The following is a 144,179-nucleotide window of genomic DNA, read 5'->3' as shown; positions in this document are numbered from 1 at the left end:
CTGTGTTGAATCTGTCATTAAATATACTGGATTCTTAATCTTAAAACTTTTATTTTTTTTCGGTTCTAGATTTTCATCACAATTCTTTTCTGTATGTCAAGTTTCTGATAGAATTCTTTATCTCTTTACCTTCTCCATCTTTTCCTTGATTTATTTTTTTGAACAGCTTGATCATAGTTTTTTTTTTTTTAATATTCTGTTCTGCTAAGTAAATATTTGTACTATCTCCAAGTCTGTTTCAATGATCTCTCTTGCTCCCTTGGTTTTGGATTTTAGGGAATGCTGTTTTGTGGTTTGGGTAATGTTTATTTCCACCTCTGGCATATCCTCCCCAGTGCTTGGTGTTGTCTCCGTGAACTTCTCCTGACATTAAATGAAGTTAAGCATTGTCTCCTCAGCAAGGCTGGAGTTGCCCTGTTTTGCTTTGCAGCGGCTCTGTTCAGTTTTTAGCCTCTTAATCCTCTATGAAGCCTTAGGGAGGGAAACAGCCATGTATTTAGAAGCCATCACGTTTCCATTTTCTCTTTCTGGTCCCCCGAGACCTCCAAAAGTTCTGCTAAATGTCTCTCATCCCAGCAGCACACCTCTTCTGGGGCATGGCCTACATTCCCAGCCTCCTCCATAAAGGCAGAATCAGCAAATTCCCTCAGGGAAAACACTTCTGCAAAAGTCAGCTCAGTTTTCAGAGGTTCTCCTCTCTCTGGAATTCTGCTGTCTTTAATTATCTTGGTTTCAGCATTTCTCTGATGCTGTAGGCATTATTTTTATATTTTATCCAAATTTTCTAGTAGTTTTTGGTGGAAGTATTGGTCTGCCCTTTTTAACTCTTCTTTACCACAACATTTAGGTGTCACACACTCTTGACTGCCTGCCTGCACCTTTCCTCAAGGGACTTTGTAATTCTTTCTATGCTTTGACATACTTATTACACAGAGTAAGAGCCCAAGTTTCCCATTAGACTGTATACTCTTTGAATAGAGAAACACTATACTATTTGTCTGTGTACTCTTGATATCTAGCAGTTGGCATCTGAGAATGCATATGAGTATTTCCTTTTTTAAAGATATTGCTAGATCCAAGTGGATTTTAGTTAACATGGTTGAAGTTACAAGATAAATATTTTAGGAGGGCAAAGCTCCTATATATATATATATATATATATATATATATATACACACACATCCTTATGTTAAGCATCTCAAAGCAATCAGATAATAACAGAATTGTCAACACATGATAACTTTTAATCAATTTTGAACTTTTAAAGCAACTTTTACTTATAACTTCCTGAAAACTGAGGAAGCAATTTTTCCCCTGTGGATTCTTCAATAACTTGACCTCTTATCACTGATAACTCTTACCAAAAATATGACACCCTGAATGGTAGGGGATATATCCTGAAGAAGCAAAGTACATTATGAATTAAAAATTGATTTATTTGTTTTGTTCATTATATATGGGGTTTAATGATTTATCAGTGAGATAAACAACATTATGTTTTTGTTTTAATAAAATATCATTGTTGAAGATGTGTGTCATCTGTATTGTTTCTCTGTACCACAGTATAGAACCTTCACAAGGTAACAGAAAACATAGTCATTATAGAAATACAAAAATAAGGTTTGACCACCTATGGCCATATCCACAATAATGCATATAGTGATCTTGTGGATTATCATTTTCATTTTAAGGAACCCTTTAAATATTGAATTAATTTTTATTATGGTGAATTTTTGTCTAGATTCTTTGTTGGCTATTTTATTTTGCATAGCACTACTGGTTAACATTATTAGATACATATTTCATAGAGCATCATATACTTTTAATGCTAAAATACAGTAAAAAAAATCCCATTGCTTTTTGTCTTTATTTACTTTCTTCCTGAATAATTTCACATTAATATGTAAACTTTTACAGAATACTTCTTCCACATTTTGATTCATCCTTTTATAAATATGACAATACATTCAGAGAAAACGGTGTGACAGATAATGTACTTCAGTGAAAATAACAAAAGAAAATAAAACAAAGGGTGTTTGTGACAAATATGACAGCTCTAACTTTCAAAGGAAAATGAAAGTAGGAGATTTGTCCTTGAAAACTGGTATTATGACCTTTTATTTTATAACCATTTACTTCATGTTTAATGAGAATATGGCATATTTTCTCTCAGGTTAGGGGAAAATAATAGCTTTAGACATTAGCTTTGACCCTCAAACTATAGAGGGGATATGAATAATGATGAAGCGGGGTAGAGAGCATTTTAAAATAGCCTACTATGTCTCAAATAGGGGCATTCAACTATTAGTGCTAAGAATAACTTCTATAACTTTGGGAAAGCTAGCATAGGTCATTTGCAAAAATGGACTAATTCATATTCTTAGAAGGTTTTTTTTTTAATTTTGATATAAAATCTTCGGGCTACAAGAGACATGATAACATGTTAATCCAGACACAGGTTTTGCAGAAAACTGAGGCCTGGAGCCCTTAAGTTTCCCCAGCTATTTGCATAGAGAGCACCATGTGATATTCTCAGCTATGTCCCATTACGTCCTTCTTCTTTCTTCTTCATGAGTTCTTCCCCACATCTCTGTTTGAAAAGAGTTGCTTGGGTAGAATATTTAGCTGGAGATCCACTCTTTTGTCTATACAGTGGTGCAAAAAGAACTTCTCTCACCTAAAATTCTATAATCCTTCAGTCATTTTGACAAAGATCACCCAATTAATATGAAATATTTTTCTCTACTGGTTGAGTGAGACCTACCCCACGAAATGACAGCCATGGACCTCTTACCCAGAGGAAATGTTTAGCCTTAAAAGTACCCCCTACTTTTGGTGAATAAACCAACCCCCTCAAGAAAATCTTAGGTTAAGCTATAGATAATATTTGTGGTTTCTGGTTATTTATTACTTCTGGGACTCAGCTTTTTTTGTTAAGGAAGCTAATGGTAGTAGTTAATATTTTAAAGCAGTAATTGATATAAATTATTAGCAACTATTTTAAAGGCAAAACATCTTCCCAAGACATAATGAAATTATGAGTACACATGAAAATTACCTTTTTTTAAAGAAATAAAGTGCAAAAAAGACCACCTTAAATAGGTATATTACAACTAAAGTCATATTTTTAACAGTTATGAATACAAGTATAAAATATGTAGATTAAATTAATTGTTCGATGAGTTACATCTTAGTTATTTCACTAGCAACATGACTGCAGTTAGGAAATCAGAATTTTATAAAATTGGGCTAAACATTTCTACACGCATACATACATACATACAAACGCACACATTTTTATTGTATAGAAAGGTCACCTGCATCATAATAATCCTATTGGTAACATTGTGGGATAGATCAAACAGTTATTATTTCTATTTGGAACATAAGGACAGTATAACAGTAATGTAAACTACTCTCCTAAATATTTCACAAGTGAATTTTAAACCAAAGGTGTTTCTGTTACATTCTCTTTTGATTCTGAGCTCCTTCCATGGTTGATAATTGTAACAATAATGAGTATTCTAATGACTTACTTTCAGTAAAGATTTCAAGTTGAAATGTAATTGCATTGTGTTTTATGTGCTCTGTTAATTTCTAATAACACCTCAAAAGAGAGGAAGTGCCATAATTCTATCTAAAAGTATGTGTGAGGGGCACCTGGGTGGCTTAGTCTGTTAAGCTTCTGTCTTTGGTTTAGGTAATGATCTCAGGATCCTGGGATTGAACCCTGTGTCAAGCTCCCTGCTCAGTGAGGAGTCTGGTTCTCCCTCTCCCTTTTCTCCTCCCCCTGCTCATGTGCTCTCTCTCTCTCTCTCTCTCTCTCTCTCTCTCTAATAAGTAAATTTATTGACGAACTTTAGAGGGGGTGGAGGAGCAGAGAAAGGGGGAGAAGAAGAGTTCCCATGATGTGGGGCTTGATCTCAGGACCCTGAGATCATGACCTGAGCCAAAGGCAGACACTTAACCAACAAAGCCACCCAAGTGCCCTTAAATTAAGAAAAATCTTTAAATAAGTAAATAAATAAAAGTATGTGTGAGGCAGAGAGAATCAAAAATGTATTTATTGACATATGGTTTAGAAAATTAAATAAAGTAAACCACAAATTTCCTTCTATTATCATCATCTAGTCTTAATATTCTAATTTTCTAATTATTCCTAATTATCTTTATTTCCTTTAAATTGTCTCCACTTGTAGAATAAGGAAAGGTAAACATAAATGAAAAAGTGCACAACTTCAGCAATAAAAAGCATCTGTCTGAGAACAAAACACCTAGAGGGTCTTAGATGTCAACATTGTAGAAGTGGTACTATTGCTTAGGGAAGAAATGTGCACATCAGAAGAACTATGTGAATACTTTAAATGTCTTAGTATGAGAACCATTTGTATTTTGTGGGTCAGGAATTATCTTTAGAGGTTACTGTGTTTGGTCTCTGGAATCCATGCCAGTGATCTCCCTTGTTCATCATTTTGGCCTTCAGCCAGCAGAATCACCATAACTTGGGATCTTAGCGCAGAATCCCAGCTCCCAGCCCGGACCTGTTGAATCAGAATCTACATATTAACAAGTTCCCCAGTAACTGGCAAACACATTCAAGGGTAAGAAGCCCTGAGCCCAGATCCTATCAACCTTCTCTACCTGTCTGCTGACTTATTCTCCATTTGTTTTTCCTCCAGGGCAGGGACACCTGGGCAGGTTTATGGATTCAGAACTTAATGGTCATCTATCTAAATGCCCTGTTGCACCCGTGAGGGGCCAAGATCAAATCACATACTATCTAACCCATCCCAGACTAGAGACAATGAACTAGATAATAGGAAATAGATTACTATACGGAAGCAGGTGATACTGTGCTTCCAGTCATGGTCATTGTATCACTCACTCCGTAGATGTGGCTCTAAAGAGTCAAAAGGCTGTTGCCAACACAGCGAGATACAGATACATAAGGTCATTGTGAGAAGGCAGGCACCACATAGACCTAATGGTGTCTGTGACTTAAAAAGGGGGGCAGGGGTGCCTGGGTGGCTCAGTCGGTTAGGCATCTGCCTTCAGCTCAGTAGGTCTGAGTAGGTCTCCCTCCTCTGTGGGGAGCCTGCTTTCCCTCTCCCTCTGCCACTCCCCCTGCTTGTGCTCTCTCTCTCTCTCTAATAAGTAAAATTTTAAAAAGTCTATGTAAAGGACCAATTTTAGTAATAGATAATGCAGTACAAATAAAAATAATGACCAAAAAAGCCTAATTCTCACAAATAAGTTCCAATGGCAGCTAATGTTTTCCTTAAACTTATCTTTGGCCTTTTATTAATGTGAACTCAACGAGTTTAATTTAGCTGTATTATACTTTCTTCCAGAACTCTAATTCCAAATTTTTATCGTTTATTGGTGAAAACGTTGCTTTTGAATTTGGACTTCTATGTGCAAGTGGGCTGGGTTTCACATATATTGCTCATGATATTTATTGATCTGCTTACCAAGAGTGTATAATATAGGTACTAGAGACACATTGAGACAGAGCAAAACATAAAATATTTTTAAACTATTTTCTTACTATGTTCATGTTACCCAAAGTCTGGAAACTGAGAGTAAGTAACTTTTAACACAACAATATCTTTATTCAGAATGAATGCATAACAGTAGAGAGAATTTCTGAGAAAATAAAAGGTTTGATTTATCTCACTGATAATAATGACTGATAACTGAAATACTAATAGAACATGTTTGTAGAAAAAGAGGTCCCTCTAAAGTATTAACTCTTAAAAATACAGATGACAAACCTATCGAAGTTTTGATAATATTGACTATTTTCACAAAACAAATTCATATAATTTTATCTCAACTACACATTTCTAGACAACAGAAGACAATGTTATAATACTCATAAAATCATCAGTAATAACAATGGCACATGTATTGTGACACATGAAACTCACATGTAGATTAAGCTATGGAAAAAACAAACAAACAAACAAACAAAAAAAGCTATGGAGAAGAATTGGCTCCTGTGGTGAGTGAGAGGCTTACAGAAGCACTTACTGTGTCCTTCTAAAAGAGGCAGGCTGCCTTATGAAATAAATCTATCCAGTTTTACAGTGACCTTAACAGGAAATTTGATATTAGAGGAGATCCACTACATAGCCCTCATTTGGTCAGAGAGAAGGAATAGAAATACACAGACACATTTCTAGTTCTCTAAATTATGTTTATTAAATATTTTGCTCTGGAGCACCTGGATGGCTAAGTTAGTTAAGCATCTGACCCTTGGTTTTGGCTCAGGCCATGATCTTCGGGTCCTGGGTTGGAGTCCTGCATCCAGCTCAGTGTGGGGTCTGCTTGTCCCTCTCCTTGTGCTCTTTCCCCAGCTCTCTCTCTCTCTCATAAATAAATAAAATCTTAAAAAGATATTTAGCTCTGATTGGTCCATACATGTGCATGTATACATACACACACAAATGTAAATATAATAAAAACACACATTTTTATTATTTTTGCCCTGTTACTATATTTGATTTCATTCCAATAAATTTTCAAATTCTACCCCAATTTTAATCTCATAGGGCTATGTAGTAGTGTTTCTTCTAAAATGATCTTGATAGGGGCAGCTGCGTGGCTCAGTAGGTTAGGCATCTGCCTTCTGCTCAGGTCATGATCCCAGGAATCTAGGATCAAGACCAATGTGGGGCTCCCTGCTAAGTGGGTAGTCTGCTTCTCCCTCCTCCTCTGCCTTTCCCCCTATTTGTGCTCTCACTCTCTCTCAAATAAATAAATATTTTTAAAAATTAAAAAATGATCTAGATACATATATATCTTGTATAAATTGATTAATAATATATCATCTACTTGTATTTAAAATTATCATCAAAATATCTAATTTAAGAAAGTAAATTACTTTAGAAATTATAATACTTTGCCTCATAAGTTTAAATATCCAGTTCCAAACCAGACTGGCTAATTGACCAATAATTGGTCAACTACATCTTTAATTATATGTAGTTGCTATCTTGTGTACACAAATAATCAAAGGTGATCAATACATACACATTAAAGAAGTAATCATTCTTAAAAATTAAATATTTTTAAATTTATGTTCTCCAAGGGCATGTGGATGCATAAAATTACAATTGACAAGCACAAAATATTTTATGTATTTTGAAGAAATTTTAATCACCTAGAAAAATGCTTTCTATATTATAATATAGATAGAATATGGAGCAATCATTACTCTCAAAATCTGATGTTTCTAAACATCCTGTTATATGAAAGCCCATTTGCCTGAAGAATGCCTCTCACCTTTAACACAGTGCCATCGCTTGTGGGATGGATGTCCTACCTAGTTGAACTCTGGACTGCTTTGATGTAATGGGATGTTAACAGAGACAGCTGACATAGTAAAAAGAGCTATTGCTACTACTAGTCAGGGTGTGATCTAGAGCAGTTACAGAGCAAATCTAAAATGGATAGCTTACAGAGAAAGGAAGAAGGAAATATGCTATTTAATTTTCTCATACCTTATAGATAATGGCCTTCAGGACAAGAGAGAGACTTTCTAAAATTAGCATTTGTTTTCTGACATAACATAAATCAACCTTTGATTACCTTTGTTACCATGTAGTTTACTGAAATTATGAAGCACCTCAAAACCACACTGATTACCAGACAAATACCTTCTGTTTCCACAGATGCTAAGTACTTATTGATTTAGTTTTACCAGCTAGTGATCATTAAGGCCGGAAAAAAAAAATGACCACAACACCATAAATCATTTTCATGCTGAAGCGTTGATTGAGTACCTATGTGTACATGAAGGCATTTGGTGAAAGGAGACAAGGAGAATCATGTAAAAATATGACCAGTGGGAGGATGTGATGATGAAAGAAAGAATTGATACAGCTATGGGTTCCAGCCAAAATTATGGCTCGACACTCTCTGTGTGGGATCATCAAGTCTAATGGAAGAAGTGCAGGCACCCCCAGGTCTCTCAGTATGTGCTGTTCTCTGCCATGGGATCTATCTAAGCAGATTGTTAAATTTGGCGTTACTTCAAAATGAGATCAGTCTTCAGTCTTCTGTGCCTCTCCATAGAAAATATTAGAAGTATATTTATTTTGAGTTTTTGGTCTTTTTTGGTTTCAGTTTTTTATTTTAATAAATTGGCTAGAAAGTTAAAAAATATGAATGAGAAGCAATTATTTTGTGTTGGTTTAGTATTGTCTTGGCTCTTAATCCTGAAGAGGGCATGGATTTATCTAGAATGTTCTGGCTCCCTCCTCCTTAAAGGCAAGGAGAAGGTTCTGTGGAAATGATGATAATTGATCCGTTAGAATGAACAAGAAATTCATCTCAGTTTTTAAGGAAGTTAACATAACGTTCAAAACCATGAAAAATTGCAAAATGCCTTACCAATGCTGTCCCTTACATGATTTCCCCTTAACAATCTGAGTCTAAAGGAGAACGACATGATTTCAAAGAAACCTCAGCTCTGCCCTCATCTTCAAAAGAGCCAGAGAGTGCTCACAAGGGCAAGTGCTTTTTCTTTCCACTCTGCACCTTCATTGGCAAGTGCAAGGGCCACACACCTTCCAGCTGATTGAAGCATAACAAAGCTAACTACCTGCTCCAAGAATCAGGCTCTGGCTCTGGGCTATAGCTCAGAACAGAAGTGATCTTTGCTGTACAGAATGAAAGTTAAACAGATGCAATCCTCAGTGACAATCAAGAGAGACAACACTGATGTAGGAGAAAAAAAAATTGTAAGGGCAAGCTGACATTCCAGCAACTGCACAGACACTGAACCCATAAACTAAATGAAGCATTAACAGGTTATACAATTTCAATTTGAGTTTGGGGATGAGTGAAACTTTTTGTACAGAAGACTCAAGGAAAAATATAGACCCAACCAAACATGGAAATCAAACTTTGGAGGCCTCTCTTTCACCCTCTTCAGAAATGGTTAAGAATTTGTCCATGATCAACAGCTGTATGTGTCATGGGAAAAATATAGTAAGGATAAGTGTTTTACGTTTAAAAAATCAATGTCCTGATCATGATTAAAGCGAAGGAGTGAGTAGAATCACAATTTTCAGGCTTCTAAAACATATTACTGATTCAAAAAATTATTGGCAATAAAATACTTCTTTAGCTTATACATTAATTTGTTCACTTATTCATGCCCACTGTATGCCAGGTACTATATTAGGCACTTATACATAAAGGTGATAAACACCTGTCCCTATAGTAAAAAAGCTATGGTTATAAAGAAGTATTAAAATAAGGAAACATCAGGAGACAACAAGTAATAATGAATAAGTTTTAATTATCATGTTTGCATATCTACAAGAAGATTTTTTAAATTGCTAGACTTATGTACCATGCCCATAGCAAAACTTAAAAGATTTTTAAAATCTCCTATTTAAAATGGCATGTATACTTTAAACTACAACACATATAAAAATAGTCTGACAGGGCAGCCCTGGTGGCTCAGCGGTTTAGCGCCGCCTTCAGCCGGGTCTGATCCTGGAGATCCCGGATGGAATCCCATGTCAGGTTCCCTGCATGGAGCCTGCTTCTCCCTCTGCCTGTGTCTCTGCCTCTCTCTCTCTCTGTCTCTGTCTCTCATGAATAATAAATAAAATATTTTTAAAAATAGCCTGACATTCCAGGATTCCCAAATAATTCTTCAAATGGCAAGGGTTCATTATATAATGGCCACAAGTGTTTTGTTTTGTTTTGTTTGTGCTAAACATCAACTCTTTTGAGTGAGGAGACTTCACCTGGAGATGCCTGCGTTGGTGAGGGGCTATCCTGCTGAGAGAGCAGAATATTGAACGTGGGCAGGAAGCACTGGGTGATCCTCTTCCTGTAGATAATTTTGTGAAACCAAAAGATCTAGTTTGGAGAAATCCAGACCAAGAAATGAAGTTGTCATTTTTCTGTTGACTGAGGACAGTACTAAGGCAGATTTTAAGAACACAACTAAAGTTAAAGGTAAAGAGTTTGGTTTTCAAGAAGGATTATATCAGCCTAACTTAAGTATGTAAGTAAACTTATACAAATTGGATTATGAAAAGTATCCATAGATGTAGAGCAGACTAAGGATATCTGCAAGAGGAAATCATTTTTGCCTTAAAAAGTAGGCTTGCACCAGATGAAATGAAAAGGTTTCTAAGAACCCAGAAAGTCAAACTAAATAAGCCTTCTTTTGAATCTTTTTTGTCTTATACTATACTAGTTTCCATAGAGATTCCTTTTGTAAGCATCTGTTGCCAACATGGAGTAGGATGTGTTCAGCCCAGTGTTCTCCCTGGATGAATCTGACATCAACGCTTGTTTTAGCTTCATATCAACACCCATTTTAGCTTTAAAATGGAAAACTCTAGCATTCAGCAAAACCTGGGAGACAGAAGGGGAGAGATTCTGAATTTGTTTGGAATATTTTACATACTCTTTTCATGCCAAGGAATGCTGCTCCAGGGTCTCGTTTATGCTTTCATAACCTCAATTCCCTGTCAACTGACATCCAACTGATTATATAGCAACCACTCTACTGACAGACCTCTTACTGATCACTAATAGCATTCAAACTGACCAGTGTTATTTTATTTGAACTCTCATTATTATCATTTGACCCTGTTTGCCACTTCTTTTTTGAAATTCTTCTTCATTTACTTGGATAACACTATATCTTCTTGTTTTCCCTACTTCTAACAGAACTTTCTTTTTAAATATACTATCCCTAGGCATTCATTATAGCCTCTTCCCTCTAATTATTTGTACTCATTTGGCAATTTTTGTACCTGACCAGTTCATACTTGTCCTTCAAGGGCCATGAAATACATCTTGGAAGACTTCCCTCTTTTGATGCTCCAACTTGACACTGAATGACTGATGATTATTATTCCACTCTAAGATTCCATATCATCATGTACAAATTTCTTAGTAAACCACAGTGAATTATAATTTTCCACTAGTTGATTTTTCATGATCTTGTTTTTCTCCCAGATTTTAAGCTTCTCGAGACAGGGGTCTCCATCGCATTCATCATTGTTTCCCACCTATTCCCAGTTTTGTCAGAATGGCTGGATAACTTAGGTAATGTTTGTTAAATGGATGAATCAATTAAAAATGAATAAACTAACTTCAATTATTGCCAATTAAAGAGTGTGTGATCTTTCTCAAATACTTTGAGAATCTGAGAACTATTAGCATTTTCCATAAGTTTTTGAGTAGAAAACAAGCATGATGACATATGTTATCAATATATTCTGCTCTGAGGCACATGATTAAATGTATATATTTTCCTAGGAATGTGAGTATATGCAAATGCACAGAAAATGTTTCCAACTATACCACTCATTGCATTTTATCTTCAGATCATGCTTCATGTTGATAAGGAATAAGTCAGATGCAAATCTTTTACAGTTTCTGCATAAAACAACATGGATAAAGAACTAAGAAATGTATTGAATAGATCTCAATTACATATACCATACTGAAGCAAGAGTCCAATTGTCTAAAGCTTTTGAAGAAAAAAAAAAAAGCTAAAACCAAACCAGTTAAAATACAGGGCACCTGTTTGTCAAATTAAAATAGGGGCAGGCTATAAACAAATGAGAGGTTTGGTTGGAAATATTTTTCATTGAAATACTGCATCTTTCTTATTCTTTAAATCACTTGAAAAGGCAACAAATTTGTTCTTATCTGTGTCAGTAGAGAGGAACATTGACACAGGTAATAGAAAGCCATACATAATGGCCAATTAAGCCAGCCATGTAAGGTGAGTGGAGCTCTAAGGTCCTGAGCCTGCAGAGTGCAACTAGGTAACAAGATATCAAGAAGGTGCATAACCTCATGTTAATTAATTAATTAATTAATTAATTAATTAATTTTTAAAAGGCCTAGACCCTAATCACAATGCCTATAATTGAAATAGATAACATGCGGTTTTATTCCTAGGTGAAGTTCATAAATACTCATAGCTCATGAAAATAGTTGTTACCACTACATTGAAATTTACCCAGGTGAACTGGTTTCATGCAAGGGGGCTAAAGGTATGAGCAGATGAAAGAAGGTTACTTTATCATTTATTTTACAATAAATGGCAGAGGAAACATGATTCTGATTTGTTTCTTTGGGATATATTTAGAGCACCGTATAAAATTCTCACGGTTGTTGTTTTTTTTTTTTTCCATAGGAAAATTCTACTTTTGATTATTCCCCAAATCCCAATGTAATGAATCAGTCAAAAAAGTTTCTTTAGTTGTGAAGAAGTACATACAAACAGAAAGGTACGTATGAAAAGGAAGTGGACACAAGATAAGCAGTGCCAAGAAAGCAAAATTAAACCATCCAGTGCATTTCAGTGTTTCGGAGCAAGAACAAGGGGACCCCTGGGTGGCTCAGTGGCTTAGCACCTGCCTTCAGCCCAGGGCGTGATCCCGGAGTCCTGGGATCGAGTCCTGCATCAGGCTCCCTGCATGGAGCTTGCTTCTCCCTCTGCCTATGTCTCTGCCTCTCTCTCTCTCTCTCTCTGTCTCTCATGAATAAATAAATAAAATCTTAAAACAAAAAAGGAGCAAGAACATTTCTGGAGATGGCCTAGATGTAGGTGTAAGGGGAAAAATTGGTATGGAATGCTTAAGATTTCATGAGTGAGGATAGGGCTTGGAACATCCCTTCAGGAAGTACTTTTGATAACTTGTGGCATCCTTGTTTACTAGAGTACTGACAGAGCTGTCTCAAGGAGAAAGTCAGCAAGCTAGGAGAAATCATAAATGAATCTAAGTGTGAACCCCTTCATTCTGTTCATCATCATCCCTCTAACACACACACACACATTCTTATAGGCGCCCTCAAACACATGCACAATGCTCAAAAAATAGTTGTGGAATGAAAGAATGAATGAATGAATGATGAATGAATGAGTTAAAGAAGTCATGTAAGAGATAGATGTAAGCCAAGAATATCTGCTTGCTCTTCAATTTCAGGCAACCCACAGGGGCTACCAAGAGTTTAAAAAAGAAAGTGAGGCATTGGAAAGCATCCTAGGGAAAAATATAAAGGTATCTGGAAAGATTTTGTTCATCTTGGAAAAGTAACGTCTCCGGCAGGCCCCTATTTTGCCAAAGCTGACTGTTAAAAGACTAAGAGAAAGGAAAGTAATTAAAATAACACACATCATATTTCTGCCCTTTTATATTTTATAGCCTACCTTGGACACAGGACACAAACTTAAGACAGTTATGTTATAACCAAGTTCAGGGGTCATTAGGCTCTTTTGTCAACCTGGGGTTGACTTACATTTTCTTTCATGTATACTCTGTGATGATTATTGCTCTCACCTGTTCTCATAAGGATTAATTTTTTTTTATTTATGATAGTCACAGAGAGAGAAAGAGAGAGAGGCAGAGACATAGGCAGAGGGAGAAGCAGGCTCCATGCACCAGGAGCCTGACGTGGGATTCGATCCCGGGTCTCCAGGATCACGCCCTGGGCCAAAGGCAGGCGCCAAACCGCTGCACCACCCAGGGATCCCTCTCATAAGGATTAGCTCTTAAGAGTGCTCTCATGACTCTGAAAAACCCTATGAGGCTATTTCTAAGGGTTCTGTTACTCTGTTACCCTCATTCCAGACCAGAACCCCTTCTTCTGATGCCTGTGGTCCCAAGAGGTGTCATATCCACTGAGTACAGCTTACCTCTCATGAACCCACAGTTGTCACTTACCTCTCATGAACCCAACGTTGACCTCCCTCCTTTGAACAAAACTTAGAAGCATTCTTTTCTAAATTCTATGCTGTCCACAGTTAAAAATCATAGACTTAAAGAAACTGATCAGAGATAAAAAGGAAAGTATATTGCAGAAAAGCTTTATAATGGCTTTTAAATATGCGTACTGTCAGAGCCCAGAGCTTCTGACATACAGAAATGTATAGATTCACTTGCTTAGTCCTGTAGGCTGAGGAGGTGAATGGGAGATGGCGACTTCTGACATTCTTTACATGGGAATTGAATATTAATTTATTGTGGAGTTTTCTAGACGTAGGGAAAGAGAAATTAATTTTGAGTAGGTACTATCAGATACTATTAGGCTTTTAAAATATTATCTAATCCATATATATTCACATAAATACGTATCTATCAATAGTCATGGTGGTTTTTATTCAAAAACTAAAAAGTTTAAATAACCCCTATGTTCATCTACTGGTGGATGGATAAGCTAAAACGTGATATATCAATATGATGAAAGATTCTACATCCATGTAGAGGAAGGAAGTGCTGATGTGTGCTACAACGTGGATAGCCTTTGAATACATTCTGATAAACAAAGAAGCCAGACCCCAAAGGCTGGGTATTGTATAATTCCATCCATTTGAAATCTCTAGAATATGAAAATCCACAGATGCAAAAGGCAGATTAACAGTTGCCTACGGGCACAGAGAGAGATGTGTTGGGAATTGCAAGGATTCTCCTTTGGGGTGATGGAAATGTACTGGAATTAGACAGAGGTAAGTATTGTACAACACTGAGAATGAACTAGAAACCAGTGAATCATAGACTTTAAAATGTTTAAAATGGTGAATCTTAGGTTATGTGAATTTTCTTAAAATAGTGGAAAATTATGAACTAATCCAATATCCAATATAATGCTGTAAGGGTATTTTAAAGATAACTTTTAACATGAGAAAACCTGATGTAAGATAATTTAAATAATTTGTTCTTGAGCACTTCAAGGAAACAAAGTGCTGATTCCAAGCTATTTTACTCCCTTTATACCACAATGCTTCACTAGATGAATTTTAAACAGTTTCCTAGTAAATGGGTCAGTCAATACTATATGACAAAGGTAACTTTAAATATGTCCTTCCTCTATTTTCCATCAATATTTTCATAATCCATATTTACTTGAAATTGCCAAAGAACTCCTCCAGTTGGCTTCCATTGTGTTTTCTATTACTGCGTTTCAAGGTCCTCCAGGACAGGTTATCTGATAGATCTCTCTTTAAATTTCCCAAAGTGCATACTCAAGGCACACTACAGTACATATTTCTTATATGAAATAATGCTACTTTTTATCAATACACATTATTTTATTTTAAGGGTTTAATGATTCCCCTCCTTAACTGACTTCCTTTCACAGGATTTATATGACTCACGTTTTTAAAAAATATTTTTGTTTTATTTACCATAATCGAATGTTTCAAGATTTCAAACATTAGATTTTAATTTTCAGAACTCTTTCATAACTAAAAGTGACTCATGTCATCCGAACTTAGACCTATGTTTCTTTTTCTTAATGTAGTAAATCCATTTGCAACAAAACACACACACAAGTGGGTTTTTTTTTTTGTTTGTTTGTTTTTGGGTTTTTTTTGCTCAGAGCCTCTCACTTCCAGATTCAGAAGATTCACTTGACCTTGGAAATGTGTTCTTTCTCCTGTTTAGCTCTTTGTAGAATAGGATAACATTGAGTTCCCAGGAAGCGATGGTAATGTCAAAAATTACAGCCTCATAAAAGCTTTAATTCTCACCATAAAAATAATATATAAAGTAGAGAACTATGAGGGTGCCTCGCATATTGCAATGTCAGGTTTAGGAGCACTACTATAAAATTTATAATACCTATCTATTTGATAGTGGGTAAGAGCGCAAGCAAGTGTTGCTTAAATATAGCTAGGTTATAAACAAGTGAATGCTTTGGGGAGAGAGAGTTTGGGGCATGTTTTGTGGTACAAATGAATGTTAAAGACCTGATGTTCAAAGACCCTGCTTCTTTAAGATGCCTCTCTAAAAATTAACATTTATCATTAAACCATAATGAGTCAAAATTATAAAATACGGCATTGTGTATGGATATAGGGAGGAGCACGGAGCTGTGATTAACTAAAGATGTGAAGAAGAAAGATAGAAAAATAGAAAAATGACTCTACTGAAAACACAGTTGGATTAGCATAAACAGAAAGGACCGAACCAAGAGCCATCTGTAAATTCAGTGCACCACACACCAGGTGAGGCAGGATTAGCTCTGCCTGGCCAACAATCGGCCTCAGTCCCAGGTTGTTTACAGGATCCTGATCCACTAGGATCCCTTCTTTACATCCCAATTCTAGCTGGAAGAGACTCTGTCTTCAAATTCTATCTGTGCATTTTTAAAAAGATTTTATTTATTTATTCATGAGACACACAGAGAGAAAGAGGCAGAGACACAGGCAGAGGGAGAAGCAGGCTCCCTGCTTGGAGCCCCATCGGGACTCCATCCCAGGACCCTGGAATTACACCCTGAGCCAAAAAGCAGACGCTCAACCACTGAGCCACCCAGGTGCCTCTGTCTGTGTATTTTTGGAACACCAGACCAGGGTGTGAAAGTGCATGATGGCCAACAGGCAGGCTGGGTGGTCCCTGGTGCTTTCGTGTGGGCACCTGTCCCCCACGTGGGGAGAATGACCGCTTCCTTGTAGTCCATTCAGCAGCAATGATTGAACTGGCGCTTTATCGACAGGCATCTTTGGTGGGTTTTTTTTTATATTTTGTGTTTTTTTAAATACTTTTGCTATTTTTAAACAATCTGTTTTGGACAGGATAATTATAAAAGCGTACTGTTTTGTTTTGGGGTGGGAATTGTCTGCTACTTGTGAGTTTTCCTTTCATACCCGCATCATTTTGCTTTCTGCAATGAAATACTTCACTGGGAGAAATTTTCTTTTTATTCTGCCTATCTTCTATTCTCTCTACTACTTTGAAACTGTTTTCCTCAACTAATGTTCCTATTCATGTTATCTGCGCCCCAGCTCCCCGTGCCACCTCTGCAGCAGTTCAGGTACCTCAGGGAACTGACCATAAAAAAACTCCTTAATATTCCACAGGTGGGTGTCACTGCAAAAGCCAAAGAAAAACCCCAAACTAATTTTTCTTATTTGGGTTTTATTAGGGGAAAAACAAAAACAAAAACAAACAAAAAAAAAAACCTATGACCCAATCTAGTCAAAGAAACTTCTGGAAATTTTCTGAATATTTTGGGAAAAGCTTTCTTCATTCTTGTGAGAGGACCTCTTTATCTCTCATTGTATCCACAAACAAGAGGGCTTGCATTTCAGTTGGCTTCTGTAGGCCATCCCTCAACAAGCATGAGGACTAGGTTAAGATGAAGTCACCCATGTGGATGCAGAGCAAAATAAATCTGGAACCAAGATGACTTCATTAAGCCACTGAATCAATAAAACCCAGTCTTGTCTTTAGAGCTGTATATCCCCATAAAAATTAATTATTTTTCATCTTTTCAAAGCCAGTTTGAATCTGATTCTCTGTCCCATGCTCCAAGAGCATATGGTCTGACATACACATGTTCATATTTATCTTATATCTTAATAAATCTTACATGTTCTGTAACATTAAATAGTTAAAACATTATACCTAATTACTTGGATTATCAGAATTTTTTTTTTTTTTATTTTAGAGCATCTGGTTGGCTCTTGTCCTTCACAGCCAGTCTCTGGGCTTTTTCTCAGCATGTTTTGCCCTGTTAACAACTGTACACTGGGGAACTAGCTGCTTTTTTTGCCATGTTATATTCTTCCAGAGTGTGGTATCCTAGCGCTCACCATCTTGAGCCTTACCATGGTCCCACTGATTTAGTATTTAATGTCACAAACAATTTTTTTTTTAGTATATTCTATCACTGGGTTTAGCACAACATACTGAATGAATAGGTGATCTTGTCTTCCAGGAGTTTGCAGTCTGATGAAAGATGATACTATCATGGGGATCCCTGGGTGGCGCAGCGGTTTGGCACCTGCCTTTGGCCCAGGGCGCGATCCTGGAGACCCGGAATCGAATCCCACGTCGGGCTCCCGGTGCATGGAGCCTGTTTCTCCCTCTGCCTGTGTCTCTGCGTCTCTCTCTCTCTCTGTGTGCCTATCATTAAAAAAAAAAAAAGATTCTGTAAAAGATGATACTATCATGGCTTCACGGCATTGTTGGATGGCATACCACTTACTCTTCCCCAGAATACCACAGAAACGAAACAGTGTGAAATGAAAGCAAAATGAAAAAGAAAATCTTACAGTAAAATAAGCCAAGTATATTAACTGTAAATTTCATCCTCTGCAAAGAAACAGATAAATGATGGCTTTCCCAGTCTATCAAAATTATGGAGAGTTAGATCCTCTTCTGGCAGAGCTGAGGATTCATAGGAACATCGTTTGCTTCACAGAACTGGGCATTGGAGAAGCCCTTCTCCCCGTGCACCTGGGTGCAGGTTTAATATGCTGCTGAGTTCTTGTTTTGCATGGGAAGGCAGTCATGAAACACATGCCATCGGGAACACCTGCTCTCTAGCCATATGAATATTTTTGAACACTGCAAAAAATAGGCAGAGAGTAGGTGCAGATACAATTATTGCTACAGATTTGTAATTTTTCAAGGAAAATTGCAGCTTTCGTTACTGCTATCTAAATTTAGACGAATGAGAGCAAAATCAGCAAAGTAAGTTTTTGATGTATATATGTATAAATTAAGACTTTGCATCAGAATCCAGGTTTGCCAGTATTATCCCTTTAAAAAAATCTTAATACGAATATTTTAGAAGATGGAGATTAAAGAGTAAGTTCTAAAATTACACACATTATGTTTTGTTCTCCTGATGTAGTTTATTTAGCCATTTTGTATCTGAGAAGTGAACATAACACTGAGCAAGGGAATACTGGAGTAATAACCCCTTCCTTTAAGTGGGATTATTCTTATGCGATGTGAAGAAGCCCATGAAAGCTATAGAAACTTCCCACAGGAAAAAAAAATAGGCATGGCAAGTCTTGCATACAATTTTAGGGCATTATGGATTACGTCTAACTAATATTTGATATGTTAAACAGCTTTCCCTCCCTCAAAACATAAAGTAAATAAAAGGAAAGATATACTCTGGAAAAAAATAGATCCAAAGGTAAAAGTAATTGAAGAACTATCTTATTAGCATCTTCTAGCAAATAAAACATTCCTAAAGAACAGAAATTTTTCTTATACCTGATGGAACACTTAACTTGTAGTACATTCAAGTTTTCATTCCATTATATGTATATATAGAAAAATTCAGCAAATAATACACTTTTTCATAAACTTTAAGGTATTTAAGGTGTCATCTCTTTGTATGTAAATATATTTGACTGTATTTAGGATCCAAATATAGTGGTTTCATGAAAAACATGTTTCCTCCTTGCATTCCAGAAAGCCTATATGTTGGCATTCCAGAACTGGCCTCATGACTCTACCTCATGAATATCTCAGGATCTTGCTTCTGCTCGTCATCTTTGCCAAGAGACTTCCATCTCACAGCTTCCTTGTGGTCACAACACAAGTGCCTCAGGTCTGCACTGAAGGCAGGAAAGAAAATAATAAAAAGACCTGCTTCTGTGGAAAGCAGACTCCCTAGCAGAACTATGTCACTAGGACAAACCCAAAGCCTGGAAACATATTCTTGTAGGTAAGCATATTGCTGCCCCACGTGAGCGGATGATTCTGCTAGGAGAGACGACAGTAAGGGTGGATATTTAAGACAACTGGCAGTTTCTGTAATAACTGCTAATATTTTCATTCTTCTTCTTCAGTCACTTTTTAGGTACCTTCTTTGGAATATATGCTATCTAGATATGAATCACTGTGTATTCTGAATTTCAAGTCTTAAAAAATGTGGGAGTTTCCTGAATTTAAAATAACAAGAGAATAATTTAGGTATAAAAGTTATGAAGGAATTGTAAAGAAAAGAAACCTAATTCAAGTGAAAGTGGGAGAATTAATTAGAAGGTATTCATTCCAAGTAGTGTTCAGTCACAAAGAACGAGGAGATCTGTTTCCCCGGAGGCCATCATCACGTTGCCTGTATTTCTGGTGTGCTTACTATTTGCCAGACACTGGGACCGAATGTCTTATGTTTTGTTTGGCTCTTGCGACAACTTTACCAGGTAAGTACTACAATTATCCTCACTTTAAGATTAAACAAAAAACAGCCATTCAGAGAAGCCAGGTAATTTTCTCAAGAACGCTCTGATATTAATATGTTTTGCTGAGAATTTAACACAGTTCTCTCCAATGCCAACACCCACACTTTTTACCATAATGTAACACTAATTTATCTATAAGCAAAAATGTGGAAACATGGAACTGCTTTCAAGGGGTTAGGAATTACAAACAGTTCAGTGTTGCTAGAAAATAAGTAGACTCACGAAATCTCTCGAGAAATGTTCAGAGAGGAAGAATAAGTGAGCTCACTTAATAATTTAATTCAGGAGAATCTACTGGAGGATTTATGCAGGGAGATGTCACATAGCAGTGCTTCTCAAGCTTAAATGTATATACAGGTCATCAGAGGAAATTATTAAAATTTAGATTCAAATTCAGAGGTTCTAGAGAGAGGCCTGTTGACCTTATTTCTTTCTAGAGTCCTCCCTCCCAGAGAAACTTGACTGTTGTTAATGCTGCTGACCTTGAGAAGGAAGGTCACTGATCTCTCTGGAAGTACAGCAGAGAGGGTTTTGAGAGATGTATGGGAAGCTCAAGACGTTTGTTGAAGAATAAGACAGCTGGTGGGCGTCTCACCATGTTTGTGGGATGAGGATGAGACAAGATTGCATGCAGGGACTGTAGTTGTGTGTAGATTCGAGCTGTGGAAAACTAAGATGAAAGAGGCTTTGACTCCATAGATGAAATTGAGTCTAACTAGAAGTATATGAATTGCACTTTCTTTGCCAGCAATGCTATGGAATGTAGCAATGTCAAAGATTTGAAGAAATCAAATTGACTCAATCCCCCATTCTCCTATAGTCTCTTGCTCCTTTGGAAGGTGGTGAGGATTGTGTATGTCCATTCAAAACAAACCCTTCTGATTTATAAGGAGCACTTTCCTCACATCAACCATAAAGTAACACATTTTTACCAATGCTGTTCAGAGTAGACTGTTACAATAGTTCTAAAGAAAATATACACATAAAAGTTTCAGCTAGGAGATGATAAATATCAGAGCTAACGTGCATGGGCTGAGCAAATTTCTGGCAGGACAAATATAAAGACATTAGTTGTAAACTAGCTTATTGAAGTGCATAATTGGATAATGGCAGAAAAAATGGGAATATCTAAAACAAATCCCATAGCATAATAATTTTTATTTCGTGTAATGATGATGCAGGTAAAATAAAGCAGAAAAACAAGAACAAAAGCTATCTGTTGGCTAGCAGGGGCTATGGTGCTCTTTTTGCTTATGCCAAATTTTTAGAGTTTAATGGAGACAAAAATATAAATGTCTCAAGTAGTGTCTTTTGGCTTCAGTGTACTAATAACTTCTCTTAATTAAAACAGAACCCAGCTAAAAGCAAAATCTGCCTGTTCAACAACATCCATTCATCCGTTCATTCAGAAAATATTTACTGAGTGTCTGCTATTATCAGATACTACGAAGGGATCTGTGGCTTCAGCAATCAAACAAGCCTGAAAGAGGCCCCTGCTTTCCTGATGCCCATATTTGAGTGTAGAGGGATGGCAAATAAAATTAAAATAAGCAGAAGGATAATTTCAGATAATAGTAAAGAAATAAAGCAGGAACATTGAAAAACAGCTGTGGGGCAAGAATCTAACTTAAATTTGGCAATTTGAAATTGCAGAACTAGAGTTTTGACATGGCCAAGTTGATGCTGCAATGCCTATTCAATCTCAAGAAGTGATGTCAACTGGGCAGTTACCGTTTAGGAACGTCATACTTAGGCAGATATCTGAGAAACAAATATGCTGATGGCTTTTCTTTCTTTTTTTAAAAATTTTTATTTATTTATGATAATCACACACACACACACACAGAGTGAGAGAGAGAGGCAGAGACATAGGCAGAGGGAGAAGCAGGCTCCATGCACCGGGAGCCCGACGTAGGATTCGATCCTGGATCTCCAGGATCACGCCCTGGGCCAAAGGCAGGCGCCAAACCGCTGCGCCACCCAGGGATCCTGCTGATGGCTTTTTGAACCACTGAAGCCAAAGAGTGAGTAAGAAGTCAGCAAAGGAAACTGAAAAGTATGGGCAGTGGAGCAGAGAAACCCCCACCCCCAGAACGCAGCATCATAGAATGAGAGAAGTAGTGATAGAGTCCCCACTGTTCTTTCCATTAGGCACAAACAGGGAACTGTGCAGCTTTCTTCTGAGAGTTCAGTGATGGGCAAGACAAATAAGTGGTCTCTGAATTTCACTCCTGGAGCAACTAGGAACCCATATTACAAGAGTATCTCTAGAACCATAGAATGGAATTCCAAGGGAGTGAGTTGCTGGGAGACTATGGATTGAATAAATTAAAACATATTTTTATAGGAGAGTTGGACTATAGAAGAAAAGAGAAAGAGAGAAAAACAAGGAACTATTTGGGAAGCAGGGTGTATAACTGATTGTGGAGTTTATTCCCCAGATGGAGACAAATAAATCTTAATCACAAAAAGGTAACCCTTAGATTATACTTAATGACACAAAAATTTCAGAGTCTTAGAGTTTCCACAAATATCACTATTTTCGTCTATCAACAAATTTAGCAATATAAATCAGATCTATGGGTATGAAATTTCTTGACAACAATTACACACAATATTTAATGTGACACCTTTTTTGGGAGACACAACAAGTATAACACATGATATATATGAATTTTAACAAATTTGTAAATATCTACTTAAAATGTTGCCACATTTGATTTCTTTCCCAGTCTCTTGCATTTCAATTTCCTTTAGTCTAGAAAAAATGTTAATTTATTAATTTCTAATATTTCAAAACTACATTTCTGAAAGGATCATTTGCTTAGATGAACAATCTCCCAACTCATGAAACCTAGAAAGACCATTCTAGATAGGTGAAAGCTTTTTTATGTTTTAAAACTCTTTCAAAAGGAAACCCCAAATTCTTATAAAAACCCATTTGAACACAGCCAAATGTGTATTAATATATTTTCTTTAGTTTCTCAGTGCCTCCCTCATAATCAAATAATACAATTATTTTAAAAGTGATGTGGTACAACTGGGTGGCCTCCTTTAAAGTTAGCTAGTTCATACATATCTAAAATAACTTATTTTCTATTTTTGCTCAAATCAAAGCATCATCTAGACACACAAGTCTTAACTCTTAGAAGTCAACTTTTGATCGTGATTTTATGTTGTTCAACATATACCTTAGGGAAGTTTTTTTTTTTTGGACCAGATAGATAGATCATCCTCACTATTTTTTTCTGGAGTCTCTCTAGTATTTTCATGTTTTTGCCAACCACCTTTACCTACTAAGCACAGGTTTCTCAGGGCTATTAATATTTGAACATAAACAACGCTGAGGGAAGGATGCTCTAACAAGAATATTTAAGCATTAGTCAGAAAACAAGGAAGTTACTGGGATAGGACAGCAGAACTATATCTGATTTTGAAACATAGCTATTTTTCGATAGAAAGTGAGTTCTAGAAGTAGTTTCTTGACAGTAAAGAGTAAAAGACATTTTATGTAAATATTATTTATCTTCCTGAAGTCACTATGCATACCAACTATGAGCATATTATTACACTGTAATTTATAGGATATTTGATGACACTTGATGCCTTTAATAGTCACCCTAAAACATACCAATTACTGGAAAGAGTGTAGGGGGATATTGTTCTAATAAGCCTCTTAAATTTTTTTGTTTTTTAAAGGTAATGTTGGAAGGGCAGATTGTTGGTAGTCTTTCAACTACACAAGATTGGCAAAACAAAGTTCTTATTTCTTTGAAGGTTAGTTTTTCATGATTCAGTCTGCCAAAGGGTCAGTTAAAAATTTAAATACAGTACCCAGATTACTCATGTTTTGCCAGCAGCCTACTTGTTATTACACCCATATTTGAGATGTCTCACTAGCTTCCAATTATCCAATTTGAAAGAACTGCATTCTGCTTTCAATTTTTAATGCCTAACTCCTGTGGATTTCAGCATGAGATCTGTGGGTAGCAAAGTGTCAGAATATACTGACTTTTTAAGAGGGCACTTACAGTTTTATAAGGCAGTAAATGATATAAAGTTTCTGTATGTGGATATTTTACTGCGTGTTACATTATTAAAGGTATACCAGCTTGGTGTTCCATCTCAGAGTTCTGTGGCAGTAAAAGAACATTGTTTGTGGTTTTGCTTTTTTTCCCTTGTGACACAATTTAAACTTCTAACCCTTGAGAAAAATAATCTTAATGCTTCATTTTATGATTAAGAATGAATTTTCTAAACTAGATTTTGAATGGCAGGTGAACTAATCCTCTCCTTCAAGACAGCTTATGATCTCAGTTTACATTTTATATACCCAGTTGGTCTTCACTGTTTGGGAGAATTGTAGAAAAGGAATATTTTTATTGTATTCTGAAAGCTATTCCAGTGAAAACCAGAAAAGTAACTGTGAATACACTGATATAATTAAAGATCTAAGTCTATGTTTTTGATTTGTTAATACATCTAGAATATGTTAAAATATATGAACAAAGGTACATAATAAAATGTATTATTTATAAATTTATAATAGGTTTGTTTCTGGCATTATGGTAAACTCATTAATTAACATAGTGTGAATTCAATAAATAGATCTAATAATATTTTTTGCCAGGCACATATTAGTAGTCATGGGTGATGCAAAACATTGTGAACAATATCTCTTCTCAGGAAATGGAAGGAAAAAACAAACATATAAGAACTATAATAAAAGTCATTAATTTACTATATAAGAGAAATACGAATAAAGTTTTAAGAGAAGTTCCTTCTTGTTGATGTTGGGGAGGAAACAGTTTTTCCTACTGTTTAAGATTCTCCTACTGGTCTGAAAATTCCATTGACATGGGACAGATTAACAGAAGAAAATCAAATTTCATTCTGCATGTGTGAAAAACATGACAGATTCTTCAGATAGTCAGGAAAAATGAGGTATATAGTGTTATTCTGGACTAAAGAGAAAGGGATGGGGTGTGGGACTTCAAAGAGGAGGAAAGATATTCACAAGAAGAGTGAAAAGAGTAAATGTTTGATACACAAATGCTTGCTAGGCCATCTAGAGACAATGGGACATGGAGAGCACTGTGATGAAACAAGCCTTGCAACACTTCCTGTCTACTACACTTCCCTGCCTACTACACTTAGTTCATATTGTACTATAGCTATCTGTGGTGATAGTTCCCTTTTTGGAGCAGGTTCTATTTAGATTCTTTCAGGCAGTTAGGGTGAATGTCAAAGGTTCTTCCTAAGCCTTCTACCTCTCAAAAGCAATCAGCCTCAAACAATCCACATGCCAAAGAGACACACTGTGGGGTGGCCAAAACCATTCTCTCACTAAGGATATTTGAAGATAACATCACAAGAGAAAGGCATGAAATGGGAGAACATGGGATACTTCAGCAGAGTAAAGGGTAATCCATATGTAGCATTTTACTCTGTGTGTGAAAGGAAGCAGCAAGAAGTAAGCCTGAAAGGGCAGGGTGGGAAGGGATTCTGGACTGTTTTGTAAAACTGTCAATAGAAAGAAACTCTGTAAGTAACAGGAATCCATTAACTGATCTTAAGTCTAATTTTTTCAGTGTTTAGGAATATTAATTCCAATTATTGGTAAAATGAATTTAAATGGATTATAATAAAAAGGGTTAAAGATCTGATACAGATAGTTTCATATGGTTTAATTTGGACAAAATGATGGTGTGAAAAAAGTTGAATGAACAGTGGTAAAGACTTAAACAGAACATGGTCAAAAACTGCAGACCTTGAAATCCAAGTACCAGTGTACAGTAAGGAGGAAAAAAAATAAATATCCCAAATCATTGAGAGTGATGAGAGAGTCAACAGAATGGGAAATTTAACAGAAGAAAAAGTAGCTATAGAGGAATAATCAAAAATGATTTTGCATGTTATTATTAAGGCCTTGGTAGACTATCCATATAGTGATGAATAACAGGCACTCTGAAAGCCTGGCCTGAATTTTGGGAAAGATTCTGAGTTGGAATATATTAGGTAATATGAAGAAGGCAAAGGTTGAAGTCACACAAATGGATGAAACTAATAAAAGTAAGTGTACAGAAATTAAAGTAAATGAACATACGCAGGATATCCTCACTAGCTTGCTAGTGCCCACCCCCATGTGAATAATAACTATGGCAGACCCTTTTCAGGTGGCCATGATCCACACCTCTGAGTATTCTTGTCTCTCTGTGATTTCTTCCTCTTGAGTATGGGGAGACTTATATATAACTCAACAGTATCTTCCTCTTTTTTGGTGAAATATGCTTTTTTGTAGCTGTGGAAATAATGTAGCATATGCTATGGATTAATATACCAATATCTATGTGGAGAAATAAAATCTTCAGTGATTTTTCAGGAGATTTCATGTTTTTACCCACCTATTTCATCATGTTTTTAAAATCAAATTAGAAAAGCAAAAGGAATACAGATAAACCTACATCTTGACCCTTGGACCTGATTGAGAGACTTTTCTCTCTCTTAGCCTTGGCTGCCAGCAGTCATCAGTCCTGCAAATCTCAACGCCAAATAACTTTCTTCTTCTCAACTTATAATGCTTAAATTCAAGCCCATATTTATTACTTGAGGAATTTGAATAGTTTCAAATTAACATCTTTGCCTCCAATCTTGTCCCTCACATTATGATTTCTTCACTATTTGCAGAAACTATCTTACTAAAATGCTGATCATAAAAAACCACCAGGAGTCAAAGGTTTATCTGTTTTTTGTTATTATCAATTTCCCAGCACTCAGCATGATGCATTATAAATATGAATAAAAGCTATTGAATGAATTATGTTGTTTCTTTTGCTTAACTATTTGAAATGATTCTCAAATGAATAATATGTTGGTCCTCATAGAGAAGGTCCTTTATGATCTGCTCAGTATCAGCATTCTATCTGATTTTAGTGTCATTCACTTTGTCCCTCCACCTTTCATCAAGCCATAGAACACACAGAAGACATAGAAGTATTTGTAATTTCACCCTCACATCATCAGGTTCACAATTCCTCAGTTTGGTTCAGGAAACAGTATGCTTATTTCTTTATTGATTATCTAGAAACATAATACTAGCCCATATTTCAACATCAGGGGTTAAGTTTTTTTTTTTCCTAAACCCTTAGCTAACTCACCCTGGAAAAGTAAAATTAAGCATCAGTTACTATTATGCCATAGTCCACATCTTTAAGATGTGCATTCATCTATGATAGCCCTAGCAATATTTTACTGCATTTGTTTGTGTGCATACCTCTTTATGTTTCATGCTAAAGCACCTTGATTGCAGAAACCATGTTTTGTTAATTTGCAAACCTCTGGTGTCTAATATAATACTTGACACAGATGAAGATGAGCACTCGTGAGATGCTCTATGAAAATTCCACAACTGCTGTACAGATGGCTATAACTTTGCTGGTTACCCCCTGTGACACTGGAGACATTTCCTAACCACCTTGTGACTCACTCTGCCAAATCTATTATGAGGATATTAATAGCACTTCATTCAAAGATTTCTTGTGAAGATTAAAAAAGACAGTGCTTGGTACCTGACATGGAGTAAGAACTCAACATGTGATACATGCTATTTTGTTTTTTTTTTTTTTAAGAAAATTACAGATTTGGTCTGATTCTTATTTGTAAATTAAGGGTAACAATACCTACACCTCAGAGAATGTTGGTGTAAATATAAAGAAAAATATTCTGAAATGATAATTCACACGTTTGTAAGTATTTGTAAACACATTTGTTGAGTATTTTATTTTGAAACAAAATGAAATCTCTAAGCAAAAACGTTAGTATTTTCATGATAAATTGAATAGTGTCAGAGGGAAGGATCTTGAAGTGGAGTGTGCCCAGAAAATAAGACTTGTGTGCAAGAAAGTCAGGACCAAGGACAGGGAGAGGAGTCTGTGACAAAATCAGAAGTACTGATTAAGGCCTGTTTATGCTGACTTGAGTAGGGGACACACTTGTAGTGTACATGGTGGTTCTCTCTGAATATTTAAATGATTAAAGAGAAGACATACTGAATGAAGTTTATGACAGTTTTGTATTACAGAGTGGAAATTGTTGGAAGGCCCAATTGAAGGAAGAATTTTCTAAAAATTTGATTTATCTGCAAAAGGAATCTGCTTCTTTATATGGAAGTAACAGTTTAAAAGCACATGCTGAATGCACAAGTCTTTGGGATGCCAGGGTGTTATTCGTTGAAACAAATTCTAGTTGGCCAAATGAACTCTAAAACTCCCTTCAGGGACACCTGGATGGCTTAGTGGTTAAGCGTCTGCCTTCTGGCTCAGGGTGTGATCCTGGAGTCTTGGGATCGAATCCCATATCGGGCTCCCTGCATGGAGCCTGCTTCTCCCTCTGCCTGTGTCTCTGCCTCTCTCTCTCTGTGTCTCATGAATAAATAAATAAAATCTTAAAACATAAAATAAAATTCCCTTCAATTTTGATATTTTGTTATGTCATTTTGCTCTTTTTATTGCACTTACTTTTCAGTCTAATCTAAAACATAAACCAATTGTCTCCATTTTCTTACTAATATACAGTAATTAAAATTAGGTACTTGCAATGTCTTCTCTTCACCTGTCACTGTATATGTGACAACCAACATGATTAATTTTATTAGAGAAAAAAAAATTGAGGCCATCCCAGTTTTAGAACATCTGGCTTTGAAGTTCCTTTAAGCATGAGTTGATTTTTTTCCTCCTCTTTCAGAAGCAATGCCCATCAAAAGGAGCCTGCTTTTTTTAAAAAGCTTTTAAATGAGTTTTGTAATTATTATTTTCATGAATGATTAATTTCTAGCATAGGAAAATTAAGAGGATGCAAATAAGCCTATGGAATTGACTAAAACAAAATGTTGCTTGGTGAAGCAGCAGATGTTGACTAGTTCACAGCATCCCTGATCCCGGTTGTGAGGTTGCGCCAGGTCTGTGATGACAACTGAAGCACATATTTTTCAAGCCCCATTGAGACATTTGATCAATGTTCAAGTGGCAGATGAGCCTCGTTATTACAGTGTCCGGCAGGTGTAGGCATTCAGAAGGGGGCTGTCATTAAAGTATTTTGTATGTATCTGCTAATTATATTCCTCAGTTCCAAACAGCAGCACTGACATCCCTGTCGCATTTGTCATCCATGCAGCAGGTAGCAGGGATACAATGAAAAATAAAATACTGTCTTCACGGCCATGTGAGTTGTGCCGGAATTCTGGGAAAGGTATGATAAGAAAATCCATCCTTCCAAAATGCCATTAGGAAAAAACAAGGTGAATCAAACAGGAAGGTCACATGAAAGCTATCTTTAAGTGTGTGTGTGTGTGTGTGTGTGTGTGTGCATGCACTTTAATCTGTGCTTTTTAAATTGGCCCTTGATGTTATATATATGCTTTATTCATTGCTTAAATTAGTAATAATACGGGCCTGGGTGGCTCAGTGAGATAAGCGTCTGCCTTGGGCTTGGATCATGATCCCAGCACCCTGGGATCGAGCCCCACATCTGGCTTCCTGCTCATTGGTGAGTCTGCTTCTCCCTCTCCCTCTGCCACTCTCCCTTTCTCATTCTTGCTCTCTCTCAAATAAATAAATAAAATATTTAAAAAGAAAAATTAATACAAATATTATTTATTACATGTAATACATATATTATTACTTGTATTACATTATTAATTTACAAAACATGTACATATGCTATTTTATTTAATCCTTAAAAAGGACAGTACGTGTAAGTCCATGAATTTGAAACTAAGCTTAAATGATGTGTCCAGAGACAGAGCCACAAAGGGTAGATCCAGAATTTCATTTGCAACTTTTATTTCTAAATTTCCAGCCACTCTCTGCCTACCCACATTGCATCTTGTTTGGGCTTGTTACCCAAAGTTTAAATTGAAGTAAATGAATAGAAAACATTAAAGAAGAAATAGAGCAATATAAAGCTTTGCGAGATGTAATTGGATTTGCCCTGTGCACATCATCAATAGTCAATTTGTTTTATTAGTTCTGAAATGTGCTCTGCAATCAGTTTTATGAACCACTCTATTGGCTTTTAGATACAACAACAGAGTCAAATGTCCAAACAGCTATCAGCAACATAACTTTAAATTTTAGATCATTTCCCCTTCAACATTTCTTTCTGACCTGCCTCAGCTAGTTATATTATGGAATCAAAAAGAAATGAAAAAGTGCATTTTGAAAAATTCTTAAACTATAAAACAGCTAGAATGTAATACTTCTTAAAATTCTGACTTCCAAAGAAGTCAAAATATTTGACTGATCAAAATATTTACGAAGATCACTCTGTTTAAAAAATAGGATTTTAAACATCAACATTTCACATAGTAAAAGAGTGATTTTGATATCTTCAGGTTTTAGATATTTTTGTAAACCTAATTGTAGGAATTAAAGATATATATATATTTTTACTTTCCACATCAGAATCTAAATTAGATCACAATTCTATATCCATAATAAGCACCCAATTTATTTACTTTTTCGGTGTTAAGCTTGCTTAAATTACGACTTTTTAAATTCAACTGCGAAACTGAGCATGTGATAATTATTGTCTTTTATATTTTTTTATTACTTTGTTATTTTAATCCATATTGTTAAAGGACAATGGGTTTGGGAAATTAGCAGATTATCCTCCAAGGAAAATAGATGTTGACTCTTTCACTTGTCCCTTTTTGATCCTTCTTCCCCACTGTAGCCAGAGTGATCTTCCTAAAATGCAGATCTGTTCATTTAGCCACCAGCTCACAACCCTTCAATAGCTACTTAAAAGATGGTATAAATTCCAATGTCTTAGCCCAACATATAAGGCTCTTTACTGTCTGACCTACTTTTGTTGTTTCAAATACAACTGCTGCCATTTAACCTGATGTAGATTTGGCCCTTCCTGGCTAACTCAGTCCAAATAGCATGTGACTCTTGATCTTGGGATCGTGAGTTCAAGCCCCACACTGGGTGTAGAGATTACTAGATTGCTATTCCTTAGTGGTTCATTCTCAATTCCTATACTGTATCCTTCCTGGAGTACTAGAGGTATAGAATTATTTTGTGGAATCTGGTTGCCTTCAAAATACTACATTTCCCAACATCCTTTGAGGTTAAGCATAGCTTTGCGGTTAGATTCTAGACAACTGATATGTCTAATGTCATGTGGCATCTTTTTGAAACTCTCCTGAAGTGACAGTTGGCATGCATTCTCCATCCCTCTATTTCATCCTTACCTCCTTACTGCTTTCTAGAATAGAGAGGGGCCAAGGTCATCAGGAATTTGTGGTGCGGAACCCACAGCAGCCCTGAATCACCAACTTTCAAAATCAATTTAATAGAGAGAAAAATGTCCTTCTATCTTATTTAAATCACTATAATATTTAGGTCACTTGCTGCAGAACCTAATTCTAACCATATATCATTTTTCAAGATCAAGCTCAATTTTAACACTATGAGAACTAATAATATTAGATTGAGCTACATACAGTTGCAATTTCTGTAGGTCAAAAGCATCAAATATCTGTAATTTCATATGGTTCAATTTAATAGTGCTAATAGCAGTATTTACCACTGTATCTTGTATAATCCTGTAACCCTTATATCTCTCTCAATTATATCATATCATATTTAGTATTGTAATTATTTCTTTACATTCCTATCTCTGAAACAATCATGAGTGCTTTAAGAGAAAACACCAGACTTAGTCTCAAATTCTCAAACTAAAGCATAATTTCTAGTTCTTAATAAGTACTTTTTAACGGGAGGAATGAATCAAATATAGTATTTTTATGTTGCACTCATAACTTTTTAAATTGTTAAGTCTTTTGATATCAATTTCTATATATTTTCACAGCTTATTGCATTTCCAAATATGCCATTTACTGATTATTTCCTCACTGAAAAGTGACTGTGGTTTGGGAAAAGATGAGTGGTGTTTCCTTGTGGTTCATTGTGCCTTTAAGAAGTATTCAAAGACTTTCAAAAAGAATCTGAGTCCACTCCTTCTCAACCAGTAGCTCAAGGCTCTTTGTTTCTGTAAGCCTTAAGGTTTTGGCAAGTTAATTTATTTGCCAATAAAGTCTGGAGTTAGAGAAAGTGATCCAGACTTTCCATACGGAAGAAGTTAATCCATTACACATAACTAATGTTATCTAAGGCATTAGAGCTTAACTCTCTCCTGAAACTACTGTTGAGAAAGACTGTCCTCAACTATCGAGAAACAGCTAAATATAGTTATTAAGTTATAATTATTTTCCTAGCTCTTGGTAAGGCTTTAATTTTTATATAAATTATGTTTTACTTCTCCATGAAGAACAATATTCCATGTTCCATCTTTTACCTGCATCTAGCCAGACTACATGAGACCGAGAAAGGTACAGCTACAGTTTTAAAAATGTTAAAACAATAATTTAATAGTATCAACCTTCAGGTATTACGCTGCAGAGAAATACAGGGATGAATTTGCTTGATGAACACAATGTTATCTTATGATGCCCAGTGCATAATTCAACATCGAGCTGCAAGTGGCAATTGGCTTTTGGATGTCTCCTTTTCAATAGAATGTTGCGTTTTCAAGAAGACACATGTGAGCCTTTTCTGCTGACCCTTTCCACTGTACATCAGGTAACTGCCTTAGTTTATATAAAAATAGATACATGTATCGATTTGGACAATGTGTAGAGAGATCTTCCAAGGGGTTGTTTTTAATAACCATCCTATCCATTCTGTGTAAGTCCTTTGCTCTTTTGGCTGATTGGCAACATATGGGAATACTCCAGTGTTAAACAGAACCTTTAGCTGTTAAGAAAGTCTTTCACTGAACCACCCATAATCAAATCCACCAGGACAAAGAGAGAGATCTTTCCCTACAAGCTAATTGTCGCTTGTGTGTTTCAAACCTCTGTAACAGTCATCATTCTTGCCCTCTCTTAACATTATAGGTAGTGAATACTTCTTCATCCTTTCTCATCCAATACACATAGCTCTAATCTGTTGGATAAAATGCACAAAATACACTTTTTAGAAGTCTCAAAAAAAAAACATTTTAAAACGTGGGAAAAAATGTATTGCTTGCACAAATTTGTTGTAAGCGGATCTAAATGACAATTAATATCTTAAATTCCTATTTTTCAAAACTCATTTCATTTGATTCCACAGTTGTCCTTTCCATGTGTAAGATCTGAAGCTATTTTCTTCCTAGGCTTTGGCTCTTTTACGTGTGTCCTCAAAACTCACAACTAGTAATTCTTTCTTTCTCAACTACTTCTTAAATTATAGTCTTCTGTTTGTTCATTTCTTTGTTTTAAACAAACTGTAGTTGTTTGAGGCATTGGTAGAAGACCCAATCAGAAGCATTTGATTCAGCTACAGTGAAAAGAGGCCTTTGCTGACAATGTGAGACCAGAATACTAGGTGTTGTTTACTGGTTGCTATAAAAACAAACAAAAACCCCTCCCCTAATTATTTCAGGTAAAACAACAACTTTTTTTCATGTTTTTTTTCTCCTGATTTTATTTCATTGTGGTAAGAAAATAATATTTGTATTATTTCTTTTTTGAAAGGTATTTGAGGTTTTTTTTGTGTGTGGTCTAAATTATGGTAATTTTTATGAATATTTCTTTAATATTTAAAAAGAATGTTCAGAAATTGTTACAAATCTAGAATAGGCTATTTTATTCATTATATAATTTAAATCCATATCCATTCTGTGTTTTAAATCTTGAGTCGATAGAATTGAAATATTCAATTTTTAGGGTGTTTTATTTATTTCTCTTCCAACAATCTTTTTTGGAAAAAAAGTTGTTGCTATGCTATTGTATAACATAAATATTTATAATTTGTGCCTTTCTGAGATCTGAGATTCATACCCTTTAGCTTTAGGAAGGTTCTTTACACTCTTTGGTCTGATTTCTGGCCAGTTCTTTTACTTGGGTTTGCCTAGCATATCTTTGTCTATTACTTTTAAAGGAAATGTCATTATCTTTCTCCTTGTCCTCAGGCATGCTCGTTTCTTCCATATCCCATCATGTTAGGTTATGCTTTGTGGACAATCTGACTTTTTTTTTTCTCTTAACAAATTAGTTAATCCTACTTATTTCATTGATATGTTTAAAGATTGTTTCAGGGACGCCTGGGTGGCTCAGAGGTTAGGCGCATCTGCCTTTGGCTCAGGGTGGATCCTGGAGTACTGACATCTAGTCCTACATTGGGATCCCTGCATGGAACCTGCCTCTCCCTATGCCTATGTCTCTGCCTTTCTCTTTCTATGTCTCTCATGAATAAATAAATAAATCTTTTAAAAAGATTGGCAATATTTTGTTATATGTATAAATATATATGTATATATATATATAAATATCCATGTGCACTTTATTTGTGTGTGCACACACTCCTAAATATACAAAGATTGGCAGCCTCACTGAGTAAAGGAAATGGAGCTCAGTATGCAAGACTAAAGTGGAATGTGGGTAATCATTGAAAGTGTTTCCCAATTCTCCATGGACATTCATCCTTGAATTCTTGGCTTATTGCTGTCATGAAGATTCAAGGCAGGACTCTGAGAGCCCTAGTCAGGAATGGCTTCTAAGAATGTGAAAGCTCAAATGATACTTCAGAGTCTGCACAGTGTTGAAGAAATAATAGCCAGGATTTTTCTATATTTAATGAAAGACATCATCTCACAGAAACACAAAATTCAGTAGGACATGTAAAGAAAATGATCTCCAGGTTTTGTTTACCTATTTTGGGGGGTTCTGTGTTTCTTTGGTTTTGGTTTTTTACTTACAATATTATTTTTATGATCATGATAACATATACCTATATTTCTTTTTCCCACAGTTCATGTTTGGCTTTTGAATGTGTGCTCTTTTTTTTCCATTTTCTGAAAGAATTTATACATGATTGAAATTAGGTCTATTTCTCACTTTGTTCTTCCTTTCTCTTAATTTTCATATTAATATCTTTACATACTGTATTGTATGTATTTTCTTTAAATTTTTTTTTTTATTTATGATAGTCACACAGAGAGAGAGAGAGAGACAGGCAGAGACATAGGCAGAGGGAGAAGCAGGCTCCATGCACCGGGAGCCCGACGTGGGATTCGATCCCGGGTCTCCAGGATCGCGCCCTGGGCCAAAGGCAGGCGCTAAACCGCTGCGCCACCCAGGGATCCCTATTTTCTTTAAATTTACACATTCTCAGTTTTTAAAATGTAGACTTAATTTCTAGTTTGGAATTTTACAGCTTTCATTTCTAGATATTTTACTTTGTTCTTAAATCCAATTGATCAAAATTTTCATAACTACAATGACTACTCCTATTACTTTTAACGTATTAAGTTCACAATTACTCATGATCTTTGATAAATCTGTCTTAGGTCTTTGCAGGTCTAATTAATAACTTTTTATTTCATTATTGAGAGTCAACTCAGAGAAGCAGAACAACCAGAAATTGTATAGAATAAGAGGTTCAAAACAGCAATTTGGCACTTTGAAATTGCAGTACCTGGTAAAGAACACTGAGTTCAGCTGTTAGTCTTCTGATTTTGGTGCTGACCCTGATGTCACAGAACAGGTGGCTAAGAGAGAGAGAGAGAGAGAGAGAGAGAGAGAGAGAGAAAGATGAACCTGAATGAGGAAGAGCAGGGGAAATTAGAATCCTCACTGGCCTATCCCCAATTCCTAATGTCTGTCCCTTCTGTTTTCAATGACCTATAATAAGGAATTGGCTCTGTTTCCTTAAAAACTCATTGGCATCTTGCCAGGATTTGAGAGACAGAGTGAGGGAAAGACAGAAAGAAGGAGAGAGAATGAGAGAGATAGACTGAGAGAGAAGCAAACAAAACCGCCCAAACTAAAAGAAGAGGTGACATGGGAGTGGAAGCTATGGGATGGGCTGCTGCCTATGCTAACAGAAGTGAGCCTGAAGACAGCCAAACATGAGTAAGACTATGTAATTAATCTTTTGAGACTAATCATCTTCTGTTCCACTTTCAAATCTCATGCAAAGCTCTTCTGTGTCCATCACTAACCAAAAGTATAGAGAGGTCCCTATTTCTTCTTATCTAAGTGTCATATTGCAAAGCCATCAGTCATGTATACTTACTCTCATTCATGGAATCTTGTTTACCAGTCCTTTGTGGTTTTCTTTTTTGTTTGTTTATGAACCATTGAGACTGGGAGCTTTGTCTTTGAGGCTTCTCTAAAGGCTTGAATTGGTATGCATCTCAGCATTTATTTGGGCCATAGAGGTAATGATAATTCAGAATTTGAATATTTGGAATTTGAATAATAGATTTTTCCCCATTTTGCTTTTTTATCAAGAGTCAAGGCTAAGACAAATATTTGCACCATATCTCATTTTCTTATTCCTAGCTAGCCACTGAGGGCGCTGTTCCTTAGAGATCCTACTTTAATGCACACCATCTTCTTTGACCTCTCAATCTACTCAGGCTACTGACACTCCTTCTAAACACAGCTTGAAAGTGCATTAAAGCACATGCTCTAATATACCAAGTATTAGCAGATATCCCCATCTTGAAACACAGTGCCTTATTATTCTTCTGGATTAAATCCACAAAATCTGCTACTTTCCCAACAGTTATCAATGAATGATTTTAGGTAATCCAAGATTAGCAACATCAAAAAGTCATTTCCACCCAAATGAACAACAGAGGGATAGGAAGGATGGTATTATAGATGCCCACGGGCCATTTCTGTCCAGGAAGCATTAGAGACACTAAGATACCAGCTGCTGTCAGTGATACTGCCCAAAGCAGAAAGGGACAGAGGGAATTACCTGCCTTCTTCTTTTCTCCGATTTTCTAATGGCGCCACCCATTGACCTAACCCAGCCAGAAGCTAGCAGGCCCAGCTGTGTGGGCCTGGATCCTGAACTGTTCTGCCTTCTGCCTTGGAGAGCAGAGCACAGAAAGGTTAAAGAATGAATCTGAGGGGATCCCTGGGTTGCGTAGCGGTTTAGCGCCTGCCTTTGGCCCAGGGCGATCCTGGAGACCTGGGATCGAATCCCACGTCGGGCTCCCGGTGCATGGAGCCTGCTTCTCCCTCTGCCTGTGTCTCTGCCTCTCTCTCTCTCTCTGTGACTATCATAAATAAATAATTTTTTTTTAAAAAAAAGAATGAATCTGAGGACAAACAAGCCCAACAGCCTCTCCAAAACCTTACTATTATTTTTCTTGATTTTCAAAAGAATAAGGAATCCAACTACATTTGGAATCAAATCTGTGAAGCAGTAAATTTTACATTCATAACTTTGAAATTTGGTGGGATTATATTCTCTTTACAAAGGAGAAAAAAAACGTGACGTTCAAAAAGGTTAAATATCTTGTCTGAGTTCATATAGCTAATTAATAATAGTGCGCGGAATAACGTTTCTTTAACCTCTCAACTGCACTATATTTGTTTCTTCCTTTTTCTTTTGGTTAACATCACCAAATAACCCAAATTCCAGATGACTGGTATTTAGCCCGGTTGCCACAGAATCTCATTCAAGGTAAACAGGGAGACAAGTTGCACGTGAGACTCCAGTAATAAGTATTGGACAGATCGCGTGTTCTTTTCCCAGCTTTATTTTTGGGATGTCTCTGGGGAGATTCTGAGACCCTAAAGACAAGCAATGTTTGTTGTACAGGTATTTGCATCTACAAATGCCTTTGATCCTGACTACATATGCAAATATCCAAAAGAAGTGAGCAGTGGTTCCTCCTAGTAATTGGGATCCTCCAGGGATTTAATTAAAGCGGAATCCAAGTTCATCTGCCTGCCACATTCTCCAGAGGCTGGTATCTATGCTGAATTGCATAGCAAATCTGCCAGCTATTCCCAGGAAACACTTGGCTGTGGAGAGTTGAATTCTGTTCCCAGTGATGTACGTAACGGATGGGAAAAACAGGAGATCAACTTCAGTTGTTATCATGGCTTTCCTGTCTAAGTAAGAGAGCTGATAGGCTTCCACTCCCTCATTCGCAGACACTGTATACCCTAGACTTCATGCCATGATTATTCTCTTGGACGCAACACCCATTGTAGCATGTAATCATTCACTTGATTGGTCTGATGTAGTCTCATTTGCAAGAAATATGATTAGATCATTTCAAGGGTTCCTTTATATTTTGAAAACGTGTAATGCTAGGCTAACATGTGCTTCCACTTAGACTTCAGTCTATAAATAATAATGTATAATTGCTACTACTATTACAACTATCACTACTACTGAGACTACTTCTACCAAAAATAATAATGATGTAAACTCCTCTTTTAAATACTCATTTGCAGCATATCCATTGCTTTCATCGACATCATCTACTTTTATTCTTCCAATAATGGTGCCGCTCAGCAGGCTAAGAAACAGAGTCGGTGGGTCTAAGGCCAAAGAGAATGAATAGGTGAAATGCTGTTGAACCCTGCTTTTGTGAACTGATAGAGACATGTCTATAATATCAATTCAAGGGAAAATCATTCACCACTAGAATGAAGGCAAGAACATTTAGTCTCATCAGTCTAATATAGAGATTTTTGTTTAACAATAACATTGTTACTGGTTTTCCTAGGTAAGTTCATGTTTGAGACTCACGGGTCATGGGGTCTTCATGTTAGCTCTTTGGTCTCCCTGGAATGTTCTGCTTCTACTCTAGTTTTTCTCGGCTGGCTCTTTCTTTAATTGTCTACCTCAGCTTTAAATCCTCTCTTCATACCACTTATCATTACCTGGTGATTTGATATCTATCAACCTACTATCTTAATTATTGTCACACCCTTCTGTAATATAAACTCAATAAAAGCAAATATTTATTTCTGTAGTCATAGCTATATCCTCAGAGCATAAAACAGTGCCTGCAGTATAGCAGAAACCTGAGACATATTTTTTATTTAATTATTAAGCTATTAAATCTATAATAGGAGAAATATCACTGAAACATTTTATCTTTATTTAAAAATGGGACTTCATCTGCTATAACTAAGTAAACTTTCCTAAAATAAATACATCATTATCAATCATAAAAGGGAAATATTTCTTATAATCTGGAGTCACGTGGCTGATTAGTTGGAAAGCCTGAAATCAAATCAAATGGGCTTTCCTATATTGCTAAGAATTAGTAGATTTAACAACAACAACAACAAATTCTGAGGAAAAAAGCCAGTCAGAAAAAGGCATTTACTGTGTAATTCTACTTAAATGAGTTATCTGAGGTAATCAAATTCATAGAAGCATAAAGCAGAATGTAGTTATCAGGGGCTGGGAGGAGGCAGAAAAAAGGAAATTTTTGGTTAATGAGTGCAAAGTCTCAGTTTTACAAGATGAAAATGATCTGGAGATCTGTCTCACAACAATGTGAACATACTTAACACTTCTGAACTGCACACTTCACAGATTTACACAATACTGTTTTTTACCTTATTTAGAATCATCTCATTACTTAAATCCATTATATCTTTTGATGACATACTAAAATACAATTGCACTTAAATTATGAGCAAAGATGGAGATGAACGCATATCATAAGATTAGAATTGTGGCCCAAGAGACGAGCAGTTACAAATGAACTTGAACATGGCTCTATGTCACATGAGATGATAATTCAGTATGAGCAGTGTTAAATGATTTTACTTTGCAAAACTGGAGTGTCCAAATCATTGACCTTAAAACCTAAAATATCTTAAATATTCCTCCATTGTCTTCAAGATAAAGTTCATTCTTGGTTTGCCTATAAATCTGGGCCTTTCACAAACTCCTTCATAATTCCCAGCTCTTTGTCACCCATTTCCATGCCCACTCTTCTCAGACACATCTGGCACTCCACCTACGATCATGCCATGCCAACCTCTTAGTTGAAAAGCCTCCTTTTCTTGCTGTCTGCTATTGCAAAAATGTCTTTTAATCCATTCTTCCATCTGTTTAAACCCTACTGAAAAGGAACTTCCTCAAATCATTTCTCTGTGAAACCCTTCTTTAAGTATTTCTTCCTATTCAGACATACTCTACAGAAAAGTTAGTTTATCTATTGGGCCCCCAAAGACCTAGCAAACTGCAGATGGAAATAAGGGTAAGATGATATTTGGCCTGGTCAGTGACTCAGGACCCAGACACTAATGTTTCCTTTACTGTCTTTTCCAGGAGAGTCTCATGATAAATTATTTCAACAGTAGACACCAAATTCTTCGTGGAAAATAAGTTAACTTCAAGTGTGAACCTAGCTCAATATTCATGGAATAGAAGTTGAGCTTCTATGAGAGCCACAGCAGGGATAGCTAATACTAAATTTGCCATTATCTGTTTTGCTGAAATATAAACATCTCTTCCATCTCTACATTATGTCCAATCTACCAGTAATCTATGACGCTCACAAGAGTCTTGTGTGAGCATGTTTGCATGAATACATATGTTCACGAATGTCTGCACATACTTATTTTGAGAAATTGAGGGAGTTTTGACCTTTATATTTGCCTCACATTGTATCAAAGAGAAACAACACACAAATAGGAACCCTGATCCATAATTAACCTGAAGAAATACCCCAACACAGGAATCTTTGGGCAAATTATTTTAAAAACCTTGGGATTGTCACAAAAGCATAAAATAACCATACCAACTCATTATTTTTTTTAGTCTTCTTGGACGATCAACATCTGATTCTTAAGTAAAGTTTTATAAAGGTATCGAGCATTTTTAATTTGTGTTCTTTTTTATAAAAAGAAATTAGCCATTACACTGGATGTGTACCTAATGGTGGTTTTGATTTGCACTTATATGATCATTAATGATACTGGTCAGTTTTTCATGTGCTTATTGGTTATTCTCATGCTTTCTTTGGTGAAGTGTTTTTTTTTCAAAATTTTGTTTATTTTTTAATATGTTGTGTATGAACTTATTGGATTTTTAAATGTTCCTATATTAATATAACAATTTTTATTAGATGTGAATTTGCCAATATTATATACCTGTGGTTTGTCTTTTGATTTTCTCAAATGTCTTCAAAGAGGCAGAATTATTTGATTTTGATGAAATGCCACAGAAAATTTTTTGGTGATTTATGCATTTTGTAGCCTAAGAAATTCTTGGTGAGCCAAAGGTCACTGTATTAGTTTTCTGTTGTTGAATAACAAATTGCCACAAACTTAACAGCTTAGAATGACAACAGTTATTAGTTAGGTAAGTTAGAAGTATAGGCACATTGTGTCCTGGTTCTCAGCTCAGGATCTCACAAGACAAAAATCAAAGTATTAATGAGGTTGTGTTCTCTTTTGGAGCTAGCTGGTCTTCTTCTAGGCTCCCATGTTTGTGGCATTACTTCAGTTCTTTGCAGTTGTAGAACTGAGCACCCTATTTCCTCACTGGCTGTCAGCTCATGACCACACTAAGTCTTCACACTAAGTCTTTAGGGGCTGCCCAAATTTCTGGCTGCTGACCCCTCTATTTCAAAAGTTAGCTTCAGGGAATTCTCTTCACATCAAATCTCTCCTGTGCTTCAAGTCTGTTTATCCAGAAAGAACCCAGATGCTTTTAAGGGCTTGCTTGATTAGGTCAAATCCTCCCAGGATAATTTTCATATTTTAATGTCAGTAATATCCAGGATATTTGTTACAAATTCAAAATCTCTTCATGGCAACACACACACGCACACACATATGCACAATATAAACACACATATTCACAATACATAGATTTACTTGATTAATATTCTCTTAAGAATATTTGGATTAGGGGGATCCCTGAGTGGCTCATCGGTTTGGCACCTGCCTTTGGCCCAGGGTGCGATCCTGGAGTCTCAGGATCGAGTCTTGCGTTGGGCTCCTGGCATGGAGCCTGCTTCTCCCTCTGCCTGTGTCTCTGCCTCTTTCTCTCTCTCTCTCTATCATGAATAAATAAATAAATAAATCCTTTAGAAAAAGAATATTTGTATTGTTTCAGGAGGGAAAAATTATAGTTTTGTAACTTTGTCATGTTTTGATATCAGAGTAACTTCGCAAAATGAGTTGGGAAATGTTTTCTCCTCAGTTTTCTGGATAATTGCTGTAGAATTAGCATTATTTGTCTTTAGATGTTTTATTGATTTCACCACTGAAACCATTTGAACCTGGAGTTTTCTTTGTTGAAGAAATTAAACTACAAGTTCAATATATTTAGAAGGTACAGAACTCTCAGTTTATTTCTTCATGACTGAAATTTGGAGATCTTAACTTATAAATTTGTCTTTCCCCAAATTATCAAACTTATGTGCATAAAATTCTTAATACATACTTATTTTCCATTCACTGCAGGATCTACATTAAAGTTCCATTGTTCGTGTAAGCTATGTTTAATTTGTATCTCTTCTCCTTTTCTTACAGTTAATCTAGGTAAAAACCTATCAAAGTTATTCATATTGTCAAACCACCTTTGGTTTCATTTATGTCCTCTATTATTTTTTTAAAAGATTTTATTTATTTATTTATGAGAGACTCTGAGAGAGAGAGAGAGAGAGAGAGAGAGAGAGAGAGGCAGAGACACAGGCCGAGAAAGAAGTAGGCTCCATGCAGGGAGCCCGACGTGGGACTCCATCCTGTGTCTCCAGGATCACACCCTGGGCTGAAGGCGGCACTAAACCACTGAGCCACCCGGGCTGCCCTGTCTATTATTTTAATGCTTTCTAAGTTAATGAAGTTAGTGGCATAAAACAATGTATATTTATTATATCACTGTTTATTATATCATCTGTTTCTGTTCAGGACCATATTTTTTCGTTCTTCAACACTAATTATTATTTGCCAACTCATGTATGGCATGTCATATATTGAATAAGTTCTTTAAATTAATTTATATTTTTACAGTTTTTCGAAGTATAATTGGCATATCTTAAATTGAATATGCTTACAGGTTTAAATTTGATATATGTATGCATCTGTAAAAACAGACTCACAATTAAAATGAATCTCCCCACTACTACCTCATCTCCAGACAAGTGATCCACTTTCTGTCACTCTAGATTAGTTTTAATCCTCTATAGTTTATATAAATGGAGTATGACTAAATGCACTCCTTGTTGTCTGGCTTCTTTCATTTATAATAATTATCTTGAGATTCATCCATGTTGCCATTTGTAGCACTAGCTCATTCTTTTTTATTGCTGCCCTGTATTCCATTTATAGATATGCCAAGTGTTAATTATCCATTGGGTAATTTATGGACATTTGGGTTTTTTTCACTTTTTGGTCATTGTGAATAACATTCCTTCAAACATTCACATGTTAGTCTTTGCGTGGACGTGTGTTTTGCATTTCTCTCTGGTGAATTTGTAGAAGTGGAATTGTTGGGGTGGGTTATATGGTAAATTTATGTTTAACATTTGAAGAAACTCTAAAGCTGTTTTGCACAATGGCTACACAATCTTCCATTCCCAGCAGCAATCGTGAATGCTCAGATAATTTTAAGTGTTCCCAAGGATGCAGCAAAGCTGTCACACTCACACATTGCTGGGTTTAGGGCTATTGGTAGAACCTAGCTGAATCCTCCGTTCAGGATACACAACATTGCAATCAAGATGGTAGGCAGGCTGTATTCACAGCTGTAGTTCAGCATCCTTTAACAAAGCATTCAAGTAGTTGGAAGAATTCATTTCCTTGTGATTGTAGGACTTGGCTCCTCAACGATTGGGAGCCACCCCTCTCCTGAGCCAGTTCACAACATGGCTGCTTGCCTTTTCAGGGTAAGCAAGAGAGAGTCTCCAAATTCTAGACCCTCTTTTCAAGGATTCACCTGATTCGGTCAGGCTTGCCAGGATAATCTTTTTCATTAAATTAAAACTAACTAATTAAGTATCAAAAATTTTCCCTTTGCCACAGAAGATAACATAATCGCAAGTTTGATATCTCACCACCTTCACCATGTTCTACTAGTGAGAAGCAAGTTACAGGTTCAGTCCACACCATTGTATTATACAATGGTGTGCATCATTGAAGGTCATTTTAGTATTCTATCTACCATACTCTCCTACTCACTTTCGACCTAATTTGCTTTTTATTATTAACTTCTTGAAGTTTAAGTTTACATCATTCATTGAAAATTTGCTTCTCCTCCAATACAGGCATTGAAAGCTGTAGGCATCTGAATACTACCTTAGCTGCAGGTTACATTTTTTGATATACTAATGCTTTCATTTTATCCAGTGCAAATTATTTTCTAATTTTTCCTATGGGTTATTTCTTGAATTTTTAGTTTAGAAACATCTCTCTTAATATTATAAGATTTGAGGGAATTCAAAATATTTTTGTCATTCATTTAAATTTTTATGCGTTGTGCCCAATGGCACCCTTAGTAGTATATTAACTATTTTTAATTTATTAAGAGTCATTTTTTTGGCCCACAATATGCTCAATGTTGGTGAATAGGCTGTGTGCCCTTGAAAATAATGTATATTCTGCTATGGTTGTGTTGAGCGCTCTAAAAATTTTAATCAGGGCCATTGCCTGAGAATATTATTGAAATCCTTTATATGATTACTCATTTTTGTCTCTCAGATTTCTCATCTTATCTTTCTGATAAAAACCTTGTAGAGGCACATGGAAAATAATGGCAACAAGCAGGGGCAGACCCCCTGTTGTCAGAGGCTCTCAGGGATCATAAACTTTTATGCCCACCTGCACGTGTCCTTTAAGAATTCATTAAAATTTCATTTGATTTTTTCTAACCAGATTTTATGATTGCCAACTCTCCCACCAACGCTCTGCCAAAGGTGAAACAATTTTATGTGACCTGTCTCTCTTCAGAGGGGCTTTTATCACCTTTAGAATCTAGTTCACCTTGTGAACTTAACTGTGATGGAATCTGAAAAAGGATTTTCCCATTTTTAGGGTGGTAGCGATCTTCTCGTGTGTGTGTTTTTTTTTTTACAGCCTAAGTACAAGCAGACCTATAAAAAGTTCGGGCTTTGAAATTGCGGCGGATGGTTCTGCCCCCCTCCCCCGCAAGCTGGAACCCAGCTGCTAGACAGATGCCCCACAGGCTCCTGTGCCCCTCCAAAACTGGCCACCACTCTGGTGGCTGATGGTAAGTACACTTTGATAGATTTCAAATTCTCAAAACAATGAAAAACAAAAATGAGTCCTTGTTGATAAGCATGAGGAATGATGAATGACATAATGTTGGAAATCAGCATTGTAGAAAACAAGCTAGTATTTATCCCACAAAGTTAAATTCTTCCTTTCTCTATGGGTAATTCAGAGGGCCTTTGTGAGAAGAAGGAAATACCTGACACAGGTCATACCTGTGCTCTAGGGTGCCACCTCTAAGTCTTCTACTCTGTTATTGTTTGTAATTTTCACTAGAATAAGAGAAAGTGGTACAAGGATCTCCAGAGAGATACATCCTTAGCTGTAAATCAGCAGCCTGATGGGCTGGCTTATTTAGTGATTATCCGTGTGTGTGTAGATTATCCGTGTGTGTGTGTAGTAGAATAGGTACAGTTTCTTCTTTAAACATTTGATAGAATTCCCCTGGGAAGCCATCTGACCCTGGACTTTTGTGTCTTGGGAGGTTTTTGATGACTGCTTCAATTCCCTCCCTGGTTATTGGCCTGTTCAGGTTTTCTATTTCTTCCTGTTCCAGTTTTTGCAGTTTGTGGTTTTCCAGAAATGCATCCATTTCTTCTAGATTGCCTAATTTATTGGTGTATAGCTGCTCAAAATATGTTTTTAAAATCGTTTGTATATCCTTGGTGTTGGTTGTGATCTCTCCTTTCTCATTCATGATTTTATTAATTTCAGTCTTTTCTCTCTTCTTTTTAATAAGGCTGGCTAATGGTTTATCTATCTTATTAATTCTTTCAAAGAATCAACTCCTGGTTTTGTTGATCTGTTCCACAGTTTTTCTGGTCTCTATTTTGTTGAGTTCTGCTCGAATCTTTATTAACTCTCTTTTTCTCCTGGGTGTAGACTCTATTTGGTGTTTTTTCTCCAGGTCCTTCAGGTGCAAGGTTAGCTTTTGTATTTGAGTTCTTTCCAGTTTTTGAATGGATGCTTGTATTGTGATGTATTTCCCCCTCAGGACTGCTTTTGCTGTATTCAAAGATTTTGAACGGTTGTATCTTCATTCTCATTAGTTTCCATGAATCTTTTTAATTCTTTTCTAATTTCCTGTTGACCCTTTCATCTTTTAGCAGGATGGTCCTTAACCTCCACATGTTTGAAATCCTTCCAAACGTCTTCTTGTATTTTAGTTCTAATTTCAAAGCATTATGGTCTGAAAATACACAGGGGACAATCCCAATATTTTGGTATTGGTTAAGACCTGATTTGTGACCCAGTATGTGGTCTATTCTGGAGAAAGTTCCATGTGCACTTGAGAAGAATGTGTATTCAGTTGCGTTTGGATGTAAAGTTCTGTAAATATCTGTGAACCTGTTAGCTTTTAAAGTGACATATACCTCGGATCCTATATTTATTTAGAATAGCTCATTTCTTCTATTGCTGTTTAGTGTACAGTGCAAATTACCATAAATGATGTATTTTCTAAGATGTGTGCAACTTTAAATGAAAATAATAACAAATTATGAACTCTTATAATCCTCTGAAGGAAATAAAAAGAGTGCACTAGCTTAGGAGGACTCAAAAGGCCACAGAGAATGAACCTCGAGTTTTCTCAGAATTCTAAGACCAGCCTCTAGCTGAAAAAACCTTCTTGTTCTGTGAGCCAATCTAATCCTGATTATACTTTCTCTGTGCAATTTGTTTAAAAAACCTAATCATCCTCTCCTGCTCCAGATATAACCTCTCCACCCCATGTGGTTTGTATTATGTAAATGGAATCAGAAACGTAATAGCTCATATTTGATTATAGCGGCTTGTTGCCCATGGTATCATTAAAAGTGCAAGTTGACACATGAGCTTCTAGTTTATGGGACCGCATGCCATGAGCACATTAGTTAAGGTAGTAGCAGCTCCTGCTTGATTTTACACCACAACTGGCAAAAGGCATAGCTGTCCTCTACTTCTCAGGATTTGCCCCTCCCTAGGGGTTCCCAGCCCCTCACTGGGTCCTTTGGACTCTGATGACCAATGTCAAGGAGGGTGGTCACAGAGGACCTGAGGAGGCCTGCAGAGAGAGACCTGTCTGCTGCACCCCACACTTCTGTGCTTTTCATGGCACATAGCTCAGCCATGCAGCCAGGCCTCTCAGGGGAGATGTGGAGAGGCTGTGGGCAGTAGGACATCGAGAACAAAAAGGAAACTATCAGACAACTTGATAGGGGTTTCAAACGATGGTACAGAGTAAACCAGAAAATAGCTAGCATGGAACGTGATTGGGCCCCCTAGGTGCGTGGTTAATAGAGGCCATTTTCCTGTAAGCCAATAAAACACAGATTTATCAGAGAAGTATGTACACAAAGTAATGTTTTACATGGCTCTTGTTTAAGCTTTTAACAAAAAAAAAAAAAAATTCTCCAAACGGTGAATCACTTAGAATGTACAAAGTTGACTTCAGAAGCGAAAAATAATTTCTAAAACCATAAATAAAATGCTTTATCCCATAGATAATCTTCTCATAATCACCCAAGAGTCGCTGGAGAGTAGCAAGGGCGGCAAGCACATGAGAGAAGAAAGGAAAATCCTGCCTATTTCTTTATTGTCCTCTGTCCCAGGGTAGATTTTTCTAGCAATTCTGCAGAGATGTCATCACAGAGCCATTGCAGGGGTTTGGAGTATTTGCATTGCTATAGCTATAGGACCAAACATCCACCCATTAAGCCAATTTTGTGAGGATGGTTACCCAAATATTGACAAACAGACTCCATCTCCCCCCCCCCCCCAGTGTTTACTATGTGTGTAACTTGTTTTGACCTTAGGGGATCAGTTTATCTTATCTGTATACTATGAAACAATACAAGAAGATTAGATAGGTCATTTTCTTGTCACTCTGGTACCTCTTACAAGCGGAATAACACATTGGAACGTAGTTTATCTTGTCAGAGCAAAGAAAGACCAGATCCAAATTCATGAAAAGCAAGACACTGGAGCAGAGAATCCTTCAGAGCACGCATTTTGTAACTCAGCCAGGTGCTGTTTATAAGGGCAAGTGATGGAAACGGATGGTATGGAAGACTGAGTTGTAGACCTTGAGGGGGTTGCTAATGATTCACAAAGAAGGAGAATTGGCTTCAAGTAGGACAAAGAACCAATTGTATTATATGTCTACACTTAATATTGAGATGTACTAGGTTTCCCACATGCATTGCTTTGTGTCATTATTTAAACAGCCTAAATGTATTGTCATTAACATTACATATCACAAATGATGATAGATTTTAGTAAAGGATGACTCTGTGTTTTTTACTACACAATAAATCTGAGGAAACACAGAAGAAAGAAGTGTGAAATGGAATAAAATACCACTGATGATCCCATTTCATGGACACAACAGTTAGCATCTAACAATGAATGTATCTTTTCAAAATCCTTTTCAATATTTTAATGTGATCACATTACCCATTGAGGACGATCTCCTGGACAGTCCATTCATTTTATTTTCTATTTCCTATGGTAAATTTATTTTAAACATTGTTAAAATCACTTTGATTTCTTTTTATGTAGTGTATTACATAATTCATTTGTCACTTATCTTTACACAGAATAGACCTTTAGAAAAAGAGGAATAAGAGCTTTATTATAAACTTACCATTTCACAGGTGGAAAAAAAATGTCACATAGATCCTGAACTATAACACTCCTTTCCTTCCAAAAATGGCACTTTCCACTTCCCTAGGTTGTACAGAGCACATAGATGCCTTAGAACTCTTCCAAGTCCCCAAGAATAAAATGACTACTTGGCCTTTTTTTTTTTTTTTGAATTGCATATTTAGTCACGTTTCTAGCAATCACGTTGTGTCATTTACAAATGTAGTCTCATAAATATTCCAGTTTGCACTGTCTTGCGTACAGAGCATTCACATTTGATGGTGTAATTTCATTTTGGTTAGGGAAATTTTTATGCATTTGGGATCCTTTTAGTTCCCAACATGATTAAACCTAGTGTTGTAGCTAAAAAGCTCTTATGGCTATTTATCATTCGTTGGCTTAAAGAAATTTTCATTACTTTATCCCATGTCATCGCTTTCTCTCCTAGTAGCACAACAAATTTTTCACTTAAAGACACTTTCTCTTCTCACTATCTCTGTTACTGCCCACATTCTCTTTCCTTCCAAATGTTTTGTTTTGTTCGTTTCCCTCACGACAGTTCCAAGAGAGTACTTCCACAAAGAAAGAGACAGCTTCTCCACTTCTTCTCCTGAACTTTGGAATTAATTGTACAGACTTTGTTAGTCTGTCCATTTGCTGTGCACGTTAGTAGTTACAAAAGGCAATCTACTCACACATACAAACAGGTGAACATAAGTTTCATTTCCCAAAAGCCTATCATAAACTTTGATTCACTTTGGTGCTTGAAATCAATGATTGAACTTAATGTTTGCAGCTTCTAACCTAGAAGATTGCTCAATTTAATTCAGACAACAGAAACTGAGGATATTAGAGTTCCTATACATTTTATAGGGTTCAAATTCTGATAAGTAGAAGTGAATTTTACTTGAAGACTTGATATGCTCCAATTGTTCAATGAATTACCACCCTGCCATCTTGTCTGGCCCGGAAATACCTGATGGAAGAGTTGTTGGTAGGGGGTTAAAAAAAAAGAGAGGAAATTAGATGATAAATGTAAATAGCTGTATTACTTATTGTATCTATTACTACTCCTTTCTCAATCTATCACAAAAACTTGACAGCTGCCTATACTACAAATTAAGAAACTGTTGTGGGGTACAGGTAATGTAACTTGCTGATTACTTCACTAGGATATCTATCTACTTATTTTTAAGGTAGAAATGGTGACAGTTCCTCTGAAAATAATCTTAAAATGCTTTACAAATAACCAATTTTTGAGACTTTAAAATTGTGTTTCTGATTCACAGGTAAACTGCATATTTGTTTATAGTTTGTTTTGTCATTAGCCTGAGAGTATAGGTAGCTTTCAGAAGATACCTGGCCTTGTCCTTTCTCTCTGTTAGTGTAGTTTTATTACTCATTTTAAATACGGTAGGATTTATTTGTTTGTATTTGTATTCCACCTGCTTCTCACCTTCATTGTTGATTTGCTTTTATTTTTATGTATGAAATATTGGTATGATTCCAAAAGTTAGAACTCTGTAGGAAGGTACACTCAGAACAGTGTCCCTCTTATCCTTTTTACCCATTGTCCCAAGCTCCCTGCAGAGAACTGATCCCATTGGGTACAGATTCATCTTCCTTATGTTTCTTATTTTTGCACAAATGAGCATATACGGATGTATTTCTTATCCCAACTTTTTTCTTGCACAAAAGGTAGCACACTACAGATATTCCTTTGAACTTTGTGCTTGTTCATATCTGGTTTCTTTCACTGCAGCCCTTGGGCCAAATAAAGCCCATCACCTATAAGCTAAGATTTTTACTTTTTAAAGGATTGTTGGAGGAAAAGAAAAGAAAAAAAATATATTACAGGAATTTCATGTGCCTAGCAAGCTTAAAATTTCACAGAAAGTCTTCCTAGCTGTGACTTGGCATAATATATTTAGGTGCATCTATGTTGTGGCTTACTCAGAGTTTATGACTTTTTATTGCTGAATATTATTCCATTGCTTACATATATCATATTGTGTTTATCCATTTGTCAGTTAATGGGCATTTGAATTATTTTCACTTTGGAAATATTATGAATAATTATTTTACAACTATTCATTACATATGAATGATTGTGGGGACATACGTTTTCAAGTTTCTTGGGTAGATTCCTAGGAGTGGAATTGCTGAGGTTTATGGCAAATATATGTTCAGGTTTTTCAGAAAATTCCAAACTGTTTTCCAAAGTGTTTGTAACTCCTGCCATTCCTATAAGCATCCATGAGACATTCCCCTGATTCTTAGTCTTGTGAATTTTTGTTATTTTTTTCTTTTGTATTGTTGCCACTCTAGTGGGTATAAAAAAATATCTCATTGTGGTTTTAATATTCATTTCCCTAATGACTAACAATGATGGAATTCTTTAAAAGCACTTTTAGAGTTCAGTGGGTGGGATGACTTCTAATTATTGAGCAGAAGGAGTTCTTTATGTATTTTGAATACACGTCCTTATTCAGATTATGAGATCTGTGATATCTTGTTTATGTAATGGCTGTTGGCATAGGATCCACTGCATGAGCTGACTCCCTCACTCTGTTTCACACCTGGCACCATCCAGTACCTGGAGAGCAAGTAAGAAGTTAGCAAAAGTGTACGGGTAGCCTGTGCCACCTTTAATTGCACACACTCTGAAGTTGCTGAGTGTCCACTCAGCTTGCTTTAGTATCATGTTGGGTTTTTTCATAGTCACTTTGTCCATGCCTTTGGTCAAAGACTTTATAGAGTATGACACCTGTTAGGTTTAAAAGATTTTTTAAATGTATTTATTCATGAGAGAAAGTGAGAGAGAGAGAGAGAGAGAGAGAGAGATGCAGAGACACAGGCAGAGGGAGAAGCAGGCCCCACGCAGGGACGCAGATGCAGGACTCGAACCTGGGTCTCCAGGATCAGGCCTTGGGCTGAAGGCAGCGCTAAACCGCTGAGCCACCTGGGCTGCCCACCTGCCAGGTTTAATCTGATTGATAGTGAAATGGAATAGAGAAGCCAGGCAAAAGTTGGTCAAAACAGGCTTTTAATGGGATGCACTCTTGGGCGAGGTTCTGTGACCTGCAAGGGAGGGAGAAAATGGGGAAGTTGTGGGCCTGGGAAGTCGTATGCAGGGAAGGGCAAGCAGGCTTTTTAAGGGGGGATGGTAAGGGGTTGTGTGTTTGTATGGGGTGATAGGTATTAGGCATATTACTGGTGAAATTGGCATGGGGCAATAACTGCTCATTCCCTTACATGGGGTCTGGGTAAAGTACGGTTCAGGTTTCCTGCATAGGTCCAGTCTCCCCTGATGACATGTCCTCGGGTGGTTTGCTGGTGATGGGAGAGCTCTGAGGTGGGGGCATCAAGGTGGAGGGCCCACTCTCATTTTGTTGGTGCCTCCCCATCCCCCTTGATCCCGCCGGCCCAAAAACACCCAAATTTAGGGTAATTTGTTTTCTGCTTGAAGATTGAGTATTTTACATTTGTTCTCAGGCTATTTCCTCACTCAAGTTTAGATTCTTCTCTTTCATGGGACTCAAAGGAAGGGTACTAGTAACTATGTGTGTGCAGTTAGTTGTTAAAAATAGAGCTTTAACTTTTTAAAATTTTTGTTAATGGGATTTTGAAAGAGTGAGTGGTACTTTTAAAAATGTCCTTCCTTGACTTTCTCTGCAAAATTGAGGAAGAAAGGCTTTCTAAACGAGGGGTCTGGGGTGGGGAAGGAAGAAAGATACAGAGATGCAGACGGTTATCTAATTTACCTTTCCATTGTGTGAAGCTGATTTGTACACACAACACGCCTATCAGGTTATCTCTTCTAGGCATTTTCTCCACTTCCTGTAGGTTTTTTGTTGCTACTAGAAGAAGTGCAATGATTTTGAGTCTCAGAGTAAGATCATGTCAATTTTTTTATGGGACACTAGGTGTTAAATTCACATTCAGTAGTAGGCTTGGAAAGATTCTATATAGCAATAAGTCATAAAATTTTTAATTTTGTTGATTTTCCTTTAGTCTTTATTCCTAGTTTGTTGAACAAATTAAGTTTATTTCTTCTGGTAGTAATTTGTCAGCTTTAATCAATTTTCATAAGATTGTTTTATGTGAACTCTAAGAGCTTTACCACTACTATATGTCTGTACACCATACAACCAATTACCTCAATATTAGGTAGTATTTACTTAATTAGAATTATAATAAAATGATAAAAATAAAATGATATTTATGTGTTTAGAAGTAATATGTTTTTCTAAACGGAATTTTAGGCTATATTTATTATGTCATAACAAGTCTTAACATCACTATAAATAATAGTGACTTAATAATTAACTGCTCTTGTATAGTCCCTAGAGAAAAATGAAAATGAGAGGAAATGAGCAATCACTTTAATAATTTGTAACCCAATAATTTATTGGAGTTTGGTAAGATTACAAATTAATATTGTGTTTTTAGTCATTTGCAGATAGAATCTTGCCAAAACTATGCAAATAATAGGGGTGGTGAGATGTTTAAATATTATGTCCAAGTTTGATGATATAGGCAATTTGAAAATTAATGGGAACAGGGAGGCACAGTAGAACATCATTTTCATGAAGTCAGATCACCTTGACAATGGACTTCTGTGGTTAGAAATCATGCCTTCAACTTGATAAGTCCTATTCACTGACTCACTTCTGTTGGGCATATTTCTGCTTATGAGATTGATAAGAATTAGAATTTCAAACACAGAAGTCCCCCTAAGTTTTACTTTTGAAGTAGTACAAATGTAAGACTTACCACCTCTGGTCTTAATGGAATGAGTTATATTTGTAAAATGTTTCTAACTTCTGAAATAACTTAAAAAGTTGAACATTGCTGGGGCACTCAGGTAGCTCAGTCAAGCATTGGACTCTTCATTTCAGCTTAGGTGGTGATCTGAGGATTTGAAATGGAGCACTGTGTCAGGCTCCCCACTCAGCAAGGAGTCTGATTAAGATTTCTCCCTCTCTTTCTGCCCCTCTCCTTCATGCTCTCTCTCTTTACAAAAAATAAATCAATCTTTAAAAAAACAATAAACAATGCTTACTACTTGCTACCTTTTGTTTTGTTTATGATTGATTTTTTAAAAAATACTTGGACAAATAACCGCATTATATCTTCTTTTTAGATTTATCTTCTTTGTATATATATGTGTGTGTGTGTGTGTGTATGTATGTATATATATACACACACATATATATCCAAATTAATGCATATGTATATACATTAATTATCAATATCAATTAGTTTAGAACATTATAGATCATCATGTCACATGACCATCAGTATTAAAAGACTATTTCAGTCAAATTAAATATGAAAAAGACATATAGGGCTTATCTAATTTCAAGTTCTAATCCATTGACCACTATGTCTTTCTTTGATTCCCTTCTAACATTAAGCTTCCTTCATTGTCACTACTTTGGTTCTCTGATCTGTATTTTTCCAAATTTCTACAGATTTGAGTAACTCCATGAATGGGGAGAATAATAGCCTCTGTTCATTTTCTGACACTATCAGTCCTGTTTTTCAGAACGCTGTATTAATAAAGTACCATAGCAAATCATTCATGTCAGAGATAGATTTCAACTAATGTGATCCAGTGATAAAATTGGAACTAAATCTTTATTTTGTAGTATGAATCTCAGAACAAGATTTAGTTAAAAAGAAAACTATAATATAATTGTATTAAATATACATATGAATGCATAAACTTTACATTGATATGTTTTCAATAAAGGAATATTAATTTATCATGAACTACTGTGCATAGGACATAAAGAGTTCTCATTGTAACTATGTAATTTTCAGCAAACTTTTCCCTATTCATTACAAGATACAAATGAGCCTAATGAATTATATAAATCTGAATATCTTCATCAAACCCTGGTTCTAATCTCCTCTGGTCTCTGTGTTACTGAGCAGCAAACTCTTGCTTTTGGTTTGAAAGTAGTGACAACTCTGAACATTTGATAAACATTTTTCAGGTGTTGATTCACAAAAATTAAAAAAATAATAATGATTCAGAAAAATTTCCCCTGACTTTTATTAGATTGGAAAGCTTCCTTGATTTTTTTTGACAAACTTTTATTAAAAAAAAAAAATCAGTAACCTTTAGCAGACATTCAGCAGGACTTGACAAAGTTTTGATTGAGGAAAGATTGATTCTCTAAAGTTTGAGTGGTCAGACATGCACTGAATTTGTTGCGGTTCATTGCTATATCCCAGAAAGGATTTCTAGCCATTCTCGTCTAATGAGCTTATTAGTAAAAGGCTGAAAGGATCACAGATTGTCTATCAAGGAAGATTGTCAGTCACAAGCTGTTAGCAACTCTGCTGTGATTTATACACCATGAGTAAAGAACAGAATGGTGCTAAAATGTCGCTTATTATGTCCCACAGCTTGGCCCTAACACAAATAAAGTATGTGGAGCAAAGGTTTAAAGGGGAAAAATAAGTTCTGAAGAAGAAAATCAAAGGAAATGAGACAGAATAGTGCTTTACCACCTCCCATTTCCTTTAGTGGTAATTATAATGCGGAGGAGAACTCAAGGCGCCTGCAGCAGTAATAGCCAAAGTCCAAAATGATGCTATTCAACTCCTATTGGAAAAAAAGAAAGAAAAAAACACACATAAAACCTAAAAGTCTGCTCCACTGCTGTTAGCAACAGGTGGAACTGAAATTTCTCCTTGGAGACTTTTTTTTCTCCATATTTTTGCAATCTTTCATTGTGTAACCCCCCTCACTTATACCTCACTTTAGCTTTAAAATCAGTATTTTGCCAATGTGTCAAATAGGATGATCCATTTGTGAAATATATGTATGTATGTAATTTGTGATATAATTAGAGAAAATATACATATCTATGTAATTCATGATATATAGAAAATATACACACATATATGCATGTAATTCATGATGTAACTATAGATATTCCATATATGTATGGAATTTGTGATGTTATAAAACACACACATGCACACAAAATACAGGCTGGAAAATATGCACTGATATTTCCAGTGGCTCCCTGTGATATCTGTATTTACTGAGACTTTCAATGACTATATATATATTCTTCTAATATCTGTTATTTTTAGATACTAAAATGGATATTTTTAGATAAAACTAGATGTCTTCTTTTTTTGTACTGACATAAAAATAAATGCCTTTGCTACACTTTGCCTTTATGAGTTTAGCAACACTCACATTTATCTCACTGTGAGTTATGTTGTATGATGTATATGAAGCCTGTGTAAGAGTAGGAAGAAATGGTTAAATGCTCCCACCCAGCCCTAGCTGCTGAGAAGGATTAGTAGTGAAGCTTGGTTTCCTGGGACTGTAAATTATCTTTACTGAGGGATGTTGAAATTCCTGATAAAAGAAACCATCATCAAACCTGCCTCAACAACCAGCACAGTAGAGACAACAGTCCAGGAGCCCTCAGAGAAAGACTGGAAACAGTGGAAGCTCATTTTTAACAGTCATTTCCACTCTCATAACTATTGGCCAGGGTAGCTACTACACTACCCTGTCATTAGGTATTTGACAGGGATCTTTATTAGAAAGCTCTCCTTTAAATTTAGTCAATAAGGGGGACCTGGGTGGCTCAGTGGGTTAAGTGTCCATCCTTGGCTCAGGTCATGATCTCGGGTTCCTGGGATTGAGCTCCATGTGGGGTTCTTGGCTCAGCAGTGAAAGTGCTTCTCCCCCTCCCTCTGCTGCTCCCCCTGCTTGTGTTCTCTCTCTGTCAAATGAAGAAATAAAATATTAAAAAAAAATAATATAGTCAATAAAAGTCGGTATGACTAATGCAGAGACTTAGAATCCTCTGAAATTACTAGAACCTGACCAACAATGAATGAATGAATGAGAAAACAGGGAATAAAGTGAAAAGAGTGGATGATCCCCATGCATTATGTGACAACTTCATCATGGGACATGATAATAAATATTTGATAAACCTGGAAAACTTTAAGGTCATTCAATTTCGTCATTTCTATTTTATGTGCTAGTTGAGAATTTAGCAGTCTTTGTTTTGTATATATTTCCTGAAAACTCACAAACTATTGATGCAGGTTACTTTTGCAGGAGAAAAGGCATATCGTGTTATTATTGACACTTTTGTATACAAAATGTTAATTGAGTACATAGTACAGTTATTTAGGATATAGATAATCTTAACAGCAATTACATGTGCAGTAGCCCCTTTAATTACAAATTTCTCTATGAGCATAAAATCTTTGTAACTGCTGCTCATTTCATATAAATGCAAAGAAATAATGTGTACATCATCATAACATTTCTAAATTAAAAATTGTGTGTGCTTTAGTTATACTTGTAGGGAATACTTTATTAACAGCCCCAGCTGCACAGTGTGTAAAAGGTGCTAGAAAGAGGAACCAGATTCAGCTAGTGGACTTCACTTCTAATCAAAGGCTGACAGCAACCAGAGACTGCAGAAATGATGGTCTTGAAATACCTAAAGTGAAGAGAAGAGTTTGCATCTTTTTTCGTCTACCAGAGTCCTGACAGCATCCAAGATTTCCTGATGACCCTCCAAAGAGATATGATTGCCTTTCTCAAAGCTGTTAAGCTCAAACTAGTTCCACCAGAAATAAAAAATCAAGAGATAATCTAAGAGAACAAAAATAAGCAGAAATGAAGGTGGGTTGATAAAAATCAAAGTTTCTAAAGGTGATTAACAAGGTGATCCCACTTGTTAATACAGCAAATAATAATAGTCATTTTTAACAAAAGATAAATTTAACTTCACTTTTCTGAATTTTATTTTTTTAAAGATTTTATTTATTTATTCATGAGAGATACAGAGACACAGGCAGAGGGAGAAGCAGGCCCCATGCAGGGAGCCCAACGTGGGACTCAATCCCCAGTCTCCAGGATCACACCCCAGGCCAAAGGCAGCGCTAAACCACCAAGCCACCAGGGCTGCCCCTTTTCTGAATTTTAAAGTACGGATATTCTGTTTTACAATAAGAATGAATATTCAGAATATAGCAAATAGGTAAGACTCTTTGAAGAAATGTTGACCTTGCCCTACTTCAAACTAATGTTTTCTGGGACACATGTCCTTAGTTGAAATTGAGTGTTAGCTGTTACTTGAGGTGTGCACTTTTTCCCCTCTTTTATTGATTTAAAACATTCCTAATGTATTTTATCTTCTGTATAATTAAAATTCATGATTTCAATAATGTTTAAAATTAGATTTCCTTGTTCTCAGCTTCCTTCTTGAAACTACTTCTGAGATACTCTTCTTTTTGTACTACATTGTTTTCTTATCTATTTTTATACTTGGATTTTTTTTTGAAATTCAAATACTCATTTTCCTAAAAGATTTTCTTGTTTTATTTTTTATTTTTGAGATACTGAACATTGCAAAAGGCACTACACTTGGTAATTTGAATCTGTCTCCCTATTAACAGAAATAGCTTCATACACATATATCTGGGCACATTTTCATTTCAAATTGAACATGGGATAATATTATGAAAAGATATCTTCATTTAGCAAAATCACCCACAGTTGATTACTATTCATTTTGTACTGAATTGTGTTCCCTCCTAACATTCACATATTAAGGACCTACTGACACCCCCTCCCCCCGATGTGAGATAGAGCCTGTAGGGAGGTAATAAGATTAAATGAAGTCACCAGAGTGGGGCTCTAACTCCCTGGGTCAACTGTCTTTCTAGGAAGAGGAACTAGAGAGATCTCTCCCTTCCTGATGAGCATGGGGGAGGCCACAGTGAGGAAGTGCCTTCTGAAACTTAGGGACAGGGGCTTCACCAAACAGTTACCCTGCTGTCACCTGAACTTGGGCTTTTAGATTCCAGAACTGTGAGAAGATACATCTCTGCTGTCTAAGTCACCCAATTTGTGGTACTTTGTTTTGATAGTCCCAGCATACTACTAATCCACAAACACTTCAACACACCCCTTAATATTTCCCATCATATACTGAAACTCTATGCTGTTCTGAAACTAAAAAAAAGAAGAATCATTTTGAACCATGTGTCCTTGAAAAGTTAGAGGGAAAAAATTGATACTCTAGTGTTTATTGACTATCAGTGGCTCAAAATCAATTCCTTGCAGTACTCTGAGAAAAGAGATGGCGATGGCCTGTGGTACACGCAAATCCTGAACTCACACTGGGTTAGCACTGGATTTTCATAAGCATCGTACACAAAAAGATGCTCCTTAATGCATCTTATGTTTGCACAATTGGAAATTATATGCAACATACAAAAAGTGCATTCAGGGCAAACAATTTTAGAACTGTGTGGGAATAGGGGTGTGAGTCACAGGCCTATTGCAATATTTACTATAGTAAATGATTTTTGGCCCTCTAAAGTGAAAGCTGAAGTTAACTTCATTGTTTGCCAGTGTTTCTGCAGCTCCTAGATTAGAATTTACCACACTTCGAGCACTCCGGAAGTGTTTATCACTTGAATGGATTTTTGTTAATTTAAATTACTTATGTGATCACATTGATAGATAAAATAAAATTCAAGTTGGAAATATTGCTTCTCCATTTCTGTTTTATAGAATTATCCATAAGGATGCTCCGCATCAGTGTTCTTTCATCACTACACCCACTTTTGGATCCCTTTAATTAAGATTTCCTTATCAGCTTTACTTTCATTTAAATTAATTGAGATATAGCATTTTTTGGAAATGTATATATTTTTGTTCCTGGAAATATTTCCCCAAGTCACAGGTATCCATCACATAACATTGAGATGAAATCGGAGTTTTTTTCCCTAAGCATCTTGTAGATGTTTATGTGTGATCACCATCTGATATGCAGTCTGTATACTGCATTTTCAGTGACTGTTACAAGGCTTGTTCATAGTGACATCCAACACTTGTTACTGTGCAGCCCAGATACATTCCAATACATCCCAAGAGTCATTACTCAAACTCATTAACATTTATGTTTCCTTTTTACACATAATACAATTGACTCTGTACATACCAAAAAGCTGTGTGTTTTTAAATAGGCATTAATTAGGATACCAATGTAGATTTTCCAAAATGCTTTTTGTCTTTTTTAAACAAAGGGATTGAGGAGCACCTAGATGGCTCAATTGGTTAAGCATCTGCCTTCAGCTCAGGTCATGATTTCAAGGTCTTGGGATTGAGCCCCATATCAGGCTCCCTGCTCAGCAGGGGTCTGCTTCCCTCTCTTGCTTTGCCCTTCCCCACTTTCCTGCTTTCTCTAGCTGTTGCTCTGTTTTAATAAGTAAATAAAACTTAAAAAAAAAATAAAACAGAGGGACTGACACAACTACATGTCCTTTGTGAGAATTTGAATATGAATATTTCCCCCAACCAATAATTTTGTGGGGAAAAATATACACATGTTAATAAAATACATTACTTATCACATACTGATATTAATAATTAATAGCATTAAGGTATTCATAGTAATATTTAACATTATGTTAATAAGTGTATATCTAATTCTGCCAATTGTCTTTTTTACATTGGCATTTATCCCTCTTTTCTCCCCACATTTTTTTTTCTAGATTTTTCTTCACATCTCTTACTTTTCTTATATTTTTTGTTCCATAGACCCTTTCTTGCTCAGCTTTGGTTTTTAACCCTTTGTCAGTCATCATATCCTTCTGTTTGGATTTATGAACATAAACATTATTTATATATCTAAAAATCCCATAATATAAATGGTTCCTTCCACCATGCTCTGGATTGCCATCACCTCCCCGAACTGATTCTCAAGAAAATCTTCCTGTGTTATGATGTGTCTCTCATATTCTTAAATTCCCCCCTTCCCCTAATGTAATCTAAGAAATGCAACATGTATTAGCTTTTGTTTTAAAGGGAAACAAAATGCAACCCCCACCCCCATGCCCTTGAATTTCCTTCAGCTGCCTATCCTGTGCCTTTCTGCCCCTTCAGTGCAAATTCCTTTTATTCTTTTTCTGTCCCCACAATCTGAGAGTCAACCATTCTTTATCTGGTACCAGTAAATCCTACATTACTAAATCTTTAAACATCATAATCCTGGAAATTCTGACAGCGCTGACCACTTGTACTTTCTTGAAACGCTCTCTTAACACAGCATGGGCAATAGTCAGTCTCCTGGTCTGATTCCAAATGGTTGTTCCATGGTAGTAGAACATTTTGGCTACTCTGTGTTCCTTAAAACACACAAGTCTCTTCCACCTGTCTCTTTACACTCTCCTATCTCAACTGTGCCTAAGATGCAAAAAGCATCTCTAGATCTATTATTACAAGTTCCTTGAAGAAAGTCCTCCCTTCTGAGTAGCAGAATGTTGTGGCCAACTGCCTTGTGCACATTGTTCCTTTGTATCTCACTGGCAACTCAATCCATAATGTATAATTCATAATTTTTTTAAAAATCTACATTTGCACTTATGTTTCTTATTTCCATCTGTCTTATCACAATCCACCCAGCTACTAAAACTTGAACACTCCTCTCTTTACTCCACATATCCAATGGATCAATCAATTAATTCAGCCTATAAATCTATCTCAGATTCTCTGCTACACTCTATCTCTCTGCCTAAATCCTGTTCTACATAATATCTGATTGAGAGCAAAAATTCTGAAGGCAGACAGTTTATTGTTCTCTCCCAGTGTGTCCACTTACCCGCTTTATGAACTTGAGCCAATTATTTAGCCTCTCTTGAGCTCTAGTTTCCCAATACATAAAAGAGTGATATGAGCAGTTTCTTTTTTAATGTTACTGTGTGGAAATAATACCAAAAAAAATTCTTTACACACTGCCTGGCACATAAAAATTGAGTGTTAAATGAGAGTGAGCAGTTATGATTAAAGCACCCAGGTCATTCCTAGACCATTGCTATAGCTTCCTTACTGATCTACCCTGGTCAATTGTTTAAAAGAAAATATGATCTTTTTACCTCTTTTCTTAAACTATGTCAATGGTTTACAATTTTTTCCTGGCATAAAAACAGAGTCCAGCAGCCAGCGCACCAGCTCCTGTTGAACTGTCCAGAGCAACTATTACCACCCTTAAGTCATATGTTTTCTTGAGCTCCTCTTGCTTTCTGAGCTGATTCTCATTTCAGACTGAAACACGTCTCATGTAATAGGAAAAATTTACCCTTTATTAAGATTTATATGAGAAACTTTTAGGTGTCAGGACATGTGGGTGGGTCAGAGCATGATCCTGGGAGTCCCAGGATTACGTCCTCCATCGGGCTCCTGGTGGAGAGCCTGCTTCTCCCTCTGCCTATGTCTCTGCCTTTCTGTGTCTCTCATGAATAAATAAATAAAATCTTATTTAAAAAGAAACTTTTAGTTTCTATCCCCCAGAATAATTTAGGTACTTCCTACTACTAGGTGATATAATCTCTGTAGTTCTTTATTGTTATCTAGAAGAGTTCATTGGTTTAATTACTAATTTAATGATGATCACTCCTTCTGGACTAAGGATTTTGAAGTTAGAGACCATGCCTGCCTTGTGTACTGCTAAGTCCCAGCATATACTATAAAACATCTTACTAAGTAATTGTACTTATCATTTAAATGTATAAATGAATGAATGGAGAGTGAGAATGAATGAATGAAGAAATGGCTTTCAGTGCTAACCTAGTATCTGCAAAACTGCCATTTTTTCTGAACTTTATTTAATCACAATTAGCAAATAGATATTTTAGTTGTCTTCTAAAAAATATCTAAGGAAAATTTTATTTAAAATGCCTCTTTTCACAAATACAATGCAATTACAATGAGCCAAAAAGATGCTGTGACTAGCTTAAGTTTATAAAACTAACTCCTCCATACATATATATGTATTTATACATAATATGTATACCCCACTTCTAATGCAAAGTCTGAAACCCTTATTTTTATGATTTAATACAGTTACTCAAAATATATTTCATACAAAAACTAGTTAGCAACTATTTTAAGAAAAAATAGGGAACAGTTGCAGGCTTGCATTTTTTATGTCTACTATTACACATATCATATTCCAATAATTCTGGAAAGCACTATTTGAATTAGTGCTTTAGTTAGCAGGACTGGTAAAGGAAAAGAAAGAACAGCATAATAGAGGTGAAGGTTACAACATTTGTCATTTATATGGCATATTTTTTACTTCCTAAGGCAAATGTTAACACTTTCCTTCTGTTGCTATTCAAAGTGGACAAAAAATCTCTACCTTGAAAATGTATTTTATTCAAATTTATTTACAGAAAAGATAATCCCTGCTTAAAATAAAGATTATTTGAGAACTCTTCAAGCCACACCTTAGATGGTTGCTATTTATATTTAAAATATAAAGAACTAGACATAACCAATCCTAAAATCAATCGATGACTACATTTTTTGAAGCCTGTTTATTTAGAAACCTACCAAATAAAACAGATTTTTTTCTCATATTTCTAGATCATTACAGCCTTGAAAAAAAAGTATAAAAATTGACGTCTGATATTTTAAGATAGTAAATTTGGCAACAGATTATTTTACCCTTCTTCATTAACAACTCAGACATTATAAAAAATTATATATACACGTGTATGTGTACACATGCAAGTATGCACACCTGCAAGTACACATACATATTAAAATTAATAGGTAGGGGCTCCTAGATAGCTCAGTGGTTGAGTGTCTGTTTTTGGCTCAGGTTGTGATCCCAGAGTCCTGGGATTGAGTCCCACATTAGGCTCCCACAGGGATCCTGCTTCTCCCTCTGCCTATGTCTCTGCCTCTCTCTCTGTTTTGCTCATGAATAAATAAAAAAAATCTTTAAAAATATATATTAAAATTAATAGGTAAATCTGTATCAATATTGTAACTTCTATTTCAAATATCATTAATTTAAAAGTTAATGGAATAGACTGTGAACCAAAGATTTGCAACATATATAATGATTGTGGAGAAAACAAATACTCTCTTACACTTGTTAGGATGATTTGGTTGTTATCTATTAAGGTTTGGAATGTGTTTACTGTAATATACAGCATCTCTGCTCATTTTGTATCTATACTAGAGAAAAAAAATATTTTAACTATGAGATATGTAGGAAAATGTCAATAATGCGTTGCTTATAATAATGCATTGCTTACAATACTGGAGGGTGCCTGAGTAACTCAGTCAGTTAAGCTACCAACTCTTGATTTCACCTCAGGTCATAATCTCAGGGTCTGTTGTGCTCTGCACTGAGTGTGGAGCCTGCTTGAGATTCTCTCTCTCCCTCTCCCTCAGTGCCTCCCCCCCTTGTGTTCACACATGCTCTCTCTCTCTAAAAAAATAATTTAAAAAACAATAATACAATATTGGAAGTATTTTAAAAGTTCATTAACTGGGAACAGCCAAATAATTTATGCTATATCCATAATTATGACATACCTTGTGTTAATTAAGAATAATAGGGTAGTCTATAGTCTTCTATAAAAAATCTAAAAATATTTAAATTTAAGTAAAATAATGTAATAAAAAATTTTAAAGAATATTTAAATGAAACAGCATTATGTGCATATAGTACACATTAATTTAATTCCCCCCCCATGATTAACAATCCAGTTATTATTTTTATCCCTATTATGCAAGCAAGGAAATGGAGGTATAAAAAACATATGTCACATGGTAACATATCTATTAAGTGGCAGAACTAAAATTTAAACCCTGGTACATGGGCTCTAGCATCTATACTCATAAGAAAGTTATAGAATTATAAATATATATATATATAATACAAACCACATGCAAACATATATATATATTTCATATCATATATATGTTATAAATGTATATTTAAACATAGCTAAAGAATAAGAATATTATATAATGTATTGATAAGATCTAAAGCCTCTGGGATTGAAATAGCAGAATTGGGGTAAATTATTACGTTTATTATTCATGTTTTAATCAAGGACAAGGAGACCATACTCAGATACAATTCTCTGATTTGAACCTTTTAAAAAATAAAAATGTGAATTTATATTGACTTCATAGTAAAGTAAGTTAATGCGATTAATTTTCTATTTTTGATTAAAAAATAAGGTATATTTTGTGCATATAAGCAGAAAGTGAAAAATTACTGAGAATGTGACTTTTTAACAGGTCTTGAAGTGAAAAGAATGTATTGACTCAAAATTGAGTGTTATTTGTAGTAAGTATAATAAAGAATTTGAAATTTAAATCAATGAAGGGTTTTTTTATTCCCTTCTCTCTATAACAGCTCAAAAAGATACTATTTCCTTTATAGAATTGGGTGTTTCTTTCATCTAATGGAAGCTAAAAGAGAGTGATAGTGAGTTCTCAACACTGCTAATTTTAATGTACAAAAATTTAAGACAGAATGAAATGAATCTTTAATTAGAATTCTTTTGTTTATAAGTAAAAGGAACAGAATTGGAAGGAAACTTTGGTAAGAGTAAAATAATTTATTGAGGGCAGGACAAGACTGTGGAGGAGTAGGGTCCCCAGCTCACCCGTCCCCACCAACTCACCTGGATTACTTTCAAATCATCCTGAAAACCTACGAATCCGACCTGGGATTTAAAGAGAGAACATCTGGGATGCTACAGAGAGAAGGGTTTTTGTTTCTAACAAGGTAGGAAAGAGGAAAAAAATTAAAAAGAATCCAGTGGGTTTGGCCCCTGCAAGGACCCGGGCTAAGGCCGCGGCCAGAGCCTCCGGCCAGGAGAGCCCAGCCCCGGAGGAGCGGGAGCATCAAAGCCCTCACTGGGTTCTTCCCCATGGAAAGGCCTCAGCAGGGAAGCCGGGGAGAACCGCAGGAGGGGCGGGGGGGGCCTCCAGGCTCTCGGGGTCACCAGGAGAGGAGGGGCCCAGGGGAGAGCCACCCACACTGTGGCCGAGCTCGGTAAAGGGCTGGACTGCCCCGGCGGGGCCTCGGGGAGAAGCTGGTGGGTCAGGGGGTGCTCCGGGGGCGGGGCTGCACCTGCTGCCTTCCGGGGCCCAGGCCCAGAGCGCGATCCCAGCAGCGCAGGCCGTGGATCCCAGGGCACCAGGGAAACAGCGCTCAATCCTGTGGTCCCCCGGGACAGGCAGGGCCCACCAGGGGGAGGTGGGGAGGGCACAGGCCAGTCAGGATGCTTCTGCAACCAGCGCCCCCAGGGAGAGGCGGGGAAGGCACGGGACAGCAAAGATGCTCCTACCCCGGGGTTCCCCCAAGCTGTGCAGGTCAGCGCCCCCACCCCAAGAGCACCCAGGTCAGTGCGGACTGGGAGACTGTGGGTGGTTACTGGTGGAGCTGACTCCAGGGCTGGAGACTTGGCCACTGCCGGTGGCGTTGTTCCTTCTTGTGTCACCCTGTGCCTGGGAGAGGTGGAGCCCAGGGAACAGAGAGCTCATGGGGTCAACAGCACTGAGCCCGGCACCGGCAGCGGGGTGGAGGGAGCAGTTCCCACAGGTGCACACACCTGAGAATCAGCACAGCAGCTTCTCCCTCATAAGACCAGTTAGAAGGACGCAGGTGAAGAGCAAGTTCCTGACAGAGCAGCAGTGGAAAGCTCCAGGGAAAGTTAAGGGATTTACAGTATATAGAACTAGAGGGGACCCCTCCTATTTTTTTCTTCCGTTTTCCAGTAAAACTCGTTTTTATATAAGACTGTAAATTTCCATTTTTTTAATCTTTTCCCACCTTAACTACAATATTTTACCACCTCTTCATTTTTAAAATTCTTCCTTTTTGACTTTCATATTCCTACAATTACAGGTCTTAGATATATTTTCCGCTTCTAGATTCCCTTCAACATACTCAACTTAATTGGGGGAGATATACAAGGTATTTTTCTTTTTGTTTTGTTTTGTGTTTCCTCTGCCTCATTTTGTTCTACAATGGCAGAAGTTAATACCTTCTAAACCATGACCAGCATGCACCCAGAACCAAGTGGTATACCATGCTGGTTCATTCTGTGGATTCCTCATTCCCATTCTAACCCCCTCTGTTATCTCATTTATGTTTTGGTGGTCAATGTTGGGGACTTCTACAAGTAGAAGTTTATATAAACTGGTTTATATAAACTTGGGATTGAGCATCTTCTAAGATACAGAACTTAATATACACTGAACCAAGAGGATCACCCTCCTGGACCCCTCAGGTAGACTACATTCTCCCTCCACTACTTCACCACCACCATCTCCCAGACACCAGCACCCCCCTCCATTTTTTTATTTTTTTCTTTTTTTTCCTCTTTATTTTTGCTATTTTCCTCTTCTCTTTATTTTCTTTCTTCTTCTTTGGGATTCTTGGCCTTTCATTTTTTACTATTATGTTTTAAAATTTGTCTTTTACTTTAGTGGTCCTTTTGTTTTATTTTATTTTGATCTCTGTTTTCAATTTCTGGTCTCTGACCTCATCAGAATCATCTAAGATGAAATTTATTTAGGTTGTCATTGATATTCTTGACTCAGCCCGCTCATATAGCAACTCTGAACTGAGCAAAATGACTAGAAGGAAGAACTCACCACACACACACACACACACACACACACACACACAAAGAATCAGAAAGAGTACTCTCTGCCACAGAGTTACAGAATTTGGATTACAATTCGATGTCAGAAAGCCAGTTCAGAAGCACAGTTATAAAGCTACTGGTGGCTCTGGAAAAAAGCATAAAGGAATCAAGAGACTTCATGACTGCAAAATTTAGATCTAATCAGGCCAAAATTAAAAATCAAATAAGTGAGATGCTATCCAAACTGGAGGTCCTAATGATGAGGATTAATGAGGTAGAGAAAAGAGTGAGTGACATAGAAGACAAGTTAATGGCAAGGAAGGAAGCTGAGGAAAAAAAGAGAAAAACAATGAAAAGACCAGAGGAAAGGTTCAGGGAAACAAATGATAGACTCAGAAGGAAAGATCTACATTTAATTGGGGTTCCAGAGAGTGCCGAGAAGGACAGAGGGCCAGAAAGCATATTTGAACAAATCATAGTTTAGAACTTCCCTAATTGGAGAAGGAAACAGGCATTCAGATCCAGGAGATAGAGAGGTTCCCCCCAAAATCAATAAAAACCATTCAACACCTAGATGTTTAATAGTGAAACTTACAAATTCCAAAGATAAAGAGAAAATCCTTACAGCAGCGAGAGACAAGAGATCTCTAAATTATATGGGGAGAAATATTAGATTAACAGCAGACCTCTCCACAGAGACCCGGCAGGCCAGAAAGTGCTGGCAGGATATATTCAGGCCCTAAATGAGAAGAACATGCAGCCAAGAATACTTTATCCAGCAAGGCTCTCATTCAGAATAGAAGGAGAGATAAAGAGCTTCCAAGATAGGCAGAAACTGAAAGAATATGTGACCACCAAACCAGTTCTGTGAGAAATATTAAGGGGGACCCTGTAAAAGGAGAGGAAGCCCAAAGAAATTATCCACAAAAACACGGACTGAATAGGTACTACAATGACACTAAATTCATATCTTTCAATAGTAACTCTGAATGTGAATGGGCTAAATGATCCCATCAAAACACACAGGGTTTCAGACTGGATAAAAAACAAGACCAAATCTATTTGCTGTCTACAAGAGACTCATTTGAGACCTAAGGACACCTCCAGCCTGAAAATGAAAGGTTGGAAAACCATGTACTATTCAAATGGTCCTCAAAAGAAAGCTGGGGTAGCAATTCTCATATCAGATAAATTACAGTTTATCCCAAAGACTCTAGTAAGAGGTGAAGAGGGATACTCTATCATACTTAAAGGATCTATCCAACAAGAGGACCTAACAATCATAAATATTTATGCCCCTAATGTGGGAGCTGCCAAGTATACCAACCAATTAATGACCAAAGTAAAGACATACTTAAATAATAATACACTAATAGTAGGAGACTTCAACATGACACTTTCTGCAAGTGACAGATTCTCTAAGCACTACATCACCAAAGAAACAAGAGCTTTAAATGATACACTGGACCAGATGAATTTCACAGATATATACAGAACTTTGCATCCTAATGCAACTGAATACACATTATTCTCAAGTGCACATGAAACTTTCTCCAGAATAGACCATGTACTGGGTCACAAATCAGGTCTCAACTGATATCAAAAGATTGGGATTGTTCCCTGCATATTTCCAGACCATAATGCTTTGAAACTAGAACTCAATCACAAGAAGAAATTTGAAGAAACTCAAACACATTAAAGAGTATCCTAATAAAGAAAAATGGGATATCAGAGTTACAGTAGTAAATGAAACTGCTTTGAGTTTCAACGTCTTAGAGGAAGGAAAAAGAGAATAATAGGGAAGCATTAACTTTGGTTGAAGGTAATGTTTGCCCTTTAATCTTTCACTCATGGTCTGCTAGTGAAAAGGAAGTAAATGAGATTCTTTTGTGTAACTTTGTCATTTCGTTGTATTACCAAATAGCTGAGGTTTTGATCCCGAGGTGTTTCGCAAGTATGTTTGGTAAGCACGGTAAAGAGAAGTTAGCAGGAGTGGTGATAGTCTGTGTGTGGGGACTGGCAGGGGATAATTTGTTTTAGGGGAAGATGCCCAAATTTTAAACTTCTGAATGAACTGTGTGAAACGGAAAAAAAAAGAGTATCCTACTAAAAGATGAATGGGTCAACCAGGAAATTAGAGAAGAATTAAAAATATTCATAGAAACTAATGAAAATAAAGATATAACCGCTCAAAATCTTTGGGATACAGCAAAAGCAGTCCTAAGAGGGAAATACATCGCAATAAAAGCATCCCTCAAAAATTGGAAAAAACTAAAATACACAAGCTACACCTGCACCTAAAGGAACTGAAGAAAGACCAGCAAATAAAACCTACACCAAGCAGAAGAAGAGAGTTAATAAAGATTCTAGCAGAACTCAATGAAATAGAGACAAGAAGAACTGTGGAACAGATCAACAAAACCAGGAGTTGGTTCTTTGAAAGAATTAATAAGATGGATAAACCATTAGCCAGCTTTATTAAAAACAAAAGAGAAAAGACTCAAATTAATAAAATCACAAATGAAAAAGGAGAGATCACAACCAATACCAAGGAAATACAAACTATTTTAGAAATGTATTATGGACAGCTATATGACAATAAATTAGGCAATCTAGAAGAAATGGACGCATTACTGGAAAGCCACAAACTAACAAAACTGGAACAGGAAGAAATAGAAAACCTGAACAGGCCAAATACCAGGGTAGAAATTGAAACAAGTCATCAAAAACCTCCCAGGACACAAAAGTCCAGGGCCAGATGGCTTCCCAGGGGAATTCAATCAAACGTTTAAAGAAGAAACAATACCTATTCTACTAAAGCTGTTCTGAATGATAGAAAGGAATGGAATACTTCCAAACTTGTTTTATGAGGCCAGCAGCACCAGACAAAGACCCTACCAAAAAGGTGAATTATAGACCATATCCCTGATGAACAATATGCAAAAATTCTCAACAAGATACTAGCCAATAGGATCCAACAGTACATTAAGAAGATTATTCACAATGACCAAGTGGGATTTATCCCCGAGATGGAAGGTTGGTTCAACACTCATAAAACAGTCAACGTGATAGATCATATCAACAAGAGAAAAAAGAAGAATGATATGATCCTCTCAATAGATGCAGAGAAAGCATTTGACAAAATACAGCATCCATTCCTGATCAAAACTCTTCAGAGTGTAGGGATAGAGGGAACATTCCTCAGCATCTTACAAGCTATCTATGAAAAGCCCATAGCAAATATCATCCTCAATGGGGAAACACTGGGAGTCTTTCCCCTAAGATCAGGAACACGACAGGGATGTCCACTGTCACCACTGCTATTCCACATAATACTAGAAGTCCTAGCCTCAGCAATCAGGCAACCAAAAGAAAAAAAAGGCATTCAAATTGGCAAAGAAGAAGTCAAACTCTCCCTCTTTGCAGATGACATGATACTGTACATAGAAACCCCAAAAGACTCCACCCCAAGATTGCTAGAACTCATACAGCAATTTGGCGGTGTGGGATACTGCCCAGAAATATTACAGGATACAAAATCAATGCCCAGAAATCAGTGGCATTTCTATACACTAACAATGAGACTGAAGAAAGAGAAATTAAGAAGTTAACCCCATTTACAATTTCACCCAAAAGCATAAGGTACCTAGGAATAAACCTAACGAAAGAGGTAAAGGATCTATACCCTAAAAACCACAGAACACTTCTGAAAGAAATTGAGGAAGACACAAGAGATGGAAAAATATTCCATGCTCATGGATTGGAAGAATTAATATTGTGAAAATGTCTATGCTACCCAGGGCAATTTACATGTTCAATGCAATCCCTATCAAAATACCATGGACTTTCTTCAGAGAGTTGGAACAAATCATCTTAAGATTTTTGTGGAATCAGAAAAGACCCCAAATAGCCAGGGGAATTTTGAAAAAGAAAACCAGAGCCGGGGGCATCACAATGCCGGATTTCGAGTTGTACTACAAAGCTTGATCATCAAGATAGTGTGGTACTGGCACAAAAACAGACACATAGATCAATGGAACAGAACAGAGAACTCAGAAATGGACCCTCAACTCTATGGTCAACTAATATTCAACAAAGCAGGAAAGACTATCTCCTGGAAAAAGGACAGTCTCTTCAATAAATAGTGCTGGGAAAATTGGACAGCTACGTGCAGAAGAATGAAACTAGACCATTCTCATATACCAGACACAAAGATAAACTCAAAATGGATGAAAGATCTAAATGTGAGACAAGAATCCATCAAAATCCTAGAGGAGAACACAGGCAACACCCTTTTTGAACTCAGCCACAGCAACTTCTTGCAAGATACATCTATGAAGGCAAGGGAAACAAAAGCAAAAATGAACTATTAGGACTTCATCAAGATAAAATGCTTCTGCACAGCAAAGGAAAATGTCAGCAAAACTAAAAGACAACCTACGGAATGGGAGAAGTTATTTGCAAATGACATACCAGATAAAGGGCTAATATCCAAGATTTATAAGAACTTATTAAATTCAACAGCAAAGAAACAAACAATCCAATCATGAAATGGGCAAAAGACATGAAAAGAAATTTCACCAAAGAAGACATAGACATGGCCAACATGCACATGAGAAAATGCTCCGCATCACCTGCCATCAGGGAAATACAAATGAAAACCACAATGAGATACCACTTCACATCAGTGAGAATGGTGAAAATTAACAAGACAGGAAACAACAAATGTTGGAGAGAATGTGGAGAAAAGGGAACCCCCTTGCCCTGTTGGTGGGATCTGTGAACAGGTACAGCCACTCTGGAAAACTGTGTGGAGGTTCCTCAAAGGGTTAAAAATAGACCTGCCCTATGACCCAGCAACTGCTGGGAATTTACCGCAAAGATCTAGATGCAGTGAAAAACCAAGACACCTGCACCCCAATGTTTATAGCAGCAATGTCCACAATAGCCAAACTGTGGAAGGAGCCTCGGTGTCCATTGAAAGATGACTGGATAAAGAAGATGTGGTGTACGTACACAATGGAATATTACTCAGCCATTAGAAATGACAAATACCCACCATTTGCTTTGACGTGGATGGAACTGGAGGGTACTGTGCTGAGTGAAGTAAGTCAATCGGAGAAGGACAAACATTATATAGTCTCATTCATTCGGGGCATATAAAAAATTAGTGAAAGGGATTAAAGGGGAAAGTAGAGAAAATGAGTGGGAAATATCAGAGAGGGAGACAGAACATGAGAGACTCCTAACTCTGGGAAACCAACAAGGGGTAGTAGAAGGGGAGGTGGGTGGGGGATGGGATAACTGGGTGACGGGCACTGAGGGGAGCACTTCACTGGATGAGATCTGGTGTTATACTATATGCTGGCAAATCGAACTCTAATAAAAAATTTAAAAAAATAAAATAGAATAACATATTAATAGAATATCAGAAAGTTTTACAAAATCAAAGTTAGGAGACACATTTGTTTTCAATAATGAACTCACATGTTTATTATTAAAGCTCTTTTTTATTAATTCTATACATTTAATTGGATGAGCACTGGATATTATACTATATGTTGGCAAATTGGATTTAAATCAAAGAAATGTATAAAAAATTCTACACATTCCCCCTACTTCTCTGTAGACATCTTCATAAAATTAGATTCATGCACAAGAAAAGAGAGACTTATACAGCCACCAGATAGAGCAAGCGCTAGAGAGAATTATTATTTCTTCATCTTAATCACAGGGTAAGGATAAAGGCAGCCCAAGTTTTGCAACGGGTCCTTATCCCTTTTCCAATCTTCCTTGGACAGGATGCATTATATATTGTAAAAACATATGTCAGGTTTTATTACTTAAACCATAGGGATTAGGGGCTTGGCCATTTTCCAGAAAAAGGAGCACTCAGTAAATGCCTCTTGCACTTAGAGGATCTTATTTTTTTTATTTTATTTTTAAGTGGGCTTGAACTCATGAACCTGAGATCAAGACCTGAGTTGAAATCAGGAGTTGGACACTTAACCAACCAAGCCACTCAGGTGCCCCAAGAATTCTTATTTTTTATAAAGTCACATTTTGGAATTTAAATCATGCTCTAACATATTGTTTTGTTTTAAAAAAGTAAATGCTTTTAAAAATCGCTTTAACAAAACTATGACACTTTATATTTTAAATTTTACTTCTCTATTTAAGAAAAGTTTTATAATGGGGAAACATGATAATTATTAGATGGGAAATTAAAAACAATAAAGCCCTAAGGAAGTAATGAAATTATAACAAAAACAGCTAATGAAATCATTGTTATTACAGGTACCCACATCCATATCTGAAATTCTGAGGTTGAATTTATTCACAGGAAATGAAAGTGGATTATCCCTCCCTATAATGATTTCCCAAGTAGAATGCTTTCACAGCATGTAGTGCATTGGATTGTGGAAGGAAAATATTAGAATTGATTTTAATATTTATTGCATATCTGACATTAGAAAGAATTTAAGCTTTATTAACATTTAATAAATGATTGACAGCTCTTCTCTCTTTTTCTGCATGTCAGATGGTTTGTACTGCAAAGACACTCTACAAAGAAGGATTACATGGCTTCTAGAGAGCACTACCTCAAAATATGAAAAAATTACTTAATGGATTTATGCAGAACTCCCACTTCTGGCCATGACAAAGGAACTGATTCTGCACTTGCCTTCCAAAAAGTAAGTATTAAAGAGGAAACAATATATAAGTTGATTCTTAGCAAATATTCAATCCTAGATGGTTCAGGATTGCAAAAATTAAAAGAAGCATGTGGGGTGAGCCCACAACCACTCCAGGTATTGGTTCATCAACCTGAGCATTCAACTGAGATCACAGAAAGGCCACACTTTAGGAAGAAGATCAAACAACAGAACAAGGGCTATCATATGGGACTACTTTCAAAATTAAAAGATCTTATAACAAGTTTTTTTTTTTAAAAAAAAGGAAGGGGGAAGCATGGTATACTTAAAATCATCTGACACCTCCTAAACAAAAATCGCTGAATTAAGATATGTATGTTATTATATATTAATAGCATAATGTATAATTAATATATATTTTACATATATAAAGAGAGAAACAAAAACAGAGAGAGAATAACTATACTTACCATAACCACTGTGTAGCATAACATTAAATAATTACTAATGATGTGAAAAGAGCAGAAAATATGACCTAACATCAAGAAAAAGACCAGCCAGGGGATCCCTAGGTGGCTCAGCGGTTTAGTGCCTGCCTTCAGCCCAGGGAATGATCCTGGAGTCCCGGGATCGAGTCCCACATCGGGCTCCCTGCATGGAGCCTGCCTGCTTCTCCCTCTGCCTGAGTCTCTGCCTCTCTCTCTCTCTCTCTCTCTCTCTCTCTGTGTGTGTGTGTATCTCTAATGAATAAATAAATAAAATCTTTAAAAAACATTGTGTATTTGTCAAAAAAAAAAAAAAAAGAAAAAGACCAGCCAGTAGAAATAAAATGACCACAACATTGGAATTAGCAGATCATGATTTAAGGATGTTATAATGAACATACTCCAGAAAAAAAATAAAAAAGAAAATAAACATACTCCAGGACTTAAAGGAAAATAAGATCATAAAGAACAAAATGACTGAGAAACTCAGAAGGAAAGGTACATTCTTAAAAGGGAAAATGGATCTTTGAAAGGTGCCTGTGTGGCTCAGTTGGACTCTTGGTTTGTGTTGGACTCTCGGTTTTTGGCTTAAGTTATGATCTTAGGGTGGTGGAACCTAGCGCAATGTGGAGTCTGCTTGTCTTTCTCTCTCTGCTCCTTCCACCCACCCTACCCCCAAATAAATAACTAAAATATTTTTTAACAAAAGGATAATGGATATTTGAGATCTGAAAAGTAAAACAGGTGAAATGAAAATTTCATTTATGTTTAATAGTAGATTGAAAACTGCAGAAGAGAGTGTTAAAAAACTTCAACACAGTCAAACATAAATTTGGGTGTAACTAAAACATTGCGTACAAATAAATTTATGTCTGTGCATACATGTATAAAAAATAAATTTAGAAATCCATGGTCTGTACTTCTCTAGGGAAAAAGAAAAAAAAACAGCAGCATAAACTCAAAGCAAATGTAAAGAAGGATATTATGCAAAAAAAAAAGCAGAAATTAAGGAAAAAATACAAACACAAAATTAACAGTCAAAAGTTGGTTTTGGGAAAATATTAATAATAAACTCTCAGCAGACTGATCAAAAAAAAGAAAAAGAAAAAAAATAAGGCATGCATCACCAACATCAGGAAGAAAACTGAAATCATTTTACACATAATAAAGATATTTTTAAAACTGTACATTATAATTTCTGTTATGAACATAAACATATAAACCTATGTGTTTATGAAGAACTTTATGCAAACAATTTAAGTAAATTGGACAAATTTCTTCAAACATACAAATTAACCAAAATTAACATAAAACACAATTAATAAAATATTTTCTCAAATAATTGTATGTTTAACAAGTTGAATTTGAAAAAAAAAAAAAAGCCTCTATGCAAAGAAAAGCCCAGACTCATTTGGTCTATTGTTTTGTTTTGTTTTGTTTTGTTTAATAGGATAAAAAAAATGTTCAGCTTTGTTGACATGTAATTGACATATAATACTGTGTACATTTAAGGTGTACAACATGTTGACTTGAGACACATATATTGCAAAATAATTCCCACCACAGCCCTGGCTAATACTTACATCATATCACTATATCACCTAACTACCATTTCTTTTTTGTAATGTATAACATTGAAGATCTACTGTCTAGCAACTTTCTAGCATATAATACAGTATTATTAATTCTAATCACTGTGCTGTATATTAGATGCCCAGAACTTATTTCATCTTGTAACTGGAAGTTTTATTATTTGAGTTCATGAGTTCAAGCCCACTTAAAAATAAAATTAAAGAGATAAGAATCCTCTAAGTGCAGGAGGCATTACACTTCCTCCTTCCCCCAACCTCCTGCCCTTGCTAACCACAGGCATCTATTTCTATGAGTTTGCCCTTGTTTAGATTTCATATATACGTGATATCACCCAGTATTTCTTTCTCTGGCTGAATTGGCTGAATTGTTTGTTTTGTTTTGTGTTGTGTTTTTTTTTTTTTTTTTTCCGGAAGACAGGATGATAATGCATAATTTAATGGCTTTTAAAACACTATTGGATTCTTGACTTACCTTAAATAATTCTCATTTCTTTTTTTTTAAATAATTCTCATTTCTAAAGTTGCTTTTGATATTCTCTAGTCTTAGTTATATTTCAAGCTAAAAGGAAGCTTCTGAAACTGAGTTGTGCGCTAAATCTCATGATACTAATTGTCCCTTTCTTCTTTCATAAATACTCTCTGCTCCTTAGACTAATGGGGCAGTAAAATCTTCCTTGTTCAGCCTCCCTGGGGTGACAGTTACTGCACCATCTCTGCTGCCAGTCTATGGCCAATCCATGACATGACTGGAGGAGCAAACGTTTAAACACTTAAATAAAACAGCAGTGGTTCTCATTATTCTGGTACATTCTTTGGGCTATTTCAGGCTTTGCCCACTGAGTTCATCCTTGTGAGCTGGTTTCAGGGCAGCCTGTCTCCTAAGTGCATAGGCATCTCAGAAAGCCACAAGCCTCATTTCACGAAACCATATGCCCATCACTGCCCAGATACGTTCTCCCCTCTGAGAGAAATGAAATTAACTGGGGCCACACTTTCCCTCAGCCTGATGACAGTAAGAATTAAACTCCCTTCCTCCAGAGAGCACCAATTCTATGGGAAAGCTTTCTCACTCTGTCTATGTGTGCTGTCATTTAATTCAATTAAATCCACAGCTTTTCACCTTTTAGCTTTAATGAAGCTTTACCCTTTACCTCTCTCCATACCATAATAGCTCCAACCGGGATAATTCAAGACCTCTTCTCACCAGGGCTTACCTCCAAGGGCTCCTTGATTTGGAGAAAGGGCTTTGGTCCTTGAGGTATTCACTCTTTCATATTCCAGTTGGCTTGAGTAACCCTCCGACTATGTTGGAAATGAAGGTAATAAGAAAAATTATATTTCAGTAGAGCTAAAATTAAAATATTGATTGCTGTATAATTTATGTGTGAACACAGAGCCATCTTTCTTCTTTCATTACAAGTCCAAAAGATTCAAATTGACTCTACTTTCACATGCACTTCATGCTGTATTTCTCTTAAATGCAAGAATTAAGTGCTCCATACTTCCCATCAACATCTTGAAGGACACTCCTGAGAATAAACACACTGCTGCTTTACTTTGTTTATTAATTCTCTTCTTCTTGAGGGAACTGAACCACATACTATCTATATTGCATAAGCACTACTTTATTTGCAAACCTTTATGAGATTTTCACTTAATAAACCTTGACACATTTTACAGTCGGAGAAATTAATAGCCACCTGAGAGCAACTTCAGGGGGTCGTGTTTGAAGGAACAGCTACTCCCACTCCAGGTCTGGTGACACTCCTGAGTGTCCCTAATTATCACACGGGCTCTTGTGAAATTCTAAAATGACTCTCAGAAGAAAATTAATTTTAATTAGCCCTAATTTTGAAAAATACATCCTGTACAACACTTTCATGGCCGAAACGTCTGCAATCAAACATGGAACGTCATATTGCTGAAACCATATGTCGGGAGGCAATTCAATTCCGTGAACATGGTTTGAGCACCTACTTTGTACAAGGTCCTGAATCAGCCCCGGCGAATGTCCAAAGATGTATTAGAAATAGTCACTGCTACTGAGAACTTAAACCCTTATGGGGGAACATAAGCATATAAATAACTAAGTAAACCAAGAGAAAATTAATTTGCTAAATACAACTTTCGCCATGGGAGTGCTGAGGAAGGAACAATTAATTCTGATGGAACGTGCCAAATAAGTCCTTGAGGAGCAAGTCAAATGGCATCTTGGCTCTGGAAAGTAAACAGGATGCTAGTGAGTTGATAATGGGGGGATGGAGGGGCGATACTCTGAGAAGGCATCAGGGGCGATACTCTGAGAAGGCATCTGTTGCTTCTAACCGAGCAAGTGCAAAGGCCCAGAGAACTTTATAAAATTATGATGTAGAAGCTTATGAGAATATAATGATTTTGAAAAACTTGAAAAATGATTTTGTCTTTAAAATTAGCACAAACCATGCATGGGATAATTCATAATCACATATATGTCTTCCCCCCAATTAGCCAATATCCAACTCGGTTGGAGAGCTTTTGAAATGTGGGCATGAGTTCTGGTGATTTGTGTTAGTAAGTGGAGGTGTCAGCATATATTAATGCTATTAAATGTATTATTATTAATTAATTAATCACCAAAAATGTGTCCTGAGCACCTGCCATGTATATAGCACCATGTAGGAGCTGTCTATTTTAAATAAAGATAGAATTCCATGTAACATCCTTTGACTTTTCATCCTTTCTCTTCTCAGTTCAGAATCTCCTACACATCTCTAAACCCAGCCTGCTCCTTTTGCCATACATTATGCTTGCCTATGTATTTCTTCGTCTGGCAAAGTATCATATTTGATTAAGAGGCCAAGTTACATTATATAAGGAAGTAACATTATTTATATAGAGAATTTATTAATATATCATGTATGGGTGTATATTGATTATTACGAACAAAATAGAGACCCCCTAATAGAGGCCCACAGGAGTTTATTGTAGGGCTCTGTGTGTGTGTGCATATATTATAGGCATCTTGAAAATCATTGGTATCAGGCAGTCCCAGGTGGCTCAGCAGTTTAGTGCTGCCTTCAGTCCAGGGCGCGATCCTGGAGACCCAGGATCGAGTCCCATGTCAGGCTCCCTGCATGGAGCCTGCTTCTCCCTCTGCCTGTGTCTCTGCCTTTCTCCCTCTCTGTGTCTCTCGTGAATAAATAAATAAATAAATAAATAAATAAATAAATAAAATCTTAAAAAAAAAAAAACAGTGAAAATCATTGGTATGAACAGTTTCCATTCCATTGTATTCATCCCAAAGGAAGGGAGGCAGGACTAGTCTGCCAAAGGAGGAAACCCAGGGAAAACGTGCATGGCAATGCCCTTTAAACGTTTGAAAGACTATTAGTGTGGAATATGTTGATTAGGTAGCAGTCAAAGGGAAGTAAATTCTGGCTCAATAGATAAAATCAACCACCGATAGTTAGAGCCATGAATCAATGGTAAGTGAAATCTCGTAAGATAGTGTCTGCTGCTGAAATATACACAGAGTATAAATATTCAGCAGCAGAAGTATTGGGGCAGGTATTATCCCAGTGTCCTCTTTGGGGAATTGACCTTAAGTATCTGAATATGAAATTCAACTATAACATCTCATAATTTTATGCTATGTACATGGCACATCCCACCTTTTTACCTATTATTTGCCCATATCATTGGAATGACTCTCCCTTGTAGCTAGTTTATATAGATCCCAGGGTGGGATCTGTCCCTGAAGCTTCCTCCCACACTGACTTTCATGTAACGCCAGCCTTGGTCCCTTCGAAACTCAAACCTGTCTTCATGCTCTAAACCATGGTTGGTATATACTATGTCCTGAGGATATAGTCTGCTGCCTGTTTATATAAATAATGTTTTAGGGGATCCCTGAGTGGCTCAGCGGTTTAGCTCCTGCCTCTGGCCCAGGGCGCAATCCTGGAGTCCCAGGATCGAGTCCCATGTCAGGCTCCCTGCATGGAGCCTGCTTCTCCCTCTGCTTGTGTCTCTGCCTCTCTCTCTGTCTCTCTCTAGGTCTATAATAAATAAATAAATAAATAAATAAATAAATAAATAAATAAATAAATCTTTTAAAAAAATAATGTTTTATTGGAACACGGCCATTTTCATTCATTTATGTGTTATCTGTGGCAGAGTGGACCAGCTACAGCAGAAAGGGTATGCCCCACAATGTGAAACGTTCTCTATCAGGCAATAGACAAAACATGTTTGCTAACCTCTGCCGTAAACCACATCTCAATGCTCCCTCAGGAAGGGTTTTCTAATTCTCACTCCCCAGTGCTTCCAAACCCCCAGAAGAATTTTGTTGATATTGTTAAATGTGAAATTAAATAAATGTGACTCATCTCCTTACTCCATCATTTTACTTTCCCTCTCTTTGTTTCCAATCCACATCCTAGAATAAGCAAGAGCCACTGCACAGAAAACAAACATGAGTGTACCTGGGACCTGATCTTGAAATTCACTTCCGGGGAGATGTCATGCATGGAGAAGCATTTCTGTTACTCCAAGTAGTAGAACACAATGCATTTTCCAATATTATCATAATTATAAGAGTCAATTCAGTTCTATAGTTTTATTTGCTTAATGTGATAACAGACACAAAATGTCTACCTTATACTCTGTGTTTCAGTGTCCTAAAGAAATAAGGTTGTGCTGAATGACCCAATATATAAAAATACATATATTTTACAAAATATGACAAAATACAGTTAGTTGTCAGTCATTGTTCTAGTAACTTGTATATTTTACATGTATTGTGTCTCCGTTGCAACTAGAGCAGAAATTCCCTGCCCTGAGTAGTAAGATGGACATGGAAGCTCCCCTCTTTTGCTGTGTTTAGAAAGATTGCCAACAGTTCCCTATCAAACTCGCACAACTTGTTCTGCATCCCCAATTCCCACTACAGTAGGATATAGTAATTTATGACATGACCCTACTGACATAATCCAAATTACATGTTATTATCACATTTTAACACTCTAGAAATAATATGGGATACCGCTCTGAGATTTCTGCAGCTGCTGTTGTGGAATGCTAACTATAAAGGCTGGCGTCCTGCTGAAAAGTCAAGTGGTGTATTTTTATTCTAACTCGGTCCCTTTCTTCTTCCCTCAGCATTCCAATCCTCTTCTGTCCTTTACCAAAGATGATCAGTCTTCTCTGGTAGCGTGAATAGCTTTGAGTGAGCAATTAAGCCTAAAATCAAGAAATGCTCTTTAAGATTATTCTGTTCCCCCTCTGCCAGACATAAACTTAGTTGATACTTCAAGCTTTCTCTGGAGTTTTATGCTGACCTTGGATCACCACAAGCAATTAGGTCAGTGTATTAAAAATAACTGTCTGCCTTTTGGGATTTAAAAACAGGCCAGCACTTTGGTGCCAGTGCTTCTATTTTTTATTGCAGTGTGATGAAAGATAATGATATTGGAGAATCCAATACCCTTTCCACTGAAACATGCTTCTGTTCACATGTTCACTGTTCTGCAAAAGGGGAGGCCTCTTCTCCTTGAGTCAAAGTGTGGGATGAATCACTCACAGGCTCCAGAGCCACACTACCGGGGCTCTGGGCAAGGTACTTCACCCCACAGTGCCTCAGTTTCTAATCTCTACATGGGATGATAGGACACACTTTGTATGGTTGTTGTTATAAAGATGAAATGAGCTAACCCACTTAAGTGCTCATGCGGTGTCTGGCACTACGTGTTCAACTTAAACTACCCCTATCACTGTTTCTGTTATTCTTGTCCTGAGAGAATTTGTGTTTCTTTGGGTCCCGTCAGCTTTGATTCTTCATTTCTGTAATGGGAATAATACACCTACTTTGAAACAATTATTTTGAATAATAAAATCTAACTGGCTTTAGAATAAATAATCACAGGTGAACAAACAGGAGCAATTTCGCATGCCAGAAATGGGTGGAGAGGCTTGGATACTCCCAGGGAAAGAGAGCAATTCTCACCAGGCTTATTCTGTCATAGGAAGAATAAATACTTCTCACAGTGAATAAAAAAGTGTTTCTTTTGTGTTGACAACAATCTCAACACTGCCTCAGCGGTCCAAGAATTGAGCAGGTTTTATTTTAACATTTTTCCATGTGACTGAGCTAGGAGATAAAGATGTGTCCAAATCATCTGGCATTTTGAAATAGGAACAATGTTCATTTGAAATAAAGTGACTGTTGACTTGAAAATGAAGCTGCCACTAGTGTTCCAAAATGTTCTCATAGGTTTCTATGAAAATGCCCAATTATGGTTTTTTTCCTAAACAATTTTGTTTACATTTTATACAAAGACTAATAAATTCTTGTCATTATTGGAAGAAAATTATGGGCTTTCCTTTCTCTCAGTCATTGTTTTGTGGTTCTCTTGTTACAAATCTAACATTTGCTTATCATGAGGTTTTGCAAAGCTAGTGTTTCAATTCAGAAATTTTTCCTAATAGTACACTTTCAAGATTCACACTTACATATGCATGTATGTATTGGTATATGGGTACTTATGCAAACTCGTATTTTTCTACCAAGTTTCTTTGCTTTTATTCTTCTAATGTTTCCTGGTGAGAAAAAGAAAAATGAAAAAGCAAAGGAATGCTACAAGAGGGCATACTGGTTTTCCTTTGCAGTAGGAAATAATAATTAAATGGTTACAAGCTCCCCCTTTCCCACTTTCTGCTTTCTGTTCTAGGTGGATTGGCCTTTCCTTGCTAATGGGTCTCACCAGGCCCCATCATACATCAGAGCTCTTTTGCAAATATTTCTTTTCATCAGCCCACACTTTCCCAAGTCCCATCTGTCTTTCCCTTGTGCAAATCTTATGCATCCTTCATTAGAGAAGACTCCACGATGCCCTTTTTAGAAAAAGTTACCCTATGGCCTAACACAGGGGCTAAATTTCTTCTTAGATCTTTCATATGAATAATTGCATATAATTTGTGTCATCTTTTTGGTTAATGCAGGGAACATATATTTGTTAACTGAGTATATTATTCATTAAGGAAATGATTCTTAACTCTCTTGGCCCAGAACCAACCACAGTACTTCTGTTTACATTCAATGAGCAGGAATTATCTAGATTCAAGGGAACTAAGCCTATGAGCTATAGTTCCTATTAGGGCAGCCATTTCTCACTCACTCTTCCTTTATGGAAACAAATGAATTATTGGAGGCCAGGAATATTGGGCTGCAGTTTACTAATGACCAACATGAATAAAACCTAAAAAAAGTTGTATGTGATAGAATTACTACTGAGCAATGTAAGAAAAACAAATAATATCAACACTAAAATTACATCTTAAATTTGTGTTGGGCTTTTGCTTTTCAAATAGATTTTGCATTCACCACCACATTTTATCTTTTAGAGAATGAGGAAGATGATTTCCAGAAAGATTAACAACAAATCCAAGATTATTCAGCTTCTAAGGTGCCAATCAGGTACTTGAAAATCAAGATTCCAGATGCAGTTGTTATTACTCTTTCTAAAGGAATTCAGTTAACTTTCTTTCTAAAATTAATCATCATACTCTGTACCTTGAGAATTACAAGACAGCCACTTTTCTCTGCAGCAGAACAACACACGAGGATGAGGACTTAGAGCATATGACTCCACTGAGGCTAGTGCTGAGATAAATCTTTCCTAAAAAGTCAAACAAATACAGATAAGTAATGTCTATTTTATAAAAAAGTACAAATTATTAGTAGCCACATTTATGTTTTGGGAAACTGAAGTTCAGAATGCTTAAGAATCTAGTTTAAGATCATACAGTTAAATGAGGAAGTTGAAATTCAAATTCAGCATTTTCAACAGACTCCCATTATACCAGCAAGTAGGGGATTTATTATCCTGTATACATAGAACCAATGTTCTTTTCCAAATATTTGTAACTTTTCATTTACACTCAAGGATAGCATTTGAGCATAGAAATCCTTTGGATTACATGTTCAGCACATACTGAAAAATCTAGAAAAGCAATAACAAGTAGACTCAGATTTATGTAGATGTACATCTCATGGCTCTATTCTTGGTAAGTATTGGGCAAATGAAATCTCCGTAGTTTCATGAAAGATTTTATTTTATTTTATTCAAATATTATTTTAGAGAAAGAAAGAATGAAAGCAAGAGCAGGGGGAGAGGGATAAACAGACTCCCTGCTGAGCAGGGAACCTGATTCAGGAGTCAATTCCAGGACCCTGACATCTTGACCTAGGTCACAACCAAGAATCAGATACTTAACCGATTAAGCCACCCAGGTGCCCCTCCATGAAAGATTTTAGAGGAGTAGAACAACATAGAGATTCTTGTCTACTCTTAAAGATTGCAATGGTTAGCTATTCATAGACCAGTATGCAGAAATTTACTGGTATAATAAACTTAGTGATCAAAGAAATGAATTTAAATTAGCTACAGTTCAAATGGAGATGTTTAGGATGTATAATCAGCAAGCATGAGCAATAATGCTACCAAAATTATGAGTAACCTTATCTCCTCTTTTAAGAACTGTCAGGAAGGATAAATTACATGGGCATTGTACTTGCAGATTCCCTAGACAAGGAAATCTACCCAGATTTATAAAGTTAATTTTGTCCTAAATTAGGAACTTTGGGCTTGTCCTATGAGAGACAGTGATATTTCTAATGGGTCGTTTTGCAAATCTTCAATGATTAAAGAGATTTTGACTCTGGAAAATTCACAGTGGCACACACATCAAAAGTAAGTAACTCATCATCTCCTTCAATTCATATCAGTGAATGGGAATTTATCAATATGAATTGAGAATGACAGGAATACCAAACAATTCCTATGTCTAAGTAAGATCCTTGAAAGAAAAGGACCTTCTCAAATACTATTTTTTCTTGTTCATTAGAATTTCATCTAAACCAAAGCTAATATTTGTTTAGGAATCAGAAGAACAGAGCTCTATCTGCTTAATCTCATTTTTTTCATCTTTTTAAAATTTTTTTAAAATTTTTTTATCCTTAATGAAAACACTTGCCATGCATTATCTGGGTAACCGGAAATTATGAAAATTATAGGGAGGGCATAATCTCTAACCAATTAGAAAAGTACTCTGAGAGAGTACTGTACTCTTCACTGCAGGCACTGGCACCCAATCATAACATGAGACAATTGCAACACAATTTATTTTCCACATTTGAAAATGCATTTTCTTGGGGCTTCTGGGTACTGGGTAGCTCAGTAAGTTAAGTGTCTGACTTTGACTCAGGTCATGGTCACAGAGTCATGAGACTGAGCTCCACATATGGCTCCTTGCGCAACAGGGAGTCTACTTGTCCTTCTACATCTCTCCCCCTCTTGTACTCAAATAAATACATAAAATCTTTAAAAAAATGAATTTTATTTTTTCAGATTATTTTTAGAGCAATTTTAGCTTTACATAAAATTGAGAACGAGGTAAAAATTTCTCATATATATCTCTTGGCCCTGCACATACATAACTTCCCCCATTATCAAGCATTACTCTCATGTTTGAATGTGAGAATGGAACATTTTTTACCAAGGATAAATCTTCATTGATGCATCATTATCACTCAAAGTCTGTACTTTATCTTAGGATTTACTATTGGTGGTGTGCTTTTCATTAGGTAGACAAAATATAATGATACATTGTTAGAATATCAAAGTATTTTTACTATCTTAAAGATCATGTATGTTCAGTCTATTCATCTTTCCTTTCCATGCTTAGAAACCACAGATTTTTTTATTGTCTGTGCTGTTTTGATTTTTCCCAAATGTTAAATAGTTGGGATCATACAGTCTGTAGACTTCTCAGTTTGGATTTTTTTCTCATAGTAATATGCACTTGTTTTCTCCATGTGTTTTCAGGACTTGATAGCTGATTGGTTGATTGATTTGATTTGAATTATATTATTATTCAGCGCTGAATAATATTCCATTGTGTGGATGTACCCCAGTTTATCCATTCATTTACAGAAGGACAGTCTGGTTGCTTCCAAGTTTTACTACTGCAAATAAAGCTGCTATCAGCACCTACGTGCAGGTTTTTGTGCAGTTTTCAACTCCTTAGGGTAAACACCAAGAAGCAAGATTACATGACGTTTGCGTATGTTAAGAGTACATTTAGTTTTGTAAGAAGCCACCAAACTGTCTTCTAAAATGAGTGTAACATTTTGTATTTCTGTCAGCAATGAATGAGTTTCTGTAGCTCTTCCTCTTTGTCAGCATTGCTGTTAACTGTATCCAGATTTTAGTCATTCTAATATGTGTGAAAAGTTTTTCATTCCTGTTTTTATGTGCAGTTCCCCAATAACATAAGCATGTTTGTCACCTCTCTTCTTCACTGATGAAGAATCTTTTAAAGTCCTTGGCCCATATTTAATCAGATTATTTGTTTTCCTGTTGCTGAGTTTTAAGATTTCTTTGTGTATTTTGGATAACAATCCTTTAACATATGTCTTTTGCCAATATTCTCTCCCAGTCTATGGCTTGTCTTCTAACTTTCTTGATGATGTCTTTCACAGAACATAAATTTTTATTTTAATGAAGTCCAGTGTATCGATTACTTTTTTCATGGATTGTGTCTTTGGTGTTGCATCTAAAAAAGTTTCATCATAACCAAGGTTGTCTTGGTTTTTACCTATATTTCAGTTTCTTTTCATTTCTACTCACCTATTTTAATGTTCTCCAAGCCATACACAACAGAGATCAAATTTGATGATTTCTATGGTAGCTTGCTTTATGAGTTTTAAAAGACTAGGATTAAATTTCAAAATATTCATTTCCCATGAGAAACTCACTATCATATTATGGTTTTTCTGGTGTAAGCAACAGAAAACAACATTGTTTAATAGAGAAAAGGAATATTTATATGACACAAAGAAGTTCAGACTTCAAGTTCAAAGGGAAATCTATAACCAGTGCAAAAAGGCATCCACTTCAAGATGGCTCAGATCCAAATGTTTTCACTCCTTATATTACAGCATTGATGATACCATGTCCAAGGAAAAAGTGATAGATGGGACTTCTTTTGAGTGTCACAGTATCACTACTTGCTTATGGAAATGAAGAGCATCTTACTGATTTCTAAGTGTAGCATCAATAATTCATACAGGAGTATTTCCTTAAATTATACTGACCATGTTAATAAAAATAATTTCAGGTAGCATATCATGTGTCTATAGCACTGATAATGACATTGTTGTTTGGGTATTAGTTTTCCATTTATATGTAACAAATCATCTCAGATGTACCAGCTGAAAATGATATCTGCTCATCTTCAAATTCTGTAGCTCTGAAATCTGGGCAGGTTCAATGAAGTTTTCTATTTACTGCATCACAAGGCCAAATTCATTATGGAATCTTCTTCCCTCCCTCCTTTATCTTTTCAAATTATACCAATACTTTAAAATGCTTTCAAGTACAATCTTGAAATATTTGGGACTTCTCTAGTAATCTCTGGTATCTTTCTTCTAACAAAAGGCAGTATACAGTTTGTATCATGCAAAGTTGGACTGTATTAGTATTCTTTTACTCTTCTCAGTTTTTAAAACTAGACTATGAGCTATCACAGAGTGTCTATTTTACATATATTTTATGTCACACAGAGCATTGACCAAAGTTTTAAATACACAGCAGATAGCAGTTGTTAATTTTTCCCTATATACTAATATAAATGAAAATAAAAATATTCCCAACTGAATACTTTCTATTAAACCTCAGATATTCCCTTCATTGTGCACTCAAGGAAGCATTTTTGCAAACTCCTTTGTCATTTATTTTTTCATTCTTTCTCTTTCCTCTCCATAAAATTTTCCCAATTTATAACAAGGTTAAATCTTTAACAGGAAGGTTAACAATTATAATAAGCACATGAAAAAAGACTGATTATGAAAGTCAAAACAAAATTGCAGAAAATTCAGTATCATACAAAAATATCATGTGGATTCCTCACAACCAGCTTTCTGTGCCCTGGGTAGATATATTTTGGAACAAAGTGGTTGGCTTAATAAGATACCTGGCGCTAAATAAAAGGTTTTCAACCTTCAGGGTTTAGCATCTGAACATACTCTTCAGGTGCCAGATTGGCCTGCCCTGGAGTTGATGGGGATTTGATGAACCTGTATGCATGTACAGCATCAATGGATGAAGAGGCAGGGCCTCGGAAGCAGGAAAAGCCACTGAGAAAGAGAACTGATGGAAAATAGCATCAGAATGTACTGTAATATGACAAAATTGATGGATTCAGAGCCAGCCTATTAAGAAACAAGGTTTGAGCCATCAAGCTAAGACATCTGGCCATTTCAGCTTGGCCATATAGTGAAATAAAGGCAGGCCATCCTGGATTCAGCAATATTTGGGATGACTTCAATGATTCCTGATATTTCTATTTCAAGAGTATATCAGAATGGTTCTATGTTTGATGTATCCTTTTCTCTTAATTTTAACCCTTTTTAATAGCAGGGCTATATATTTTGATGGCATATTTCCCCGAGTATAGAGGTCATCTATCAAAGAGAAAATGATATTAGCTCTTTTCTTACAAGAGATTTGAAATAGTGACTAAGATGGCAATATCTAAAAATCTTTTCTACTAAAACAATTGGAACTTTTTCTACCTAAGAATTGCTTATATTTAAGTGGAAAATGCAATGGATAAATATTAGGTGAATCTCTTAACTTAAGCTTGCTGTAAATAGTTTATGTTCTCTGAGGAATGAATGACTTGTGTCTGTCAGAGTTTGTATTATGAAGTGTTGAGAGCCCTGATATGTTGTCTCCTCACCGAGGACCTCAACCTTTGATGGTGGAGAAAACAGTTTATGCTTTAGGATTTCTTATAAATGTGAATTCTATGATCTCTTTTGAAGAAGGGTAAGTACAGTTAATTTTGAATGTTTGAATTAAGGATATTTTAGGATATTAGCATATGTTATTTTTAGTGTATGAATTAGAACCTTTTGATGGTCAATCAGCAAAGCAACATGACTATTTTCACTCCTTATTTGTATTAAATTTTGGATTTGCAATCAATATAAATCTGTTGAATTAATAATGATAAAGCACATTACTTATTTGAGTAAATCTACGAAAGAAATAAGTCAATGAAATGTAGTCTTTAGTTTCTAATGTATCAGCTTTGGAAATGGATGAACTGGTCTAAAGGAAGCCTCATTCTGATGGAAAGAAAAATCTGGGGGAAGACATCCTAAACAATCTGAGCCCAAATGATTTATCAAGGATGTTGGATCTGTGTAACTTGCATCTTTTTTGGATAATGCCATGAGGCACAATCTCGTTCCTTCTCTTTGTTTCCAGACATAGGAACCAGAGCCCATTGAGAGATACTAACTCCTAGTTGTCATGGACACATCATTTCTAGGGAATAAAGGGTACCCTGAGAGGAAAGCAGGATAATACGAAAAGAAATAGTTGTCTTTCCTTAGTACAATACGTCAAATCAATAGGTCCATTTCCTTAGAAATAATGCAGGCTTTTTGTGTGCACGCTAGGTGGGTGAAGGCTAGACAGTATTTTTGATCAGCATTTCTGTTCTCTTGTAGTCCTACAACTAACTCTGCAGGAAAATTCCTGAATGTCTCCATCCAATATAGTACATGGGTCTTCCTCAACAAAGCAGATGATATACATCAATAAACTCTCATGCATCAGCAGGTCAGATTCAGATTTTGCCTCAGAATCCTCAGCTTCATGCCAATGCGACTGTTTATGTCTCTGATGTAGGGACGAGCCCAGCTGCCTCAATCTCCTCACCATAGTGGGCAAAGTCAGGGCTTACGATTGACCTTCTGCCTTATTTAGTAAGAGTTCTCTACTTTCTCTACCAGAACTGAAATCTTTCTGTGCTCTTCATCTCATTTTTTAGAACATGATTTCTGAGGGGAAAAAAGAATATATTCTTTTATATTGCCAACAATTGTGCCAAGAGATTTTTGTATTTATTTATTTGTTTGTTTGTTTATATTTATATATTTTTAAGATTTTTATTTGTTTATTCATGAGAGACACAGAGAGTGAGAGAGGCAGAGACACAGGCAGAGGGAGAAGCAGGCTCCATGCAGGGAGCCAGATGTGGGATTCGAGCCCAGGACTCCAGGATCACTCCCTGGGCGCAAGGCAGGCACTTAACCACTGAGCCACCCAGGGATCCCAGATTTTTGCATTTATTATAAAATCCTGAAAACAATGTTAAGATAGCAATATTATTACTATCTGTAATTTTATAGACAAACAGAGGCTTAGCCTACTTAATATTTTGCTCAAATTCACTGGCTACCAGCATTTGGGTTGGAGGACAGCTAGGTAATCACCCAAATTCCCAGCATCCCCATCTGTGAGTTAACTTGAATTTTAGATCACAGCAGGTTTTAGAACTGGCAAGTCTTTATAGATTCTAGTAATACTATATTTTATAGCATGAGCTTGAATAATGAACCCATTCTTGAGCCAGTAAGGCTGGCTTACTGGTGGGTGAGTAATCTCATGACAAGATCTGAATTAAGTAACTGTGGGAAGGATTGGCCCATTTAAATAATCTGAAATGGGTTTTATGTAGAAAATTACAAGATATATTTTTTCTGTTACTAGAGGAAAGACAACATTGGTGTTGGACAGGTAAAATCAACTATTGTACACAACATCTGTATTTAAATGGAAGAAAAAAATAGAAGAGTGGTTTAAGGAGCACTGGGGTATCTCAGTTGTTTGAGCCTCTGACTCTTGGTTTTTGCTCAGGTCATGATCTCATGGTTCCTGAGATTAAGCCCTTTTTTGGGCTCCCTGCTCAGTGAGGATTCTGCTTGAGATTCTTTTCCTTTGCCCCTCCTTCCTATGCTTGCTCTCTCTCAAATAAGTAAATAAATCTTAAATGATTTTTTAAAAGATTTTATTTATTTATTCCTGAGACACACACAGAGAGAAAGAGAGGCAGAGACACAGGCAGAGGGAGAAGCAGGCTCCATGCAGGGAGCCCGATGTGGGACTCAATCCCGGGTCTCCAGGATCACACCTGAATCCTGGCTGAAGGCAGTGCTAAACCACTGAGCCACTGGGGCTGCCCAGTAGATAAATCTTAAAAAAAAAATAAGAGTGGTTTAAAAATTAGAACAGTTTCTGCTTTCAACCAGGTAAATTGGAAGCATTTTATATCTTCATTAAATTACTAAGTATCCTTTTGGCCTTTCTTTCCAGTAATATGTTTGAATAAAGAATTGGAATATATATATATATATATATATATATATATATATATATATATATTCTTAATAATGAATTAATTTACATGAAAAATTCACAGTGATATAAAATCACATTAAAATTTACTTTATAATAGCTTATATTTATGGAAAATTAATGAGACTGTCACAGAAAATGCAGCATTTATACTTGCTCACTCCCCATTGGTAAAAACATCATTTTCTTCCGATTCCAATTTTTTGACCCTAAAAATGAATCATAAGAAAAATACTGATCTTGCTAATTCAGAAGAATTTCAAATATAGAAGAATCTCTATATAGAAGAATCCAGCCTCTTGTTGCAAAAATATGGCTTCTAAAGTCTATCTCCAATTTGTAAAATTACTTGTTAATTTTCATAACATACAACCTACTAGATCAGAGTAAGAGAGGTATTTGTCCACAGAATCTTATGTAGTAATTTACCATAGCTCTTCATTGAAAAAATTAATATCACAACTGTTAATGGAGCACCTAGTATATTTTAAACAGTGATTGTCCCTGTGTTAAAACACAGAATTACATTTTATCATAAATGTTTTTATTTTTAAAAATGTTTTTGTTTCCAAATCTAGAATTTTAAGAAATTTATAAAATGTCAAAATCATAATTATAATCAGGTTATTGTATTGTATTGCTTTCTCATCTATTTGTCCTTAATATGTTTTATCGAAAAAATTAAAAAAAATTAAAAAAAATGCTTTATCAAGTTAATTTACTGCCTCTGTAGGAAGACTTGAACAAGGTGACACTATATTTTCTCATTTGAGATTGAGAACTAAGGAGATTTTGGGCAGGGCTGATTGTTTATGAAATGTGGAGGTGGTACTGTTTTTATGTTTTGAGTACAGGAGTAGTTAACATCTCAAAATTTACACCTGTGCCCTGGGAGAAAAAAAAAAACACTAATAATCAGAACTGAGTCCAGGATTCTCATACTTGGGCTATACCCATACATCAGCCTTGTTTTTTCACTATTTAATGAAACAATTCTACTTCAGGCATTTACGATTTTTCTCTTCCCCCTTATAATTGCCCCCAATGCTAAAAATGTCCCCAACTCTTACACAGCAATCTGGCAACTGCTGGACTCTTCCATTCTATGGTTGGAAGAGCAGTATTTGTCACACATTTGGGCTTCAATGGTGCATTCCTAATATCATAGAATGATTGTAGTCATTACTGGCCACAAAAATTTCAATGTTCATTCATCTCTTTCTGGTATTCATTATGTGATTTAATTTTTCACAATTCATTCAAAATGCTATAAGTTACTAGTTTAATTTCAAGAAACTGCATTTTAAATCTTGTTTATTTTTAATGTGTTATGTGCAAGATTGATTTTAGAATATTCAGAACACATCTTTGAAATTCATCTCATGACTACCTGATAATTTTCCTTCTTCGGACACTTGAGGATCTTCTTATAATCTTTTGTTTCCTCAAAAACGTCTGTATTATTTTATAAATAAATAGCTAATCCTTTTTTCTGATTATTTATAAAATTAACTTGAAGGTGAATATAACAGACATTGAACAGAATTGCTGGACTATAAGGAGAAAGAAGATAAGAACTCAGACCACAAAAGACAGGGAGTCCAAGGTATTTCAACCCTGTGTGCAGTAAAGAGCTATTTGATTTTCTTATCAATTTTTACACTTCATTTTTATCGACTTAATGTTTCAAAAGCCTCCTGCTGTGCTTATGCATTAAAAAGTTGAGTTAATAATGCTGTCATTAGGGTTGGTGAAGAATATGAATTTAAGTTATTCATTGAAATGTTAAACATTGCAATGCAAGTAGCATATACAATGTAGGAGAGTAATGCAAATGAAAATAATGTAAAAATCACTTTGCATATTACAAATAAATATTTTCTTGGCATTGATGAAAGTGTCCAGAGCTCAAATTATTTATTCTTTCCTATAAAGTCAATTTCTTCCAGCAAGAATTCCAGAAAATGACAAAATAATATCAAACAGCTTTTAAAAGGAGTTAAAATCACATGAGTTAGTAAAATGAATACCAATTTTAATTATAACTCTATATGGATAGTTCAGTGATGACCAAAGGGATAGTTAGGAGTTTTAGAGGGTGGACAGAAGTTTACAGAATCACCTCATAGCAATTACCTCTTCTTCATTCTCTCTCTCATCTTGGTTGACCCTACTGAAAAGGGGAAACTTCTCCATCCTCCAATAACAACATCACCAACAAACTACCATCCATATGTTAGATATTCCAAGGAGGAGGACTTAAACCTCGCACTCTGTGCAAAAGGAGCTGATCAGTTCTACGATCACTAGCAAATTCCTTCTAATAGATAATTTATGAAGAAAATCAGTTTTAGTGTCAAATCTCCAGGCATTAATAAAAAGTCACTCTGCTTGCTCTAGTACTGTTGTATATGCTTTTCTTAGGCTCCCAGGAAGGGCTGAGACAGAATAAGTCTTAGAACTAAAGATTTAATCAATCTCTATTACCAAAAATATGACTTACAAGAGCACTGGAAATTGAGATACTCTTGAGTGGTTTGGACATGTGAGCTTATATCACTGGTTTTTCAGTTTGCTCATCAATAAATGACAGTTTAAAGTCAATGATGTCTAAATCACTTATAGCCCTAAAATTCTCCTAATCTACTCTCCCTCTTCTCTGTTATTATGTTAGAAAGTTTTCTTTTATGTTTATTTCCAAATGTATATTGAATCAAATTTCCATATGCTATTATGAGGGCACTAAAATGCAACATAGTGAAACGGTATCAGTTTGCACAAGCAAAATAACAATCAGCAGGAATTTGCTAAGAATTCTCTGAATACAGACTGTCATCCATATTTTCATGTCAATTGGAACCACCCGTTGTGGGATATAAGGAGTGGTGGCAAGGATAGAATGTACATTATTGTAGGCAGTGGAAATCCATACTGACATTTTCTCTCTTCATATCCCTTTTTGGTGACCTGAAAAAACAAAAACAAACACCAAAAATCAAACAAAGAAAAGCCCACTTTGGCTTTTATACCATTTACAAATAATGTCACATCCCTCAATGACATTTGAAGTCCAAATAAGTTCATTTTCACTCAACAGTAGTATGGAAATAATTTCAGATCAACTTTGGGACAGCAATAGCAAAATGTTGTTTTGAAGTCATTGAGCATAGAGAATCATGTCTTACGCCATCTGTTGACAAAATGGAACTCTGCAGCCTGGAAGGCTACCGAAAAAACCTAAGGAGTGTATTAGTGCTAGAAGCTAATTTAGAGAGGAGAAAAACAACAACAACAAGGCAGCAACAACAAAAAGCCATGGGGTGTCCTCATAAAAAGGCAAACAAAAGAAAGATCAAGAAGTGCAAACCCGGAGCTTAGATGCTTCTTTATTTGCACACATCTGCTTACTGAACACATTCCAATTTAATTATATAGCCAAATTACCATCCCCTTACAGAACTATTGTCATGGTTTTCAGATTCTTCCAAGTGTCAATTTCAGTGTAACTCCCTGTGTATTTCAAAACAATGCCTGGAAATTTTCCTCTCTGCAATTATGCAACATCCAAAGACATGGGCATTTTTTTCTCATCTAATCAAATTTTTCATGTTAGCTCCCAAAAGCATCTCCTTTTACGTTACATATCTGCATATCTGCCTAGGTCATGTCTCCAGATTTTATTCAGATATTTTAAAAAGTTAATACTTAATTTTCACAGAAATGTTAGAAATATAGAATAACGTATTTCCTTTATTTCAAACTTCAATGAGCTAAAATTCCTGCTTATATAATTAACGAAAACTTAAATCCACTGACTATTATTCTCATAAATCTTGAAGTATTATGAAAAGGTTTTTGTTTTTTACAATAGTCATGTCTATATTATAGAAGTTTTTGTCCAAAAAAAAAAAATGCCACTAAACCTCTATGCCATCAGAAAAGGTTTTTATTTGAGATTATCTCATACCCAGTGTTTCTCAATGAAGGGTACTTGTTTTCTAGTGTGACATGAACTTATTTATAACAATTATTGAGGTTTTAAATATATGCCTATAAATCTGACTGGCTTTAGAATAGTAAAAATTATATTTTTATCAAAGATAGCTTTATATTTTTTGATGGACTGATTGGTAATATAGAAAGTATAAAAACTAAGAAATAGTCCAGCAACAAATTTATTAAGTTAGCCACCGATTTATTCACCAAACATTTATTAAATGTGTACATTGTGCCAAGCAGTATGCACGATCATTTTGAGATCCATGATTATATTAAGTTTATACATCAATCCTTTAAGGCAAATTCTTCTTCCCTATGCAGATGATATGCCATATTTTAATTATCAATGATTTGGTTGCATTTTATGAGTATAATCCTCACTTTTCTTTCATAGTTTGGAGTCTTCTCAAATAGAATATAAAAACAAACCTAAAAAAATTCAAGTTGCAGTGGTGACTGGTTATGAAGATTTTTGCATTCTGTTGGATATAAGAATTTGATTTGCATTAGCAGAAATAGACCCGAATTTTGTGTGATCTGACTATATGTTATTTTGTCTTTCTAAGCTTTGTCACCTTCAGAGGAAGTCCATCTCTGTACATCACTTCTTTCCTTACTTGGAAACATACTGTTCTGAAATATCACAACCAGCAAGAAATAAAGATGACTTTTAAGTCTTGTGAAAGACAGGATAAGTCTGATCCAGATCTGGACAATACTTAGGTTATTGCAAAGACTACATGGTACCCTGAGGTGTTGGGGAAAACAGCCAATGAATCGAGGCAGAAGCCCATCCATTTGGCAAATAATTGGCTTCTTCAGTTGAGGCAGCTGCTTTTCTGCCCTTCTGGCTGAAATGTACTGGAAAAAGGTCCCTATGGATGAAAGGAGGACAAAGATATTGGTGATACAGGAAAAAAATCTAGCAAAATAAGGACCTAAAACCAAGAGAAAAGCAGTTTATAACAATCTGCTTAGGAGACCGAGCCCAGATCTCTTTAGAGAAATGCTGGTTACCTTGTCTTCCTTCAAATGTGTTTTCTACTTTTTCCAAGGTAGTATTTAAAAGTATTTAACCATGAGCTCTCTTTCAATAGTACAAGGTAAGAAGGAAAGTTTTTCCTCCAGTGATTCAGTCATGGATAATTGTTCAGAAAGTAGGAAGTTCTTTGGTAGAGAAAGAGCATCCCTCATTGATCAGCATGGCAGCTCACTTTGTCAGCTTTTATAGAAAAGCCATCATCCATAAAAATTTCTCAGAAGAGTTTGTTAGAACCAATTAGTAATTTGAACAAATGAGTGAATGAATGTCTAAAATCTATAATGTTCATTGTGCTGTTTCATGTATGACTAGAAGATTCTGAGAATTACAAAAATTATTTTTACTTTTCTAGAGCTAGGATATTATGCCAGAAAAAAAAAATTTGTAACTATCTGGTCAAAAAAAAAAAAAAGTTACTTGTGGGAGGGAAGATCTCTTTACTAGAAAGAACAGAGGAATGTCCCTAGAATGTATGTCTCTGGATAGAAAGACAAAGATATAAAGAAACAAATAAAAAAAACAACAACAACAACAACAGCATAACAAATCTAAGTTTGATTCTCAGTAACTTAACTGAGGATCCGTAGCTTAACTACAGATTCAGACACATCTAAAAATGTTTGGATGACATATCTTGCAAACAGACCAAAGATCTATTGGTGTAAAAGGTCTAGGAACCTCTGTGAGCAATTCATCCTATAAAAAGAAGTAGTTGAAGTATACGTGTTAGTGATTGGAACTCTTACCCAATTCTCTTTCTGGTCCGCAGGATCAGATGGCATGCATATGATTGGCTTTACTAATGAAATGTGAGTGGAAGTAATGTCTTTTAATTCCTGCTGAAAAACTGAGAGTTCGCCTGTAACTTGCCTCTTTCCTCACCCTACCTCAGCCTTGTGGAAGCCTATATGGGGAGGTGAGTTCTATAAGCAACATGGATGACCAGTGAGCAAAGCCTCCTTGCTGTTTAGTTGGATCAATCTTAGCAGTGAGCATACCCTGAGGGTATGTTTTGTCTAGAATAGGCACCAGGAAATCTCAGTATGAGATATACAGATCTGTCTGGGGCCCTAGAACTACAGAAGAATGGTGGGTAGTGCACCACCCAGCTGTGAAGGAACAGAATAGGGAATCCCAGGAAGAAAAGAACATGGATTATACCCCTTTAGGGTTCCTAAAAATATTAGGGTGACTTTAAATAGGGCTATTCATGCCTTAGTTTCAGTAAGTCAGAGTTCCAGAGAAACATAATTTACTGATGATGTGACCAGATTATTTACTCTGTCTCTGCAATGGGTTGGCGTGCCAGGAAAAGCCACACAGTGGAAGCCCCGATCAAATTGTACCTGAGCTAGTGGTGTCTGCCAATACTTCAGTTTGTCTATCTATCTTCAGTTTGATGGGCCAAAATCCTATTTTCCTCAATTGGGTCATCTGTTAGCTGCCAATGAAAGCATGATAACCCATGCATTCAAATACTAATTATATAATGCTTTTTTTTAAATTTGTAAACTCAATAAACTTTGAATAATTGATGACTAAATGGCATTTAATTTATATATACACAAATTTTACCTACATGCAATGACAATTTGCCAATCAAAAGTTCCATCAATTATATAAGTGGTGTGTAATGTGTCAGTCATTTTGACATTTTCACCTAAATGAGATTTTAGTAAATTTAGTAGATCTAATAATAAAGCAGAGAAGTATAAAATTAATCATTTTTATGTTAATTGAAAAACCTGACCAAAAACCAACAAAAGAGGTAAAGTTATGAAGAGGTAATCTCTATAAAAATGCTAATTAAAACAACTATGGTTTGAAGTTGATTATACTGCCCAAAAATATATACTTGACTGTGATACAGAAACTGAGCATTGCCTTACACAGCAGGCTGAAACATAAATTGATACTAATTTTCTGCAGAATAAATTGAAAAGTTGTGTCAAAAATACTAGGACATGTATTTTTTTTATTCATTAATTTGACTTCTAAAATTTGTCCTATTGAAATAATTGACTAGTGTACAAAGATATGCATAAATGTTAATATAACTTATTTTATATAACATAAAATACATTTAAACATCAAAAATTAGGATTTAGTTTAAAAATATGTAGCAAAATATAATAATTCATTAAAACTAAAGAAGTTCCTTTTACCTGGGGCATAGTGTACCCAACTAAAGATAGAAAAGAAACTCAGAGGGTAGGTTGAATCTAGCTTGAGAGGACTTTGTATGCTGTGGAATTGAGACTTATCCTAAGGACAATGTTAAGATGTTATAAGGAGTAAATCACAGGACTGATGTGATCATATGTGCATTTTTTTTCAACTCACTCTAGCCATAGGCAAGAAAATGAGTTTGTCATTGGACAAAACTATTTCATTTAAAAATATTTTTTAAACTATTCAACTATTTAACAACAATCATTTGTTGAGCACATACTAAATGTCAGACACAGTGGAATTCTGACAAAAACTCTACCTAAGACCTCCCATGTTAAAATGTACATTGATTGAAACTGATTGTTTATATCAAATGTTCCTATAAGTCTCAAGGCAAAAGGTAATAGAAGTGCAGCTATATTTGGACAATTTTTTTCTACTATCTTGTCATCTTATGATCAGTGCTCTATGCCGTATGATATGCAAATGATAAAGGCTTGGTATGTATGAAAATAATTTTGTATTGCAATCTTTTAAACCTTTCAAAAAAGTAATTTACCATGTTTATAGTGCATTAGGTATATATCATAGGAGATTATTAAAGATATGATACATTTGGATGGATTCTAAAGTGTATCTTCTAGGTTACAGTAGTAATGAGCTGTGTAGACAAAAAATGGAAAGAGGGAGAGAAGGAAAGGGAGAAAGAAGGAAAGAAAAAAGGAAAGAAGGGAGGAAGAAAAGAAAAAGAGAAAAAGAAAGAAAGAAAGAAAGAAAAGAAAAGAAAAGAAAAGAAAAAAGAAAGAAAAGAAAAGAAGAAAGAAAGAAAGAAAGAAAGAAAGAAAGAAAGAAAGAAAGAAAGAAAGAAGAAAGAAAAAGAGAAAGAAAATATTGAAAATATTGGTTTCCAACATGGATAGACACAATTGATATATGACATCTGGTTCTCAACAGTTATAACTGAATTCTTCTCAATTCCATAAAAGAACAATCCTTGCCTCTTGTGACACAATTATCCCTTAGTTACTTTCCAATTCATAACAAGAAAGAGCACAGAGACCAATATTAGTAGAAATGGACACGTCTAGTTTTAGTAGACATATGGCCAGTTATTATATGTCTCCTTTACCTGTGGAAGCACATTTCGCAGTTGATGGATAATATAATTCCTAAAATCCTGAGCATTTCTGTCTTTCTTGGTTTTGTTCTCCAACATATTTAATTATTTTCACATGAGGATTTCTTTTGTAGGAACTGACTAAATAGGACATATTAAGGAAATCTCTGCAAAATTATGGCTTTTTAAAACAGAGTATTAAATACAGCTTGACTTTTATGGACGCATATGGTTGATTTTCTCACTGAAGACATGAAAAGTGGGGGTATCTTTAATAAGTAATCAGATGCAACTGGCCCAGCTGCTCCAAAAGAGACCTACTATCTACCAATTGCTAATGCTCAGAAAACTGAACAATCTAAGTATAAGGGAAGCTCACTTTTAAGGCTCAAGGCCTTCTTTGAAAATATGTCCCATTTATTAATCTTGAGATATTTTAGCCTTCTAGAAAACTGAGCTGCATCTTATCCAGGTTCAAGCTCTTAGTCCAATAAGTACACAGGACATTGAATTCAACCAAAAATTCTCATTACTTACTAAAGTGGGTTCAGACTAACGTGAATGAAAATCTGTCTAAAAAAGGTATATAGAAACTTTGAACTTTAGGAATAAGTTGTATAATATTGACCACAGTAGTTAACTTGGAAACTTAGCAGCTAAGTATAATGGTTCTAAATCAGTGCAGCTTTTGCTGATATTAAGATACACCCTTTGGGATATACGACGTGTCCCCAGAGTTCAAGCTCAGGCCACAAGAACATTAATTCTCCTGTATTTTTATAGAGGTTAGAGGGTCAGGAAGTCACCAAGATGTTTTAGATCAGGGAGCATATGACTATACTTCCCAAATTTAAAACCACAGCATGATATCTGGGAGATTATTGGAGAAGGCCTTTATTTTTTTTTTTTTTTTATAAATTAATTTTTATTGGTGTTCAATTTACCAACATACAGAATAACACCCAGTGCTCATCCCGTCAAGTGTCCCCCTCCGTGCCCGTCACCCATTCACCCCCACTCCCCGCCCTCCTCCCCTTTCACCACCCCTAGTTCATTTCCCAGAGTTAGAAGTCTTTATGTTCTGTGTCCCTTTCTGATATCTCCCACACATTTCTTCTCCCTTCCCTTATATTCCCCTTCACTATTATTCATATTCCCCAAATAAGTGAGACCATACACTGTTTGTCCTTCTCCGATTGACTTACTTCACTCAGCATAATACCCTCCAGTTCCATCCACGTTGAAGCAAATGGTGGGTATTTGTTGTTTCTAATGGCTGAGTAATATTCCATTGTATACATAAACCACATCTTCTTTATCCATTCATCTTTCGATGGGCACCGAGGCTCCTTCCACAGTTTGGCTATTGTGGACATGGCTGCTAGAAACATCGGGGTGCAGGTGCCCCGGCGTTTCATTGCATCTGAATCTTCGGGGTAAATCCCTAACAGTGCAATTGCTGGGTCGTAGGGCAGGTCTATTTTTAATTCTTTGAGGAACCTCCACACAGTTTTCCAGAGTGGCTGCACCAGTTCACATTCCCACCAACAGTGTAAGAGGGTTCCCTTTTCTCCGCATCCTCTCCAACATTTGTTGTTTCCTGCCTTGTTAATTTTCCCCATTCTCACTGGTGTGAGGTGGTATCTCATTGTGGTTTTGATTTGTATTTCCCTGATGGCAAGTGATGCAGAGCATTTTCTCATGTGCATGTTGGCCATGTCTATGTCTTCCTCTGTGAGATTTCTCTTCATGTCTTTTGCCCATTTCATGATTGGATTGTTTGTTTCTTTGGTGTTGAGTTTAATAAGTTCTTTATAGATTTTGGAAACTAGCCCTTTATCTGATATGTTATTTGCAAATATCTTCTCCCATTCTGTAGGTTGTCTTTGAGTTTTGTTGACTGTATCCTTTGCTGTGCAAAAGCTTCTTATCTTGATGAAGTCCCAATAGTTCATTTTTGCTTTTGTTTCTTTTGTTTTCGTGGATGTATCTTGCAAGAAGTTACTGTGGCCAAGTTCAAAAAGGGTGTTGCCTGTGTTCTCCTCTAGGATTTTGATGGAGTCTTGTCTCACATTTAAATCTTTCATCCATTTTGAGTTTATCTTTGTGTATGGTGCAAGAGAGTGGTCTAGTTTCATTCTTCTGCATGTGGATGACCAATTTTCCCAGCACCATTTATTGAAGAGACTGTCTTTCTTCCAGTGGATCGTCTTTCCTCCTTTGTCGAATATTAGTTGACCATAAAGTTCAGGGTCCATTTCTGGATTCTCTATTCTGTTCCATTGGTCTATGTGTCTGTTTTTGTGCCAGTACCACACTGTCTTGATGACCACAGCTTTGTAGTACAACCTGAAATCTGGCATTGTGATGCCCCCAGCTATGGTTTTCTTTTTTAAAATTCCCCTGGCTATTCGGGGTCTTTTCTGATTCCACACAAATCTTAAAATAATTTGTTCTAAGTCTCTGAAAAAAGTCCATGGTATTTTGATAGGGATTGCATTGAACGTGTAAATTGCCCTGGGTAGCATTGACATTTTCACAATATTAATTCTGCCAATCCATGAGCATGGAATATTTTTCCATCTCTTTGTGTCTTCCTCAATTTCTTTCAGAAGTGTTCTATAGTTTTTAGGGTATAGATCCTTTACCTCTTTGGTTAGGTTTATTCCTAGGTATCTTATGCTTTTGGGTGCAATTGTAAATGGGATTGACTCCTTAATTTCTCTTTCTTCAGTCTCATTGTTAGTGTATAGGAATGCCATTGATTTCTGGGCATTGATTTTGTATCCTGCCACGCTACCAAATTGCTGTATGAGTTCTAGCAATCTTGGGGTGGAGGCTTTTGGGTTTTCTATGTAGAGTATCATGTCATCGGCGAAGAGGGAGAGTTTGACTTCTTCTTTGCCAATTTGAATGCCTTTAATGTCTTTTTGTTGTCTGATTGCTGAGGCTAGGACTTCCAATACTATGTTGAATAGCAGTGGTGAGAGTGGACATCCCTGTCTGGTTCCTGATCTTAGGGGAAAGGCTCCCAGTGCTTCCCCATTGAGAATGATATTTGCTGTGGGCTTTTCGTAGATGGCTTTTAAGATATCGAGGAAAGTTCCCTCTATCCCTACACTCTGAAGAGTTTTAATCAGGAATGGATGCTGTATTTTGTCAAATGCTTTCTCTGCATCTAATGAGAGGATCATATGGTTCTTGGTTTTTCTCTTGCTGATATGATGAATCACATTGATTGTTTTACGAGTGTTGAACCAGCCTTGCATCCCGGGGATAAATCCTACTTGGTCATGGTGAATAATTTTCTTAATGTGTTGTTGGATCCTATTGGCTAGTATCTTGTTGAGAATTTTTGCATCCATGTTCATCAGGGATATTGGTCTGTAATTCTCCTTTTTGGTGGGGTCTTTGTCTGGTTTTGGAATTAAGGTGATGCTGGCCTCATAGAATGAGTTTGGAAGTACTCCATCTCTTTCTATCTTTCCAAACAGCTTTAGTAGAATAGGTATGATTTCTTCTTTAAACGTTTGATAGAATTCCCCTGGGAAGCCATCTGGCCCTGGACTCTTGTGTCTTGGGAGGTTTTTGATGACTGCTTCAATTTCCTCCCTGGTTATTGGCCTGTTCAGGTTTTCTATTTCTTCCTGCTCCAGTTTTGGTAGTTTGTGGCTTTCCAGGAATGCGTCCATTTCTTCTAGATTGCCTAATTTATTGGCGTAGAGCTGTTCATAATATGTTTTTAAAATCGTTTGTATTTCCTTGGTGTTGGTAGTGATCTCTCCTTTCTCATTCATGATTTTATTAATTTGAGTCTTCTCTCTCTTCTTTTTAATAAGGTTGGCTAATGGTTTATCTATCTTATTAATTCTTTCAAAGAACCAACTCCTGGTTCTATTGATCTGTTCCACAGTTCTTCTGGTCTCAATTTCGTTGAGTTCTGCTCGAATTTTAATTAACTCTCTTCTTCTGCTGGGCGTCGGGTCGATTTGCTGCTTCTTCTCTAGCTCCTTTATGTGTAAGGTTAGCTTTTGTATTTGAGTTCTTTCCAGTTTTTGAATGGATGCTTGTATTGCGATGTATTTCCCCCTCAGGACTGCTTTTGCTGCATCCCAAAGATTTTGAACAGTTGTATCTTCATTCTCATTAGTTTCCATGAATCTTTTTAATTCTTCCTTAATTTCCTGGTTGACCCTTTTATCTTTTAGCAGGATGGTCCTTAACCTCCACGTGTTTGAGGTCCTTCCAAACTTCTTCTTGTGATTGAGTTCTAATTTCAAGGCGTTATGGTCTGAGAATATGCAGGGGACGATCCCAATCTTTTGGTATCGGTTCAGACCCGATTTGTGACCCAGTATGTGGTCTATTCTGGAAAAAGTTCCATGTGCACTTGAGAAGAATGTGTATTCAGTTGAGTTTGGATGTAAAGTTCTGTAGATATCTGTGAAATCTATCTGGTCCAGTGTATCATTTAAAGCTCTCGTTTCTTTGGAGATGTTGTGTTTAGAAGACCTATCAAGGGTAGAGAGAGCTAGATTGAAGTCACCAAGTATAAGTGTATTATTATCTAAGTATTTCTTTACTTTGGTTAATAATTCGTTTAAGTATTTGGCAGCTCCCACATTCGGGGCATATATATTGAGGATTGTTAAGTCCTCTTGTTGGATAGATCCTTTAAGTATGATATAGTGTCCCTCTTCGTCTCTCACTACTGTCTTTGGAGTGAATTTTAGTTTATCTGATATAAGGATGGCTACCCCTGCTTTCTTTTGAGAACCATTTGAATGGTAAATGGTTCTCCAACCTTTTATTTTCAGGTTGTAGGTGTCCTTCTGTCTAAAATGAGTCTCTTGTAGACAGCAAATAGATGGGTCCTGCTTTTTTATCCAGTCTGAAACCCTGCGCCTTTTGATGGGGTCATTAAGCCCGTTCACGTTCAGAGTTACTATTGACAGATATGAGTTTAGTGTCATCATGATATCTATTTAGTCCTTGTTTTTGTGGATTGTTCCACTGAACTTCTTCTTAAAGGGGAATTTTAAGAGTCCCCCTTAAAATTTCTTGCAGAGCTGGTTTGGAGGTCACATATTCTTTCAGTTCCTGCCTGTCTTGGAAGCTCTTTATCTCTCCTTCCATTTTGAATGAGAGCCTTGCTGGATAAAGTATTCTTGGTTGCATGTTCTTCTCATTTAGGACCCTGAATATATCCTGCCAGCCCTTTCTGGCCTGCCAGGTCTCTGTGGAGAGGTCTGCTGTTACCCTAATATTCCTCCCCATGAAAGTCAGGGACTTCTTGTCTCTTGCTGCTTTAAGGATCTTCTCTTTATCTTTGGAATTTGCAAGCTTCACTATTAGATGTCGAGGTGTTGAACGGTTTTTATTGATTTTAGGGGGGGATCTCTCTATTTCCTGGATCTGAATGCCTGTTTCCCTTCCCAGATTGGGAAAGTTTTCAGCTAGGATTTGTTCAAATACATATTCTGGCCCTCTGTCCCTTTCGGCGCCCTCGGGAACCCCAATTAAACGTAGATTTTTCTTCCTTAGAGTGTCATTTATTTCCCTTAATCTGTCTTCATGGTTCTTTAATTGTTTATCTCTTTTTTCCTCAGTTTCCCTCTTTGCCATTAACTTGTCTTCTATGTCACTCACTCGTTCTTCCACCTCGTTAACCCTCGTCGTTAGGACTTCTAGTTTGGATTGCATCTCATTCAGTTGATTTTTAATTTCTGCCTGATTGGATCTAAATTCTGCAGTCATGAAGTCTCGTGAGTCCTTAATGCTTTTTTCTAGAGCCACCAGTAGCTGTATAATAGTGCTTCTGAATTGGCTTTCTGACATTGAATTGTAATCCAGATTTTGTAGCTCTGTGGGAGAGAGGGCTGTTTCTGATTCTTTCTTTTGAGGTGAGGTTTTCCTTCTAGTCATTTTGCTCAGTGCGGAGTGGCCAAAAACAAGTTGTATTGGGAGAATGAGAGAAAGAGAGAGAAGGAAAGAAAAGAGAAAAAGAAAAAAGAAAAAGAAAAGAAAAAGGAAAGAAGAGAAGAAAAAGGGAAAGAAAAAGGAAGAAAGGTGAAAAAAAAAGGGGGTGGGGGAAGCAATCAGAAATCAAAAAGAAAAGAAAAAAGAAAAGAAAAAAAAAAAACACGGGGGAGTATTTCTGTAGAGTTTAAGTCCCTTGACTTCCCCTGGAACTGGTCCGTCCAGCTGGTCTTCTGGGGGAGGGGCCTGCTGTGCTGATTTTCAGGTGTTAGCACTTGGGGGAGCTGCTCTGCCCCTGCCTGCTGCAGGGCTCAGCGGGGGTTGTTTACCCCGTGAGGTCTCAGGAGGATCAGCGGCAGTTGCTATGGCAACTCTGGAAGCCTGGATTCAGTCTCCGCAGGAACTACGGGGCTCGGGGCTCTCGGCTCTCCGTCCGCAGGGCCTGGAGGCTCCGGGGCGGGGCCGCTGATCTGCTCAGCTCGGGGCAGGAGCGTCCTTGCTGTCCTGGGCCCTCCCGGCCTCTGCCTGTCCCGGGGGGAGGCCGGATCCTGGGCTGTGTCCCGGCGCCCTGTGCTCCCGGGCCTGTGTTGTTGGATTCGCGCTCCCGCCCCGCAGCTCCCTCCCTGGAGCCGCTCCCGAGCCCCTCCGAACTGCTCCGGTGCGCGCTGCAGCCCTTAGGGAGCTCGGAGCACTCTCCTGCGCTTGCAGGTGCCTGTTAGTGTCCCCGGGAGCCCGAGGGCATCCCCGCCCTCCTGGGTCCTGCTCCAACTCCCTGCGAGCCCCTTTCCGCCCGCCCGGGAAGGTTGGTGCAGCTCCTGCTCCTCCGGGACGGGGCTCTCCTGTCCTGGGGACACTCGCCCCGGCCTCAGCCCGGCTCCTCCGGGGCCCCTCCCCCTCGGAGGCCTTTTGTTTCTTTATTTCTTTTCCCCGTCTTCCTACCTTGATAGAAGCGTGAACTCCTCTCACTGTAGCGTTCCAGCTGGTCTCTCTTTAAATCTCAGGCCGAATTCGTAGATTTTCAGGATGGTTTGAAGGTTATCTAGGGAATTTGTTGGGGACAGGTGATTTGGGGACCCTACTCCTCCGCCATCTTGCCCCTCCTCCCCGGAGAAGGCCTTTATGAAGCTGAAGTCCTTAACCCAATAGCTGAATGCATGGATCTTGTCTGATAGCATTTCACTTAAGCACTTTCAAATATAAAATATTGGATAATAGTAAAAGCTGACTAATAAACTTGAACTTATTTCAAAGATTGCTAGCCTAGGCCATTTTTTTGAGATACTGATCATTAAATGAAGCCAAGCCTTGAACAAAGAAATAAGAGATAAACCAGACTTACATCAAACTTCAGAAATTAGATGGATGACAAATAGATCGATAGACAGATCGATCTTCTAAACGGAAGATGTATCCAATTGTTTTCTTCTTTCAAAACATTTTCTCTCCTTTCATGATCAGATTTCTTCCTCTGAGGCCCATTCTCCTCACTGAGACTCTCTTTCTTTTTTTTTTTTTTTTTTTAAATTTTTTTAATTTTTATTTATTTATGATAGTCACATAGAATGAGAGAGAGAGAGAGGCAGAGACACAGGCAGAGGGAGAAGCAGGCTCCATGCACCGGGAGCCCGACGTGGGATTCGATCCCGGGTCTCCAGGATCACGCCCTGGGCCAAAGGCAGGCGCCAAACCGCTGCGCCACCCAGGGATCCCGAGACTCTCTTTCTACAAGTATACTTCACTTATAAATATTTATTTATAATCTCAGCATTGTCCTGGTACTGAGGATATAACCATAAAGAAAAGCACACGAGACCTCTGATGTTATGCTGCTAATATTATATGGAGAGACAGACAACAAGAATAAATAAGTAAATGCATAAATAAAATTAATTTGGTAAGTGATGACAATTACTTTAAAAATAAAACAGGGCAATTGGCCAGAGTAAGTTTGTGGTAAGGGAGAGAACATCTGGCCTTATATAAAAATAATATTCTCCTCCTTCTTTTTCATTTCACCTTTTGTGTTTGGTTGGTCTTCACTGTACTTAGTATTTTGTTTTTCATATTTTATATATTCATGAAAGAACTATCAATGAATGTATGTGGTCAGTTCACTAAATGCAAGTTTTCAATTTCTCTGTTATTTTTGTAACATTCCTGAGCAGACCTGGAAATCAAAGACAGAGTAAGCTTTATAATATATGCTATATTCACTGGATGAAGGAAAATACTATTAAGTGTTTGGGCTTCTTTTTCCTCACATAGCCCAAATAAAGGAGTAAATGATGAAAAAGCAATTTAAGACAAAAGGAGATATTACAAACTGTACTAAGACAGAGAAAATGTTCCTTAAATGAGCTTAGCATTTGGGAACAGTATTGAGTTGATGCTTTTACTATCTAAAGCTGTACATCAATATCTGCTGGAGGGTGTAGATGTTCTACTCAAGAAGAAATTAGCACAAACATCCAAAAACATGTGACCATAGCACAGAAATGTAGAAACATAAAAGAAACACTTACGTCTCTCCGAAAACAATTCCTGCATTTTAAACAGGCACAACATTTCTAATCCTCCAAAACCTATGAGTTGTTTTATTTGTTCATTGTCCTCTACAAGGGCAGTAGCAAGGTCCCTGCTCTGAAATGTCATCCCAACTCACCCCAGATCTGCACACATGGGTTCTCTCCTTTCATCTAAGCAATAGCTATAGCTTTTTCCCACACCACCAGCCCCGCCCACCATAAGGACCATTTGCTGAAGACCTCATACTCTGGGGGCAGAGAACCTGTGTTCAGTGATAACAGTTCTAACACTTAGCTCTTATGTGACTTTGAATAAATTACTTAATCATATGCCTAGTTTTCTTCTTCATATGTCCTAACAAAAGTACCTAGGTAGCAGGGTATTGTGAGAATTAAATTAGTTAATGCATATAAAGGCCTTAGACTAATGCTTCTCTCTCTCTCTCTCTCATACACACATACATACACACACCCCTTTTCATATAAATACATCATCATCATTATCATCTATTTGGTTTCCATCAGCCTTACTCTGTTTTATTTTTCAATTTAGTCAGAACTCAGAGGAAACTGGATCATTATCAGGTATCAATATTTGGAGAATGGACCAGGACAGTTGAAAAATAAGACTAGAACTAAAAATTAGGGTTCAAAAAGACAACAAGAAAATTTAGAAAGGCCAGGGACCGTAAGAAGTATGGGGTCAGAGATTTTGACCTTGACAATGGGGAAAGAGTCTATGGTGTAGAATGCAGCTATACATTTTTTTTCTTTTTCTTTTTTAAGAGATTTTATTTATTTATTCATGAGAGACACACAGAGAGAGGCAGAGACATAGGCAGAGGGAGAAGTAGGCTCCCTGCGGGGAGCCTGATTTAGGACTTAATCCCAGGACCCCAGGATCACAACCTGAGCCAAAGACAGACGCTCAACCACTGACTAAATTTTCAACAGTAGTGTAGGATGACCACAGTGGACTCGATCCAAGCATGGTTATGGGCTGTGTCAGAGCCAGTCAGAAGTCAACTAGCCACCAGGAGTGCCAAAGAGATACCAAATGCTCACAGAAGTGCCAGCAGGATTGCCCTGATTTTCTTTCCTGGGGGATGCCATACTTCTGGTTTCCCTAGGCTTAATAAATAAAATCAGTGGGTTAGAGAAGAAAAAAATGAAGGATTTAAGGAAAAGAGCACTTCCTTTCCAAACCTGATGCTTCCTCGTGGGAGAGGCCAACCTGTCTCCTACCTGGCCAGCATCTGGAGTGCATACTATGCCAGGTGAAATGCAGCCACCTCTCTGCAGGCCTCGGTCCAGGTTTCATGAAACCTGAAGTTTGCTCACTTTTGTGGGTTCTCTTAAGGAATCCAAACTTATAAACACAAAAGTAGATACAGAAGTGAACATTTACTTTGAATGAGGAAAGAGATTACAACAAATTTCAATTTTTAAAAGGCTGACAGTTCCCTTAAACATCGCAAAAATCCCAAACCACAAAATATTTCTTGTTAAATAATGGCCTGCCATCTCTATAATTATTCCTCTCCATTTCCTTGCCATATTCGTTGATTGTCTCTTTATATAGCAAAAAAAGTCTGATACTATTTTTATAGAGATAATAGAATGATAATTTTGCCATTCTTCTAGCATACTTATTTATAAATAAAAAATGTACTCTTATTTTGCTAGTTTTGGAATATTATTTTCACATTTGCAACTTGTGGTATGATGTCATTTATTTTTAAAGTTATTTTCAATATGAGAAAATCTCTGACATGTTTTCTCATTCATGTGTTATAAGATTTAAAAGGATTTTCTTCAGACTAAATTCTGGTTGTCTATATTTCAAACTTTGTTTCTTCTCCAACTACCCTCATAGGTCTGGTTTTGGATGCCATGGGGTATGATATACTCTCTGATCCTTCCTTTATATCAGAATGCCAGGGAAATCAACACAGTTACATTTCTCCTTCTGAATGCCCAGCAATGACATAACTGTGCACAGAAAAGAACCACATACTTGATTCCAATAACTCAAACTTGATTTATCTCCAGCTCAGTTACCCATCTGATGGATCCCAAACCAAATTCATATTAAGTCAACATTACCCAGCACAAGAGCATGTGTGATGGAGAGAAGGCAGCAACAGGGAGACATTTGTCTTCTTTAAAGGCAGTTTAAACACATTGTTTCTGCAAATTTTACAAAATATTAGACTCCTTTATGATAGCCTACAATTGCCTTTCTGGTAAATATGGGAAGAATAAATTAAGTGTGCTTGTCTTAGTTCTTATTCTCATGAGGAGAGAGCCTAACTGTCAAAAACCAGAGTTCTCCTCTGTTTTCAACATACTAATATCCCCCATCCTCATCTCTATAATCCCCTTGCCCACATACACAGTCATACACAGGAAGGCAAACCCAGTGGTATTCAGGCTGCCTAATTCTGGAGCTGAGATTCTATATTGACATGGATTTCACTCTCAACAAATTACATATTCACATTTGACATTTACTAATAAATAGATCTATAACTAGACCTCCAATCTTCATGACTTGTTCAGTTTCTCAGTATGAGCAAAAATTTAGAAAGAGAGAAACTATGTCTTTACAGTTTCTTCATCTGCAGTCATAATTTCCCCATTTGAATTAGTATGGCCAAGAATTTCTTGATGATACTAAACCACTTACTACTGGTTGAGATATGTAAGATTTTCAACCTTCTCACGTTTCTTATTAAGGTCTTCATTCGTTCTTTAATTGCTTACTTACTCTTTATATGTGAAAAGGTTTTTTCTTGATTGCTTTCAAACAATATTCTGGGAAAAATCAGGTATGGACCAACATGACAACTCTGTTGTTACATGGACATCATTTGTTCTCTACCCATCACTTATGAGGTAATTTGCATTTTAAAAAGCATATTCTGTAGCACAGCATACAATGTTTTTAGGAGAGAAATTATTCTATACACGGAGCAACAGAAATTTGGCTTTTCAAATTGTCTCAGAGCCAGCCCTCTCATAGACACCTGGATGATTCCTTTGAAGAAAGGTTTAAATAAGTAAAAATGGAATAGATTTTGACTAAAGTCCCTGTATATTTTTCAAGACAAACAGGCCTACATACCGTAATACGGAGGGAAGATGCGTGATCTTTTTTTTTTTTTTTAAACACAATTAGATAGAACACAAGAATTTGGACAGAGGAAAATGCAAACAAGAGACTGGTATTTAGTAGAGATGATGCAGCTACTCAAGAGGATGTGGTTCAGCTGCCCTGAGAACTGTGATGGACAGTTCGAGGCTTCTAGAAAGAGATACCAGTATTCCATTTGGGGGCAGAAGGCAATGGCAAGAGAAAGAGAGGTAGGCCCTATTAATAAATATCTCATAGTCAGTGGACAAGAAGTTCCTAGATACCCAAGACATTTGCATATTCCTTAACAATAGGGTAGGAGAATTCACAATTAGAGACTAGTCAGCAAAAAACACGGACTATCACAGTTTATTGTATAATAGTTATAGATGTTGCTGATTCATGATAACTGGCCCTTCCTATTTTAGAGGAAGAGGCCTTCAAAATAACCTTTTTTTAAAAAAAGATTTATTTATTCACTTACTTATTTGAGAGAGAGTGCTGGTGAATGAGGGGAGGGGCAGAGGAAGAGAGTCTTCAAGCAGACTCCTTGCTGAGCACGGAGCCCCACACTGGGCTCAATCTCACAACCAATGAGATCATGACCTAAGCCAAAACCAAGAGTTGGATACTCAACCAACTGAGCCACCCAGGTCTGGTGCCCCCAAAATAACTTTTCTACCTAAAGCCAGAGCTTAATTTTTTCTATTAAACTATCTCTCTCCTGAAGAATATATTCTCAGTCTGGATATCATATCTATTAGAGTGTTTGAAAAATTGGGGAAAAATTTAGGTAATGATGAAATAATGATGGGTAACCTGAGAACTGTGACCCTACCATGTAGGGAGGTGAAGTCTTGACTGCTTCCGTAAACTCCAAGCTCCAAGTCCCAAAGCAAAACATTTGCCCAGAACACAATGGGGGCTTACGACATAATTGTTGATTGGTGAATAAATATAGGTCATAAAGTTATTTCTAAATTTACCCTTCAATTTCTTCTTATTCATAATGTATACATAGAATACTTAATTTAAACTATGAAAGAATGTTTAAATTGGAATATAATTATGTGTCATTTTAGTTAACTGAAGAGACCCTATTGAATGACTCACATACTCATGAACGAAATATTCAAAAATAGTTTCTAACTTTAGATAACTTGTGAACTAGACATACTTTTTCTTTTCAGATCACAGTGACTATTTCTTTTTTTTTTCGTTCTTCTTTTTATTACGATCAAGGAAATATTTTCTACATGATGCACCTCATACTTGTCCTTTTTGACATTCTTTTTGATACTGATAACATTATTTTAAAATATCCATTACTACTTTTTAAAAAGTAGTAGTTATGGGCCTATAATGGGTTAAGATCTCAGTTTACCTACAGAAAGTGTTTCCAACTTATTAAGAAGAAGTATAAAAGGAAGGAAAAAAGTTTCAAGTGATAAAATTATTGAAGTCATAAGTGTACTATAACTGCAGTAAGCACATAGTCTTACATCCCCTCAACAGGTGGTTGTCTTTTACTTGCTCATTCCTACATTCTGGAAATAATATTTGAATATCTAATATCTTACAGGTCTAATAGTGTCCTGTAGTCACTCAATGGGATCACACACACACACACACATTTCACAGTAATTGAGCACTAAATGCTCTGACAATGGTTGATGATCATGAGTACTCTATGGCCTCCCCTGGGTTAGGTATGGAATCTTCACAAAATAGTTGTATAATATTAGCAAGTTTTCTTAGATAGTTAGGGATTTGTAGAAAAGTTTTTATGTCTAGCTTAATGGAAATATGTTATTATCTTTTCATTTATTTTGAAATGTTTGCTATAGAGGCAAAGATTTCAGAATGTAATCTGAAGGTCTGGGATCAGAATGTAACTAAACAATCACCAATTTTTGGCTTTGTCTTTTGTTCCCTGTTTTGGTAAGTCATCAGACTGCACTGGTCAGTTACCGTATTTTTCCTTAAGATTTTACAAATCTTAAATCCCTTCAAGTGAAAAACTGTGGCAACTCAAGAAGTAACAAAATGTTGCTTACTGCTTCCCTGGAACATGACCTACTCAATGTGGATGCAAATAAAAGATTGATAAAGTGAAGCCTTCATGATACCATTAGATCTAGTTTTCAATGTACACTTCTAGCTGTGTTCTGGTAAAAAGATTGTATCAGGATATAATGTATAATATGATAACTCAAATATCAAAATATCTTCCCAATAGACAGTCAATAATAATGGCAGTAATTATAGGCCAGTGTTTTATAAAATGTTGTTTTCCTTCCCATTAAGAGTTTCAAAATGTTTCACTGCATAATACATGGATAATAATGTTGAGCCCTGTGTTCTGTCTACATTGGCAAGAATTTGAAATGGCAGTGTGCAAATGGCAAATGGCAATAAACCCCAGAGAGAATGGAAAGGAACATGCTCAATTTCCTGAGTATATTTGTATATTCATCAGTGTTTTTCCTACATCAAATGGCTTTCCTTCTGCTCTTTTCCTCTAAAAAGGATATATGATAAATATAACAGCTCTAAAAAATAATCTGTGTACAAGAAATACCTATAATAAGAAATATTTCTCTGGAGAGGTGCAGAGTACACTCACAGAAAGATTCTACTTACTGTTTCTTTATTTCTATTGGTGTTATGCTTTTGTTTATAATATTTGTAATCCAAATCATAATTGTGATTGGAAATATTTTCTTAATGTGCACACCTTCAAATCAGTATCAATGGGTTGTTTGTAGACCTCTGACATACCCTAAAATCTTCTAGTTGATTGTTATTTTTATATTCTTTTACCAAAACTATTGCAACATTAGTTGAGGACTGAAATGTGATTACTTCTTTAAAAAGTATTTTCTTCACTGAAAATCACAATAATGGTAAATGACTGAGGTCATACATTATATTTAAAATAGATCTTAAAAATCATTTCTTCTCTGAAGTAGGCAAAAGGAAAGAAACTTAAAAGTGGTATAGTCTGTGGGCTGTGTTGATAAATCCAACAGAAAGAGTCTTGAGGAAAAAAGGCGGCCTTTATTCACTGCCTGATTTTGGCCAGATCTTTCCGTGCCTATTCATATATTTAAACCATCTTAAAAAATGTGCTTCTTATCATAAATATTTTATAAAAATGACAGGGAAAATATTAGTAGTTAGGAAAGCTGGATATTTTTTGACCATCTGTGTTATATATTGTACTTGTGACTCATCCCATACCCAGCTTATATTTTCATAATTGGCCCTTTAATCTAAATACCAAATGATCAACCATGGATGCCAGCTTGACCGGGATGAGAATTACAAGCATATGTACAGTACCTCGGGTTATTATTGTCAGAACACTACAAAATATGTCTGTGACTCTTGTATATAATTACACCCTGGACTCATTATAGCTAGTAATAACGCAGTCTTTTATTCAAGTCAGGATTACTGTGGACCCAGTGTAAATGTTGCTCAGCTATATTAAGTCATTCAGAACATAGATGACACGGCTGAAGGTTGTTTGGGAGCAATCACAACTAAATTGGCAGATTCAATAGCACAGGAGAGCTGAATCCAAATGCTGGATAGAGAAAGAAAAATGCACTCAGTGGCTTTACCTGGTTAGTGACAAAACTCATCACGATGTATTTTTATTTTTCTTTCCACATATAGACACAGTTCCTGGGTAGCTGAGGTCTAATGTGTTGATGTTCTTTATCTCAATAATATGATGTAGTAAGCATTTGGTTTCAACAGTGATCCAGAAACAACAATAAACAAAAACTCACACCATCTAGATTTTGAATGAATTTACTATATAGCTGTGTTTGGTAGGTTAGGTTGCAATACTGAAGTTCTTTACCCTATTATTTCAATCATCTCCAGTTGCCATTTTCGAAGTAATAGAGAGTGCTAAATTGCTGACTCTTCTGTAAGTGACAGTGGCCTGCAATTCGATCTCCGTTATGATCTGTTTCTACTTTATATGTATTTGTTCTTCCTCTGCTTTATCTCAGCTCTTCTCATGATTGGTTTATATCTGTTCAAATGACATCTCAAGGCTGCTTCTCTGGCCCATTTTTTATTTTTTTTTATTTTTTTCTGGCCCACTTTTTGAAACATCCTTCTGCAAATCACCAGCCCCCAAGTGCATCACACTGTTTGCTTTCTTTATCCCATTTATCATCTATCTATTTATCTATCTTTCCATTATCTATGTGTCATTTATGATATTTATCTATTTATTTGAATACTTACTTGTTTGGTCTTTCCAGAATATACTGTAAAGTCCTTTATATTATTTACTTTCTTAAACCATTTTTCATTTATCTATTTATCTATCATCTAATTTATGACATCTATTTATTTAAATACTTACTTGTTTGGTCTTTCTACAATATAATGTAAACTCCTTTATATAAAGGAAAGGATCCTTTTTGTTATGATCCCAACTATATTCCCAAGACCTGGCATGGAGTTACATATACAGTTATTCCTCAAAAAATATATTGTTAAATGAATAAATGCTTGAATAAAATACAAACATTTGAAGAAAATTGCTTAATCCTAAACAGTTGGATTCATTTTCTTGTTATGGTGATAGACAGTGTATTAATCCTTATTAACTTAACTCTAAGTAAATCCCTAATCACTGGATCTACATATTGAAAATTGTTTGCAAATTTTTAGTAAAACCGAACATTATAGCTGTGTTCAAAATTATTTTATTGCTTTGAACCATACCAGGACATTAAAAAAAATAGCCTGATTTACCTTTAACTTTATCCTTGTAATTCAAGGAGGGTTACCTAACTTCTTTTTCCTACCCCCCAAAAAAGGGTGTAAGTTTGATACTAGTTCAGCTTTCTGATCGATTTCCTCATGGTATTTAATTTTATCCAAGGTCTATAATATTGTGGCTTTTGCTAATCTTCATATCTAGAATCCCAGGAGATAATCCTTTGATGCTTCTCAGATCCGATCATTGATAAATGATGATGATATTAATATTTTAAATAAAATATTTTTCAGATATCCCATCATATTTTTATAGGTCATATCTCGTAATACCATTTAAAAAAACTTTAGTTATTTTTGAAAAGCCTACCTTATAAAACAATGAAATGACACCTTCTCAAAAAATTAGAATTGAAGAGATCCTAGCCATCTGGACTGCTTTTCAGATGAGAAAATGAAAGTCCAGTATTATTTCGTAAATTGCTCTAAGTCACAGAGATGGCTGGTGGAGAATTCAAGGTGAATATTACAGGTCATTGTGTTCTCTCCATTAAAATTTTACACTGGTTTTTATTACTTTAAGTAATACATCTTCTGTGGAGTATTATTTGCTCTTTTAGGAGAAAGAGAAGTACACAAACAAGGCAAAATCTTATAGCACTTCTGCAAAAGTATCTTCCTTCTTTGAGTTTTATGACTGGTCATGATAACTTGGATTACTTGCTCTATCAGGTGACTTTTTTAAAGATTTTATTTATTTATTTATTCATGAGAGAGAGAGAGAGAGAGAGAGAGAGAGAGAGAGAGGGCAGAGGGAGAAGCTGGCTCCATGCAGGGAGACTGATGTGGGACTTGATCCCAGGACCCCAGGATCACGCCCTGAGCCAAAGGCAGGCACCAAACCCTTAAGCCACCCAGGGATCCCCTATCAGGTGCCCTCAGATGTCTTTTATTAATCCTGGAAAACCCTATTCAATCATAACCATTGTAGTGGGAGTTTCCTTGAGCATCTATCCTCCAGGCAATTAGAGTTATAACTGTTGGGAATGAATTTATGTATATCTCTGATATACTATAATTATAGTATTACTCATAATTTAGTGTACACAATGGTCCAAGCATCTTCAAATATATTAATTGACATTTATAGAGCAGAAGCAGTAACAGATACAATATTATATCTTCACTTATGCCTAGCAAAATTACAGAAAATTACAAAAAGTTGAAGAAAAAAATGCATGACTTATGGGAGAGATCTAGCCCTGTCACCCTCTAATCATAAATTTATCCAGTACAGTTAGTTTTTCCGTGCACTTGCTTGGAAATTTAGGTGGGTTCAATGAGTCCACTAGTCAATCTTTTGTAATAAAACATCCTATAGCCATTTTAAGTCACAGAACATAGTCTCAATTCAGTAATTTTAATGCTTCATAATGATACAAACTCTGAAACCATTTTAAACTCAAGGTTTTACCTATACAAAAAAAAGCCATCTTTTAGAAAAGTGAGAGAAAAAAAAAAAGAGATCAGCATGGTCTCTTCTCTGTCTGGGCCTCAATTTTCCCCCTCCATATCTTAACAGCCCCCAAATTTCCAAGGATTGGAGCAAAGAGGACTGACAAGAGGAAAGGTGTTTCTTGACAAGCCCTGACTTGGGAAGCGGGCATTGACTAGCTGTGTACTTTGGAAATGTTTAAATTTCAATCTTTCTCTAACGGTCGTGTTTGTGGGTGGCTTGGAGTCCACCGAGTTGCTGGGAATCTCTCCTCTGTCCTTCTCAAGAGGCAATCACACTCTTTTCTGGTTGATTGATGAAACGTCTCTCATGTCTTCCACTGGATTTAGAAAACACTTGGTCCACTACCATCGACCCTCTGCTGAGTTCCACTCAGTGTTCCATGCAGTTATATCAAGCCTCACATGCACAAAATTGCTTTTCTTCTTATGTGACTTGATCCTTGAGAAATGCTCACATGTTCCTTGTTCCAACAAATTCTGGAAATACAGTTGCTTCCCAAACTTCCGTTTTCTCCATTTTTGTCACAGACTCTTCTACTTTGAGTTTCATAGTACAGACTAAACAGTATGGTGAAGTGTCTAATTATAGGTAGTTCAAGGGAAGCTGCCCAGTGATTTCAACAACTCCTCTCTCCTGACTCAAGAAGGTAGAATGGGGTTATCATTCAGTTTTCTCCAACATACTCTCCTTTAAAAAAAAATATATATATATATATATTTTTAATTTTTATTTTTCAACATCCTTTATTTTATTCTATTCATCTTCTGGAAATATTTCTCTGCACACGTGGGGCTGGGAGATGGTACTCCATGAATCAGTCTTCTTTATGGTAGGCTTCACCATCCAAGTGGATTCAAATAATTGTATATGAATTTTTCTCAAAATCATAGCTCCTTATGCCTTCTATATGATACCAGTGATACACTTCCATACCTATAATATCAGTTATAGAACTGATTTTCTAACAAATTGTGTTAAAATTTTATTTTAAAAAATTTGGGTGTTTTCCTCTCTACTTTTCTTTGGGCCTCAATACAGATTTCCATTTTGACAGCCCATAACATTAGCATATTTATAGGCATAAATATGTGATGTAACACATACTTATTCAATAAATAAATTATCACATGAATATGTGTTGAGTGAAGTGATATTTAGGATGCTGGTAGTTCTCAGCAAAGAAATAAGATTGAGTTATCTACTTATTTCTGGGGAAGAATAAGTGGATTTAGAAGGAAATCAGATTTATTAAGAAATTTTGAGGTATATAATGTTTGGGTGCTAAAAAATAAAGTATTCTATGAATTATTTATTTATACATAACATGTAAGTATTCCATTTTATTCATGAGGTAGAAACTAAATTCTCAAGTGATGTACTCCCAAATTATCTATCAAATAACAAGCATATAAAGCTTGTATTTTAAAGGCCTTCATTTAAATTGCTATTAAGATATCCCAGAAGCCCAAAGAAAAGTAGAGAGGAAAACACCCAAATTTTTGTACTGAATGTACAAAGGATTTAATGAGAATATAACAATCAAGTTATCCTTTCCTACTGTCACTCAAAGCATAGTTTGTATTTATTTGTTGAGCTATATTAGATTTATAGTATATGAGAGATGAAACTCAATATTTTTCAGGAGCACTGGAATATTTGAGTTATATTCTAGTGTCTTATCCTTTATAACTGAGGAAGGAAGAGGACAATAAAGAAGATCAACAAGAAGACATTTTACTTTTTTGACCCTTCAGGTATCTTTTTTTTCCTCACACCAAGCTGAGAAATAAAAATTTATTATTAGTCATCCTCAAGAAAAGAATAAGTTAAACTATATTAGAAGATACTTACATTGATGTGGAGGATAGAAGTGAGGTGTGAATTTGGGAGGAGTATCTCATGTTTTAAACCAAAATAAAATATTTTTTCCTTAAAATATTTTTTCTCATTTGGGTTAGTTTCGATAGAAGAATTGTAGATTCCCCCAGGAAAGTCTTCAATGAGCCCACAGTTGTGAAGGACCAGTGTCTCTTGTAGAGGAAAGCATCAGAACTGAGGCCAGCATGAAGGCATCAGAGTAAAGATGAACCAAAAAAGGACGGGTTGAATAAATGAGCACCTGCAGTGCAGTCCTCCTGGGGGACACAGAGAGGTAGTGAATGTAATCTTGGAGTTCTCTCAATGAAGGGACGAAGGAACAGGGGTATTTCATTTATATGCTGTCTTTGGTTGAAGACTTTTTTTTTTTTGAGTTCCTTTATATCAATGACAGATGCCCAAGTTATTAGAGGAAACTAATATAGGGAATACATATATTTTTACCATAAGGACAAAGTGTGTCCTTATATGTGCTTCTGATATATCTTTTACAAAAGCAATATTTTTATACTGCAGTGAGAAAAGTCATTTTAATGGTGTTAAGCTAAAGTGTAAAGATGTAATCTTTCTATGTTCCCTGGCCATCATTTTGTTCATTTTGTAGTTTCTCAAAAATGGATAGTTGAAGTTGTCTTCATTTTGTTGATAACACAGATGATCTGGAAAAACTTAAAAGCAGCCAAATATGAAGTGTCATAAAATTTGCTGCTGTCAAATCATGGATTATCATCTTGAAAATCAATAACTAGATTTTTGCAACCTTCAATTTTTGTTATAATTTGTAAAAAAAATCAATTACAGTATTGGTTCTGTTTGTGTTAATATCATATAAAGTTCATCTCAAATGTTACCTACTTGAGAAAGCTCTCCCTTAACAGGGACCCCAATAGGGTTAATATCTCACCACTTTGCACTAACTCTCTGCCTTCTCCATACTTTGAGACCATTATTATAGGTTTTTATAATTTATCATGTAAATCCAGTTTCCTCTACAAATACTGTGACTTTGTATTGTTTGACTCTATTTCCAATATCTGTCTCAGATGTTGGTACATATTTTGCTTAAGTAGCCACCCATTCAAAGGTAACCAATGATAATCTAAAGTAGACATACAGGGGTATATATAGAAAATAGATTGCCCTAATATCAAAGAAAAGTAAACAATATCCAGAGATATTATATACATATAAAAGGCCAGTTTTGTCTTTTATTTTAGGTTCCAGTCATCTGAGCAGTTATTAAAAACATGGCTGTGTAGTTTTAGGACAATGGCAATGCTAATCCTGTCACTTTTAAAGACAAATAATAAAGAACAAGTTGAAAAATAGAAACCATCTTTAAAAAAAAAAACATACATGATAAGCTACTGTTTTTCAATAAGGAACTGTTTTGTTCCTTAGATGAAAATAAGACAAAAAATGGACTTGAATTCTTACAGTTATATCTGGTTAATGGAATATCTCACTAGATTAAATGTTTTTGACAGTCAATGCAAGGCTCTGCTTATAAATCAATACTTTTCCTTAATTTTGTAATTTCCTATTTTATTCTCCAGAGATAAATAAATATTTGACTTTGCAGCATCAAATACTTTCTCTTTTGAATGTTCTTTGCTATCAAAGTTCATTATGTAGTTACCAAATCTATTTTGTCACCTGAGCATTCTCCTTTGAATAGTTTCAAGGGGAAAATATTGCCTTGATTACAGCATTTATTCTATATAGAAATTGCAAATCACAACATAATACATCTGGCCAGAAAGAGTTTCTAAGGAAATAAAGGAAAAAAAGCAATTGTTTCAAAATAATCCTCAAGGCTCTGACCAGGTGCCATTTGAGAGATGAAGAGGTCCATATTTTTGACCAAATAGTAAATAAAGTTTGCAACTATTTGACACATTATCCTTTATCCATATTTGCTTAAATCAAGCTAATATTTATGCTTGTATGAAAACAGTGATGCTCTATATCAGCAATATTTGGGAGAAATTGAATTCATCCTAAAATTGGGGGCTGCTGTATGTAATTGAGGGGAAAAAAACTTAAAAGGCTTCCATTTGTATCTGGATATTTTCTAATTTTCATTAAAGGTATTCTTATCATTAATAAATTGTTTAAATAGATCAAGGGCAAATATTCCTAAAAATAAAAATACATATTCCTAAAATGACATATAAATAGTTTTTCTCATATTTATAAAAATGAAAACTTCTAGTTCATGTAATTTTTTTTTCTTTAGCACACTCCAAATACTGGAGTACCTCAAAAACAATGCACTCACTCATTTATCCTTTTGTTGTAACATTTATGTGATCTTTCTTTGTTTTGCCTGAATGTATATTATGATAAAAGTTAGCAAATGTCTTGCCAGAAGTCTGAATGCTACATCTGTGCTAATTTTGTCATCTACCTATCATAAGGCTTCTGGGCAACCAAATTTGGCTTCTAGTAAGCATGAATTTCTTCTATAACTCATTCAGAAGCCAACCAGCTATTACTTTGTTCTAGGATCTTCTCTCTTGTGATACCATGTTTCTTGTTATAGCTGCATGAATTAATCTCCTTTGTCTTTTTCTGAACTTCTCTGTGTTTGATACCTCTATGTTTCATGAGGTTCTTTGGTAAAGAAGGATGGATTGGCCTGAGAGTAGGATTTTCAAAGTCTTGAAATATGCAATCATATATATATATACGTGTGTGTGTGTGTAATGATATATATCAGTGTGTATATATATATATGGATTGATCTTGATCTTTTTGCTATTTAGGTTCCTGAATATCTTAAAACATCTAGACATACTGAATTATTTATATCTTATTTACATAAAATAATAGAGAACACATTCTTTTCACCTTTCCCACCATTACATAAATGCCCTGGTTGCTCTATCACTTGAATATATAGAGGCCAAGTTATTTTAAAAAGATTATTCTAATTTCATTATCTAGAAAGAAGTACCAATGAGCACATATATGGCTTTAAGAAGACATTTGGTTGGGACACATGGGTGGCTCAGTGGGTTAAGTGTGCGACTCTTGGTTTTGCTTAGGTCATGACCTCAGGATCGTGAGATTGAGCCCCACCTATGGCTCTGCACTCGGTATGATGTCTGCTTGAGACTCTCTTCCTCTCTCTTTGCCCCTCCAGCTCCAATGTGCATGCTTTTTCTCTCATATAAATAAATCGATCTTAAAAAAAAAGACATACCCTTATTTCCAACTTGTTAACATGTTGTAGTTTGGTTAATCTACACCAGGATCCTAGTAGTGCTCAGTTTGGCAAAATTCATATAGATCTTTCTCAATTTATGATGGGCTTATATCTCAACAAAACCATCATGAGATAAAAATATCTTTTTTTAATTAGATATTTATTTATTTTTTTATTATTATAGTAGTTTATTTTTTAATAAATTGATTTTTTATTGGTGTTCAATTTACCAACATACAGAATAACACCCAGTGCTCATCCCGACAAGTGTCCCCCTCAGTGCCCATCACCCATTCACCTCCACCCCCCAACCCTCCTCCCCCTCCACCACCCCTAGTTCGTTTCCCAGAGTTAGGAGTCTTTATGTTCTGTCTCCCTTTCTGATATTTCTCACACATTTCTTCTCCCTTCCCTTATATTCCCTTTCACTATTATTTATATTCCCCAAATGAATGAGAACATACACTGTTTGTCCTTCTCCAATTGACTTACTTCACTCAGCATAATACCCCCCAGTTCCATCCACGTTGAAGCAAATGGTGGGTATTTGTCATTTCTAATGACTGAGGAATATTCCATTGTATACATAAACCACATCTTCTTTATCCATTCATCTTTCGATGGACACCGAGGCTCCTTTCACAGTTTGGCTATTGTGGACATTGCTGCTAGAAACATCGGGGTGCAGGTGTCCCGGGATTTCATTGCATCTGTATCTTTGGGGTAAATCCCTAACAGTGCAATTGCTGGGTCGTAGGGCAGGTCTATTTTTAACTCTTTGAGGAACCTCCACACAGTTTTCCAGAGTGGCTGCACCAGTTCACATTCCCACCAACAGTGTAAGAGGGTTCCCTTTTCTCTGCATCCTCTCCAACATTTGTGGCTTCCTGCCTTGTTAATTTTCCCCATTCTCACTGGTGTGAGGTGGGATCTCATTGTGGTTTTGATTTGTATTTCCCTGATGGCAAGTGATGCAGAGCATTTTCTCATGTGCATATTGGCCATGTCCATGTCTTCCTCTGTGAGATTTCTCTTCATGTCTTTTGCCAATTTCATGATTGGATTGTTTGTTTCTTTGCTGTTGAGTATAAGAAGTTCTTTATTGATCTTGGAAACTAGCCCTTTATCTGATACGTCATTTGCAAATATCTTCTCCCATTCTGTAGGTTGTCTTTGAGTTTTGTTGACTGTATCATTTGCTGTGCAAAAGCTTCTTATCTTGAGGAAGTCGCAATAGTTCATTCTTGCTTTTGTTTCTTTTGCCTTTGTGGATGTATCTTGCAAGAAGTTACTGTGGCCAAGTTCAAAAAGGGTGTTGCCTGTGTTCTCTTCTAGGATTTTGATGGAATCTTGTCTCACATTTAGATCTTTCATCCATTTTGAGTTTATCTTTGTGTATGGTGTAAGAGAGTGGTCTAGTTTCATTCTTCTGCATGTGGATGTCCAATTTTCCCAGCACCATTTATTGAAGAGACTGTCTTTCTTCCAGTGGATCGTCTTTCCTCCTTTATCGAATATTAGTTGACCATAAAGTTGAGGGGCTACTTCTGGGTTCTCTATTCTGTTCCATTGATCTATGTGTCTGTTTTTGTGCCAGTACCACACTGTCTTGATGACCACAGCTTTGTAGTACAACCTGAAATCTGGCATTGTGATGCCCCCAGATATGGTTTTCTTTTTTAAAATTCCCCTGGCTATTCGGGGTCTTTTCTGATTCCACACAAATCTTAAAATAATTTGTTCTCACTCTCTGAAGAAAGACCATGGTATTTTGATAGGGACTGCATTAAACGTGTAAATTACCCTGGGTAACATTGACATTTTCACAATATTAATTCTGCCAATCCATGAGCATGGAATATTTTTCCATTTCTGTGTCTTCCTCAATTTCTTTCAGAAGTGTTCTATAGTTTTTAGGGTATAGATCTTTTAACTCTTTGGTTAGGTTTATTCCTAGGTATCTTATGCTTTTGTGTGCAATTGTAAATGGGATTGACTCCTTAATTTCTCTTTCTTCAGTCTCATTGTTAGTGTACAGAAATGGCAATGATTTCTGGGCATTGATTTTGTATCCTGCCATGCTACCAAATGGCTGTATGAGTTCTAGCAATCTTGGGGTGGAGGCTTTTGGGTTTTCTATGTAGAGTATCATGTCATCGGCGAAGAGGGAGAGTTTGACTTCTTCTTTGCCAATTCGCATGCCTTTAATGTCTTTTTGTTGTCTGATTGCTGAGGCTAGGACTTCCAGTACTATGTTGAATAGCAGTGGTGAGAGTGGACATCCCTGTCTTGTTCCTGATCTTAGGGGAAAGGCTCCCAGTGCTTCCCCACTGAGAATGATATTTGCTGTGGGCTTTTTGTAGATGGTTTTTAAGATGTCGAGGAATGTTCCCTCTATCCCTACACTCTGAAGAGTTTTGATCAGGAATGGATGCTGTAATTTGTCAAATGCTTTCTCTGCATCTAATGAGAGGATCATATGGTTCTTGGTTTTTCTCTTGCTGATATGATGAATCACATTGATTGTTTTACGAGTGTTGAACCAGCCTTGTGTCACGGGGATAAATCCTACTTGATCATGATGAATAATTCTCTTAATGTACTGTTGGATCCTATTGGCTAGTATCTTGTTGAGAATTTTTGCATCCATGTTCATCAGGGATATTGGTCTATAATTCTCCTTTTTGGTGGGGTCCTTGTCTGGTTTTGGAATTAAGGTGATGCTGGCCTCATAGAACGAATTTGGAAGTACTCCAACTCTTTCTATCTTTCCAAACAGCTTTAGTAGAATAGGTATGATTTCTTCTTTAAATGTTTGATAGAATTCCTCTGGGAAGCCATCTGGCCCTGGACTCTTGTATCTTGGAAGGTTTTTGATGACTGCTTCAATTTCCTCCCTGGTTATTGGCCTGTTCAGGTTTTCTATTTCTTCCTGCTCCAGTTTTGGTAGTTTGTGGCTTTCCAGGAATGCGTCCATTTCTTCTAGATTGCCTAATTTATTGGTGTAGAGCTGTTCATAATATGTTTTTAAAATCGTTTGTATTTCCTTGGTGTTGGTAGTGATCTCTCCTTTCTCATTCATGATTTTGTTAGTTTGAGTCTTCTCTCTCTTCTTTTTAATAAGGTTGGCTAATGGTTTATCTATCTTATTAATTCTTTCAAAGAACCAACTCCTGGTTCTGTTGATCTGTTCCACAGTTCTTCTGGTCTCGATTTCATTGAGTTCTGGTCAAATTTTAAGCAACTCTCTCCTTCTGCTGGGTGTAGGATCTATCTGCTGTTTTTTCTCTAGCTCCTTTATGTGTAAGGTTAGCTTTTGTATTTGAGTTCTTTCCAGTTTTTGGATGGATGCTTGTATTGCGAAGTATTTCCCCCTTAGTCCTGCTTTTGCTGCATCCCAAAGATTTTGAACGGTTGTTTCTTCATTCTCATTAGTTTCCATGAATCTTTTTAATTCTTCCTTAATTTCCTGGTTGACCCTTTCATCTTTTAGCAGGATGGTCCTTAACCTCCACGTGTTTGAGGTCCTTCCAAACTTCTTGTTGTGATTTAGTTCTAATTTCAAGGCATTATGGTCTGAGAATATGCAGGGGACGATCCCAACTTTTGGTATCTGTTCAGACCCGATTTGTGACCCAGTATGTGGTCTATTCTGGAGAAAGTTCCATGTGCACTTGAGAAGAATGTGTATTCAGTTGAGTTTGGATGTAAAGTTCCGTAGATATCTGTGAAATCCATCTGGTCCAGTGTATCATTTAAAGCTCTCGTTTCTTTGGAGATGTTGTGCTTAGAAGACCTATTGAGGGTAGAAAGAGCTAGATTTAAGTCACCAAGTATAAGTGTACTATTATCTAAGTATTTCTTCACTTTGGTTATTAATTGGTTTAAATATTTGGCAGCTTCCACATTCAGGGCATATATATTGAGGATTGTTAAGTCCTCTTGTTGGATAGATACTTTAAGTGTGATATAGTGTCCCTCTTCATCTCTCACTATAGTCTTCGGGGTAAATTTTAGTTTGTCTGATATAAGGAAGGCTACCCCTGCTTTCTTTTGAGGACCATTTGAATGGTAAATGGTTCTCCAACCTTTTATTTTCAGGTGTAGGTGTCCTTCTGTCTAAAATGAGTCTCTTGTAGACAGCAAATAGATGGGTCCTGCTTTTTTATCCAGTCTGAAACCCTGCGCCTTTTGATGGGGTCATTAAGCCCGTTCACGTTCAGAGTTACTATTGAGAGATATGAGTTTAGTGTCATCATGATATCTATTTAGTCCTTGTTTTTGTGGATTGTTCCACTGAACTTCTTCTTAAAGGGTAATTTTAAGAGTCCCCCTTAAAATTTCCTGCAGAGCTGGTTTGGAGGTCACATATTCTTTCAGTTCCTGACTGCCTTGAAAGCTCTTTGTCTCTCCTTCCATTTTGAATGAGAGCCTGCTGGATAAAGTATTCTTGGTTGCATGTTCTTCTCATTTCAGACCCTGAATATATCCTGCCAGCCCTTTCTGGCCTGCCACGTCTCTGTGGAGAGGTCTGCTGTTACCCTAATATTCCTCCCCATAAAAGTCAGGGATTTCTTGTCTCTTGCCGCTTTAAGATTCTTCTCTTTAACTTTGGAATTTGCAAGCTTCACTATTAAATGTCGAGGTGATGAACGGTTTTTATTGATTTTAAGTAGGAATCTCTCTATTTCCTGGATCTGAATGCATTTCCCTTCCCAGATTAGGAAAGTTTTCAGCTATGATTTGTTCAAATACATATTCTGGCTCTCTGTCCCTTTCGGCGCCCTCGGGAACCCCAATTAAACGTAGGTTTTTCTTCCTCAGGCTGTCGTTTATTTCCCTTAATCTGTCTTCATGGTCTTTTAATTGTTTGTCTCTTTTTTCCTCAGTTTCCCTCTTTGCCATCAACTTGTCTTCTATGTCACTCACTCGTTCTTCCACCTAGTTAACTCTTGTCGTTAGGACTTCTAGTTTGGATTGCATCTCATTCAATTGATTTTTAATTTCTGCCTGATTGGATCTAAATCCTGCAGTCATGAAGTCTCTTGAGTCCTTTATGCTTTTTTCTAGAGCCACCAGTAGCTGTAGAATAGTGCTTCTGAATTGGCTTTCTGACATTGAAGTGTAATCCAGATTTTGTAACTCTGTGGGAGAGAGGGCTGTTTCTGATTCTTTCTTTTGAGGTGAGGTTTTCCTTCTAGTCATTTTGCTCAGTGCAGAGTGGCCAAAAACAAGTTGTATTGGAACACGGGGGAGTATCACTGGTCCGTCCAGCTGGTCTTCTGGGGGAGGGGCCTGCTGTGCTGATTCTCAGGTGTTAGCACTTGGGGGAGCTGCTCTGCCCCTGCCTGCTGCCGGGCTCAGCGGGGGTTGTTCTCCCCGTGAGGCCCCAGGAAGAACAGCCCCAGTGGCTATGGCAGCTCTGGAAGCCTGGATTCAGCCTCCGCAGGAACTACGGGGCTCGGGCTCTCGGTTCTCCGTCCGCAGGGCCTGGAGGCTCCGGGGCGGGGCCGCTGATCTGCTCAGCTCGGGGCAGGAGCGTCCTCGCTGTCCTGGGCCCTCCCGGCCTCTGCCTGTCCTGGGGGAGGCCGGATCCTGGGCTGTGTCCCGGCGTCCTGTGCTCCGGGGCCTGCGCTGTGGGATTCGCGCTCCCGCCCCGCAGCCCCCTCCGCGGAGCCGCCGCCCGAGCCCCTCCGAGCTGCTCCGGCCCCGCCGTGCGCGCTGCAGCCCTTAGGGAGCTCGGAGCACTCCCCCGGGGCGCAGGTGTCTGTTAGTGTCCCCGGGAGCCCGAGGGCATCCCCGCCCTCCTGGGTCCTGCTCTAACTCCCTGCGAGCCCCTTTCCGCCCGCCCGGGAAGGTTGGTGCAGCTCCTGCTCCTCCGGGACGGGGCTCTCCTGTCCTGGGGACACTCGCCCCGGCCTCAGCCCGGCTCCTCGCGGGCCCCTCCCCCTAGGAGGCCTTTTGTTTCTTTATTTCTTTTTCCCCGTCTTCCTACCTTGATAGAAGCGCGAACTCTTCTCACTGTAGCGTTCCAGCTGGTCTCTCTTTAAATCTCAGGCCGAATTCGTAGATTTTCAGGATGATTTGAAGGTTATCTAGGTAATTTGGTGGGGACAGGTGACTTGGGGACCCTGCTCTTCCGCCATCGTGCCCCTCCCTCGAGATAAAAATATCTTAAGTTGAATATACGTCTACTACACCTGACCTATGGAACATCAGAGTTCGGCCTAGCTTCCCTTCATTATGCTCATAACACTTACATTAGGCTGCAGTTGGGCAAAATCATGGAACATGAAGCCTATTTGTTAATCAAGTGTTGATTATCTTGTTTCATGCACTAACTACTGCACTGAAAGGGAACAACAGAACAGTGTATGGATGCAGGTGGTTGTCAGTGTCAGTCATTGACCATCAGTGGTTCCAGCTGTCTGGGAGCCAAGCCTGCTGCCCCCATCCAGCTGCATCGGAGAAGGTCACACTGCTTATCCCTGGTCACAGAAAAGATCTACTCTCAAAATTCCATGGATGGTTTTTACTGAATGTGTATTGCTTTCACACCATTGTGAAACTAAAAAATCCTGAGTCTAACCATCATAAATTTGTAATTAACTATAATACATGTTAACATATTTGATCTTCCGTTCTGTTTTCACCAAATCAGACAACTGTAAAGTACTTCTGTGTGTATACATTTTGGTAGAAACAATAGTCTTATTTTTGCATTATATAATAACCAGAAAAAATATGAATTGATTAAATGTTAGATCTAAAAATAAGATCTCTGAGTGTCCACAGAGGCAGAGCTCCTTGGTTTTCCAAAAAAGATGCAGAATGATTAGAGTCCATTATCTTATGGCAAAGTTCTAGGATTCAGCAACTGTCAAGTCAACATATGACACAATTGACAACTCCCAATGTTGGGCACAGATCATATTCTGTATGGGTCTCGGGTTGAAATGGGAAGTGAAAGCCCCCTTGGGTACTCAGCTCTCTTTTAAAATGGAAAATTAGTAAACAGTAAGGAGTTGGCTAATGCCTGGCCCTTTCAGATACTCCAAGTCCTCATTTAAATCTAAAAATGTATAGTGTAGTTATCCAATTGTTAAAAAAAACCTTTATTTAAAATCTAATTATGTATTCTATTACATTACTTGTTTTGATAAATTTTCACTGGGTCATATTTTCTGTCATAGTTAATTCATTTCTAATGCTTAAAAATTAGGATAAAGAAGATATCAAGCTATAAACTACTGTCTACAATATTTCTCTAACCCAGACTTCTTTCCCAAGTTCTAAGCTTTCTACTTAATTTGCCAATGGCCATTTCCACATGTATGTCCCACACTCTCCTCAAATTCAACATGTCCAAAATTGAAGTGACTATCTTCTCTCCAGAAATTGGCTCTTTCCCTTTACTACCATGTCATAAATTGTACCACCACCAATCCTGTCACTGAACAGAAAGTTTTCATCAGTCATCATATACCTGATAAGATAGTATTTACTTTCTTTTATTTCTCTTCCTTCTTTCCTCTTACCACTTCTTTTGTCCTGATTCTCTGTATTTTCACTGAGATTGTTGCAAGAACTCCTGATTGTCACTTTGTCTCCATCCTGGACTGCTTCAATTCCTTCTTCACAATACGATCCATATATTTTATTTAATACACAAAGAATTATTATGCAGTTCCGTTGCTTGAAATATGTCAATGACTTTTGAGCCTTTATTTAAAAGCTAACATCTTTCATAGGGTGAGTGAGTTTGATCTGGCCCTTACTTTCCTATATAGTTTCCACCCCTCCGCATCCTAGACCCTCCTCATATTCTAGACAAAGAAACATTGTAGTATATGAGATTCCCCAAAGAACCTCCTCTTGTTTTGCGCAAAGGCTATTCCCTTATGGGTATTTTAAATTTCTGTCAATCTCTCTCTACTTTTCAAATGCCTCCTTTGGCCTTACTCTTCTATTCTCGAAAACACTCAAAGTCATTGTGGGCTCCCATATCAGTCTTTTAAACCTAAAGCTTCTGTAATCCCAGTGACTAGTAGCTACCTTACCCAGGGTACACTTTCCATGAATGCCTGCCCACTTCAAATATTTTCTCTCATCTTCTGGATACTACTGGATGTATGTTGCAATCATTAGTATCTTAAGGAAGTATATCATTGACTTATAGGTCTTTTAAAGATGTCAATGACATTTTCTATAAAATTCGTCATTATACACACATGAAAAAAATCAAAAACAGTAACTGGAAGCAATGTGTTTTAATCTTCTTTATATTTTGATCTCCGGTGTTAAATTATAGCCACACTTGCTTTAAATGGGGATTTTGTACCATTTCTGGATGTCAGGGGGAAAAAAAATCCCAAAATCTTCCCATAGATAATCGTAAACCAAAACTCTTTATTCAAAGTTATCCAATAGTTTTCTCCCATATTCTGTTTTGTCTTTCACATTTTACTCTCTGCACTCTTTCTACAAACTTAAGGAAAGATCAACATTTTGCTATGATATTCTCCTTTTTGTCCCTTGGTGAATAATTAAAAGTTGCCTTTAGCCATGGCAGCTTGTGTTTGAAATCAGTTCCACTGAATAAAAAACTTGGTCGCATAAGACATGTTAGTGATTTAAAGACCTCTAAACAACACTCCAAAATGACCACGAATGGTTTTCTAAGGTCAGCAGATAACATGCATCCCTAAGGGTTAGTGTTAGAATAAGGTCCTGGTGTGGTATTAGAAAGAATACAGTACTACTCTCCAGAGCTGGCATTAATGTCAAGTTTTAGTTATTGTGATTATCAGATACTCTATGGCACTTTCTAAAGAGATGGACACTTAAGTAAACTGTAATCACAGAGCTTTTTTTTTTTTCTTTTGGAATCACTGATTTTTGATAGGTATTGAATTTGATTCACTATCTTCCAGGTTGTTTTAATTGTGTGAATATTCCTCTATTATACATGAAAAAATGTCCTTAGGTCTGTCTTTTAGTAAACCTTAAAAAAAAAAAAAGTCTATGCGTGAGTCTGCCTGAAAAGAATAGTGTTACATGTACTTGAAAATACAGAGCTGGCCCTTTTGATGGTCTTTAATGTAATGAAAACTGTGTCCCTAAGAAAACATAACTAAGTGTAGTTAAATATCAACAAATTAAGTTGAGATTATAGGGATTAGAGCTAAACAGAATTTTCATATTTTCAAAAATGAATGTGTTCCTGTGGCTATATTTACACTTAAACAAAAAATATATTTTATTTTCTATTCCTTTTTTCCTATAATCTAGAGTTAGCAGTATACAGAATACATTAAAACAAAGTATACATACATATATAATATATGCATATATATATATACAGATACACACATATTTAATAAAAATATATCCTAAAATTAATATGGGTTTAGTGGAGGAAACATGAAGATGTTAGAAACTTACTAAAATAATAAATTTCTCAGTAACTCTACCATCTCAAAATTGCTGCAAATATTTTCTTTCAAAAATCTTTCAGTTCTTTCTTTTTGATATAATTCTGTTAATCTTTTTATTTTAATTCTAGGCAAATTAAGTAATTCATATTGAATGTATACATATTTTCATATTATATTATTACTTTTCATACAGTTTTGAAAAATATTAAATTACTATTTAACGTTTCATTTGACATAATTGACTACAATTTATTTAGTACAGTTAGAAATTGTTTATTTGGGATCCCTGGGTGGCGCAGCGGTTTGGCGCCTGCCTTTGGCCCAGGGCGCATTCCGGGAGACCCTGGATCGAGTCCCACGTCGGGCTCCCGGTGCATGGAGCCTGCTTCTCCCTCTGCCTGTGTCTCTGCCTCTCTCTCTCTCTCTCTCTCTCTCTCTCTGTGACTATCATAAATAAATGTAAAAAAAAAGAAATTGTTTATTTTATATATAATCCTGTATGGTCATTGTTTTATATGAATTTTTACTAAAAATTTACTGAAAATTGATCTAAGCCATGAATCACCAGGTCAATGAAACCTAAAATTTTTAGGATTCTTCAGACATTGGAAAAATATTTTTCTAAGCAGGGTATGTTATACTAGTTGTCTTCCATTTATAAGCTTACCTTCAGCATGACATTCTTAAGGGTTTTTTAAGCAAAATCTTTTTTTTCAGTTTTTTTAATTCATTTTTGTCTTTAAGTTTTGCAATTTATCTTTTCTTAATGATTTGATGAATATTTTTCTTTTTTTTTAGGGAAAGTCTGCATGTATGCATGTGAAGTAGAGGAAGGGCTGAGGGAGAGGGAGAGAGAATCTTAAGCAGGCTCTATGCTCAGCACAGAGCCTGATTCAGGGCTTAATCCCATGACTCTGAGATCATTACCTGAGCTGAAATCAAGAGTCAGATGCTTAACCAACTGAGCCACGCTGGCATCCCTAATGAAAATGTTTTATTGCTTGTAAAGTATAGCAGTTTTGAAAAGCTAATTAGTAAGCTATGTCTATTTCCTACTTTAAAAAAATATTTTCACTGACATGCTTTGCAATTATCCCATGTTTAAAATTTTCTGAATTTCAAGTTCCATTCGGAAATAAAGAAAGGTATTAAGCTATGATTTCTTCTAGTCTTTAATGTCTTTACTTTTACACTTAAACTTTATTCATTCATTCATATATTATTTAGGTCAATGATGTGAACTGAAAAGCAATTTTTTCCCAATAGCTTAATTTTCATGGAATAATTTACTTACATGAAATCCACTATATAGGAAGTTTATTTCTGGCGTCTGGATTCTTTTCTAGAATCATTGCTTCATGATTATATTATTGTTGGCTTAATATTATTTTATAAAATCTACCACAGTTCTTCTACCCATTGTTATTTTAATACAAAATTTTCTAAACCTCAAATATAATATGTCAAGAATTAATATGATTCTGGTGACCAATCTTTTTATTCAAAAACTGAAAATATGGGATCCCTGGGTGGCGCAGCGTTTTGGCGCCTGCCTTCAGCCCAGGGCGCGATCCTGGAGACCCGGGATCGAATCCCACATTGGGCTCCCGGTGCATGGTGCCTGCTTCTCCCTCTGCCTGTGTCTCTGCCTCTCTCTCTCTCTCTCTCTCTCTCTGTGTGTGTGTGACTATCATAAAAAAAAAAAAAAAACCGGGATCCCTGGGTGGCGCAGCGGTTTGGCGCCTGCCTTTGGCTCGGGGCGCGATCCTGGAGACCCGGGATCGAATCCCACATCGGGCTCCCGGTGCATGGAGCCTGCTTCTCCCTCTGCCTGTGTCTCTGCCTCTCTCTCTCTCTCTCTCTGTGACTATCATAAGTAAATAAAAAAAAAATTAAAAAAAAACACCTGAAAATATATAACTCTCAACGCATTTGGTTCTGTCATTAAATCACATATCACATAGTAGATTTTTGGTTTCTAACACTGGTGCTGTGTCTTTAAGAATATTCTTCCAGTTTTATATCAAGCTGCTATCGTGATGAGGAGATTGCATTAATTGTAAAAGAGAGAGAGGGGAAAAGGAGAGAGAAAGAAAGAGACCAACTCTGATTCTTTTAAAGGCATTCATTAACTGAAGTTCATTGAAATTATTGTAATTCATAGAATTTTCTGGAATGTTAGAGAACTGGGCTCTGATAATAGAAGCAGGAACTGTTAAGAATCAGTCATGACTGGAGGCAAAGCAACATCACAGAGACAGTCTTGATAACATGTAGCCACTGTCACTAATATCTGGATGCCTCAGGCAGCACTGTTACTACCACTGGAAAAGGTGTGTGAAGTTAGGGATGCCTACTGTGTACACCTGTGTCACAGCTGCAAGAAGAGCTATTTGTTTCTAACACTGACAGGTGTCTATCACAAAGACCCTTGTAGAAAGGAATCACAAATATAGAAACGTATTTCAGATTCAGGATTTTTTTTTTACCTTATCCACCCAGATTTCCCTGAATCAGTTTTCTATTTTGTGTTATAGAACTGTAGGATTTTTGTGCATTGGCCATTTATTTCACTTCTGGTCTCCTCATGATCAATTAATCACTTTACTATGCTTGTGGGACAATCTATTTTGATTAACTCTTAGTCTTTGTTGCCTAATACCTTTATAATTACTTGCATCTGTGAATTAGGTGTTGCTACTTGGCCTTTGTCATTCTAGAATCATATCATCATCAATGAAATCTATGAATATATCAATAAATTCTTCCCCTACATGTTAGTTATCTATTGCTGCCTAACAATTTACCCTACAATTTAGTGATTGGCCATAGGTGATAATTCAATAACTACATTTAACACTATAATTAATAGGTACAGGACTATCAGTGCTCCATTCTGTAATACTAAACAGGTTTTACTGCACATGAAGATAAATAAGTTTGACAACCAAATTCCCATGTTTCCATTTCTTCAAGTGTTGTCTAAATACTTTTGACCAAAAATCTCATTTTTGTCAGCATTTTAGGGTGAACATTATAGGATTCATGGGTATTACATAACCCATGAAATCATTGAAGGTCCTAGAAGAAAGGCTAAGTTTTCAGGGTCAAGTTCATGAACCACATGCAGAATTGTCATGACAAAGGAGATGCTCACCTTTGATCTGTGCTATCTCTTTCATGACTTGAATCAATAAAATGAATGTCTCATAATTAATGGATTTCTTCATGTAGCTCACTTCTGAATCAGAGTCTCATGCAAGTGTGTTTTGCTGGCAGAACCAGTCATATGTTTAGAACCTCAGTATCCACTGAACCTCAGTACATGATTTCTGTGTCTTTAATCTTGAAAAGATAAGTTCATAATGTAATAAATTCTCAAAATATAAAATGTGTGCCCCAAATTCTGTGGTATACCAAATGGTATATGACAAGTGCAGAGCTCATTCTCTCTCCCCACTCTCTCTCTCTCTTGTTCTTTTAGGTTATGAAATCTGCCTTGTATTTATATTATCCATATGAAATCATTTTCCTGTGTAATAGATTTATTTGATTATGCTTTGATATTAATATTGCCATCACTATTTTCTTTCATTGTGTTTGTCTAATATAATTTGACCCTCATTTTATATTTATGCTTGATGGGTCATTTTTAAAAAATTGTCTCATAAACATGAAGTCACTTAATGTTTATTTTTTAATTCAGTCTGAGAGTCATTTGAGGGAGTTATTTTCCTAAATGAAGCTTTCATTTATAAGCTACATCATTAATTTAAATTCCTTCAAAGTTTAATCTGCTAGTTGCTGCATCCATCAAAATTTTAATTTCGAAATCTGATTTTTCCTCCCCATTGAATCCTTCTCAAAACTAGATTGTCCTTTTTCATGACATGCTGCTTTGATTTCATAGCATCCTCTTGAAAGTTGTTGAAAACACAAAGTCATTTTTCAAAAATTGTGTTTTCCTTCTTGCAGTAAGTCTATTACAGAAAAGTCATTATGTCAGAATTTGAAGGAATTGGATGCTGACCATATTTTGCACTGCAGAATTCCTTCATATTTCTCTATTTTCTGCCCTTATTATTTTATTAGTTGAGACAAATGGAATTAAATCCACTAAATGAATTAGATACACGGAAGAGGTGAAGAAATACATTGTGTACAGGAAGGTCACTCAGAGAGAAGCAAGAACAGGAAGCAGGATCATCCTGCGTTGAAAGGATGATGGGTGGTGTCACTAGCCCTGAAGCACGACAAAAATGCAGAAGAGATGGTCCTGCTGCAGATACCATATAAGAAGGAACAAGAGAAGTGTTGAATTCTCTTTTCCTTGTGCTCTTCATTTGCTTTCAATGCCTCTTGTTGGCCCAAACGAGTGAAAGATAGTGACACAGCAGCCAGAAAGGTTTATCTTTTCTTTTGTAAGAAGGACAGAGAAAAGGAGAAAAGAGAGAGAGAGAAAGAACACACAGGAACAAGTACACACTATCCCTCTATTCTACTAGTCACAACATTCTCCATGCATCTATCAACTTTGATTTATTATTATGCTACCACTTAATCTGAAGCAATTTTGTGCCTTTATGATGAAGAAACTGTTATTCTTTTTGTAACGAGAAGAGACTCAGTCTCAATAATCATGAGTTTCTACTTCTAATCATGGCAAAATACTCTATTTTTTTTTTTTAGATTTTAAAAATTTAGTTATTTGAGACCCAGAGAGAGTGAAGAGAGAGAATGAGCAGCACAGAGGGACAGAAGAAGAGAGAGAAGCAGGTTCGCCATTGAGCAGGGGGCCCTCTGTGGGGCTCAATCCCAGGACCCTGAGATCATGACCTGAGGGGAAGGCAGACAATTGACTGAGCCTCTCAGGGTCATTGTAAATACTTTTAGAGTTCTAAACATTCTACCAATAGTAACTATAAAACTAGACAGAATATTAAAATTTTGTTTGAAGACATTAGAGACAAAAGAGCAACACAGACTGAAGAGGTCTGGAGAACTGAAAAAAGGAGAAGTGAACCTGAAAACATCACTACATTTGCTCCCAAGGCATTTAGTAATTCTCAAAAGAACTGAGAGGCTGAATAAATGAGACGGGCTTTCAGCAGTTTTAGGAGACTAGAGGGTCAGTAGCTTCACCAAGGACTAAAGGTCTGAGGAAATACTTTACATTTTCAATTGCTTTTTTCTAAAAAAAAAGAGCAGGAAAAAGTAAAAACAGCTAATCTTTACAAAGCCCAAGGGTCTCTGCTATAATAAAGGAGTGTTTGTTTGGTTGAAGTTATCTATCCCCCACCTAAACTGCCTGCCAGAATCAAAAACAAAATCTCTGGAGAAAAAGAGTAATATACATAACTGAAAATTATCTCTAAAATATTTCATTCAAAATGTCTAGCATCCAAACAAAATTACCAATATATCAGGAGAGAAAACTACATGATCAGAGAAGGGGAGAGGTAGAGAGAGTGAGACAGAAATAGAAATATACCCATAGGAAATCTAGATGTTGAAATTAATAGACATAGTTTTAAATTTAAATGTATAAGAGGATTAAAAAAGATTAGCTAAAATGAAGAATAATGGAAACTATAATAAAAAAATAGGAATTCTACAACTGAGGAAAGTTAGCATGTAATTAGGTCAAAATACATAAGTTCAATAATATTTAGATAAAAGAGAAGTAAGTATTACTTAATTAGAAGTTTAGGAAAATATAGTAAATCTGATACATTAAGGAAAAAGAAAAGATGCAATCTAATAGTCTGAGACCTGCAAGGGAGGGTGAAACATTTGAATACATGCACAGTTAAAAGTCCCAGATCGAAACACAGAGATGCACTAAGTAATACAAAACCAAAGACCAGTTAAAAACCTGCCAAAATCTAAATGACTATAGTTGCTTAACATAATTTCTTATAAGATTAAAACTATATAGTGTATATAGAATTAAAAGGCATAACAATAATAGCAAAAGAAATGGAGAGTAGGTGGATTTGGAATCTTCTCAAACTTTTTTATGGCCTAGCTCATGATAAAAGTATGAATTAATATGAGATTTAATAAGTTAAGAATTTATGTTGTGATTCTAAGGTAACTACTAAAATAATAAATAGTGTTTGTCATCAAGCTAATAGAGAATAATAAACGGGATAATTTAAAAAAAATTATTCCAAAGAAGGCAATAGAGATGTATGTAAGAAGAAATGTTGAAAACTTGGACAAATAAAAAACAAGGAGTAAGATAACGTATTAAAACCCATCAATAATTATATTAAACATAAATAGACTAAATACTCCACTTAAAAAAACAATGTCAGTTTTTTAGGGGAAAAACACAACTATATATAGACTTTTTTTTTTTTTTTTTTTTTTTAGAATTTTTAAAAGCTAGCACAGGTATGCCTGAGTGGCTCAGTCAGTTGAACGTCTGACCCTTGATTTCAGCTCAGGTCATGATCTCAGAGTATTGAGATTAAGCCCGGAATTGGGCTCCACGCTGAGTGTGGAGCCTACTTAAGATTTTTTTCTTTTCCTTACCTTGTCTGCCCACCTTCCCTCTATTAAAAATAAATAATAAACAAAAGCTGGCATAAATCCTTAAATGTAAAGGAACAGCAGAGTTGTCAGTAAAGGGGTATAAAAACATATATCATGCAAACAGTAACCAAAGAAAAGCTGGTGTTCTGTCTTAATGTTGGGGTAAGTAAATTCAATGAAACAATTATTTCTAGACATATACACATACATCAATAATAAAAAAAATCCAATCAGCAGGAAGACTTGAAAGACCTAAAAACAAGATTTACAAACTTGCCCTAAATGTGTACCTACCTCATATAGAAAACTGCAACTGATGATTGCAAATATGTACATATTCTTCAAATCCACATTCATTACAAAGTTAGATAATATACTGGACCATAAACATACATCAAGAAATTGCAAAAAATTAAAATCACACCCAAAATGTACTCTGATAATGGTAGAACTAAGCTAAAAATCAATAAGAAAACTATAATTGGAAAATATCCAAATGTTTGAAAGTTAAGCAGAATACTTCTATATAATCCATGAGTTAAGGAAAATATAACTATGAAAATTAGAAAAATTTCTTTTGAAACAATTGATTTAAAAACCCCATAATTCTGTAACTCCTATTGTCTTTTCAGAGGCTTGGCATAATGTTCTCATTTACTTCTCTTTCTTTTTGAGCTTCATCAAATCTGCTGTGTCTTGAGGCCTCATTTACAGATGGCTTTTCACATAGCCTAGGCCTAATACAGTCTTTTCTTTCTCTAGGTCCCACTCAAAACTAGGAACCTTATGGGTTATTGGTTAAAGGATACAAAGAACACACACAGATGTATAGTACATGTTGCCTCAAAAAAAAAAAAAAGGAAGTCTCACAGGTGTTATATATTTGGTCAGCATTAGTGCAAGATGAGACACCTCGTCTCATTTTAGGGGTGATATATTGACAAGTCAAAGACCATCTGCTCCCTAAAATCTTTCTTAAGATAGCAGGTCTCTGCATTGTATGTTTTTATTCTCCCTCTGGGCAAACATATGTCAAACTAGTACATCTGGGGGTTTCCCCATCCTGGCCATCAGGGACGATCAGTGAGGTGAGCAAATTATGTTCTGTGGGATGTCTATTACATGGAAGTTCTGGAGACTTTATTTTAATAGTAACAGGAGAGTTGACATATCCCTGAGGGAAGACAGTGAATTTGGAATAGTACCTCTCCCAGCTGAAGGCAAGCTGCTCTGATCATCTTTGATGATTGGTATGGGGAGAAAGGCATTTTGCGGGTCAATAGGGGTTTATCAAAGCTGAGCATGTGTTAATTTGTTGTAACAAAGATACCATATCTGTCACAGCAGCTGCAACTGGCGTGACTATCTAATTGTACTTACGATAATCCCCACGCATTGTCAAGATGCATCTGACTTTTATGACAGCCAAAGAGGTGAATCAAAAGTGGGCTTGAGAGGATTCCTATCTGTTTCCATGTCTTTGATGGCAGCATTAATTACTGTGATTCTCTGAGGGAGGTGATATTGCTTATTTGTGATTGCACTGATAAGTTCAGTTCCATGGATTTTCACTTGGCCTTTCCTCCTTCACTGGCCCTCCCACCGAAGGTAATAGAGCTGGTCCAGATGGAAATTCTGTCAGTTTCTGACTCTGTACCTTGCAACTGGTCCCAGCTGGAGATGGATTTGGAGCAGATCTGTGTTTATTCCCTGGGTTTCATAATTCTGCATTCTGACACGTGAGCCAAGGAGGCATTTCAGGGTTTTAGGAATCACATCAATCCAGAGCCAGGATAAAATCTTTAAAATTGTGAGCATTTCTTTCTTTTCAGTGTCTATTTGTCATATTAGGTGGTCTCTGGTCCTTTTGAAGAAAGATTTAGGTATATTCTCATGCAAGGTCCTTACTCAAGCAACTCAGCCTGTTTTATAGTCAAATCTGTGACAGAGTGAGTAATCGTCTCATTTGCCCAGAACTGGAGGGTTTCCCAGGATGTGTGATTTTCAGTCCTAAAACCAGGACCTGGGATGATCAGTCACCCTACCTGTGAATTGACTTTGGCTGGGAACTGGGAGAAAGATGATAACTTTCTCTTGTAGTGACACAAATCCAGTTTCTTTTCACCAAACCTAGATCATTTCCTGTTACATGGATCTAGTAATACATCAATAAACTACACATCTGTTTATTCCTAGGGACTTCTGTTCACTTAGCTACCAACACAAACCTATGTGTGTCAAAGCACTCTGTTTACCACTTCAGCGCTGCTGCTTGTTACGGTCAATGAATTTAGATGGTGTGGAATATTCAAATCCCAGTATCCCATTTGCTAGTATCCCATTACTATCAATGAAGTCAAGGACCTCAATTCCACAATTCAATTCCACTTTTATCCTTAACCTAGAGATGTCACCGTGGAACTTTCCAGAAGTACTGACATTGTCTTCACGAGTGCATTTATCAATTCCTTTGTAATTCTGAGCACCTTCAGGATATACTAGGGAGATAGAGGGAGTGAACTGAACTTACCAGACCCATTCCTGGGCTACCACCTACCTAACACTTAAACATGCTCCTCTACATTATGCCAGGGAAGACCCAGCATTGTGACCTAATTAATGTAAACTATTGAACCCAGCCTTCAATAGCCAACTGAGTAAAGAGATAAAATTCCAACTTCTCTAAATTCAGAATGAAATTTAGTGTAACATTATATTATATTTGGCTTCATCCAAAATTAAATCTGTCCCTTTTGAGAGGTTCTATGAATATAACATGTTTTTCTCCATGTATGTACAGATAAAAGTTAAGAATATTTTGAGATTCCTTTGCTGTGTATGTCATATCATTCTGATGGAAACCTGTGCTTCTCATCCTGGGGCATCTTGAAAATAACTACTCTTATTGGTCTAGAGGCAGTGAGAGATTATGAGGTAGACTTGAGCAAACTGTAAGGTAAAGTAAGGAAGTATTATCTATTTAAAGGAAGGCTACTTTTCTAACAGTGAAGTTGTTGCCCATTCTATTAACAAGAAGGATGAAGAAAAGTTGATGGTGCAAGCTTCTCAGCTTTGTCCAAATACACACAGTGTCCTCATTCCAAATCTGAGGGTCCTGTTATATTAACATAGGGGCTGATGATGTTGTGAGATCAACTTGTACTTTATTTATGCTTCTGTACATTTACATTTCTGTTTGAATCCTCAGCCACATACTTCTTCCCTGTAGCTTTGGGAGATGAAACATTCTTTCACATTTATCATAGTAGTTCTCTTGTATTTCCTAAGCCTGATTTGAACAGAGCATATATACACCAGTGCAATAATTTTATTGTCTGCTCTTCTTCACCTTTAGAGATGGATGGCAGCCCTCTGCACTTGTCATTATCTGTATTACCATAAGATACCATTACCATTTACATCAGCAATGAAGGCTGATTTGATTTTCCAAAGCCTTGAATTAGGCCAGCTTTCCATCTCAGCATCAGTAGATGATGATTTAAGTAAAAATGATGTCACTGCATGCCACAAATGGCCATTATCCCATTTGCCATCTGCAAGTGCATCATGAATGTGTTCATATTCAAATAGAAGTTAAGCTCAGTGTTAGAATCCTATCATAAGGGGTGTTTTTCCAGGACCACTGCTGATAGAATATTATAACAATCAGTGTCAAACCAGGAAGCACACTGACTCTCTGAATATTCTAGATTAAAGGGATTTAATTTAGGAAATTGGTCACAGAAGTGATGGAAGAGGCTGACCATCCGATTAGGGGACAATGAGGCAACCCATAAATTAGCAATAGCAGGTAATTAGAATTGCCTTTGGCCCAAGGGGGAGAAACAAAAACAAAATAAACAAAAAAAATCAATGGCAAGGACACCAAAGAGCCTTGTCAAGGACTTACCAGACAGAAGCCAAAAGTATGGCAGTCCTCGTCCACTGGTGTTTGAGCCATGGATTTAGGTAGAATTTGCCAAAAGAGAAGAGGAAAAGATATCCTGATTTCTACCTTCTGATTTTTCTTCAATGCCTTTTATTAGCCAAATCTTGCACAATGCCAGCTGACAGAGTTGGAAATCAGAATTTTGTATGGGAAGAGTAAGGAACAATTATGAGACCAGATAGCTGAAACCTAGCTCAATGGAACTAGTAGTGGTAGGAGGAAATGAAAGGAAAGCTAAAAATATTAGCCTGGAGTGGGTTCCTGGGTGGCTCAGTTGGCTAAGCATCTGCCTTTGGCTCAGGTCATGATTCTGGGGTTCCTGATATCGAGCCCCACATTGGTCTTCCTGTTCAGTGGGGAGTCTGCTCTCTCTCTGTCTCAGTCTCTCTCTTCCCCCCCTCCCCTCCACACTGCTTGTTGTCTCTCTCTCCTCTCTCTCTCTCTCTCATAAATAAGTAAATAGTAAGAGAGAGCAAGACAGAGTGATGGTGATGGTAAAGGGCAGGGAGGAACTGTTGATGGTAATGCAAGAAGTCTGTAGTAGTGTGAAACCAGAGTGAAGAGTATATTTGTCATGTTTGTGACTACCTCATCCCAATTATGAATAATGGATAGCATTCCTAGGAAAAGAAAATCACTATAGAATTTTCTTTCATTAGACCTCTATTAAGAAAGGCACATCTCTGGACCTACCAATGGTTATGGTCTTTCTATACTTTATATAGCAGACAAAACACATCTAAGAGAAAATGTAAGGCAGGTAATGACTTTGGGTGAATCTCTGATGTTAAAACTTCATAGAGAGAGAAGGTACAGTATTGAGAATATCTAAATAATAGCCAAGGCACTTTATCCCTTAAACCAACCCAAACCATGGGATTTATCAGTCTGGATGTTCTAGGACAAATTTTCACTTTCAGAGTTCTTTGGTCTTCCAGGAGGACACTGGCATATCTGCTAGGATTACAAAAACCAACTGTCAGTGATGCCCCCAACTCAAGGAAAGAGAGAATACATTTATGTTTCTTGTATTTTCAGGAGATCTGGGGAAGAAGAGGTTGATATTTCTTATGGCACAATTTTTCAAGAGCTTAGAGCTTTGTATTTGAACCTAAATTTAGTTTCTTATTTTTAATGCGGATAATTCCTTTGTGACATATCCTAAATTGTTTATATATAGTTTATGCCTTATACTCAAAATAACATATGGGATGTCATCTGTTAGTTCTGAAAAGTTTGACACTAATGAGTGTAAAATAGCAAGACAAAGTTATACTTCTTATGATCAAAACTATGAAAAACTTACCACGTGCCTATAAAAAAAAGTCTGGGTAGAAACACACCAAAAATACAACAACAACAACAACAACAACAAAAACCAAACCACAAAACTCTCCAAGAAACCAAACCAAAAAAAAAAAAAAAAATCCTTCGAAAATTATTAGAGTTAAGACTTAAGTGACCATTTTTTCTTTTGATAGTTCTTTTATTTTCCTCTTATTTGATAATGAATACATGTTATTATAGCATTACATATAAGATATTATTAATAAAAGTAAATATTTGAGTTACCAACTTTCAATTTTTACTCTGTTTTCAGATAACATGTTGTCTCCCTGTCACTCCTTAATAATTTTATAAGATTTTACATGACTATTCCTTCTTATGTTAATATCAACTGAAATAAGGTGTCAAGATATATTATTGTAATGCGACTGTGCACTAATGCTGTCTAAAAACTTGATACTACTTGTAAATGAACTCAAGGAAAACATCATTTGTTAGAGGATATAGTCAGCTGTAAGT

This window comes from Nyctereutes procyonoides, unplaced genomic scaffold (assembly GCF_905146905.1).
Source record: "Nyctereutes procyonoides isolate TBG_1078 unplaced genomic scaffold, NYPRO_anot_genome, whole genome shotgun sequence".
NCBI lineage: Eukaryota > Metazoa > Chordata > Mammalia > Carnivora > Canidae > Nyctereutes > Nyctereutes procyonoides.
Note: the sequence above shows the minus strand (reverse complement) of the source record.